The 144,179-nt window shown below is 38.2% G+C and overlaps 3 protein-coding genes and 1 long non-coding RNA gene across 9 annotated transcripts in view; 1 reads left to right on the top strand and 3 right to left on the bottom strand.

The window, feature by feature from the left end:
- The window catches only part of ptprn2 (protein tyrosine phosphatase receptor type N2), a 612,886-nt gene extending 597,525 nt beyond the window's left edge, over positions 1-15,361 (bottom strand). For all 3 annotated transcript variants that reach the window (XM_062984600.1, XM_062984602.1, XM_062984601.1), the window contains exon 1: positions 15,108-15,361. In XM_062984600.1, coding sequence (XP_062840670.1) covers positions 15,108-15,204 — 97 coding nt within the window. In that variant the 5' untranslated portion in view covers positions 15,205-15,361. The remainder of the gene's footprint in view (positions 1-15,107) is intronic.
- A 17,566-nt stretch (positions 15,362-32,927) lies between these two features.
- On the bottom strand, positions 32,928-72,455 carry ncapg2 (non-SMC condensin II complex subunit G2). The gene is made up of 28 exons (XM_062957980.1): positions 72,317-72,455; positions 66,840-66,945; positions 66,218-66,406; positions 64,903-65,017; positions 62,912-63,072; positions 61,097-61,231; positions 60,097-60,191; positions 59,008-59,077; positions 57,759-57,845; positions 57,012-57,107; positions 54,152-54,277; positions 53,341-53,520; positions 52,430-52,582; positions 48,166-48,388; positions 47,457-47,560; positions 45,231-45,404; positions 44,824-44,894; positions 44,472-44,625; positions 44,177-44,353; positions 42,302-42,418; positions 42,066-42,209; positions 40,053-40,152; positions 39,441-39,625; positions 38,111-38,257; positions 37,782-37,885; positions 35,944-36,041; positions 34,133-34,235; positions 32,928-33,559 (listed from the first exon to the last, which is right to left on the bottom strand). The coding sequence occupies exons 2-28, from the start codon at positions 66,915-66,917 to the stop codon at positions 33,508-33,510; spliced, it is 3,438 nt and encodes a 1,145-aa protein (XP_062814050.1). The 5' UTR covers positions 66,918-66,945; positions 72,317-72,455; the 3' UTR covers positions 32,928-33,507.
- Positions 72,456-72,524: 69 nt separating this feature from the next.
- On the top strand, positions 72,525-77,098 carry LOC134292582 (uncharacterized). Its single transcript, XR_009999830.1, has 3 exons — positions 72,525-72,648; positions 74,069-74,165; positions 76,873-77,098. It is a non-coding gene; the product is annotated as an uncharacterized LOC134292582 (long non-coding RNA).
- Positions 77,099-79,460: 2,362 nt separating this feature from the next.
- On the bottom strand, positions 79,461-141,989 carry esyt2 (extended synaptotagmin 2). 4 transcript variants are annotated; one of them, XM_062957981.1, is made up of 24 exons: positions 141,458-141,989; positions 121,839-121,880; positions 120,223-120,357; positions 115,559-115,635; positions 113,670-113,742; positions 113,369-113,458; positions 107,999-108,054; positions 102,261-102,381; positions 101,481-101,657; positions 100,603-100,685; positions 100,233-100,281; positions 98,763-98,852; positions 98,209-98,304; positions 96,437-96,538; positions 93,343-93,405; positions 91,688-91,762; positions 91,336-91,422; positions 91,003-91,152; positions 90,211-90,596; positions 89,138-89,236; positions 87,283-87,414; positions 85,785-85,890; positions 84,026-84,075; positions 79,461-83,579 (listed from the first exon to the last, which is right to left on the bottom strand). In XM_062957981.1, exons 1-24 carry the CDS (start codon positions 141,809-141,811, stop codon positions 83,534-83,536), a joined length of 2,739 nt encoding a protein of 912 aa, XP_062814051.1. In that variant the 5' UTR covers positions 141,812-141,989; the 3' UTR covers positions 79,461-83,533. The 4 variants fall into 4 exon arrangements, with proteins under 4 accessions (XP_062814051.1, XP_062814052.1, XP_062814053.1 ...); XM_062957982.1 differs by lacking the exon at positions 93,343-93,405; XM_062957983.1 differs by lacking the exon at positions 96,437-96,538 and having other exon boundaries at positions 141,458-141,988.
- Positions 141,990-144,179: the final 2,190 nt, after the last annotated feature.

Raw genomic sequence — 144,179 nt, 5'->3', positions numbered from 1 at the left:
TATACTATTGAACCTTTCTCTCCATTGAGGTGGCAGCTTTTTGTTCATTTTGGTGCTGTCCAGTCCCTCTTCCATCCCCTCATCCTCATATTAAATAAAAAAATCAGCAATATATGTAGTTCAGTATTCATAATGTGTGACCCTATGTATTTATATTTTTTTCATTATTGTTTGTGTTCAAATGCCATGTAAAGAAAATTCCTCTTTCGAATTAACAAACTGGTATTTAAATTGTAAACATTGTGAAATCAAGCTGAAAGGCCATTCAATGTTAATCAAAGTGATTAATTACAACATTCACACTTGCCTCCAACAGACCAGAGTTCTTTCTCCCGCTCTGGACCTTCCACAGATATATAAACCTCCCTTACTTAGTTTCTAATATACCCCCCAACATCTCAGGATCCCTGCCATAGATGTGGGTGAAACGTCAGGAGAGAATGCTTCTGGAACATGGTCATACAGCCTGGAAAACTCACAGCAACCCAATGATTTCGGACAGGAAAGCTTTCGACAACATATTGCGAAATCTGATGTAACTTTTTAAAACAATTCAAATGTTTAAATAAGAGGGTTTGTTAACCCTTTATTTAATCTCCCTACCTCTATTAATGCTTATAATAATAATAATAACAACAGAAAGGTTAAATCACCATTTTTTAAAGTTAGAGCCAGGCTCTATGCCGATCAATCAATCTTTACTACTTAGACAAAGCCTATCACTATAATAATTCAACAATACAACAAAAACAGAGACACAAGGCTCAAATGATCACTTAAAATTTACCTATCTACTACAATGCCTCTTATGTGTTTGGTATTTTATACAATAGGATGTAGTGGATTGCTTACCGTAGTACTGGACTCAGGTGTAGCTATGTTGACTGAATCATGAAATTCACAGACTTGAATCAGTCATATTTTCTCTACCTGATTTAATTCACAGTTTTGTTGAAAAGATGAAGTGAGGAGGAAAAAAACGATGTATTACCATCCTAACAAAGAATCATTTTTATGTTTTGGGGACTAATGTTCCAGCCCTGCTGTCTGCCAAGTGCAGAGAGAAGTCAGAAGGTCACAAATTGCTCTCCTAAATTAGTAGAGATGGGCATATCTCTTGAGATCGGCGATTCCATTTATGCAAATCAAACCTGCTTCATTGCTAGAATAATTCAGCAACTTTTCCAGGATGGTGAGGGAAAAGAAGTTGCATCATATTCATGGACAACTGCCAGTGAGATGCAAGTATACTTCAGTTAACAAAATAAATGTGTTCTTGGGCATAACAGGAAATTGGGTACCAGAGACAGAAATAATAAGGGGGGAAATATGGATAGATTCCTGCATCACAAAACAGGAGAGCAGTTCAATATGCTTCAGCAGTTTTAAAAATCCAAAACTAGCAATATGCTAATATGAAATAGAAAGCTATTTCAGGTAAGCCTTATATAAGTAGAACACAAACATGTTGAGCCTCCTAGAGACCACATGAAATGCATTTAAGGATAACATTTCCTTTCATTGCCTCCTTATAATTCCTCTTCTTTGGTAGTCAAATGCATAGATCTATGCATGTTAAACATGTTGGAGGACATGGCTTAACATACTGCCAGGCAATTCTTTTTAAATGACCCGGTAGACAAAGGAGGAGGAGTAAAGCGGGGTTGGGAGGCATCAAAAGATGTTTAAAAAGAGTTCCCTTGTCAGAGGCTTTTGTTAACTGCAGTATGACTATATTGGATTTAGTCCATATACCACATGTGTCAAACTCAAGGCCCATGTGCCAAATCTGGCCAGCCATGTCATTTAATACGGCCCTCCAGATGCTGGACGACAACTCCTTCCTCATCATTAGACATCATGACTAGATGAAGTTGTGATATAGTAACATCTGGAAGGCTGTGGTTTGTTCTGTTTGGTCAGGAGGGTGAATTTAGATACAAGGCTTGTGGATATGCTGCCCAACTTTAAAATGCTCTTTAACATTTCCCCAACCTCAGAACCATAAGTGCTTTTGGGTTGTAATTCCCATTACTCCCAAAAGTTAAGTGAGGTGTTATTCAATAATATATGGGGATCCAAATAGTTTTTAAAGAACACTAAGCATTATGTAAAAAAAAAGTTATAGTTGATCCTATGTCCACAGATTCTCCTTCCATGGATTCAGTGGACCTTTGAAGGCAACCATAAGGCTGATGTGATCCTCGATGAAAATGATACACCTGCCCTGTAATGTCACTCACTTCCCGCATCTCCCCCTGCCTTTTTTCTCCACATTTTAGCCTGCAGAAGAGAAGGCTGAGAGGAGGCATAATGAGGGCCATTTCTAACTATAAGAACTATTCAGCAGTGGAACTCTCTGCTGCAGAGTGTGGTGGAGGCTCCTTCTTTGGAAGCTTTTAAGCAAAAGGCTTGGGTGGCCATCTGTCAGGAGTGCTTTGAATGTGATTTTCCTGCTTCTTGGCAAGAGGTTGGACTGGATATAGCCCATGAGGTTTTTTCCAACTCTACGATTCTATGATTTTCCCATTCATCTATCAATACAGTATAATCCCCATAATCACAGGGAAACCATGGATAATAGTGAACTCTATATTTTGACTAAACCTGTGCCAGAAGCATACCATAGAATCACATTGGAGAACATAGAGATGCCCAGAAACACTTCCAGGAGGATATATTTTTTTGCAGTGTAAGTAAACCTATGGATATTGAATCCACAAATAAGGGGATAATGCTGTGTATATGAAAATGTCAGAGGAGTGAGAACAGAGAGGTGTGAGGAGTGAAGGAGCTTTTACTTGTTAAAGCTTTGTACAAAGATCAAAATTTTAAATTATCACTGCAACCTCTGCTAACCAACCTTCCAATCAGCATACATAATATGGATGTTTAGAAAGAAATTTTAAGAACTCAGAGGGAGAACCCGAAGACCACAAATTGTGAATACTCAGGTCTGTGGGACTTTGATCTGCCCTACTTGCTGAAAAGCCTCCTTTTATAATTATATTTACATTTTCTTTGTATGTAGCACATAATTTTCTTTTATGCACAGATATAATAAAAACATGGGCCACTGTGGCGCAATGGGTTAAACCCTTGTGCCGGTTGAACTTTTGATCTGAAGGTTGAAGGTTAGAATCCACGAGATGGGATGAGCTCCCATCTGTCAGTCCTAGCTTCTCATGCAGGGACATGAGAGAAGCCTCCCGCAGTATATTCTCAATTCGCTTCTGACACAATAATAAAAAAAATAATAAACACTTTTTTATGTTGCCATTGATAAAATGGATCATATCTGAGATGCAATTACATTTGATGCAATCATGAATTACAAAATCTCCAGACTCGTGGATTGCAATATTAGATTTGGTGGATCCAAACATTCCTTCTGAACTCTTTTCATGAGTCAGCTGCTAAATCTCTTTTTTCATTAATATTTAGCCTCTGAATTAATTACAGAACCAAAGCACTGATAAGCACATGTGAGCACAGAGCCAAAATTGAAAAGACCAGAAATTACTCCCTTTTTATTTTAGGGAACAACATCCAACAGTTTAGGCAGAGAATTTTATCTGAATACCTCTCTATTTGACAATTTTAAATGTATTTATGCAAACAAAAGGAAGCATGCCTGCTGGTTCCCTTTAAGACAGAAAACAGAATTTCCTAATTTCCATAAGTCTAGAAGGTTGCCTATAGTAACTAAATGGCAAAAGGAAAGTGAGAAATGAAAATTCAGACCTAAGCAGTCGAATATATAAGTGAATTCTACAAATAATAATAGTAATAACAACACTTTATTTATATTCCACTCTATCTCTCCAAGAAGACTCAGAATGGATTACAACATACACAGATAGGCAAACATTCAATGCCTTTAATACAGTGGAATGACAATGACATACAAATACAGAGAACAAAGGTAAAGATACCTTTATTCCTTCCCTCCAAAGTGGTACCTATTGATCTACTCATATTTGCATGTTTTCGAACTGCTAGGTTGGCAAGAGCTAAGACGAGAGCTCACCCCATCCTGCTGATTCGAACTGCCAACCTTTAGGTCAGCAGTTCAGCAGCACAAGGGTTGAACCCAGTGGTTGCCAACCTTTGGGCCTCCAGGTGTTTTGGACTTCAACTCCCAGAAATCCCAGCCATCTTACCAGCTGTTAGGAAGTGTGGGAGCTGAAGTTCAAAACATCTGGAGGCTCAAAGGTGGGAACCACTGGTTTAACCCATTGAGCCACCGTAGCATTCCTAAGAACGCTACTGCTAAATTATTTGAATGGATGATACTTCAGCTTAGAATTTACTAGCAAAAATCTATCCAATCATGGAATAAGTATGCAAAATTACATCCTTTCAGAAAAATCTCAAATGCTAACTAAATTCAGAAGAGTTAAGATTTTACCACATGAAATAAAGCATTCAGGGTACAGCTCTATGAGCATATTGCTTTACAGAAGGATTGGAATCCTTCCATTATTATTATTTTTTTTACTGAGAATGAAGTCTTCTTCACAAAATGTTACCAAATTCCTTTATATCTGTCACTTCCGAAAACAAAATCCCATGAACAGACTAGAAGAATTGTTGGGGTTTGGAGGGATTGGTAGCAAATGCCCAATGTTGTCGTCCAGAGCAAGTCCAAGGAACAACTTCAGTAAATTGTGAGAAATTCATCTCATTTCTAAGAGCTCCTCCCTAGAGGGATACAACTCCCTTTGAAAAGAGCATTAAGCACTAGCAGAGAGATAAGCACTAAGCAGAGAAACAAAAAAATATGCAAAGGAGAACTGTCTGTCCAATACAGTAGTCCCAAGGCAGTTCCCCATATTTAGCCCTTTTTGGTACAGCTCAAGGACAGCACTGCTGACTATTTCCATTTAAAGGCTGAGCACCTTTGAATGAACAATTCCTTTACGATACTCTGGGGACTCTGCAGCTCTTGAAGCTGAAACTGTGAATCCTGCAGGAGGGAAATGAAAGCTGCCCAGGAGTGTGCAATTGCAATCCACACACATAATGAGTGCCGTCATAACACATGTGTGCTTGGTTGCTTAGAATCACATTCAATGACTTTGATCCTGCTTCTGTAGAATTGCAAAAAGTCCCGGGAATTTTCTGAATTTCATTAATGCAGAACAGCTGTATTTCTGTAGGCTTTACATAAAAAGCATCATGAATTCCAACAAAGGGGGTGGGTATTTTAAAAACGAAGAGTGGGGGAAAAGATGCACACAATACAACACTTAAAGTTGTACTGGATGCTTTCTAGCCTTTTTAACATTTGGATCATTGATGTGTCTTTTCAGGAAAAGGTACCTATGTTTTAGATATAGTTTTTTCCGTTCATCTTGGAAACATTGGTAAACGCTTGGTGGAGAGTAATCATGACATATGCAGTAAGAGGAGAAATAGCCATGCTGGTCTCAATTTCTTCCTGCTTCAGGGATTAATATAATTACAATATTAATCCAAATCCCATGCAAACAAGTGAAAGAAGTTTAATGAACTTTAGTCATGTAAAATTCCTATCGAAATATTTATCTAGGAAAAAACAAATTCTTAACCAAATTTCCTTTTTACCAAATTGCTTTTGCAGCTTTCACAAACAGCTGCAATCAGAAAATCTATAGCCTGGATCCTATTGGTAGTTCTAACTAGAGTAGTCCTATTGAATCATTGGGTTTTACCTATAATGGCTGGGATTTACCTGTATGTTGAACAACAAATATTAGACAATAGGATTCAAGCCATTATTAAAATGTTAGCAAATGTATGGGCAGAAGACATTTTCTTCTCTCCTTTTAGGATGTTATAAAATCCTTGTTCAAACTCTTACATAATACCTGATCATGACGAATACTTCGAAGCAAGGAAGCATGTTTTTTTAATGAAAAGATACAGAATACAAATGTGAAGTCCCTTAAAATCCAGCCTGTTTTGCTGTTTGGTGGATTGCCCCTTTCTTCTACTGGTGTTAGATCATATTTCTGGGATAGGAAGTTTTTGCTAAGCCTTCACCTCTCTTAATTTGGACCTGAAGGTTATGGTCGATGTCCCATTATCAGATGCTCCTAGAAAAGTACATCTAATTGTTAGTTTCAGTATCATCTAAATCTGGAGTATTAACTGGAAACCTTCCAAAAGAAAATCTTGAATACCAGATCTCACTTTATTTCATAATTTTCCGTGTTGTCACAACCTGTTACAGCTGAAGAGTGACAAGCTGCCCATTCTTGATCTATATGTTGCCTATACCAAGTTACCTCCTTCTAAATCATGTTCCTCTATTTCCACTGATGTCTCATCAACATCTTACAGTCAAAAAGATATAACACAGAATTTTTCATTTTTCTTCCAAGTCTCACAACCATCACTGACTGATTTTCCCTTTCTTTTTCCCTCCATGCTTAGTCTTTCACCAGGGCATCTTGCAGTTTCTCCTGCAGTTTGTCAACAAGTTCTTCTTCTCAGGGCCCTTCCACACAGCCATATAACCCAGAATATCAAGGCATAAAATCCCACAGTATCTACTTTGAACTGGGTTATTTGAGTCCACACAGCGATATATTCCAAAGCAGAAAATGTGGGATTTTATTCAGCTGCGTGGAAGGGGCCTCGGCATCTTCAGCTAAAACTGCTCTCCCAATCTACCGCAATCTGCTCATCATAAACCTATTTTAACACACCATAGTCCTTTACACAAAACCAATTACCCATGTCATAACTTCCTGATCTTTCTCTGTCTTCATACTGCAATCATTTTAAAGATAAGGATCTTTAAAGCATTTCACAGCGTTGTCCCGCTTTTGCCCACAAATTCCATCATATTTCTCCTACGATTTTCATTTCTCGGGCTCTCTTTCCCAGCTGCCCAAAACACTTACAGTTTTCCTAAAAAGATCTGTCCTTTCATTATACTTAAGAGAACACTCTCCTATAACACCTCTCTCTTCCCTTCTTTAAACTCTGTTTTGTTTAAATGCCTCAGTCTTCATGACAAATTGAAACCAAGTATAGGCATGTATGACTGCATTTGAACATATATATCCTTTGAGGCTTATTTCTTACTCTATTTCCCCTCTTCCTAGATTGTAGGTTGTTTATTGCACCTTCTCTGAACCAGGACAAGGCCTTCTTTTTTCTAACATGTTCTTATAAACATGTCTATATGGTAAAAGCTTTTTTCAGGGAACTTCTTCAAATTTCTCCTTCTTTGGAGGTTAGGCAGGTAATCATTCAAAATAGGCCTTTTGCAGCTTCCCGTCTAGTTTAAAACAAAAACCTTTTTCCTAGGACGATTTGTTTAAGGTCAATATATTTATTTTATCAGAGCTTTTAGATGTTTGTTTTTCTCACTGTCAATAGTTTCCACTTCTAAAATTTCTATTGCCGTTCTATAGCTTTTTAACTGCTTTTACATGACTTACTGACTTGCAGTTAGCTTTTTTAGAAAATGTTTCATAACTTAAGAACACACTATAAACATCCTAAACAAGCACAAAATAAATGTTATATTGTAATCATAATGTGTATTTTTTTGTATTACATAAATAGAAAAGAGGGTTTATTTATTTATGTTGGAAAACATTAAGAACAAGCATTCACTTCCAAGGAAAAATATATGCATCAAATTATATACCATGGCCTTCTGAGCCCATAAACTTATCTTGTATACCCTTCAATTATAGCAACATTTATTTAGGTTGGATTCAATCAGATCTTTCTAATGTTCTATCTCAAGGTAGGATTTTTCCCTCTTAATAGTGTCAATATCATCATCCTCAAGGTAGGATATTTTCTTCTTTATATTACTATCACCATCATATTTATTTCTACTCCATTTTCCCACACAACTGGGATACAAGAGCGCTTACAAATTAAAACTGCCCTTGAAACTAGGACTCAGAGAAATGGGTTCAAACTACAGGAAAGGAGATTCCACCTGAACAATAGGAAGAATTTCCTGACCATACGAGCTGTTCAGCAGTGGAACTCTCTGCCTTGGAGTGTGGTGGAAGCTCCTTCCTTGGAAATGTTTAAACAGAGGTTGGATGGCTATCTGTTAGGGATAATTTCATTATGCTTTTCCTGCATGGCAGGGGTTGGACTAGATGGCCCGTGCGGTCTCATCCAACTTTATTATTCTATAATTCTATGAAAACAAATACAACATAGTTCAAAATACAAACAAGCAACGTTAAGTCCTTTGAAATGCATACTAGAATACAAAAGTCTTTGCCTGCCAATGGTATGACCTCAAAGAAGAGGACGTTCCAGCATTTATAGGAAAGAGCTCCCTAAACCTAGAGGAAGCCACTGAGGCCCCATCTATACTGCCATACAATCCAGTTTCTGATATCATCCCAATTCAGAAGCTAGATGCAGACCGAGAAGGCCCTATCACACATCTCAATCAATCACACCTGTGAATATGACAAAATTGTAATCTCAGGGCCTGAGATATATAAGATCTATTTTTATCATAACCTCTGTTTAGATATCAGCCAGCATGCCAATGACTTAAATCAAGAAACAGCTTCCTAAGATCCACAGAGATACTCGTAGGAACACCTCAGCAAGCGAGAGTCCAAAAGTGGCAGGCTAAAACCTGGAACCTTAATCAGTGGCTGATTCCAGATGAGAAACTACCTCCTGGGCACACAGAAGACTGGATGACTTGGAAGGCACTGAACAGACTGTGCTCTGGCACCACGAGATGCAGAGCCAACCTTAAGAAATGGGGCTACAAGTGGAGTCCACGACATGTGACTGCAGAGAAGAGCAAACGACAGACCACTTACTACAATGCGGCCTGAGCCCTGCCACATGCACAATGGAGGACCTTCTCATAATGACACCAGGGGCACTCCAAGTGGCCAGCTTCTTGTCAAGGAAAATTATCATCATGCCAAGTTTTTAACTTTGTGAGTTTTTTAATACATTAGAACTGTATTCCCAATTTGCTTCTGACACACTAAATAAAGTAAATATCAAATAAATGCTTGCTTCAAATTATTTTATTTTATTTCTCAGTTTACTTCTGGGAAAATGAAGTGAGCTTCTTCTACCATTGCACCTTGTTTTATTGTTTCTGATATTAGTCCACAGATTGACTTGATAAAGTGCTTGCACAAAGGAATCTAGAGGGAAGCTAAAGAATAGATTAACCTTTGTGAAACCCAAAGCAGAAAACAAATCACAAAGTTGTTTTATGTTTTCCTTGTGATCCCCAAATTACTTCCAAAGCATGGTAAACACAAGAAAATGTTGAGGAGCAGTGGGTTTTAGTTTTAAACTTCCATGAAATGGATAAATAAATACTGTACATCCTTCACAAATACTGAAAAGGATTGACCTCTATTATAACTGTCTGATGACAAAGTCCATTTCAGCCAATATTTCCCTTAAAACACCTGTTCCTACCTTTTGCCAATGCTATGCTTTATTTTTTTAATCTCTTCTTTGAAGTTTCCTTTAAATATTATTAGCCTAAACCCAGGCCCCTTTCACCTTAAAAAACAACCATAGAAGAATATGTTCCTCGAGTCTGAGATTATAAACAAGAGGCTTTTAACAGAAAGTAATGCTAGGAAGTCTATCCTTTTACCATCACAGGCCATCAATGGAGCCAAGCAGCACAAGGACACAAGCTGGGTCAATCTGTTCTCTCACAAAAATAATAGCAAAGATGGGGCTCAGTTGGCTTGACTTTTATAGCAGCTGTCCATGGCCTGACTTATATAGGTCATTATAAAACTCAAACGTCTCAGGTGGCTTTTCAGTAAAAAGGAATTTTTTCCCCAATCTGTGGTAAACCCATGGTGAACAGATAAATGGGTAGTGAGTCAGATTGTCAGGATATGGCTTTTTATATACGTAATAATAGGTCTTTTTCAAAGCCTGCCTGCCTTTTAAATGTATTTGAACAAGCGACTAGAAAGAATGTGGAATTTCAGCTACAATGTGTGTTCACGGGGGACGATATTAACGGAACAAATTTCAGCAGGAAAACTATGCTTTGCTACAATGACTAATGACTACTGTGCAATCTTTACAAAGTAACACTACAACCTGATATCTGGTTACTCCAACCCTTTTTAATGGGACTTACTCCCAGGGAGGTGTATATGGGACTCCAGCATTGCCGTATAATTGCACAATACTTACTACATTTATTACTTATTCACCCCAAAAAGGACTCAGAGCAGCTTATAACATGGCAATATTCAATGCCGCATAGACAACACAAACATACAATAAATCATATATATATAAACAATAAAACATATAAAAACATATAACACCATAAGACTATTAAAACCATAATACTTAGTCCACGAGTCACTGTTTGTGTTGCTACACTTATGCCGGTTCTCTATTGCACTATCCAAATGCTTGATCCCACAACCATGTCTTTGCACTTTTTATGAAGACCAGGAGAGAGGGGACCAGTCTGATGTTACTAAGAAGGGAGTTCCACAGGCCACCACAAAGAAGGCCCTGCATCTCGTTCCCACCAGCCGCACTTGCGAAGGAGGTGGGATCGAGAGCAGGGCCTCCCAGCAGATCTTAATGCTCTCACCGATTCATAGGCAGAAATACATCCAGACAGGTAAGTTGGGCTGGAACAAAGTGGTGGAGAGTTTAAAGGGGTGGACAACTGTGGCAGGTCTGGGGCTGGATAAACTCACCAAAAATAAAACCAACCATCCCTCAAATGCCCACAAATCCACTTTCCATTATCAAAAATATATAAGACTATACAAGGAGATTTCTTACAAACTATTTGAAAGGCAAAATGTTGTGCCTGGAAGTTCCTAAGTTTAGCAATTCACTCACATTTTAGTCCAGAAAAAAGTCAGTCTAGGGATTTGGAGGCCATAAAACATCATTTGCAGTTTTTGGGAGACCCTGGATTGAAATGTTTGACTAGGACTGGGAAGTAAAGGTAAAGGTAAAGGTTTTCCCCTGACATTAAGTCCAGTCGTGACTGACTCTGGGGATTGGTGCTCATCTCCATTTCTAAACCGAAGAGCCGGCGTTGTCCGTAGACACCTCCAAGGTCATGTGGCCAGCATGACGGCATGGAGCGCTGTTACCTTCCCGCCGGAACAATACCTATTGATCTACTCACATTTGCATGTTTTCGAACTGCTAGGTTGGCAGGAGCTGGGGCTAACACCGGGTGCTCATTCCGCTCCCGGGATTTGAACCTGGCACCTTTTGGTCCACAAGTTCAGCAGCTCAGCGCTTTAACGCACTGTGCCACCATGGGACTGGGAGGATCAGGGCTCAAATCTTTGCTTAGCCAGAATGTAATATCCACTTAGCAGTCTTGCGCTGGTCATGCATCTCCTTCAGGTCTTACCCGAGGTGCGATGCAGCTATGTAAAGGTACATTGTTTCTATTGATTATTTGGTTGTATTGGTTCATTTATTTGGTATGTTATTATGTTTCACACCAGAGTGGTATTTTGTATGTTTTATGTTCGGCTGCATATAAATAGAATAGTTGTAGAAATAACTAAATGCAGTCACATCTTGGTTTTCCTCCCAAGCTAATCGTGAGCAAAAAAAAATCAGAGGCAAGTGACCTGAATTCTTCTGTTAATTCCAATTACAGTGATATCATTGGACTATCATTGAATTAGTGTGACTTAATACTTGATTTCACTAGATGAACTCAAGTTAAACTAAGTAACAGGATTCAGGCCCATGTGTGCCACCTTGCGTTCTTAGAAAGATGCAAGAAATAAATGCAAGTAAGTAATTAAGCAAATAAGTACCGGTATATGATCTGTAATCCTGTCAAATCTCAGATTGGTTTTTACGAAAGAAAATAGTTTTTGTAGCATGGATTTGCTTATAAAGGTTTACATATAAAGTCTGTAAGATGTTGTAAATGGGTTTGGCTTACAGAGTATGAATGAGTTTAGTTCATGAGCATCAAAAGTTTTGTATTTATGTCTTGAAAACTGTTGATATTTGAACTTTAGCTATTAGGAGGAAGAAAGAGATAAGCGTGTGGTGCAAATTTTATAAAACTAACCATAACATTGTTTTAGCTGGATTGCTGTGAGTTTTCCAGGCTGAATGTCCATGTTCCAGAAGCATTCTCTTCTGATGTTTCACCCACATTTATCACAGGTATCCTCAGACTTTGTTAAGGTCTGCTGGAAACTGGGCAAGTGGGGTTTACATATCTGTGGAATGTCCATGATGGGAGAAAGAACTCTTGTCTGTTGGAGGCAAGTGTTTCCAACAGACCTTTGAGGATGCCTGCCATAGATGTGAATGAAACATCAGGAGAGAATGCTTCTGATACAAGGCCATACAGTCCAGAAAACTCGCAGCAACCCAATGATTCCGGCCATGAAAACCTTCAACAACACATAGTTTTAGCTGACAAAGTATCTCTAAAGGGGCGGGGGGAGTTTATAGAAAACCTTGCTGAATTGTATCTATGAAAGTATCACAAAATTACTTTATGAAAATTGGGTATTACAGTATTTGGAAAGTTTGATTTTAACACATCAAGTTATCAGAAAGGTCACCGTGTGTGATCATGATGTTAAAAAAGATCACAATTGTAAAATGAGGTAATATCAGCATCAGTCTGAACTGAAAGATTAATCTACACTTAAGCCAAAAATGAATACACTTATCCAACATAAACGGGCTGGCAGAACGCTGGATAAGTGAATATGTTGGATAATAAGGACGCGTTAAGGAAAAGCCTATTAAACATCAGATTAGGTTATGATTTTGCAAATTAAGCACCAAAACATCATGTTATACAACAGATTTGACAGAAAAAGTAGTTCAATACACAGTAATGCTATGTAGTAATTACTGTATTTACGAATTTAGCACCAAAATATCACGATGTTTTGAAAACATTGACTACAAAAATGTGTTGGATAATGGATAAGTGAGACTCTAGTGTATATTTAATTCATGAATGAGCCATGAGGTGAATTGTTGCTGTTGTTGGGTGCCTTCAAGTGACCCTAAAGTAAATCTATCACAGTTTTTTCATGGCCAAATTTGTTCTAAGTGGGTTTGCCTTTCCCTTTTTCTGAAGCTGAGAGAATGTGACTCGTCTAAGGTCACCCAAGGGGCTTCCAACATGGAAACCACTAAATCACATTGGCTCATGGAATGAATATATATCATTTGTAAACAATGGAAGACCTTCTTATAGCAACACCAGAGGCACTCCAAGTGGCCAGCTACTGGTCAAAGGACATTTAGTAGAATGCCAAGTTTTTAACTTTGTTTATGTTTTCAAATACATTACAATTGTACCATCAGTTCGCTTCTGATACAATAAATAAATAAATTTGTAAATTGCTGGTGTGGGTTAGGCGGGAAACTTGAAAGGATATGAAAAGGCTCACCAAGATTTAAAAAAAAAAACTCACCAAGAGAAATTGACTCTCCAGAACCAAATTGTCTGTAGGGTAGGACTGGATGAACTTGGGCTGTTAGGAATGATGTTAGGAAGCCCAAAACACCTGAAGGGAAGACCCAAGTTTGCCCATGCCTGGCTTAGAGGTCTGGTAGTAGCTGGTGGCGCAGGGCCCCCGGTAGCACAGCATATTAAAGTGCTGAGCTGCTAAACTTGTGCCACAGATTCGAATCTGGGGAGTGGAGTGAGTGCCTGCAATTAGCCCCAGCTTCTGCCAACCTAGCAGTTCGAAAACATGCAAATGTGAGTAGAGCAATAGGTACCGCTCCGGCGGGAAAGTAATGGCACTCCATGCAATCATGCCAGCCACATGACTCGGACACAACTAGACACCTTTACCTACTAGTACAGTAGAGTCTCACTTATCCAACGTTCTGGATTATCCAACACATTTTTGTAGTCAATGTTTTCAATATATCGTGATATTTTGGTGCTAAATTCATAAATACAGTAATTACTACATAGCATTACTGTGTATTGAACTACTTTTTCTGCCAAATTTGTTGTCTAACATGATGTTTTGGTGCTTCATTTGTAAAATCATAACCTAATTTGATGTTTAATAGGCTTTTCCTTAATGCCTCCTTATTATCCAACATATTCGCTTATCCAACATTCTGCCGGCCCGTTTATGTTGGATAAGTGAGACTCTACTGTAGCTTTTTGGAGGTGAACTCTAACATAAACCCAGTGATTCTGGCCATGAAAGCCTTCGACAACACATTGGTTTTAGTGGACAGAATATCTCTGAAGAGTTTAGAGAAAAACTCGCTGAATTGTACGCATGAAAGCATCTCAAAATTACTTCGTATTATTTGGAAAGTTATCAGAAAGGTCACCATGTGTGATCAGGATGTTAAATAAGGTCACAATGGTAAAATAATGTAATATGAGGATTGGTTTGAATGGAAAGATTAATCTATACTTATTGCTTAAGCCATGAATGAGCCATAGGATGGATTGTTGCTATTGTTGGGTGCCTTCATGGTGATGCTAAAGAAGGCATGGGCCAACTTGGGTCTTCGCTCCAGGTGTTTTGGACTTCAACTCCCACCATTCCTCACAGCCTCAGGCCCCTTCCTTTTCCCCCTCAGCCGCTTAAGCGGCTGAGGGGGAAAAGGAAGGGGCCTGAGGCTGTGAGGAATGGTGGGAGTTGAAGTCCAAAACACTTGGAGGACCCAAGTTGGCTCATTCCTGTCTTAGAGTCTGGTCGTGGCTTTTTGGGTTGCCACATAAACTAAGGGGGAAAAGGATATGAATGGCTGCCTAGTGGGTGTCGCATGTGGCATTTCCAAATCCGAAGCTCAAAACCACCCTGTGAAAGGGACAGGATTCGCCTGTGGCGTCCAGCGTGGCACCTGCGTCCTCAGGGAAGGCGTGACAGAAAGGCGCGACTTCGGATTTGGATAATGTCGCAGGGAGGAAAGATAGGGGTCTTTGGGAAGAATGGAAAGAAGGGGTCTCTCTCTCTCTCTCTCTTTCTCCCTCAGGTGAGGCCCCTGCGGCGTGGCCAGGGAGACCCCGTGGCCGAGGAGACTGCCTCCCAAATTTCCCTCCCTCACCTGTCCGCGCCCAGCCCTCCCTCTCCCTCTGCGGACATATTTGTCCCCCTTTTTTTGCTACTCACCGAATTTGGCCTCGGCCGCAGCGGTGGCGACGACGACGACGAGGAGGAGAAGCAGGAGGCGAGGCGGGAGGGAGCCAGGCGACGACCCCATGGTCATGCGTGGCCCATGGCAAGCGGCCGCCGCAAGGTCTCCTCCTCACGCCGCCTCGGCCCCCATGCCGGAGGCTTGGTCTCCTCCTCCTCCTTCTCCTCCTTCAACACCCAGGACAGCGACCAGCGCCGGCCCTCCCTCCTTCCCTGCCTCCCTCCTCCTTCCTTCCTTCTTTCCTCCTTTCCTCACTCGCTCGGCTCAGCCTGCTGCCAGCCACGCAGCCAGCCGGCCCCTCCCTGCCTTCCTCCTCCTCCTCCTCCTCTTTGCCTGGCAATGGCAGGCGCCTCCTCCTCCTCCTCTTCCCTCCTCCGCCTCTGGACGGGTCCCTCCAGGTGAGCTTCCCAGAGAATCAATTCACCTCCAAGTTTCCTCCCTCCTCAATGTGACATCCTTTGGAGTATCTAAACATGGCCTCTCCGCCTTCTCTTCTCCAAGCCAAACATATCCAGTTCCCTAACGCCACTTCCATAGCGTCCTTATATCCCAGGAGAGGATCCTGGGTTATCTGTTTTGGACTGAATAATAATAATAATAATAATAATAATAATCGCATCTGATAAAAATAAAAAAATAAAAATTCGCATCTGATGTACATGGATGACCTGAAGCTGTATGGGAAAACGGAAACTGAAATCCAGTCTCTGACTAACACTGTCCGAATTTTTAGCACTGATATCAGTGCTAAAAATGAGTTAGTGGAGTTTGGTTTGGACAAATGTTCGACAGTGGCATTGAAGAAGGGAAAAATCATTGAATATAAATATGCTTAATGGACAAACGATAAAGTGTCACCAGACAGAGGCCTATAAATATCTGGGCATATTACAGCTGGACAACATCAAACATGAACATGTGAAGACTGTGGTCAGCAAAGAATACACACAAAGGGTGAGAAAAGTTCTCCAAAGCAAGCTTAATGGAGGTAACACCATCAAGGCCATAAACACCTGGGCCCTACCTGTCATAAGATATACTGCTGTTATTATAAATTGGACACAGGTGGAACTGGACAATTTGGACAGAAAAACAAGAAAACTCATGACCATTCATCAGTCACTGCACCCTCGCAGTGATGTGGACCGGCTATATCTGCCTAGAAGATCAGGGGGCAGAGGACTCTTACAAGTAAAACAAGCAGTCAAAGAAGAACATTCCCTGGCAGAATATGTAAAGCAAAGTGAAGAACCTGCTTTGATTGAAGTCAAAAATCAGAAACTCTTCAAAGCACAGCAGACAAAAAACCCGTACAAGAAACCCGCACTACAAACTAGAGCTGACAGCTGGCACAACAAAACATTGCATGGAAAGTTCCTTGACAAAATTGAAGGAAAAGCTGATAAGGAGAAGACCTGGCTCTGGCTCATGAATGAGACCCTGAAGAAAGAGACAGAAGGCCTGATCCTTGCAGCCCAGGAGCAAGCCATCAGAACAAAGGCAACTAAGGCCAAGATCGAAAAATCAGCTGATGACCCAAAATGCAGACTGTGCAAGGAAACCGCCGAAACCATTGATCATATCCTCAGCTGCTGTAAGAAAATTGCACAGACAGACTACAAACAGAAGCACAACTATGTGGCCCAAATGATTCATTGGAACTTATGCCTCAAGTACCACCTCCCTGCAGTAAAGAACTGGTGGGATCACAAACCTGCAAAGGTTGTGGAAAATGAGCATGCAAAGATACTGTGGGACTTCCGAATCCAGACTGACAAAGTTCTGGAACACAACACACCAGACATCACACTTGTGGAGAAGAAAAAGATTTGGATCATTGATGTTGCCATCCCAGGGGACAGTCGCATTGACGAAAAACAACAGGAAAAACTCGGCCGCTATCAGGACCTCAAGATTGAACTTCAAAGACTCTGGCAGAAACCAGTGCAGGTGGTCCTTGTTGGCTGTGTCATACAATAAAATAATAATAAGGTCACAATGGTAAAATAATATAATATGAGGATCAGTATGAATGGAAAGATTAATCTATACTTATTGCTTAAGCCATGAATGAACCATTGTTGATATTGTTGGGTACCTTCATGGTGATGCTAAAGCAGGCATGGGCCAACTTGGGTCTTCCCTCCAGGTGAATAATAATAATAATAATAATAATAATAATTTCACATCTGATAAAAATGTTGGAGCCTCGGGTGGCCTAGGGGATAAAAGCCTTGTGACTTGAAGGTTGGGTTGCTGACCTGAAGGCTGCCAGGTTCGAATCCCACCTGGGGAGAACGCGGATGAGCTCCCTCTATCAGCTCCAGTTCCATGCGGGGACATGAGAGAAGCCTCCCACAAGGATGGTAAAAACATCAAAACATCCGGGCGTCCCATGGGCAACGTCCTTGCAGACGGCCAGTTCTCTCACTTCAGAAGCAACTCCGGTTGCTCCTGACATGGAAAAAAAAATCTGATAAAAATAAAAAAAATGAAAATTTCACATCTGATGTACAGTAGTCTCTCACTTATCCAAGCTAAATGGGCTGGCAGAACCTTGGATAAGCTTGGATAATAAGGAAGGATTAAGGAAAAGCCTATTAAACATCAAATTAGGTTATGATTTTACAAATTAAGCACCAAAACATCATGTTATACAACAAATTTGACAGAAAAAGCAGTTCAATTCGCAATAATGTTATGTTGTAATTACTGTATTTACGAATTTAGCACCAAAATATCATGATATATTGAAAACATTGACTACAAAAATGCCTTGGATAATCCAGAACCTTGGATAAGCGAGACTCTACTGTATATGAGTCTCCATTGCCATATAATCTGGGATAAGCAGATAATCTAGGATCAGATACCAGATTTTAAGGACAGTGTAGAAGTGGCCTTAGTCGTTCCTCTTGGGAATTGGTTTCCAAACCTTTGACCATCTTGGTCGCCCTTCTCTGGACATGTTCTAGTTTATCCATATCCTTCTTGAATTGTGCCCAGAATTGGACACAGTATTCCAGTTGAGATCTGGCCAAAGCAGAATCCAGTGGGATTATGACTTTTCTTGATTTATTTATTTATTTATTACAATACTTATATCCTGCCCTTCTCACCCATAGGGGACTCAGGGCGGCTTGCAATAAAACACAATATAAAAATATTACAAACAATTCAATCAGTTAAAATTAAAGACATTAAACATTGATAAATATATATATATACAGGCACTATGCTTCTCCAAGCTAAACATACCCAGCTCTTGAAGCCATTCCTCGTCAGACTTGGCTTCCAGACCATTTTGTTCTCCCTTCTCTGAACATGTTTTAGCTTGTCAATGTCCTTCTTGAATTGTGGGGCCCAATTCTGGCCATTCCAGGTGAGGTATAGAGTGGGACTATGACAATCACTCTGAGCTTGATTATGACCCTGTACTCCTATTAATACATTGTAGAATCACATTGACCTTTTTTAAAGTTGCTTCATCACATTGTTGACTCATGTTCATCTTGTGATCCATCAAGACTCCTAAATCCCTTTCAAATGTCCTATTTTTAAGACAGGTATCAGGAATGAAGCCAAGAGCACATAAAAAACACATCCAGCACCTGTCAGGTTCTCAGCAGAGTCTGAGATGAAGACTCAGAACATCTTTCCCCCCATCAAATAAGCCAATAAGTCTTTTGGTTGGTTGTACAGGCAGTCCCCGAGTTACAAACATTTGATTTACAAATGACTCATAGTTAAGAACAAGGGCGAGACAACAGGAAGTAAGAGAAATCTACCCCTCAAATGGGAAACCCACTCCTGAAAGAGTTATCATGGGGAAGAAGGGTCTTCATTGAAGCTTTCTCACTAATCCTTGTTTCCACAACAAGTCACATTTTTCAAAATCCAATTGTCACAGGGACAGAAAGTGAGGGGAAATATTCTGGACAGGGACACAGACAAGAAAGGAAACTCCATATAGCCTTTCCTTATGCTAGCTAAAGCTAAACAAATATATAAATTTGTATCTGTTCTGGATTACAAATAATAATAAATGTACCTGTTCTGATTTACAAACAAATTCAGCTTAAGAACAAACCTACAGAACCTACCTCCTTCATAACTTGGGGGCTGCCTGTAATCACTTTTTTATGGCACATAGTGGAAAGCCTTTCTCAACATGCCCAAAGACAGTCACTCTTCTTTCATGCTTCTCCACATATTACAAATTCAGTGTTAGGGCTTATTCACAGAAATACCTCTAGCCAATCATATTTCTTGCATCAACACTTGCTATTATAATTGACAATGACCAACAAACCCTGATTCCATGTTATAACTAAAGCAAGTTAGGTCTGCTGCTTGATCTCCGAGCATGCCTGGAAAAAGCACATATTTAAGGTATCACATATATAGATGTGACACCTTCAATATATGCCTTTGCAGGCTCACAAATCAAGCACCTTTATCTGTTGAATAAATATGCATATTATCACAGCGTTGGTCTAGCTTACCACTATTTTACAGTTATAGGAAACTAGTAAGAATTTCGGGACATAGTGTAATTGATATGCTGATTCTTGATAACTTCTGAATCAGATGAAGTAGTGCAACACCTTGATACAATGCTTGGCTGCACTGCTATGTTGGAAGCAAGTCAATGTATTAAGTTGAATTCCAGTGGGACAGTACCTAGTAGAGGATGCCTTGAATATGGTGATTTAGGCACTGTTTAAACTTGCAGCTAGATCATTATAATGTGAACTATGGGTTTGACACTGCTTTAACTCCCATGGACCAATGCTATGGAATCCTGGGGTTTGTAGATTTGTGAGGGATCACCACTCTTTGGCAGAGAAGACTCAAGACTTTGTAGGATCTCTACATTACTTCAGTTGCAACAATCACACTGGCCTCCAACAGACAAGACTTCTTTCTCCCACCCTGGACTTTCCACAGATATATAAACTCTGCTTGCCTAGTTTCCAACAGACCTCACAACCTTTGAGGATGCCTGCCATAGATGTGGGTGAAACGTCAGGAGAGAATGCTTTTGGAACATGGCCATACAGCCTGGAAAACTCACAGCAACCCAGTACATTACTTCAATGTGAAGTTAGCCTTGAAACTGGTCTGAAAACTTCTACTGGTGCAGAATGCAGCTATTCATTTCCTGACCGGAATACCTCATTAGTATCACACCTCACTATCTGCTCAATGTACATGTTAGTGGGCCAGATTCAAGGTTTTGGTGTTTATGTATAAAGCCTTAATCCAAAACATATTTGAGACTAAGGCCCCTTCCACACAGCTGAATAAAATCCCACATTTTCTGTTTTGAACTGGGATAAATGGCAGTGTGGACTCAGATAACCCAGTTCAAAGCAGATATTGTGGGATTTTCTGCCTTAATATTCTGGGTTATATGGCTGTGTGGAAGGGCCCTGAGACAGCCTTGGCTCTTGTATCCCTGTTAAAGGAAAGGGTTTTGTTTTTGTTTTTGGAAACCTTTCTAGCAGTGTGACAAACTGTTTGCCTTGTGTCTATTAAAGATTATTAAATATAGAGCACAAATATCTGTACTATGGTTTCTGGCAACTATTAGTAAGCAGGCAGCCTAGTTACTGAGCTTTCATCACTTGGTCTTTTTATGCAAGCTTTCTGATTTGTGATCTGTCTAGACATCATTAATAATTTCTTGTAAGACATCTCATTTGTGCTCTGATATAATATATTAGATCTGTATTGTTCACCAGTAAATTATAGATTGAGTGATAAGAATTGGTCAAGTAAAAAATCTTTCCATTCAGTTATAATTATAATATTAATGTGTCTCTCCAACCCCCAAGTTGACTGCAGTTTTGGACTTTAACCCTTCTCAGCATTCTTAGCATCTCCTAAAAAATTACGGTCAACCATAATTCTGACAAATCCTACCCTTAGAAAAATCTTAGTGCACATCTACATTTGCAGAAATGCAGTTGAATTATTGCTACTTTCTCTCTGGTATTCTTTATAGGCTTGTCTCTTTCTGGGTGGGAGTACTTTGCTCCTGAATTCGCCAGCATGTACCTGCTTTGTATTGAGGTACTTCACACCAGCAATTCAGACTAAATATAATCACATCTTTAAGGACCACTCAGCAGACTCGTTTGCTTTTTAATTGATCAGTGTGCCATAGATGGCATCAAATGTGTCTTGATTATGATGATGATGCCATTGTGTAAATGGTAACCTAGACTAGCATATTTTAAAGGCAAGTAGGATAGACCCAAAGTTGGGATTGTCAAGCTGTCTTTACTGCACTCATTTTGACGTACTTAATACTGTCACTCTCAAGTTGGGGTTTTGTATTCACTCTCTTGCCCTTTACAGTAATGATATTTAAATTACACTGTGATATTTTCCCATTCTTCTCTCTCATCCTGTGATTTAGCATACTTATAAAACTGAAGCATACTGGTTTCTTTTAATTACATACATGGATATTCACCTCAAGATAGCCCGCACAAATAGATTCCAAGACAATGGAAGTAATAGTCTTCCTGTATTCTGCACTAGGCATGCCTCATCTAGACTGTATTCACTTCTGGGTAGCTCATTTCATATAGACCACAGAGATATAGAAAAATTGGAACAGGCTGAGAGAAGGGCAACTATGATTGTAAGAGGCATGGAGAACAAAACATATGAGAAATGGTTGAAGGAGTTGGATATGTTGAGCCTGGTGAAGAGAGGACCGAGGGATGACAACATTGCACTCTTTTAACATCTCAAGTTGTCACAATGGAGTTTGCTCTCTGCTGCTCCAAATGGTAGGACCAGGTCTAATGGTTATAAATCACAGGGGGTGGAGTTTAGTTAAATATAGAACCAATTATCTAGACTAGAGAGATGGTGGTGTCTCTTTCTCTAGATCAGTGGTTCTCAACCGGTGGGTCCCCAGATGTTTTGGCCTCAACTCCCAGAAATCCTAACAGCTGATAAACTGGCTGGGATTTCTGGGAGTTGTATGCCAAAATACCTGGAGACCCACAGGTTGAGAACCACTGATCTAGATACCTTTTTAAAAGAGGCTACCAGTTGAGGATACTATAGTTGGATTTCATACATGGGGGAGGGAGTAAACTCAGTGGCATATGGCAGGAATGGGCAAACTTGGGCCCTCCAGGTCCTTTGGATTCCAACTCCTACAATTCCTGGGAGTTGAAGTCCAAAACACCTGGAGGGCTGAAGTTTGCCCATGCCTGAGCTATGGGCTTCTTCAACTCTGTGATTCTGTAGCTTAGAACACTTCTAACTGGTCATCACAAGACACAGTGTGGGAGGGAAATAGCTGGAAATAAATCTGATTGGCAAAGGTTGGCAGTTCAAGTCCGAGTCAGGGCAAGCTCCCGCTGTCAGGCCTGCTTCTGCTCACCTAGCAGTTAGAAAACAACAATATAAGTAGATAAATAGGTACCGCTTTGGCAGGGAGGTAAAAACCGCCCTGAAAACCATGCCGGCAAAAATCTGACCAGGAAAGGAGTCTGTGGACGACAGGCTCCTTGGTGGAAAATGAAACAACAGCACCTTCCCATGGCCAAATCAAGCACAGCCAGATACCGGAGACGAAAAGAGGGAAACCTTGCCTCTGTTTATGTACTGTCTTTCTTGCCAATTGTATAACGGCCTTGAATGTTTGCCATATATGTACCTGTAATCCGCCCTGAGTCCCTCGGGGAGACAGAGCGGAATATAAATAAAGTATATTATTATTTTGAACATTTTGCTTTACTTTATAAGTCTACTGACAACCTTGTAATCAAGCAACAAAAAAAACCCTGAACAAAATACATCAATTTAGACTTCACTGTTCCCAAACATGATGATCAGCAGTTTAGTTGGTCGCTGTTTCACTAAAGATAGTACCAGTCCTGAGGAGAGGTCTATGAATGCTCAGAAATCATACTGACTGTATGGAGCTTTTTAGCCAGAAGGCAATATGTTCCTGACTGTTACGTGCAGGAGAGCAACAACAAGAGAGAAAGATTGCAGCCTTCGGGCTCTGCTTGTAGTCTTACCAGAGGCATCTGGCTTTCCAGTCGGAAGCAGGCTGCTTCACGAGATGGGTCTTTGGTCTGATGCAGCAGGGCTCTTTTTATTCTTGTTTCTTCAGCAAACATCTCGTGAATTATGAACAAAACTAAAAGTAACACTTGAAATCCTTGGTAGTATTTGGATGAATTCAAACTTCAGTTTCCAAAGTGGATGATTCACATATTATCTTTTTTATTATTATTGCCAAAGTGAATTGGTAATGTGTCTTTATTATTGTGATCTATATGTCATGATAGTGTTTTAGACATTTATTATTACTATGGGACGATGGAGTTGAGCAGTCATTATATATTAAAAGGAAAAGCTTACAAAAACCATCCTTCCACTGAAATGGTTCATAATTTATTAGACTAAGATATCCTCGAAGGGTCACGCAAGGCAACTACAATCTTCATCTCAAAAATATGGATGCATTGTATATACTTATCTGATGTTATAACATTTGGTGCAGAACATTGCAGGCAGCAAGCCATATAACTCAGGCAGAATATATATCAGACAGATTTAATATTCACTTATTAATAGCCAACATTTAATTGCATATTGGTGTTCCGGATCCATGTTTTGTTGAAGATTTATGAGCTCCTTAGAAAAGTCACTATTCCTGACTGAGTTTTTTTAAAGTGGTTAAAAGAAAAGCCACCTTTGCAACATATGCTATTTCAGAAGAATAAAATGAACATACGAAGTAGAAACAAACAAAATGCAAAGGTAGGCAATATAGGAAGGACACAATGAAAAATGGAACTGCTGAAAGGTAAATTGTTGAATTCTCAGGGGCCATGCAAGCCATATGGCTGGAGAGGGAGTGTGTGCAGAAAACAAAACAGCAAAAAGGGACATATTGAATGAGCATGAAGCGGAATAGGTATCTTCGCCTAAGACAGAAACATATGGTAGAAAATAATAAGACAAGATATTTATCATTATCATTAGTTTCCATTTATCAAAATATATTACAAATTAAATGTCTCTATTTTTTGCAGTCAGCTAACAAAGCTGTTCTGCATTGGTATGGGAACATTCTCAGGAATTACATTTTTGTCACCACTGATGACAGCTATATATATTTAAACTATTTTAAACTACCTCTCATCCCTTTAAATATTTGAGAATTCTGAAGCAATTAATTTGGAAGCCTGGACTCAATCTCTCCCACCCCAGTGAGCAAAGAAAGGCAGGCAATGTCTCTTTTTCTCCTCAATTTATTTTACTTTAGGGAATACAATTAGAATTCCAAGGTGCTACATTCCTTCTGTCACAGTGTTATTTAAACATTAGATATGAGAGAAGTCTAAACGGTAGACCTTTACTTTGCATAATGATCCTCCTAGGTACACTCCTCCAATTTCAGCTTCTTGGTGAATACTGAGTAGCAAGGCTGGATTATACTCTCTGAAACACGTATTTTATAGCTCTATTTCAGGCATGGGCAAATTTCAGCCCTATTGGGTGTTAGGAATTGTGGGAGCTGAAGTCAAAAACACCTTGAGGGCCAAATTTTGCCCATGCCTACTATAATTTGTTTAAGGTATACCCTGTCTTTTCCCCAAAGCTGAGACTCAAGTAGCAAATAATATGTCTTATTCTTGTATTATAGTCAATTTCCAAAAGCTTGCTGGAAAAATATATATAGAAAAATCTGCCAACAAGAGGATAGCAAGAAAGGAACCAGTCTAGTCTCTCTATGGCAGTGGTCCTCAACCTAGGGTCCCCAGATGCTTTTGGCCTACAACTCCCAGAAATCCCAGCCAATTTACCAGCTGTTGAGATTTCTGGGAGTTGAAGGCCAAAAACATCTGGGAACCCCAGGTTGAGAACCATTGCTCTGTGGAGTTTCAGATCTTAAAAGACCCTTCCAAGGAGATCTATATTTCTACCAAACATGTTTCTGGGAGTGATGGGACCAAGAGAGGTTCCCTTTTCTGAAATCATTAGTAAAAATATATGGGACAAAATGGCACTACAGATAAAATTGGGACCTTCCATCAACTAGAATAATCAGCAATGGACTGGCTGGATAAACCAATGGCTTTGTTTCCAGGTAAAGCAGGCATGGGCAAACTTTGGTCCTTTGGGTGTTTTGGACTTCAACTCCATCTGTCAGGGATATTTTGATTGTGCTCTTCATGCATGGCAGGGGATTGGGCTAGATGGCCCATCTAGTGTCTATGATTCTATGATTGCCACAATTCCTAAGAGCCTACCAGCTGTTACGAATTGTGGGAGCTGAAATCCAAAACACCTGGAGGGCCGAAATTTACCCATGCCTGATGTAAAGTATAGCCTCTTTGAGTCCCATTTGGGAGGGAAAAAAATCAAATCAATAAGTAGCTTTATTGATCTGCAAGACTCCAAAAACACTATCTAGACAAGAGAGACTTTGTTTTGTATATCATCTTAAGTCATAATGTCTTCATGCTAGTATGAGAAATGCAGCCGAGAACGCACATAAAATCAAGGACTGTCAAATGTTATTCTTGCTGTCTGCTGGTTGCCTTGGCAGAGTGAAAGTGCGCAATTAAAACACAACAGCCATCATTTAGCTCAGTATCACTATTAACAACAACTGCCTTGATTTATTGTTTGCAAAAAGTAGGTCTATGGATGGGAAGAGAACATGTTTGAAACAACACAAAAACAGCTGCAACAACTACAGGAGCCTTGATCTTGAAGAGAAACCTTATGCTGACTTGAAAGTTCTGTTTACAGGTATTTTTCAATGCAAATAGATAATACAATTTTGATATTAAAGATCTCTACCCAATACGTTTAGGAAGATCCTTTTATTGACGAAAACAAGAACATCAAACTCAATATCAGCCACAGTTTGGGCCATTTTTTCGACTGCATAAAATCAATCGGAGAACGTGGAAGTACATATTCTTCAGGAAAGTCAATGAAAAACAAAGGAAACTACGCAGATACGTGATTCTATTGAAAGCAAGGAAAATATCGCAGGAAATTGAAAGTATTATGACAGAGGAAATAAATAGTTCCAAACTAAGATAACAGCACTCAAAACACTTATGGAAAGATTGAAGTATGTAACAATTCTATTTGGACATATTATATTCATGAATTGGCAAATCGATTCTTTATTTTTATTCTGAAAGCTCAGGGGAAGATTGCAATCCAATCTATTTTTCTCCTTCTGTTTTCTTCTTCCCAAAGGAAGGTAATCATTACAATGCATGTTTGTATGCTTTCAGGGAGTAGAGAAGGTCTGACGTTTATGGGGACTACCACAAATACAGAAGGATACTGGAATGTGTATTCAGGATCCAGGTGTATACAGGATCCAGGCAAGAGGTCTAGTCTGCCGTCATCACGGATCATAGAATACACCTCTTAGCAAACTAAACCCAGCTGATCTTTGTGCAAAGGAAGATTTACAGCAATACCCAGTAACTGTTTGCAGAAAGTCAAATATATCAGTTTAAACCAGGCACAGGCAAATTTCAGCCCTTCAGGTGAGCCGAAGTTTGCCCATGCCTGGTTTATACCTCTGCTTATAACTGTGATAAGTCCTAGGACTAAGGAATTGAGTCTGTAAAATAAATAAGATATACACCTGACACACCACAAACATTTTCACAATTAATTTGCTTTTTATTTTTTCCATTGTTTGAATAGTAAAGGTAAAGGTTTTCCCTGACGTTAAGTCCAGTCATGTCTGACTCTGGGGGTTGGTGCTCATCTCCATTTCTAAGCCAAAGAGCCGCTGTTGTCCGTAGACACCTCCAAGGTCATGTGGCCGGCATGACTGCATGGAGCGCCGTTACCTTCCCGCCGGAGCGGTACCTATTGATCTACTCACATTGGCATGTTTTCGAACTGCTAGGTTGGCAGAAGCTGGAGCTAAAAGCGGGTGCTCACTCCGGTCCCGGGATTTGAACCTGGGACCTTTTGGTCTGCAAGTTCAGCAGCTCAGTGCTTTAACACGCTTCGCAACCGGGGCTCCCACCTAAAAGGTATACTATACTGAATTTAATAACCACTCTATAACTAGTTTTCCTTGGTTAATATCATTAAAATCAGAAGCCTTAAACATAAATTTCACTTTCCACCTTGCAGCTACAGTTACTGTAAATAATATGCCATTCAAGGCTTTGACACTAGAAAGCAAATAAAAAGAAACTCACATTTTCTTGTAATCTCAAGGTTTTTTTAAAAATATATTATTGTTTTTGTTTTTTTAAGTAGCCACATAACTAATATTGAGCGTTATCAATAAGGTTTTAGAGCATACAAATAGGTTGAACACTAAACAGGCGTAACTATTTGGCTACTAATTTTTGCTTTCCAACAGTGGTCTTGAACCTAACCTAACGTATTAGTGAGGCATAATATATAATACATTACAATTATTATTTCTTCTTTCATTGCCCTTTTCAGTCACTCCTACGACCAGGGATTCCTTTTGGCTTGTTGATCATTTAGCCACTGTATTTATTTGCATAGCTGAAGGTTATTTAACCACCTAAACTGCCAACACTGTTAAAATTATTTGAACAGTGACTCAGCCACAAGTACACATTAATATACTAGATAATATTGTGAAGCCTGGAAGCATATTGGGTCTGATCCTTTAAGGAAATCAACAGATGAGCATAATTCACCTTTAACTATAACCCAGCGTTTCTCAACCTGGGGGTCAGGACCCCGGGGGGGGGGGGGGGTTGCGAGGGGGACGTCAGAGGGATCGCCAAAGGCCAGTATTTTCTGTTGGTCATGGGGTTCTGTGTGGGAAGTTTGGCCCAATTCGATCATTGGTGAGGTTCAAGGTGCTCTTTGATTGTAGGTGAACTATAAATCCCAGTAACTACAACTCCCAAATGTCAAGGTCTATTTTCCCCAAACTCCACCAGTGTTCACATTTGGGCATACTGAGTATCTGTGCCAAGTTTGGTTCAGATCTGTCATTACTTGGAATCCACAGTGCTCTCTGGATGTAGGTGTACAACTCCATAATTCAAGGTCAATGTCCACCAAACCCTTCCAGTATTTTTTGTTGGTCATGGGAGTTCTGTGTGCCAAATTCCATCATTGGTGGAGTTTCAGAATGCTCTTTGACTGTAGGTGAACTATAAATCCCAGGAACAACTCCCAAGTGACAAAATCAATTCCCCCTCCCAACCCCACCAGTATTCAAATTTGAGCATATCGGGTATTTGTGCCAAATGTGGTCCAGTGAATTAAAATACATTCTGCATATCAAGATATTTACATTACAATTCATAAAAAGGTAAAAGTTTCCCCTGACGTTAAGTCCAGTCATGTCTGACTCTTGGGGTTGGTGCTCATCTCAATTTCTAAGCCGAAGAGCCAGCATTGTCCAAAGACACCTCCAAGGTCATGTGGCCGGCATGACTGCATGGAGTGCCGTTACCTTCCCGCCGGAGCGGTACCTATTTTCTTTTTAATATGTTTTTATTGTAGATACCAGTGAAACAACAACAAAATCCATCAACATACACATCCAATCACATATTCTCGGTAACATTACACTTGCTAATTCCGCTTTTATCTCCCATTTATGTCAAGTAGTTTTTCATCCCTCCCCCCTCCCCCTCCCTCTGGGAACAGTACTTTCTTCCATTCGGATATTATTTTAATTGATCAATCGTAAGTAGAGAATGGGGAAGCTGAAATGGGGAAGATTGATAGATAAAGTCAAAGGACAAAGAAAATATAATTGAATCATTCTCTACTTACGGAGCGGTACCTATTGATCTACTCACATTGGCATGTTTTCGAACTGCTAGGTTGGCAGAAGCTGGAGCTAATTGCGGGCGCTTATTCCGCTCCCGGGATTTGAACCTGCGACCTTTCGGTTCATACAATTCATAGCAGTAGCAAAATTACGGTTATGAACTAGCAACAAAAATAGTTTTATGGTTGGGGGTCACCACAACTTGATGAACCCATATTAATAGGTCACGGCATTAGGAAGGTTGAGAACCACTGCTCTAACCCATGTTGTATCATTGAAAGAGAGCTGTTACCAGGTAAGATGGATCCATTTAGCCTTCTGATGAGAAAACACTGGATAATTGTTTTCATAATGGCAGCAGTGGGTTTAGTACATGCTATGTTTTGGGGAGTTAAAAAACAGCAAATCTTAACATCCACTTACCTCATTAAAAACCACAACAGAGGTAACTTTTTTCCAGCTCTAGCAAAGAATTATATTCCAATATAATGTTTGTCAAATTCCAAGGGGAAGCAAATGGAAATGGAAACCTTTCTAGACCGAGTCTCAGTAAGATATAAACAATATTGATTTTGAGAGATAACTAGTAGCTTGTGAGATGCTGTTTTGTCCCTAAGGCCAAAGCTAAATGATAATGGCTTTTCTACATTGCCAGAGAACAGCAGCTGGAAAGGAGCTCGAGAAGGGAGTTGCATTCGGAGTCTGAAACTGAAAGTGCCGTTAGTGATTACCTGGGAGACTCGCTGGAGATAAGGCTTGCATTAAATGAAAATGCTAATGATAAGTGAGAGTTAACTGAAGACCTAAGCATCTGTTTAGTGTTTACTTCAGCACATTTCGAGCTGAGCTAACGTTAACAAAAGTCCTTCAGGAATCAGGAGCAGAAATCTATATTTCTGTGCAAAGTCATCTATAGGATTGACTCCTCTCTAGAAAAACCCAAACTTCGGAACCAAATGTCCCTTCTAGTATGGCTTTTTCTGACCTAAAAAAGTGTCAGATCCAAACATAGCAACTAAATGATATTCTTATGGAGCCTGGATAAAATGTGGTCTCAGACTCTAAGGCAGGCATGGGCAAACTTCGGCCCTCCAGGTGTTTTGGACTTCAGCTCCCACAATTCCTAACAGCCGGTAGGCTGTTAGGAATTGTGGGAGTTGAAGTCCAAAACACCTGGAGGGCCGAAGTTTGCCCATGCCTGCTCTAGAATTTGCTCAAGTACTTTGTTTTAAGAGGGCACCTTAAAGACTGGGTTCACATTCCTTTTCCAAAGTGGTCTGACACTGGTTTCTCTTATCAAAGAGACAGTCCGCACCTTCTTACCCATTAATTCACTTCTTCTCAACTAGGTTATTAAACACAAGGGGTCATTCATGCAGATGACAGAAAGCACTTCTTCAAACGCTGTCAATATCTCCAGGCTCCAGTAATTGAAGTTTGCCCAGGCAGAAGCAATTATAAGTAGTTAAAATGATGTCCCATTATTCGTGGACATTAAAATTCAGGGAGGAAAAATGCATACAATCTCATCCACAAAGAACCATAGCCCAGATCCAGGGCTTCTTAAACCTTTCAACCCGGGACCTGTTTTGGCCTGAAAAATGTTTACATGACCCTAGGTATTTGGGCATATAAAATAGGTATAAAAATCAACCATTTACTTATCATGAAATATACTGTAGTCTCATCTTTTCCTGATCATGGTCTATGTTACCTACGACATTATTGACCCCAATTGGAAGCTGTTGTGATTTTACTGATTGTTATTTTAATGTAAATTTTATTTTTGTGTAATGATATGTTTTTATATTGTTGTGTATTGTATGTCTGTATCTTTGTTGTAAACCACCCTGAGGCCCTTCTGGGACATAGGGCGGTATATAAATAAAATTATTAATAATAATAATAATAATAACAATAATAAATATTTGCAAGGCATGCTAAACAAACTGATTCCCCCCACCCACTGCACTATATAAATTTAGGTATGGAGTTAAAAGCCCACGGTGGCGCAGCGGATTAAACCACAGAGCTGCTGAACTTGCTAACCAAAAGGTTGGCGGTTCGAATCCGGGGAGCGGGGTGAGCTCCTGCTGTTAGCTGTTTTTATTGTCTGTTATAATGTTGTCTGATTTTATTGAGATATGTTTTAATCTATGTTTGGTTTTAATCTCTGTTGGATTGAGCTTGTTCCCCATGTAAGCCATCCCGAGTCCCTTTGGGGAGATGGAGGCGGGATAAAAAAAATAAAGTTATTATTATATATTATTATTATCATCATCATTAGCTCTAGCTTCTGCCTAGCAGTTCAATCAATGTGAGATCAATAGATACCACTTCGGCAGGATGGTAATGGCGCTCCATGCAGTCATGCTGGCCACATAACTTTGGAGACGTCTATGGACAACGCCAGCTCTTCAGCTTACAAATGGAGATAATCACCAAGCCCAGAGTCAGACACAACTAGACTTAATATCAGGGAAAACCTTTACCTTTATCTATGGAGTTTAAAAAACCCCACTTCAGACATTTGGTGTTTGTGTGCAACAACCTGCCATGACCATGACCCAACTAGAGTACTAAAGGAGTTTTTCATTGAGTTCTGTTCAGAACACAGAACAGTGATTAGTCCTACAAATCTGTAGCTAATACTTGTTCTGACACTATGAACAATAGCCTCATTTCAAAGAATTGCTCCCATTACTTCCTTAAAAGAACAAAAGGACAAAAAAAGGAAATCCACGTTGCATAAAAAGGAACAATTGGGTCTGCGGTGGTGCAACAAGTTAAACCACTGAGCTGCTGAATTTTCTGACCAGAAAATTGGTGGTTAGAATCCGTGGGATGGGGTGAGCTCCCGCTGTTAGCCCCAGCTTGTCAACCTAGCAGTTCAAAAGCATGCAAATGTGAGTAGATCAATAGGTACTGCCTCGGCAGGAAGGTAACGGCGTTCCATGCAGTCATGCTAACCACGACCTAGGAGATGTCTATGGCCAACGCAGGCTCTTCGGCTTAGAAATGGAGATGAGCACCAACCCCCAGAGCTGGAAGGGGATGCCTTTACCTTTATCTGCGTTATTTTTTCTAGGCATTGAATCTGCACCTTTGTGTTTGTGCATGCTGAGTTTCCTCAGAGAGATAGGATGGAATACAAATAAAGTATTGTTATTACCATTATTATTTTAGGTTACTTTCTTTCTTTTAATTGGTCTGTAGTTTCATAGGTAGCAGATTTCTATTTTTTTTTTCTAAATCGGCAGAAGCCTGAGAGAGATAAATGCGAAAAAATTGCATTTGCCAACAGAACTTCTGAAATATCTTCCAGAAAAATTGGATGTGAAAAAGTTATCTTGTATTATTAACCTCCAAGTAAGCATGCTAAGGATTGCAGCCAATATATTTTCCTTTCAAAAGAGAACCACTAAACTACATCTGTTTTTTGCAGTAGTGCTAACTTACATTATTCATGTAGAAATGCTAACTGTCAGATGGAAGTACGAAACACATCTTCTTCCCCACCTTATAGGTGTGAGTCATGGCGATTATTTACTGGCCGGTGGACATCAGGAGGCAAAGATCAAGGGGTGCTCTGCTTCTATACCTGGATACACAACATTGAAGGTGGGTGATGATATTGCTATGAACCTAGTAGAACTGAATGCTGAAGAAAGAGAGTTGTCGTTGTTCCACGAGACAGAACTTTACAGCATTTCTTCCTGATCCAGAACCCACCAACAATAATAACTACAGGGGTTTATGCCATATACAATCCTCTAACTCTTGGTGTATACAAAAGGTGCATAGCCCTCATCTGCAACAAAGTGGAAACTTATACATCCATGCATACAAGAATTGGCGACACCCTCCTCCCATAACCTTAAAAAAAAAAGATACCCCATAACATATACATGATACCATCAATTATAGTACATAAACTGGGTCTTTTCTTTGGCCGCCCCACAACTGCGGAATGACCTGCCAGAAGAGATTTGACAGCTAAATGGTCAGTTTTAATAATGTATTTTATATAATGATTATTTGTTTTTAGCGATGTTGTAACCTGCCCTGAATCACAAAGAGAGGTGGATAAGAAATAAAACAATAACAATAATATCTACAATCATCCCCATCAACTTTGGTATCAGTACTGATGTTCAAAATATACTTAAATAACAGTTGCAGTGTTTCTTATTTTATCAGTATTTGATTTCCTTATATGTAATCATTTTGTGCTTCATATATCTGTACTGGTGTTGAAATAATATAAGGAATTTAAGTCATTCGAAAGAGAGAAAACTCTTTTTATAGATTAAGTATATTAGCCATCTTTAATACAAGATATAAAAATATTTCAGCATTTTGAGAAAGTTTCTCTATAATTTTTATATAACAAGTATACCATTTTGCTTTCAACATTATCTGTGCTGACAGTCAAAGGAAGCACCAATCAAAATAGAGATTTTGAGGTACCAAAAGGTAAAATACTGTACAGATGAGCCGTTTGCTTCTCGGAAACGGTTGAATGCTTCTTTTTTTCTCGTTCCTTTGATTTGCAAATCATTATACAGTCAAGGACTGAAATTTTCATTTAAAGTGTGCAGAGCAATTTCATACAGGGTCCTGAAACAGAGCAGTGAGGAGCTGCAATAAGTTATACAAATGACTAACAAATAAGCAAATATTGTTTCCCATCAACCCAAACACCTGCTCATTATATTTCTGATGCTGTTATGCAAACCACTGGATGTCAAATTAAAATGACACAGCACTATTAGCAAGAATTGTTATGGCTTAAATCTATTTTCCTTAATGAAGGCCACGACATAGTGATCTTCCTTTGCAGCAGGACAAATATAAGCTATGCAAAGAGATCTTATGCAGAAGACTAGAAAAACTAACTTCAAGCAAAGAACATTATCTGTGCATTGCCAGATGTTAGATGTGATCCAATCAGTAATCTGCATAATTTATGTGCATATATGTTTTCAAGATTTTAGAAATACAACCCCCAAAACGTTGGACACCATATTATAGTACAAGGTGAAAAGACCTGTTAAAACTATTCTTTAGCTAGATATGAACCTGCATACTTTACTCTTTTATAACACATAATGCCAACACACAGTTTGTGATGTTATAGAAATCAAGGACAGAATAATTTCAAAGGAATGAACCTTTCTCACAAAAGCTAACCTTTGCACATTGCCAACGTCTTCCTTTGTAATCTCACTGTATAACACGAGCTTTCTTTGAAGGGCAGATGCGACATCTTTTACATATGAAGGCTTTTTCTTACCTGATGGGGAAAAAATATGTTGAAGATGGATGAACCTTGCTGAGAGATAGGAAAAGGTTTATATATTCCCACGAAGCACCCAAAAAAGTCACCACGCATGGATATTAAAACACATTTTAAAAAGTCAAACTGCTTATTTACCTTCCCATCACAGCTAAACAAAAACAAACAAAACAAACCTATATTAATTACAACATCTAAAAGATTGCCAACCTTAAGCATAAGCCACCATGGATCTTACTTTGAGGAAAGGGCAGAAATAAAAATTCAAATATATAAATGAATAGAGGACTGTTCAAACTTACTGTATTTTATGGAATGATTACAGAAAATAATTCCATAAAATGGGGCTACAAGCTATACCTTAAACCCTTACTAAAATTACAATACAAAAGCACTTGTGAGACCGTGTCAACAACAAAGGAACCACATGGGGAAAAGAATATCTGGCCACAAGGTACACCTTAAAAATGTCCTTCTATCATCAATGGACTCTCTATGTTTTTACATACTTTACTTAGAGGGGGACTCATGCACACTCATCCTATTCATCCTGCCATTTAATAGCATCCAGAATAGACCTCACAAACTAAAGCAGAACTCTTTATTACCTAATTAAACAATTTAAAACAATTTTTGATAGTTCATGGTTTTATTTCAGCATAGAAGGACTACTTAGTTCACAATCTATTCTTTCTTACTATAGCCATGCAGGTACTTCTAACCCCTGCAAATGTGAAGGGAGTGCACTGAATTATCAGAAAACAAAAATGTCACTATCTTAGCCACCCGTGTGGACAATTTTGGAGCAATCTGGGTTTCCAGATAAGTAATACTCAATCCCTATAGTGTTAAAGAAGTTATCAAAAGAAACTTCTGTATGTCTGCTTTTTGATCCCAACTACCCAGAGATGGGGGAAAAAATTAAGTGTGAAAATGTTTAAATGGGTTGAAGAAAGCAGTTCAGTTACAGGGTACTGAGAAAACAGAGAAGTGCTCCAATTCAGAACAGTGAAATGTTGGCTTAGCATGGCAGATTGTCTTACCTGGATTACAGCAGCCTTGTGTTGTTAAAACACTTTGCTGCTGTTTAAAGGCTTCAGAAATTTGCTTTGCTCCAATAGGCAAATAATTCTGCCTGAACTGAATATTGGTGCTTCTATTTGCTATCCTTTTCCTAATAATCCCAAATGAAGAGTTCCCCTTTTTTCCAGTGTGGCTGCATGTCAAACTAGTGCTTTCATTCAGTGAGCCATCACGGCTCGCGGGCATTGTAAACACCATCAATGTCTAAGCAAAGTTAAGATTGCCTCCCAATGTGCATCACTCTGCACTGCGAATGAACTCCATTTGCCATTCTGACATCTATTATTCAGTTGGGCAAGATCTTTTTGCAGTATTTCCCTGTCCCCTTGGGTTTCACCATCTTGAAAATCTGGCATTATCCGCACACTTGCCTATCTCTCTGCAGATCTTTTATAACAAGTTAAATGGCTCTGCCCACAAGAAAACCTTTTTGAGGAGAGGAGTTCACAGAGTGTGTCCCACTCCTTCCCTCCCCACATCCCTTGTTTACATACACTCCCAGCCTCTTTAAACCAGTTCTATGACTAGTAGGCTTCCTCCATTATTTTTGATTCATAGCCATTTTTAGAAGTCTAAAAGTCAGAATTTGTTTTTAAAGCTTTCATTGAATATTTTTACTCACCTTTAATTAAGGCAACAATATAAACAGTTGCTGTAAGGCTAATAATCCCTTCAATTTCTTCAGATTCAATAGATTCCATCAACTGATTCAAAAAAGATCTACGAATCAACAGAACAATTTTTAGCATTTAGTTATTTAGTAAATACTAAAGTACCTATGCAAATAGGAATGCAATGAAGCAAACTATCAGCTTTTGGAGATTAAAGAGCCATTGTTGTTGTTGTTGTTGTTGTTGTTATCCCTTGATCTCTCTAAAAAAGGAGACCCAAAATGGCTAACAGTAAGAGCAATGCAATATATAATATAAAATCTGGAAAACATTTTCAAAATAAAATTCGGCAACCAACTTCTGGCAATTTGCAGTCTTTTCTTCCATTATAATCTTATTAATATAGAATCCCTGACTGCTAACTTAATTCAATCACATCCATTGGTAGCCATCAGTTCCTGTTCCTATGATCTAAATTCAGATACACAACCACCAGCTTTTATGTAATAAGACACAATTAGAATTCATTTAGAAATATACACTTGTGTAAGTCATACTATTTATGTGGGGCCAAAGGTCACCATTGTGAAATGGACAGTCTGCTGTGCTTTGTCTTTACAAGTTGCACGTTATGCATCCTATATTTTGGATTGTTCGTTGTCTTTATATGTGTCTGATACTTTGCATTGGAGCCATTGATCATGTGTTGTGCATCATGCCATGACATCCAGTCATTGATTGACATGTTGTGCAATGTTGCTTTTCTCCATAGGGACTGTATAGTGTTGTGGTGGTTATGTCCGAATGCTACTTATGCCATGCTAAGAAAAATCTGCCATTCACTGGGAGGCTGAAAGGAGAAAGAGTGGTCCAAGTCAATGGTCTTACCTTGCTTTGATACAACTCTGTCTAATATGCCATGTAGCACAGGATTTATTAAAGATTTGCTTTTAAAAGAAAAAGCAAGCTCAAAACCATGCTTAGTATACAAACTGGCAAAAAATCTTAACTACAAAAGAATCTGTAACAGTGGTTCCCAACCTTGTTTTGACCAGGGCCCACTTTGACCAGGGACCTCTCTCCAACATTAGTACCAAAAGGGTTACAAATCAGTTTTTGGTCAACTTTAGATTCGGTTTGATTATTTGGAGTGCTGATTCAGAAAATTGCATTGGATAGACCACATCAGCTCTAGTTGCTGATATAGAACATATGCCATCCAGTAGTCGCTGTTTGCTTACTCACAGAAAACCATATTTAATAATCTAGAGCTGATGTGATTTATCCAATGCAATTTTCTGAATCAGTACCCCCAAATAGTCCCAGGAACATGCTTAAAAACAAAGACACCAAGGCACCTCTGCTTTAAGGTGCCACATGGAACGGCTCCACTCGGGGGGGGGGGGGGGGGGGGAGGAGGAGGAGGAGGACAAGCAGCAGTCAGGAGGCTTGTTGTCGAGCCTTTTGTGGGTAGTCAGCCTCTCTACTCCTGGCATCTCCGTTGCCTCGGCACTATAAGTGGGTTTCGCAAGACCAGTCGCTCTCGTTGCAATGGTGTAACAGTGAGGCTATGGGCCATATTTTAGTTCTTGGGGACCATTGGTGGTCAATGGACCACAAGTTGGGAATTAACAAGGAATTAAAATTTCATTCTGGTTTGTATTCACCTTGCCAACTCAATTTTTCCTGTACTCACATCAAGCACTGACATGGAAAGACCGTTATATGAGAGAGATTATCTACCTGATACAGAGGAGGGAGTTAATTTGGTACTACACAATGGGGAATGCAAGGGTTTTTCCTTACTAAACTACTTAGCTATAGACATAATGAGGGAAAGAACACTTACTTGACCATGTTTACTGACTTATTCATGATTATCATTAAAGTGCTTGAAAGTGGGGGAAGGTCTGAAAGAGACTTTGGTGGAGTCAGTTCTTCTGGATTTGACGCCTAAAACAGAAGACATGCAAATATATTATTCAAATAAACAAGAAATCAATAAACAGTAAAGAAATTTTACAGGGCTCATTGTGTAGCTTTTGTTTCTATGAAGTAAGTTGAACAAATGACCAAAACCAACCCCTTCCTTCCTCTTAGGTCATGCTTCTTTGGTACCTCCCCCCACCACATTCACACAAAATATACTTCTAAAGACAGTGTAATAAAACCACGTACCTTGTGCTGCAGGGTGTAACCTGTTTCAACTACTGCTGCAGCTAACAAGGAAGAAAGGACCCCATGATGAACTGTTGGACAACTCCAACTACAATTCTGGACCATATGTAGGAATTTCCCAAGAGGCTCTTGAGCAGAGTGAATTAACTGAAAGAAGAGGGGAAAAGTTTTACCATATAACATATATTGGATATATTTTGTCTTTATGCAAGTATTTATTCGGGTAATGTATAGCAAATAAAGAAATGAAACAAATTAAAATAACTTGCACAACCTACAAACTATCAACAGACTCACTAACAAAATCCAACAAATGCTACCGTGTTTCCCCGAAAATAAGACAGTGTCTTATATTAATTTTTGCTCCCAAAGAAGTGCTAGGTCTTATTTTCAGGGGATGTCTTATTTTTCCCTGAAGAAGAATTCACATTTATTGTTGAACAAAAAAATGAACATTCATTATATACTGTACAGTAGTTGTCATCACAAACCAACGTAACCAGACAAACTCTGAATCCTATCAAGAATTTCATGTACAGCTGGTATGTGCATTTACCAACCCTGCATGCTCTGGTGTTCTGTTTGACGGACATGCTTCCGAACAAAAACTTTGCTAGGACTTACTTACAGGGGAGGCCTTATATTTAGCAATTGAGCAAAACTTCTACTAGGTCTTATTTTTCGGGGATGTCTTATTTTCAGGGAAACAGGGTATGTTCAGCAAAGGACAAGAGGGATCCTCTCACCTCTGTAGGAGTCTACCGTATACCATGCAGCTGTGGCCAAGACTACAAACAGACAACCAAATGCGGCAATGCCAAAACACAAATAAAAAAGCATAAAAGGCACTGCAGACTAACTCAACCAGAGAAGTCAGGCATAGCAGAGCACTTGAGGAACCAACCTGGACACAGCATATTATTGGAGAACACAGAAATGCTGGACCACTCTCACAACCACCATGTCAGACTAGACAAAGAAGCCACTGAAATCCACAAGCATGTGGACAATTTCAACAGAAAGGAGGAACCACAAAAATGAACAAAATTTGGCTACCAGTATTAAAAAAACTCTGGCAGTTAGGAATTGTGAAAGTTGAAGTCCAAAACACTTGGAGGGCCAGAGTTTGCCCATGCCTGCTATACAGTCTGGCTTTCCCATTAGATACTGATTTCCAGATTAGTAGCTAATGCTCTTCTTTCCAGAGTAGGGTCCAAACCTTGCCTGGCCAATACAAGTGGGAATTTTAGGTGGGAAAACATTCACATCTTAACCATCACAGATAATAAGTAACTCATTCCATCCAGATAACTTTAAAAGCAACAAATACCTGAATCCCTTCTTCCCGATGCCTCCTGAGCTTGAGTGCCATACATTCTAAAATCTTCTGGAACATTTTCTGAATATTGTTCAGAACTTCCACCAAACATTCATTGTCATTCTTAGCGGTCAAGGAAGCCTCCACCATCTCTCCCAGGATGCCAAGTAATACTGGGATGAAAACACAGCCCCGGTCTAAAGCAAGCAAAAATGGGATAGGTTATTAGAATATAGTCTTAGCATTTGCACATTGGAAATACACAGCTGAATAGACCTTTGATAAATCCAAAATGACAGGCAAATTTATCAACTTTGCTCCTATATGTGAGAATAACATGAATGTTCTCTTACAAAAAGTAAAATGAAAGAAAACATACTTTGTTCCATCACATCTCCATTCGCATCTGCCCTTTCATATTTTTACACATACAATAGAATACCAAATCACCCCAAAATAACTATGTCCCCATATTATGAGTAAATAGGCTCTCAAATCCCATCAATTCTAATGAATACTGTATAAAACAGGAGATCTTTACTACAGCTCACAAACACGTTATCTGATCACAAACTTTGGTCCTAATTCTTTCCGTAAATCACTATGGGATTATAAAGAGCATACCTCCATGCAGAATCATGCCCCCCATGGTCAGAATGCGTTCTTGAAATTCTGAATCACCAAGACCAACAGCAATCATATCCTTGCACACTGTCAGATAAGTCTACATAGAAAGAATTTAAGACATCAGACTTATTTCAAGGAAGCCAGACTCAACTATTTTCTAAATAAATACAGTAGAGTCTCACTTATCCAACACTCGATTATCTAACATTCTGGATTATCCAACGCATTTTTGTAGTCAATGTTTTCAATATATCGTGATATTTTGGTGCTAAATTAGTAAATACACTAATTACTTCATAGCATTATTACGTATTGAACTACTTTTTCTGTCAAATTTGTTGTATAACATGATGTTTTGGTGCTTAATTTGTAAAATCATAAACTAATTTGATGTTTAATAGGCTTTTCCTTAATGCCTCCTTATTATCCAACATATTCGCTTATCCAACGTTCTGCCGGCCCGTTTATGTTGGATAAGTGAGACTCTACTGTACCCACAGACTGTTTCAAAGGGCCACAGACTTGGAAGATTTGTTTGATCCAGCTATTTGTTCAGTGCTAAGAATAAGAATAAACACTTTATTTTTATACCCCGCCTCCATCTCCCCGCAGGGACTCGAGGCGGCTAACATGGGGCCAAGCCCAGATAATCACAATAAAACAGGATAAAATAAGTACAGAACAAAACAAGCATCATCAAAGAAAAAAATTAAACAGAATAAAACACAATTTTTAACATTTGTAATATAATGATTAACCACCATATAAGAGCAAAACTGCAATTTATTATAATAAAAGGACTGGGCAAAGTGCGCAGAGTTTATAATTAAAGTCCTAATGAGGTAGATAATAAAGTGCTGCAGTGTTGAATGCAAGATAAACCTAGAACATCCATGGCAAACAGCTGCTTGGATCCTGCTTAAAGGATCTTCAACATTAGGAAGCATTCCCTAATGTTCAGCTGAAAGCTGTTTCAGTTTCTATGCAATGTTTGTAGCCCTGCCCTGGGCCAAACAAAAAACAATCTGCTCCACCTCATGCGTAAACGTCTTTTAGACATTTAAGCACAGCTACCACATCTCCTCTTAAGTCTTGATTTTGTCAGGATATTACTAGCAAAATTCCCAGACAATCTATCATGATTCTAATGAAGACTCTCCACTGCATCCTGCAGGTCGGGCATTTATTTCATGGTCATTTCATAGTTATTACAAGCTTTGCTATGATTTGGCATTTTTTCTGAATTGATGTTATCATGGTTCAACTATCAGTATGCAGAACAGAATATCATAAAATAAATCTTATGGCTTTAAGGAGATTTTGAAAACCACATTTTGGTATGATGGCTTTATTTATGATTGATTCCTTATCTCTTAAGTTCCCGCTAGCAACTGCCAGGAATTGCTGGGCAGATGAAGGAAAGAAAAGAAAGGATGCAATCCTTAGCATCTTGAAAGAAGGGTAATACTTTTATAATAATGTAATAAAATAACAGGCAGACAAGTACTTCTAAATTAATGGATTTCTAAACAGAGAGAAAACTAAATGTGAACAAGCAAATCTAATCTTTGTGTTGCCTCTGTGTCTGGATGTGAAGCCAAGTTTCAGACTGCTCTAAACTATTATTCGAGCCTAACAGGGGCTAGAATAAAAACTAGTGAAAACAATGAGGAGCCAAATATTTTCAAAACATACCAAAATGCTTTTTAAAAACTCTTAATAGTAGTCTAAAAACAATCCTAAAATCCAGCTGAAACAGCAATTTCGAACACTGAATCCCATATGCAATAGTACTGACACGAGAAACTATACCAGGCATGCTCAAACTTTGTCCCACCAGGTGTTTTGGACTTCAACTCCCACAATTCCTAGCAGCCTATTGGCTGCTAGGAATTGTGGGAGTTGAAGTCCAAAACACCTGGAGGGACAAAGTTTGCCTACACCTGGTGTAGACTGAATCAACATTAGTTCACATGCTCAAAAATTATGAAATGCGGAGCCACCCATTACCTGGACCACCAGCCGGGAGGTTTCACTGATGTGTGCTGAATGCCCTTCTTCCTCGTCTGTTAAAAGGGGAGGTAGAATGCTATTTCCTATCCACGCCCCTGTTTCCTCCAAAGCTGACAGGTAATCCTGACCATCCGAGGCAAACTGTTAAAGCAAAACAAGCAGAGGTATCACGATTATGCAAGTGATACCAAAAAACATTTCTACTCTACTGTTCACTCCTGAAATTAACATACCTTGTATTGAAGATGGATGCTCAACCTACAGTATAGACCAAAGGCTCTCAATGCAGTTGGCTTGCAGAAACCGGGAGACCTTGCATCACTTTCTCTAATATGAGAATCAAGGACATCCTGAAATTTCAAAATTATGTAAGAAAATTAGATAACATTACAAAGAAACAACATGACTCCTTACGAATTAGGAAAATATTATAAAAATATACACAACAAATGTTGGAAGTGTGAAATATAAGAAGGAACCTTTTACCATATGTGGTGGTTGTGTACTAAAGCAAAGAAATATTGGAAAAAGATACATGAAGAATCCCAAAAATTCCTGGAGATCAATTTTCAAATGAAAACCAAATACTTTCTATTAGGGATTATAGAACCAAATATAAAAGCTGGAACCAAATAAAGTACTTTTCAACTACTGTAGAGTCTCACTTATCCAACATAAACGGGCCAGCAGAACGTTGGATAAGCAAATATGTTGGATAATAAGGAGAGATTAAGGAAAAACCTATTAAACATCAAATTAGATTATGATTTTACAAATTAAGCACCAAAACATGTTAGACAACAAATTTGACAAAAAAGTAGTTCAATACGCAGTAATGCTGTGTAGTAATTACTGTATTTACTAATTTAGCACCAAAAATCACGATCTATTGAAAACATTGACTACCAAAAATGCGTTGGATAATCCAGAACATTGGATAAGTGAACGTTGGATAAGTGAGACTCTACTGTATCTAGTTACGACGGCAAGAATAGTATATGTTAAGAATTGGAGACAACAAGATGTACCTACAAAAGAACTAAATTCTTTAGTTCTTTAGGCTAAACAAAATTCTGGAAGTGTTAAGTATGGACAGATAGACCCAACTCCTAACAAGACATCAAGGAAGACCAAAGGTGATGATGGATTGGCAACTATTTAAAATCTATATGCAGAGGGAAAATAAGACTTTAGACATATAACTAATATAAAAATGACACGCTTACAGAGTAAGACATAAATAAAAGAAGACGAGGAGGAAATATTTTTTTTAAGTACATGAAGAATACAAACCCGGCAAAGAAGAAGATTGGAAGGACAGAATTCCTTCCCCCCCCCCCCCACTTTTTTTCACTCTTTTCCTTTCTCCATTTCTTTTACGTTATTTACATAAAATTTCAATAATATATATATATATATATATATATATATATATATATATATATATATTTAAAAGAAACAACGTGAATATGCAACACAGATGTTGGATAGGAGGTTGCTAACTTTTTTCCACTTCAGAAGACATGAAATCCCCATCCGTATATCAGATCTGAGGTATTAAATTTTGATATTCTGAAAGTTCTTCAAAGATTCAGTTCATACAATTGAGCACTGAATTTATTCGGTTAATTCAGTTCATACAGTTAAAAGCTATAGTGGAATCAAAATGGGAGCTGCATCAAATACGTTTAGAATGACTGAAATACTTAATGATTAGACTGCACTTTTTGATTGTTTACATTTTGTTTTATCTTGGAATGTATCAGAAACGCGATAATCTGAATACAGAATTCCAATGTGAGATTCTGGACTGGTACCATGCAAAATAACAAAAAGGATTATTATGGTAAATGCCTGATGGATTCCTTTTTAGCAAAGTTATCTGAATTGACAGAGTTCTATATTCCCATTTTTGAATGGAAATAATTTTTTGTATAATTTGATCCATAATATCAGTGTAAATGTAAGCATTTACTGAAAAAGGAAAGTCCTTGCTACATTAGAATGATCTGAATTAAGGAATTATTTGGCAATTGGGATTTTGGGGAAATCCCTTAAGACAATTAATTCAGAGTACTGTACAAGATCATGGGGCAATGAGGGCTTACTTTTGCAGCTTCAAGAACTTCCAAAAGTTGGTTCAGCTTCTCTTTGGGCAATGACAACAGACAATTCCAATTCATATAATGAGTGAGTAAATACTCTGTATAATCAAGTGCCAGTTCTGGTTTTGACTCATGTGTTTCTTGGATACGTACTCGCCGTTCAGATCCCTCGCCATTACTCTAAAAATTTGAGGGGAAAAAACTCATTTTTAAAAACAGTATAAGATGTCACTTAAAATATTAAGTAAAGCAAATCAATTTCAATTTTTTTTATAAGTCAACACACTTAAAGTCCTACCTCTCTCCTGCTTGGCTCAGCAACCATCCAATCACAGATTAATTCAATAACATGGCTCACTTTTCCCCAACGGCAGAGACAGTCAAGCAGAGGAGAGTATTTATTTTCAGTTGCACCATTTTCCAGATTCTTCAGTTTAGAGATCACGCCACAACTGAAAGCAACCCCCACAAAAACTTGATGTGTTAGCTTATTTAAACGTGCTTACATGCCAATTATTTATAGAACATTTCAATGCCTTGTTGATGGAAATATGTAATTTTTGTTAGAGTTAAACATATATACAATTAAGAATAAACAGTGTCTATTCACCATTTAATTATTATTTTTTCAACAAAAAAAGAAGAAATACCTGAATGTAGGAATATCTGCAGGCGTCATGAAAGATGCCATAATAATTATAGGCGATATACAACGTTCATCCTAGATTGAAACAAGAAGAAATGTAATACATAACCATTTTGCAAAAAGACTTCTAATACTAGGGGAAGGGAGGGATATATATAAAAGAATAACCATAAGACTAAGGTGAAGACTAAGTAACGGCTCCCTATCCCTGCCTTATAGGAATTTGGATGAATATACAACTTTTCATAAATATAATGATGGACAGAGGTAACTTCTTTATATTTCTCTCTTTATTCTGCTTCAATTTGACCCCAGACTTACTGCCCAGTAAAGGCTCATCCCAAGAATAAATTAAAATCTGTGCTTTCAACCAACCTTATCAATTTTAAAGGTATTTGGCAGGGGTTGTACCTTAAATATCTTTAAATAATCAGGGAGTACTGATGCAAATTTTTGAATAATATGGTTTTTTCCTTCTTCATTACGATCAAGCGCTTTACGAATACTTCTCCAGAGAATCACGACAACTTCGAGCAAGCCGGCCATAGAAGGCACATCATCGATTGATAGCACATTATCCGAAATCTGAAATGTAAATATTTGAACAACAGTATGTAATTATGCATGAATTACAATTTAAGCTTATAGCCTTAGAAAAATAAAATTACTCCAGATAAGAAAATTAATTTACAAATTCTCATATTTTTTTTAAAAGAGAGTATTAATAATCAGGGGAATACATGATTTTGTTAAATTAGTATTTCTTCTTATACTTTACTGTATCCTTCTGAACAAGATGAACTTGGATTTTAGAATCTTTTCATTTCCAGAGGCATTTCCAGTAGAAAAAGAAGAATATAGAAATAGGGATTATAGAGGATTGGGAAAAAAGGAACAAAGAGAATAAAAGCTCACTTTAGTGTGAGCTTTGCCCCAGAAATTCAAAGAAGAATTTAAAGAAAATACGCATGCATTTCCAATTAAACCATTAAATGCCATGTTAATCCCATTTTTCTATAGATTAGTAGAAGAAACATATAACAGTTACGGATAAGAGGTGACATGATAGTCGTGTTGAAAAAACGTCACATTGAAAATGGAGCAGGTTCATTTTCTGTTGCTCTAGAACACTCCTCCGGGTGTTTTGGACTTCAGCTCCCAGAAATCCCAGACAGCATACCAGCTGTTAGGAATTGTAAATTCTGAAGTCCAAAACATCTGGAGTACAGTTTGAGAAACTCTGCTCTAGAACACGTCTGTGAAACTGGGGGCCCATGGTCCAAATCCGGCCCTCCAGATAGATGCTGGACTACAACTCCTGTATTCCTCATCATTAGACATCATGACTGGAGATGATGGAAGACTGCAGTGTGTTCTGTTTAGTCAGGAGAGTGGGCTTTGAATTTGTGGCTATGACTTCAAAATATACTTTTACCTTACCCCGACTGGGAGCCACAAGTGCTGCTGGGTTGGAATTCCCATTATCCCCCATCTACATGGTGGATAATTAAAAACGATGAGAATTGTGGATCAATTACATTTGGGGACCCAACTGGGTGAAAGCTAAAGAGCACTGACCACTATATAATTATAGTTGGCTCTTTGTATTCTCTGTCCATGGATTCAAGGGCCTTTTGGAGGCAACTGTATGGCTGTTGTAGCCCTCGATGAAAATGAATTTGACACCCCTGCTTTAGAACAATTAAAACTGTATGGAAAGGGATTCCACCTGAATATTAGGAAAAACATCCTGACAATAATTGTTGTTCAATAGTGGAATAAGCTACCTTAAAGCAGTGGTTCTTAACCTAGTGTCCCCAGGTGTTTTTGGCCTGCAACTCCCAGAAATCCCAGCCAGTTTACTAGCCGTTAGGATTTCTGGGAGTTGAAGGCCAAAAACATCTGGGGACCCCAGGTTGAGAACTACTGCCTTAAAGTATAGTGGAGCCTCCTTCTTTGGATGGTTTTAAGTAGAGGCTGAATGGCTTCTGAGTGTTTATTCCTGCATGGCAGAATGGGGGGTGGCCGGAATGGTCCTTGGGGTCTCATCCAACCTTCTCTTCCACTGCTTCTATGGACTAACATTTTGGTTAAAAACACTGAGGAATTGTCAGAATTTAGGTCTGGATTTGTATTTTTAACATTGGAAGTTGCATTCTGCACATGCCTCAGGATTAGGTAAATTATATAATGTAAGCACAGGTAAGTGCAGTTCTCCAAATCTACTCCTCCAATAAGGGGTGAAGATAAACAGATACCTAGGGAATACAGTGTGCCTTATTGCAGTATCCCACATTATTTTTACAAATGATACCAGACAAGGATGATCTCTGGACTGGATCAAGCATTGAAATTTCATGTAGCCTTGTAACCCAATTATTAACTTCTACATTTTTCCTAGGCATTTCAACTCATCACTGACCCCATGATTAAACTGAAATTCAGGCAAATCCTTCAGACATCATAGCATGTTAAACTTCTATTCTCTGATGTTTAAAAGTGTTCAGAAACACTCTTGATGAAGACAATACATCACCTACTATCTTCTCAAAAAAAAAACATTGAAAAAGAAAGGTCAGGTGCAGACGCCATAGAATGAATTAGCATTTTCATATTAGAGGACTGCTGAATTCTTACACTCATGTTTTCTTTTTCGCTGTCTTCATCACCGCTGTCAGATGTCTTTAATCCCTGCTGGATACAGGCGTTCAAACACCTCTGAATGGTTAGCATCAATTTAGCTAGAATTAAAGAACAAAGTGTACAAATGCAAAAGGATTAATCGGAACAGGAACAGTGTAGGCAGTAAACAAGAGCGTAGTTTAAGCATTCACTGCTTTGTCTTTCATTAAAGAACAGATTTAAATTTAAATTTTGAGGGTTTTTTTTTACAAACAATCAAAAGTAAAACAGTAAAAAAACATGTTGCTCAGAGCTTAATATTCCATTCAGATTTTTTTCTCGTTCCTGTTTTCAATTGATTTATAAGGAAACTTGTACACGTTATTGTCTACTTATTCTAAAATAAAAGACACATGAATTATTTAGGTGTGGCTGAAGTTAACACCCTGGATCACTCAAAGACTGTGCACTGGGGGAATGTTTTAAGTACTACTGGCATTTAAAAATAAGCAAGCCAAATAGATACAAGCTTATACGCATGCATAATGCAAGTCAAGAATATAACCTCTCCAGCCGCACGCCAATGTTGTCTTTACTGGAATTTTAGAATCCCATAGAAGCAGTTACAGGAGCGCAGACATTTACAACAAAGCTCTATAATTCATTTTAAATAATTTATCATGACCCAGGCTAGCAACATGGACACTACTTTCTAGACCTTTACCTATGTTGGATGGGCTCGTGTTCTCGTATGCGTACAGATAAAACTTTCTGGCTGCGGCCGGATTCATCTGGATCAACGTAACACAGCGCTCGCACCAGACTTCTTCTGGCTGATCGGTGGGGAAAAAGGAGCTGAACAGGAGACTTACTAGGCGTCGCGACACGGGGCGTGAGTCCATCTCAAGGCGGACTAAGAGACTGTCTATCGAACAGATTTTCCAAAACTGATATATCAGGATGTCAGGGAAGAGAAAAACAAATTAACATAATTAGATATAATAGCTATACAGAGACTTATTTTCTTTCGAATGCATTCTCTGCAAATTCATGGTCTTTTTGCTGGCTAACAATATGCTTCTGGTATGAATTCAAGGTGTTTGCGATGCTATCTAAATTGACAGACGGCTTCAGATCTTGATATTTATAGCAAAACTTCTCCTTATATGTGCCTAAATCAGAACTGAGGTCTTTTGGGGAGGGGGCTCTGTGTCTCACCAATGAAGTTAATTGTGTGAATATGATGCAGAAAAGGGCCATCTCAGCTTTGAATTGCGGCGTGCCCTCCCATTGGAGGCCTGACTGGTGCCAACACTGACTTCATTTGCAAATCAAGCGAAAACTTGCTATTCATCAAGGCCCATGGGCCTCACTGATTCATCTTGACTACTGATGTTTCAAATTGGTCTTAATTCATTACTATTTTAAATATATTTTCGTTTACTTAAAATTATTTGTTTTAATTTGCATAATTTCACTTCTAAGCTGCTCTGAGATCTTCTTGATATTGGACAGCACAGAAATAATTTAATTACAAATAAATAAAACTTCTCGCTAACTGCTCTGGCTGGGATATCTTGCTTCCTAAAAATGTCTAGCATTGCTTCACCTTTTCAGCATTTCTCGTAGCAAACTGCCTTTTTCTAATTTGTCCTTACTCTTTCTGCATCAAGGCTAGTTAGTCTGCTCATGCCTCGCATCCTGTTTCTAGATTTTGGACCACTTTGGGACAGAATGTATTGCACCAATATCTAGTAGCGACCAGAACTACAAACAGAGAACAAAAGCACTGCTGCAAGTTTATAAAGTATTTCTGTTCTGTTTCCATCACATACAGATGTGTATGAAAATGCATTTTTGCAACAGATTGAATGATGAAAGCTGTATTTTTAATAGCTTCACACCCTTATTTTAGATAACACATTGTCACACTGTGAATGTACATACACGGCTGCCTGATGCCTGAAAATATACCATGTTTCTTTTTTTTCAGAACTAAGGGTAATAAAGGATGCATTCTCTGCCAGTCCTAAATGTATTTTATATTTTTAAAATCTTTATTGTTACTCATATACCAGAGTAAATAAATAAAAAAATTCCAGGACAAAACAGGTTACAAATAAAATTTTAATTATAGAAAAGGAAAACTGGTATCCCCTCTCTTCCCACCTTCTATTGGAGTTGTATGTGTTTGTATAAAAAACCCTAAATTACATAGCAGGTAATGGCCTAAATATGATTGTTAGTCTCATCTAGAGTAGACTGGTTGAATAAATAGGATGAAGATTTAGTGTCAAGTGTCAACAGCCTGACAATGACACCTAGCTCTATTTCTGCTTCCTACTTAAAATGAAGCCTTGTCATTAGTAATGAACTGGACGAAAGCAAACAAATTGAAACTTAATCCAAATATGACAGCAAGACAGTATTCCTGAACAAGCCAAAAAAACAAATCAAGTTATAAAGATTTAACCTGTGCTTGATGGAGTCATTGTTACATTCCCACTGAAGACAAAGGTTTGCAACTTGGGAGTATTCTTAAATATGTTTGCATAGTGATCAGAAATGTGTCAAAGATACCCATTCTAATCTGGCCACTGTGACATGCCTTAGTTACCCTCTTCAATGGATCATTGTATCATGCTTTAGACCAGTGGTTCCCAACCTTTGGGCTTCCAGAAATCCCAGCCATCTTACCAGCTGTTAGGAACTGTGGGAGCTGAAGTCCAAAACACCTGGAGGCCCAAAGGTTGGGAACTACTGCTTTAGACTAAGGGATTGAAGGCCATGGTTGCTTGTCAGCTAATTCTAGAGTCATTTTAATCCATTCCTAATTATCAATGTTCCCAACTCATGATAGTAGACAAATCAGATTGCCACCATTTTTTTTCAAATCTTAAGAGTTCCGGGATATTTACATGGAAAGGAATTGACAGTTTTGGTATGATTTCAAGCTATTTAGTATAAGTATTCATATAGATAGGCATGCATATACATATATACATATTTCCCTCAGACATAGCAAAGTCTCCATGATATTCCATAACATTATATATAAGGCATTTTAGTCCACTACATTGCATTAGAGGAATTTTGTACAAAGCCATATAGCCATCACATCATATACATCAGTACAATCACAAGCATATTAGCTCTTACTATGCAGCTCTTTAACAGGCTAGGCAATAAGTAATGCGTGTAGAAACATCAGCCATCTAAATCAGTTAACGTATAACATTATCCTGCATCATCATAACCAGGTTCTCTCCTTCATCGCCTGGTTTTCCAAGTTGTCTGCTAAGTCATTATACAGACAATTCCTAAAGGCTTTTACACACTGGCAATCCTTTATATTCTTAGTTATAGTTATATAATTATACTCTTAGTTATTTTGCACTCTACTCATTATCCATGCCAATCTCATCTGTTTGAGAAATGTTGCATAATTAAAAGGCTTCAGTGGGAGACAGGCACTCAAGAGTTAAACCTATTGGGCTTCTTAAGCAAACTCTTAATTTAGATTAATCCAATGTAAGCATTATCTTAGGGGATCTAAGAATCAGTATGTCAGGGTTAATCAGGAACTTTCCTTGGGAAGGATGTATTGTTGTCTTCTCTTTCCCATGGCCAAGGCATGCCTAAGCAGCCTGATTACATGGCTCTAAAGCAGTGGTTCCCAACCTTTGGGCCTCCAGATGTTTTGGATTTCAGCTACAATTCCTAACAGCTGGTAAAATGGCTGGGATTTCTGGGAGTTGAAGTCCAAAACACCTGGAGGCCCAAAGGTTGGGAACCACTGCCCTAACGTAACTCTTTCATTCTCTTCTGATGCCCATTCAGTAAATACATCTTATCTTTCCAATCTGAACTTCGGTTTTAGTGCACACACCACTTTTAGGATACTCCTGCTTAGTACACTAGCTGTTGTCTGGTGTCTTATCCAATGTACTTATCCACAGCGTGACTTGTGGTCATTCTCTGCTGTTTTTATTTACTTTCTTTAAATGGAAATTTGGCATTCTTCCCAGACTTGAAGTCTACACAGGCGTCCCTCTTTCTTTTATTACAAGACAGAAAATGGTCTGCCACTGCCATGAATCTTAGGCGCCATATTCTGCCATCTACAGGTTTCACCTGGTTATATGCCCTTATTTAATGACATATAAACATTTCAATAGTATCTGCACAACCAGAAGAGTCGCCAACCAAATTTCGTCTAGCCTGTTAACACCATCACCATATTTGTAAGTGTCTTAAACCATTTTTATTCCAATATTTTTAAGACACTTTGAATCCCAGTACTAGAGGGAAAGTGGATTTACATAAATAGGATTTACATAAATGTTGACTAAGCATTCAACAGTAGATTCAATGGGGCTTGTCGGGTAGGGACTAGGCGCTGGATTTAAGCCAGAGCATTCAAACAGAGCACATAGACATGAAGACATACTTATTTACCAACTCCTGTGATCTAATTTTCTGAACTGAGCATAAAATTATAATATCCATTTTCTGTGGAATATTGTTCTTCATGGTCCTATACCCTTGTAAACAATTCAGCGACATCCTAAAACCCCCTCCATCAAATCATACACCTTGCTGAATTCTCAAATATCATCCATTTATGGACAGTTTAATTTTGCAGCTACAAAATATCAAGGCATTTACAAATGACACAGAAGAAGCTCTCATTATTTTTTAAAAAATAATCAGGAGATAATTAAATATCACCGTTCAGTCTTTACTTGATTGCTGCACAATCAAGATAATTGCAAGAAAACCTGGAGGGAAAAAGATATTTAAACTTTCTAGGTACTGATTAATTTAAAATGCAACAATAGTAAATAGTTTGGCAGGAAGTGTTAATGGGCTACTTGCACCCCTTTCTGAGTGAGATTGTTGAAATATTGATGAATGTACATCGTCTGAAATAAATTGCCTAGTTCTTTGCGCCCTGTCTGCAGCCTAGCAAACCTAATTTATCCTACCTTAGCAGCCTTGACAGACTTAATTTTCAGCAACATATCAACAAAAGCCACTCTAACTTTCTCCGAATTGTCATGGAGATTGTATTTCAGAGCTGGCAGGAGCTGTTCCAATAAAGGGTGGCTTAGTACGTTGTCCAAAATTATAGGCAAGCACTGCAAGACAGAAAGGAAAACATCAATAAAAGGTTATCACAAGAAAACAGAGAATACAGAACTGAAACTATTCTAATTGCTAAACGCACGCAGCATGGAAAACTGGCCCAAGAGAATGACAAAGAGCAAAGCAACACGTTTTATTAAAATGTGATGTCTAAACGCAAAGTGCTATGCGTTGTGCTTATAAAATTTCTCTATTAATATTCCTTCTAGGAAGGTACGGCTGAACCGGAACAAAGACAGAGAATTATATTTACAGAGACACAAAGAAAAAGTTTGTACAGCTCGAAACAGCTACTTAAGTTTTCAGTCTCCAGGTACAAATATTATTAGCATATGTTTATGCTTCGAAAAAGTTTTATGACGCCTTCCTGCTTATTAAGATTGTATTCTCATTCCAATCAGATGTAATAATCACCACATAAGTTTACCATTAGTTTAAAGCATAGAGCCAAATTGCCTCTGCAACCCTTCCTCCTTTTAAATATTTGTCGTTAAAAAACTGGAAAAGTTAACTTGTTTTGGCTGCAAAAGCACCTGGTGTGTTATTCTAGTGGCTCAAGTGAGAGCAGAACTTAACTGTCTCCAATGGAGCACAAAAAAGTCATGCATTTACCTTACTTTTATGTTACTGCAAACCATGGTTCACCTTTACTTGCACTGAGAGTTATTTTACAGGAGACATAAGCTTGTAATTTCAAGAGAAACAATACTTCTTAAAAGAGAAAGAGATGTAGTTGAATTCTAAAACTTACTTTAAAGACAGAGCACCGAACATCTGCTGACGTTGCATCAAAAGCAAGTTTTTCAATTAGAGCTTTTAAAAGATCAGCCAGCACAGTTGCAGGAATCATTTCCCAATACTTGAATGCTATTTTACAAACGCCAAGTACCCCTGTTGAGCGAACCAGAGGCTGAGGATCCTCCAAGAGACTCTATGGATTTGAGGAAGGTGATAAAAATGCAATTAATGTTACGATTTGCCTTCTTCTATGCAAAGAGGCAACAGTAATTTGGCAGAAGGCCTTAAGAGATAGTGCTTAAAACATTTTCAGAAATGTCAACGTTTTCTGACTTCTTCCTTGCTTACATAAGAATTTACCTTGGCTTACATTTATTCTATTGCTATTACAGCACTTAAGATGTCTAAGATGTTCATTATTTAGGTTTTGAACCTAATGAAGTGACACTGTGTTATTGCAAGGATGGAAGGAAAGTCATCAACATTCACTATTCTGCCGTCAATGAATAACTGCATTTAGTGTCTCAGCCAATCCTATAAGGAATTTGGTTATCAGACCTGTCACTATAAATATGGCAAAGAATATTAAGGACATAAGGTTTTCACTTCATTAAATGCATGCAATGCTATCCTTCATTAACACCAAAGAGTCCAAAATAAAGCATTATTTCTTATCTGTGAGAAGAAGAAAAATCTAAACTTCTAACATTATTTCAATGCAAGTAAAAGAAAGTGTTCTCTTGCTTCTTCTAAGGTATTGTGAACCTGAAATAAATCTGGTATGGCAGAGGAAGTTTTTAAGACGTAATCCCAAAAGTACTTACAAAAAGTTCATCAAATTGCCTTTGGATTTCATTATCAGTATCTTCTCTGTTAAAACCAGGATCCAAAATAGGAAAAGCATCAATAAATAGCAGTGCCGCATTTGATCGAACTTCTGAATTCCTAGCCTGTTACACAGGAAGGAAAGGGCTCAGATAAGTCACCGAATTGTAATTGGGTTGCCTCAATGTTACAGAATGACATTTCAGGCCCAGTATCAGCTTTGCTGGGCTTTCTTTAACTGAAAGCTCCTTCCCTTTTCAAACGACATCCTTTCTAACTGGCTATCACAACAATTTTCCAACTAAAATATATAGCCTGAATTTGAATTTTATAAATAAATCAATAAAGGAAGGAAAACAGTTGGTAGCTGCTTGAGAATAAGTTACATGGGATTTTGTGATACAGTTGAGTCTCTCTTATCCAACTTTCGCTCATCCAATGTTCTGTATTATCCGACACAGTCTGCCTCCCACCCGGATCCACAACTGTTTCTCTAGGCAGCAATTCTATATTTATTTGTAGTCAATGTTTTTAATACATTGCGATCTTTTGGTGCTAAATTTGTAAATATGGTCATTACTACATAACGTTACTGTGTATTGAAATGCTTTTTCTGTCGATTTGTTATAAAACATGGTGTTTTGGTGCGTAATTTGTAAAATCATAACGTAATTTGATGTTTAATAGGCTTTTCCTTAATCACTCCTTATTATCCAACATTTTTGCTTATCCAACGTTCTGCCAGCCCATTTATGTTAGATAAGTGAGACTCTACTGTACTTACTTCTGAGTAAACCTAAATGTGGCCAAATGAAAATGAGAAATTTGCTTTGGTCATAGTTTGAACAGATAAAAACTACACACCTGAAGAAATATAACTTCTGTACCAAGGTACGTTCTACAAACTTCATAAAATAATGCCATGTTTAATTTCAGATAGCAAGTGTTATACTGTAATTTCTATTTTGTTTCAAAATCTATGTTGCTTCCATTAACTGTAAAGAAGAACCATAAAGGATACCGGATGCTTCCCTCCTTCCTCCAGTTTTGGGGTTAGCATTTTAGTGCTGATGTTGGTCAAATATCTTTGCACTGACATTTTAATTAGGATTGGCCATATAGATACAAGCGATTGAAACTTTTTTTTATTAAGCTGACATCCTTTTGGAAGGCTCGTAGTGATGTTGTAAGTCACATTCAGTGGTTTTACTGCAGTTCAGAACCAAGGCACATATACAGCTCTGAGTAATAGATTTTATGAATAAACATCAAAGCATTGCTTAAAATGGAGTGATTTCTAAAGTTAAGACTAGATGCCAAGCAGCCAAGGCAGCTTGGCTTCAGAAAAAGGCTCCAATCATAAATTTCACAGTGCAAAAAGAAAGGCAAAGGGACTGCATACACAATTGCTTTATAATCTTGTAACTTGGGAGACCATCATAAAGCTTATTATTATAAGTGCATTTTGGAACTATGTATCAAGCTGCTCAGTGACATGGCTCACAATGATCAAAGGAATGTGAGATTGACAGATTTATGCCAGGAATAAGAGTACAGTACAATTGCCAGTATACTGTAAATAAGGCTAAAGCCACCCACAGGTCACAAACAAAGGCATGGAAAAGTCAAAACCATAAACAAGTGTAGAGGCAATGGTCACCAGTGTCATATTTTGATCCTCCACTAAACCTTTCCTTAAGGTAAAGGTTTACCTCTGACATTAAATCTAGTTGTGTCCGAATCTGGGGGTTGGTGCACATCTCCATTTCTGAGCCGAAGAGCCGGCGTTGTCCATAGACGCCTCCAAAGTCATGTGGCCAGCGTGACTACATGGCGCGCAGCTACCTTCTCACCGGAGAGCTACCTATTGATCTTCTCACATTTTTGAACTGCTAGGTTGACAGAAGCTGGGGCTAAGAGCAGGAGCTCACCCCTCTCCCTGGATTCGAAGCACTGACCTTTTGGTCAGCAAGTTCAGCAGGCTCAGCGATTTAACCCGCTGCGCCACCGAGGATTCTTTCTTAGAGCCAGGAAAAATTCTAGGCCCTGGAGACTTCAAACCTTTGGAAATTTGGGGGTCATTGAAGAGGGATATTTTTGAAAAACTTGCAATTATTAGTATCATTCACATATAGAATATACTTTTTTTCCTTTATGTATTACTTGGTTTAATAATAATAATATCCGCCTCTCCTTGCGGATCAAGGTGGGATACAACAGGGTCAAAACATAAGTTGATCATGCTTGCGATTTATTCACACAATAATTACAAGTTGAATTTACTTTTTAAAAATGTTTATTTATGCTACGAATAGAATTGTAAGGAATCTTTTTGGTTTTGCCAATTTACTAAAAGCCAGAAAAAACAAAACAAAACAAATAACGAAAACGGGGAAGAATCAAAAACAGAGGGATACAAATTGAATATATAACCGGTCAAATGAATGACACTTTACACAGAAACATTCCTGCTTCAAGCTATGTATGTAGCAATATTAACAGAAACATTCACATTAGAGGGCATTGATGCTGTCCAAGAAAGATGGACAACTGTGACCCTTTACAGTTTTGGCATCACATCTCCTTCAATTCCACATCTCAGCCTTGGTCTCATGGAGGGCACTGGACCAAAACATTTGGAAGGCCAAAGCTGCATCTCCTTATGGTACATTATTTTGCAGGTCCCCAACTACTGCACCCAATCTCTATTTTCATGAATATCACCCTGCATACATCCGAGCATAATAGGAACCCACATGGAATTCAACTTTCAGAGGTTTCCTTAAAACAGTGCTGATTTTTTAAAAAACAATCAAGGTGCTTAAAGTATCTACAAAACATTACATTCTTAAGAATTACCTTTAGCGATCTCCAAAGAATAGGCTGGTAAAGTCGGTAAAGGACTTCTTCAACTCCTTGGCGGCATTTGTTTTGTTTGTGGAAATAGCTCAGGAACTGATAAAATAAAAAGGGAATAAATGACCATACAGTTGTAAAATCTTAAAGCTGGAAGGGGCCTCATGGATAATTTATTCCAAGCCCCTGCTCTTTGCAGGATCTCCAGTTACAGAATCCTCATCAGACAGGTTTATCAGCTACAGCATGCACGTCAGAGTAGACGCAAAGGATTTTGACTGAAAATTATCATGCAAATGATTCACAATGGCCTTTTGACTAGTTTGCATTCTCCTCTTATGGGACAAACCACAGGAGACCTCTGACTATGCAAGATAGTTCTGGTGGATAATGTTGGACAGATGCAATAGTGGAAGAGAAGTATAATTTCTTTGTAGTCACCACTGCCGAAGCACAGTCATTCCAACAGATCTAGACTAAATTCAACCAGAACTGCTCTTAATATTCTGTACTGCTCTCAATTCCACTCCTTTCATCTCCGCCAGTAGCCTAATAAACTAGGGAGCTTCAGGAACAATAGCATCTACCTTCTGATCATTTCAGCATTTCTTTGCTTGTAAATAGAAGGTGCACCCTAGAAGGCTTCAGCAACATTTAAACGCATGGGAGATGTCTCAATAGGCAAGTCAGCACAGGAAAGGATCCCAGAATGAAAGAATTCTGTTTTAAAAGACAATAAGCAACACATACCTCTCGCACTTTGGGATGCAATGGAGAATTCCTGGGAAGATGAATTCCATGATGCATGAAATCCTGAATGCAGCTGTGTTCAATCACCTGCAATGAGAATAAATTGTTTCAAAGCCCAGTTCAACATGTCAATGATGGATTTCATACAGTTTATAATTTGAAGCTGAAGCCCTCTCAAGTATAAGCCTGATCCACAACTGAGCTATTCAGTTGGGTGCCCTACTGTTCCCAAAATGGCATACAATTAAATGAAAAGAAAACATTATTTTCCACTGCATCATATGAGGCTCTGTATCTCATCCTGCAACTTTCTTCAGGGGTCTTCTGCCAAGATGCTAAAATGCTGTGTTTTAGGGAGATGCTGTGACCATAAGTAGTGATAAAATACAAACTGATTGGTTTAGTTTTTAGTGGTGCCAAACCTTTGGTCCTCTAAGTGTTTGGGACTCCAACTCCCAGAAGCCCTAACCATCTTGTGCAATGGTCAGGAATTCTGGGAGCCAAAGTCCAAAATACCTGGAGGGCCACAAGTTGGGCACCTCTGGTTTAAACCAAAAGTGGTCAACTTGTGGGCTCTCAAATGAACTTCAATGGGCTGTTAGGAATTGTGGAAGTTGAAGTCCAAAACACCTGGATGGCCCAAGACTGCCCATGCCTGCTGTATACCCTCACCTTCTGGCTATACTATATATAGCCAGCAACTTAGTTGCTGGTAGACACTGTGAGTTCTGTTAAATAGACAGGATATTTAAAAATCTGAAATATATATTAAAAACATATAGCAAGGCATATTAAAAATATAAACAAGCAAACTGTTGAACAGGAACCTATTATCTCTGAACCAATTCAACGGACTCCAATTTCCCTGAGATTCAATCTATTGCGAAATGGGATTACACAACTGCTTCTTCCCATTAATAGACTAATAAAATAATGAGTGCCTCTTATCCTAAAAACTGTTTCACCACAAAGCCAGGCTATTGGGTCATGAATATACACACTTTTATATGTCATTATCAACATTGATAAGATTGATATTTCTGTACAAGTTTCTAAAGAAAGACTTCCGCTTCACTGAAAACATCTCCAAGTAGCTTAATAGTGCCATAGCCCCTGTAGGCAAATTTATTTCAAGATCAAAAATACAAATACATTGAAGAGTAAAAACATATTAGCTGTTTGGGGTTTTTTTAAACAGACTAAAAACCATATATTGAAATGAAAAAATTATCAACTTTAAACTATATACCTCCAATATCTCCCCTGAAGCTTTCTTCCATGCTCGGAAATAAATTTCAGCAATATGCGTCACCAAGGACCTATGCCCATACATTAAGAGACAATTAGGGTTGGGAAACAGAAGTCATAAAATGAGTACGGAAACATTTATTTATTTATTTATAACAGGCATCCATGCATGTTGCATTCTTCCACAAATCAAACATTCAATTTTAGCAGCTGAACAGAACATGAGATCCATCTTAGTATTTCTCTTCAGAGGTTCGAAACCTGGATAAATCACTTCATTGTTGTTTAATTACCTTCTGCAATGCTAAGCATTTTTTCTTGCATAGGTAAATACTAGTACAGGGTTACGGGTATTATTAAATGCTGATGGATCAAGGGGCAATTTCTTTAAGTGGGGTCTTGTAATACAATTGTTGGAACCACAACTTCACGTAAAGCAGTGGTTCTCAACCTGTGGGTTCTCATTTGTTTTGGCTTTCAACTCCCAGAAATCTCAACAGCTGGTAAACTGGCTGGGATTTCTGGGAGTTGTAGACCAAAACAAGTTGAGAACCCCTGACATAAAGAGAAATGTCACCATTTCCATCACTCATTTAGTCCCAACCTAATCATTTTAGCAAGTCCAAATGGGTAAGGTGAGGGGGATACTTGCTTGTAACAAAGTGGAGGTAAACATTCCCCATAGTGGAGACAGTTCTTCCATTTCATTTGCATTAATCACTTGTTGATCTCATCAAAGTTTGATCTATTTTTATAAGTATGTGTTTTTAACTGTATTGTGCCCTGCTTCGAAGAGAGGTGTGTAAGAAAAAAATTATACTACTACTACTATTGCTTATTATTGTTTCAGTATTCCCACCGCAAGAGAGAAAAGGTATGATCATAAGGATAAAACAAAAAATGTAACTTATAAAAAACATCCCCATCAGCAATTGATATACATGGCTTGTATTCAGATCAGGGCTTCGAGCTGATCCTAGTTTTCACTCTCCTGGCAAGGCAGAATCTGATTTTAATTTTTTTTCCAGAATCCTGTCTTATCATCTTATGCGAAAGCATTTAGGTGGCAATTGCCTTAAGTGAAACATACCTAGGAGAACACTGCAATTGGTTTTTCACAGTCCCGTGTATCAGTTTAATGAAGTTTACATTCCACGTAAAAACAAAGCTCAGGAATCTTCTTCCCTGTAAATGAAGAATCATATAACTACAGGCAAGTAACAAGCAAGATAGGTTCTGTAGGTTTGTTCTTCAGTTGAATTTATATGTAAGAAGGAACAGGAACATTTTAAAATGTTACTCCAGCCAAAATACGAGTATTTTCTAGCTTTGGAGAGCATAGGGAAGGGTTAACATCCCTGTGGTGTTTCGTTTGCTGTCTGTACCCGTTCAGAATATTTCACCTCACTTTCTGTCCCTGTAATAATTGGATTTTGAAAAATGTGACTTGTTGTGAAAATAAGGATTGGAGAGAAAGCTTCACTGGAGACCCCTTCTCCCCATGATGACTCTTCCAGGAGTGAATTTCCCATCTGCGGGGTAGATTTCTCTTACTTCATGTTGTCTCACCTTCATTCTTAACTATGAGTCATTTGTAAGTTGGATGTTTGTAACTCAGGAACTGCCTGTGCTGATATTCCACAAATAGTCACACTCCCTTTTTAAAAAGCCGCAGTAGAATATTGCAATCACCATATGGCTTGTACTGATATAGAGTTAGGGCTGAATTCCAGCTTCCTTGGAAATAAGCCCACAGCATGTCTTCAGCATGTGATGATAAAATAACTGTTACAGCAAAACTATGTATAATTTTAGGGGGGGGAAATGCAAACAAAGAATAAATCAATTTAATTATGTTGTAGCTGAATGCCACAATTTTTCAAACATTAGTCAAATATAACTACTTCCTTCAAAAAAACTGAACTGATGGGCTGGTGAGTCTCACGTTCCTGACAATGTCAATAACATGTGAGAAATCTCAGATCAGCTCTGTGTTCCCACTTTTTCGACTTTTACCCACTCCCCCACCCCATTTTAGGGATTTATCCACTTAGAATTCATCATTTTAAAAGCTGTAAAAGTTTTCTTACCTCTTCTTTTTTAATATGCAAAACACTCATAAAGCATCGAAGCAACAAATCCTTCACTTCGTTACTCTCCTCTGAATCGTAATCGAAACACAGTAAAGCCCGATGAAAGTGCCATAGACGGATTACATCTGCCCCCTAAGAGAGGTGCACAAATACATTTTAGTGAGGATTATGAGGGACACAAATCCATCCAATCAACAGAGAAATATAACATATCTCCCTGTGTCAGGAGCAATCGGAGTTGCTTCTGGAGTGAGAGAATTGGCCATCTGCAAGAACGTAGCCCAAGGGACACCCAGATGTGTTGATGTTTTACCATCCTTGTGGGAAGCTTCTCTCATGTCCCCGCATGGAGCTGGAGCTGATAGAGGGAGCTCATCCACGCTCTCCCCGGGTGGGATTTGAACCTGGCAGCCTTCAGGTCAGCAACCCAACCTTCAAGTCATGAGGCTTTTATCCCCTAGGCCACCGGAGGCTCCATCTCCCTCTATGAACCTCTATGATTAAGATCGTCTGGGGAGGCCCTGCTCTCGGTCCCACCACCTTCACAGGCGCAATTGGTGGGGACGAGAGACAGGAACTTCTCAGTGGTGGCTCCTCGACTATGGAACTCCCTTTCTCAGTGAGATCAGATCTGCCTCCTTTCCTTCAGGAAAAAACTCAAGACATGGCTTTGGGACCAAGCTTTTGACAAGTAATTGGAGTAGTGCGATACCTAACTATGAAACAATGTGACTGACAAATTGAATGTCCATGGATTATATTTTGGATGGCGTCACTTTAACTGATGTTTTAATTGATGTTTTTAATAATTCATGTTTTAATTATTGGTTTTAATTGTAATTGTTTATTTGATATGTGTGTGTGTATGGCATCAAATTTCTGCCTGTTGTAAGGCCACCTTGAGTCCCCTCTGGGGTTGAGAAAGGTGGAATATAAGTATGGTAAATAAATAATAAATACAAACAAATATTGTGGTCATAAAGATATCCACAAACTCTTACAGACCATAACACATGTGTCAAACGTAAGGCCTGTGGGCCAAATCCAGTCCGCCAGGTCATTTTATGTGGCCCTCCAAATGCTGGACTCTTATTCCTCATCATTAGACATCATGACTAGAGCTGATGGGAGTTGTGATACAGTAATATCTGGAAGGCAGGACCTTGTTCTGTTTAATCAGGATAGTGGAGTTTGAATGTAGATACAAGGCTAGAGAATCTGATGTTTGACTTCAAAACGTCCTTTAACCTTTCCCCAACCTCAGAGCCACAAGTGATGTTGGGTTGCAATTCCCATTATCCCCAGTGCACATGGCAAATAATGAAAAGTGATGGAAGTTGTCGTTCAATAGCATCTGGGAAACCCAACTGGCTAAACACTAAAGAGCACTGACCACTATGTAAAATAAATTACCAGTATACTTGGACCTCTATATCCACAGATTCTCCATCCATAGATTCAACAGTCCTTTGAAGGCAACACTAAGGCTGATGTGGCCCTTGATGAAAATGAGTTTGACACCCCTTGACTATAACATAAACTTGTTTAATGCTTAGTTCTGCTATGCTTTGAAATAAATAGATGAAGAATCTCAAAATGAGAATGCAAACATCGGTGCCATGCTCTACGCATACAGTAGTAAGCTTAATTTTCTACTCTTTATCTATCCCTGCCTTTATTCAGCTTTAATAATTCTCAGGAAAGCATTTTCTCTCAGGAAAAGAGCAGGAAAGACCCCCTTTAACCCTTATGGTTTACAACGCAATTGTGGCTGCCATAAATCAAATGAACGTCTAAAAATATAAAGCATACCGCAACTGTTTTCTTCTCAAGGCTGTTTTTCAGGAACAGGATGAAAGTGGTTTTCCCAAATTGTTCCTTCCCGTTCAGCCCCTTTGTCCACCACTGTTCACACAGGCCTTGGAGGGCTCTCAACAAGGATGTTTCAGTGTCGGGTAAAGTATAAATAATGCCTACCAGGAAAAGGAACAAACAAGTGTACTGCAAGCATTACGTTTTGGAATCAAAAAGAGAATGCTAACAATCCGAATGGAAGTTGAATGCCATCCTGATCCCAGCGATGCAAAATACAAGTGACAACACAACAGGCCTCACAACCTCTGAGGATGCCTGCCATAGATGTGGGCGAAACGTCAACAGAAAATGCTTCTGGAACATGGCCATACAGCCCGTACCATTATGGTGCATCTTTTAAAATATATATACTTTATCCTGTATATAGTATGAGCCCTTTCCCTGCAGGGATACATTCTTGAAGTTTACAATGGAAACAATAAGCTGTGGATAATAGTGAAATCCTATTGAAATCAACTACTTCTACTGGAAGTTACCATAGGTTCATGCTGAAGGATATCTCCTTGAAGAGATATCTTTTCTAGGTCCTTCAGCATAAATCTATTGTAACATCCAGTGGAATCTTTCCACAGAATTCCTTGGAGGAACTAGATAATTTATAGAGAGAATATATTTTGTTGGATGTGGGTAAGTGAAACCACAGGTCTACAGATACAGGGAATCTGCTTTTTTGTAGGTTCTTGTAACAAGAAACTAAAACTAAAAAAAAAAACCTTAAATGCGAATGGATAGATTGTATCTCCAAAGTTTGTAGCTTATTATCATGTACATACAAATGCTTTGAGGTATGTTTGATTATACCCACGTATAATCACAAAGCACAAATCAATCTCGAATCAATGTACTAACCAGAATATGTTGGTTTCTTTTTGTATTGTTACCTAAAAAAATAATGAAAGGATGAAAGTGGAGTTACTTTAATGTAAAGTAACTCCACTTTCATCCTTTCATTATTTTTTTAGGTAACAATACAAAAAGAAACCAACATATTCTGGTTAGTACATTGATTCGAGATTGATTTGTGCTTTGTGATTATACGTGGGTATAATCAAACATACCTCAAAGCATTTGTATGTACATGATAATAAGCTACAAACTTTGGAGATACAATCTATCCATTCGCATTTAAGGTTTTTTTTTTAGTTTCTTGTTACAAGAACCTACAAAAAAGCAGATTCCCTGTATCTGTAGACCTGTGGTTTCACTTACCCACATCCAACAAAATATATTCTCTCTATAAATTATCTAGTTCCTCCAAGGAATTCTGTGGAAAGATTCCACTGGATGTTACAATAGATTTATGCTGAAGGACCTAGAAAAGATATCTCTTCAAGGAGATATCCTTCAGCATGAACCTATGGTAACTTCCAGTAGAAGTAGTTGATTTCAATAGGATTTCACTATTATCCACAGCTTATTGTTTCCATTGTAAACTTCAAGAATGTATCCCTGCAGGGAAAGGGCTCATACTATATACAGGATAAAGTATATATATTTTAAAAGATGCACCATAATGGTACGGGCTGTATGGCCATGTTCCAGAAGCATTTTCTGTTGACGTTTCGCCCACATCTATGGCAGGCATCCTCAGAGGTTGTGAGGCCTGTTGGAAACTAGGCAAGTGAAGTTTATATATCTGTGGAATGTCCATGGTGGGAGAAAGAATTCTTGTCTGAAGATGCCTGCCATAGATGTGGGCGAAACGTCAGGAGAGAATGCTTCTGGAACATGGCCATACAGCCCGGAAAACTCACAGCAACCTAGTGATTCTGGCCATGAAAGCCTTCGACAATACATCCTGAGCAAGGATGGATTAAAGCTTTAATAATTATTCCCACCCCACTAACATTTCAGGCAAAAGCAACAAGGAAAAAGCATATAAACAACAGACCAAAAGTGTTGTATAAGTTATCACAGAAAATACATACCGTTTAATATCAAAGCACATTCTAAAAGGGATGTGTAGTTTATATTTTCATCTACTATAGGTATGGAAGTGGTGACTACAGTTGTCACACCTTGAATCACAGCTATGGAGTGTTCCTAAAAGTAATGAGGCAACATAGTTAAAAAAGGAAAGAGATCAGTAATGGGAACATCAGAAGCAGCCCATGTTCAAAATAGATGCTGCAAGGATTTTGAAAGCATTCAGGGATCTTCCCAAATTCCGTCCCCTGTATGTCGTGGAGACAAAGGTTGTACCTACACTGAAGAATGAATGTAGTTTGACTCCACTTTAACTGCCCAAGCTCAATGCTATGGAATTAATAAAGTGAAGTGAAGTGAATTGTGGGAGCTACAGCTTTACAAGGCAGGAATCTTTGTCAGAAACCCTGCCATTGGGGAATACCTTGCCTAGATGGAAGCTAAAATAATCAGTCTGAAAAGTAAGTTTGGAAACTGAAGGGAGGTAGGAGATGATGTGAAAGGAAAACCCAACATTCCCATTCCTGCAATTTTCATCTTCACAGGTAAAGGTAAAGGTTTTCCCCGACATTAAGTCTAGTTGTGTCCGACTCTAGGGGTTGGTGCTCATCTCCATTTCTAAGCCAAAGAGCCGGCATTGTCCGTAGACACCTCTAAGATCATGTGGCTGGCATGACTGCATGGAGCGCCATTATCATCTCCATACGAGTGGCCAAAAACTTGGAAACCTCTAATATTCGATGCTATATAGTGCTAGATGCTCTCAAGCAATTCTATGCTGCCTTTGCAGAAAGGGAGAGCTCTTTTAACTACAGACAAGCCTTCCTTTCATTCGTATTCACAAGACACTTGGGAACATTAAATGCAAATTGTTATTAACATGTTTTTCTCATGGCCACTGCTGCAAATTGAAAGGGAACAGGGAACATTTGGATAAGAAGCTGAAATTCGAACTTGCCCTGAACGATTCCCAGAATGGCCAGTGCACTAAAAGCATGTAATGTCTGTCTGTCTGTCTGTCTGTCTGTCTGTCTGTCTGTCTGTCTGTCTATCTATCTATCTATCTATCTATCTATCTATCTATCTATCTATCTATCTATGTTCCTCAAGCCAAGCATGGTAGTGAGATAACTTAACTCTGAATATGAGCAAAAGTATGTACAGTCTCCGGTCTAGAGGCATATCATAGGAACATATGTGCCATTGAGTACTGCAATGGAAGGAAAGGTAAGTGCCAATTCCACTGGATGCTAAAACCATATACCACTCAGGCATGACCTCTGTTTTCAGCTATGTGGAATAGATACTATTACTTACCTTTTTAGAAGCTGTTTGAGTTTCCATGTCATCCTCATCATCTTCAGTACTTTTCTGCCATGCTTCTACCGGATCTTCTACCAGAACTTGGGCTAACATTTGCTTTAACTTCTCCCATAATGCTTCTTTCTGTTTCCTTGACATTTCTTGAAGCCGCTCGTTCAGGTCAAACGGATCAGTGGCATCCTTCTGCAAAATGATATTTTAAAAATGTAATGGAATAATATACCAAAACGTTTTCAAACTTCATGCCACACTACGGTAAGACGACTTCTTCCTTTAACATGCCACCAGTTTCAAACAAAGAAAACCGAAAAAACAGGATGGAGAAAGTATGATCAAAAGGCTTCAGGTGATAATTTGGGTACCTCCAGTGCTCCTCAAAATATGGGAAATACAAACCAAATATCTCCATTATGTATCTCAACTGATGGAGTTTTTTGGTGGTGGTAGTAGTAGGCAAGAAGGGCACAAAGATGCCCAACAATATTCTATAATCCCTGCCCTGTTCTCTTAGAATGAATCAGTGGAACCTGCTTATTGAATGAAGCTGCAACTTGTACAGCAGCCCAAGGCTACCTAAATCTCTTCCTACGTGAACCAGACAGATTTATTTACTTACATGAAGCTGGATGAAATGCAAGAAGTCATCAGTGGCACCATTAAGTACAGCTTGTAGAAAAGCCTCGCGTTTTGCCATGTTGTATTATTTTATAATTCACAAGAGTCTGCAGAGGGAAACATTGTAAGAGGAAAATCAATTCAATAACATAATTGCCGTTCGGACAGCTTAACTTTACGGTAGACCTGACTGCCAGAATAATAATTCCAAAAAGAGTATATATGGACATGCATTTCAATACCATTGAAATTTTACCTTAGTAAATCACTAGCTGCTCAAAACAGATTCATAACAGATCATGGTACTTGTGGTGTATGAATCCAGATCATCTTCCAGCCACAACAAGTGCATACAGACATGCTACAATTAACAAAACCTGTGACAGGGAAGTTCCTTTTTACACTGCCTCTGCCCATTTCCCCCTTGTGTTCTGTCTAGCTGGATTTTTTCAGTAGCATCAGCACTGAATCATGATAAAAGAAGTCTAGGGAAACACAGAGTTGAAGCAATGTGGATTACTGTAAACAATGCCATAAGTCTTCATTTCTGCAGACAACATCCATTACTCTTTCTGTGTAGTTTTTGCCTCTGTTCTCAAATATTTTGTTGAAGAAATTATGCCCAGGAACACATTGATGTAGTTAATTGCTCAGTTATAACCATAAACATAGAACAGTGTATATGCAACTAAATTTTGAATCAGATTTTTGCATTCCCAAAATTTATTAGAGCAGAGGTCACTACTGGGTGATGTTTCAAGCTTATCCAGTATGTTTCATGGCTCAAATGGGTATAATCTGGGAGAGCAACGGCTATTGTTTGCAATTCAAAAAATCATTTGAGGTGAAGACAACGCAAAAGGAGTCAGCAAGCTAGTGAGATACCAAGTGTCACAAGGAAAGATCATTGTACTATTGAGACTGAAGTTTCCAACAATATATAATCATAGCGTTGGAAGAGACCTCACAGGCTATCCAAGAAGCAAGAAAATTGCATTCAAAGCACCCCAACAGACAGCCATGCAGCCTCTGCTTAAAAGCCTCCAAAGATGGAACCTCCACTACACTCCAGAGCAGAGAGTTCCACTGCTGAACAGCTCTCACAGTTAGAAAGTTCTTCCTAATGTTCAGGTGGAATTTCCCTTCCTGTAGTTTGAATATACATTTCTTTGTTTATTTTTATTTTATTTAAGGTATTTGTCTATTATTTTTTCAACCTACTAAGGCCGTTGAGGTGAAGTACAATGGATAACAACACTTTACGACATCCCTATAACCATCCGTGTCCCATACAATTCAAAATAAATAAGTAAATTAATGGAATAAGTTCAAAAAGTTATTCTTCCGAGTCCCGTTTTCTCCAGACATCGTCAAAATGCCTCAAGACCTATTTCCAATCATGTTTTGAAGCCTTAAAAGGAAACACAAAGCAAATAATAATTATTATAAGTGTTTATTTGTTACCCAGCTCTCTTCATGGCTCAAAGCAGGGTAAAACATATCCGTTTCCCAAACATGCCAGCAATGGACAACCCTGCTCTAAGAAATTGTATCCTCATTGGCTAGGCTCGATTTCCTAAAGGGCCTAAACACTATTTTATAGATCAGTGTGGGAAAAGTGTGGTCCCATTCAATGTTTTTGTGACATCCATCAACCCCTAGAATACCTGGAACCAATCTTTTCCTGGTGAAAAAAGAATGAACTCTAAATGCAACAACCTTCTCTTTAAATCAGTGATTCTCAACCTTTTTTTGACCAAAGACCACTCTGATCAGTGACCACTCTTCAACATTAGTACCAAAAGGGTTACAAATCAGTTTTTGGTCAACTTTAGATTCGGTTTGGTTATTTGGGGTGTTAATTCAGAATATTGCATTGGATATACCACATCAGCTCTAGTTTCTGATATATCTAGTAGTCGCCATCTGCTCACCCACATATTTAATAATCTTGAGCTTTCCCCGCACATCTTGCAGACTTTATTTTAGGTCACGCGGCCCACCCATGGACTGCAGCCCACAGGTTGGGAACCACTGCTTTAAATAGATTGCAAACATCCCTCTCCAAAATCATTTAATATTAAAACAAATCCAATTAATGAACACTAGTTGTTTGCTTCCAGCCACTTTGTGAACTTCATTTTATTTTCCAGTAGTCTACAAGATCTAAAAGTGACTCCCCTATCTACCATAGACACCCACACTTCTCAAACCAACATTGTAGAAAATGGGAGGTGCCCTAAGAATAATGCTTAGCATCCTCGCTTCTCTTATGCTGATGTCTTTCTTCTTTTTGGCCAACAGCATCTACTTTCAGGAATCCTTCCATAGAATTGGTTCACATACTCCCGGCCTTTCAAAATACAACCCTTGCTTTTTCTAAGGGATTTTTTTCAGCTGGATAATTGGATGTTTCTGCCGGCTGCCGTTTTAATTTGGTTATGAATCATTGTTCATCTGTCTGGCTTTTGATAGGCAGCAGTGGACGCTTCACTGCTGTCTTTGCCAATGTTTGCCCTTTCCAGGTCACGCTTTTGGGGGCTGTTGCTGGGCAGAAAGGCTTTCTGGACTGATTTAAAGAAGTAAGTGGAAGAGCGGCTGTGTCACTAGGGCAGCACAAGTTGTGTCTGCTCAGAGAAGAGCTCCCTAATTACAGCCAGCGGTCATCCTAACCTGCTGCACTTTCCAGAGAAGAAAGCACAAAGAGAAAAACACAAATCAACTCACTGGAAAAGAGTAAAGTTCGCTTTTCCCAGATAGAAAGACCAGCTGGTTTTGCCAGCTGCCTTGGGACTGCAGAGTAAAAAGGGAATAAATAATATTAACATTTCTTAAGCGGTTTTGTGGTTCACACCAAGGAGGAATCTAACCAGATAAAAAGCTGGTTGAGTTCAGAGGCAAATAAATGCCCCTTTCAATCATATATTCCAAATAAACCAATATGGAATAAAAGCATGCTGGTACTTTGATGCTATGGAGTCATGCCTATAAAGCATAAGTTACTGGGGAAATTTCTTCCCCTTGGGACTTCGTCCTTTTTATTTATAAGGTTCCAAGACAGTGGTTGAAAACATAAATTTGGAGGGCCTTAAAAAGCATGGTATGTTATTGCCTGATGCTCTCACAATGAAAAATTTAAAAATAAAATCAGAATATGTTAGTGTTGACCCTAACCTCTCAAGGAAAGGGATCTGTTTATAGCCATCTGTTCACAGACTAAAGGAGCAGCACTGGAAAGAGTAAACCTCGCTTTTCCCCGGATAGAAAGACTGCTGGGCAAGTGTACTTGTTAACCAAAGACTCTCCCTATAAATGTACAGCAGAGTAGTCCTCTTGCAGCTGTGTAATCCAGCACCAGCAGCCACAAAATTAACAACAAAACAAAAACTCCCAGACCCGTTTTCTCACTTCCTATGGAGGTTCTTTCTTGTAACAAAAATAACAGTTTCATCACAAAATAAAGTCTCTTGTAACCCAAATAAGGTTCATTGCTCTTTGTTCCTTGCTTCTTTGCTCTTGGCTGGTATGCAGCTTCAGCTTCGCTCACACAGAGCCTTTTCTTTGCTCAGTAGCTTCACACAGGACCTACACAGAGCTTTAACACAGCTTTAACATAACACAAAGCTTCTAAGGGCATCTCACACAGGGGCTGAGCACTCAACAGGCACGCCTGCTTATATCAACACCCTAGGTGTCAAACAGAGATGTGTTATTGCTCCAAAGTTACTTTCCATCTTCATCGCTATGATACTTCATCTTGTTTATGGGAAGCTTGCCACTGGAGTGGAAATCATCTATCGGACAGAGGGCAAGCTATTTAACCTCAGCAGACTGAAAGTCAACACCAAGGTCACAACATCTGTTATAGAACTCCAAATATATTGATGATAACGTAGTCTGTGTGCATTCAGAAGAAAACCTACAAGCCACTCTAAACACCTTCGCAGAAGCATATGAGGTCGGCCTCTCATTAAACAACAAGAAAACCAAAGTTCTTTTCCAGCAGTCACCAGCCAATTCCTCTGCAACACCAGAAATACAGCTTAATGGTGTAACATTAGAAAACTTTGGCCGTTTCTGCTCCCTTGGCAGCCACCTCTCCACAAAAGTCAACATTGACACTGAAATACAATACCGCCTGAGCTCTGCGAGTGCAGCATTTTTCCAAATGAAGCAGAAAGTGTTTGCGAATCGGGACATCTGTAGGGATATCAAGGTGCTTGTTTATAGAGCCATTGTCCTCCCAACCCTGCTCTATGCCTGCGAAATGTGGACCATCTACAGATGTCACACTCAACTCCTGGAACGATTCTGCCAGCGTTGCCTACAGAAAATCCTGCAAATCTCTTAGGAAAACAGGCGGGGAAATGTCAGCGTTCTGGAAGAAGCAAAGACCATTAGCATTGAAGCGATGCTCCTATGCCATCAACTCTGTTGGACTGGCCAAGTTGTCTGAATGCCTGATCACCGTTTCCCAAAGCAGTTACTCTACTCCCAACTCAAGAATGGAAAACGGAATGTTGGTGGACAGGAAATCCAAAACACCTGGAGGGCCAAATTTTGCCCATGGCTGATATAGATATAGATCTATTTTCCGCTTCCTAATACAACATAGGCACTCCACAATGAGGTTTGCTTGTTCCTTTCAAGCTGTAAATAATAGACCTATCCTGCTTGTTATTCCCAGACACAAGGGGTATGTTGTTTATTTCCTGAAATACACTGAAATAAGACAAGATTCCCCCCCTTCCTGGCAGGAAGCAGCCAGGCTTTGAAGCTGCAAGGCCATTCAGTGCTAATCAAGGTGGACAGTTGCAACATTGACATTTGCCTCAAACCGACAAGAATTCTTTCTTCCACCCTGGACATTCCCGTTATATAAAACCCACTTGCCTAGTTTCCAGCAGACCTCACAACCTCTGAGGATGCCTGCCATAGATGTGGGTGAAACGTCAGGAGAGAATGCTTCTGGAACATGGCCACACAGCCCAGAAAACTCACAATGAAGAATACATGGTAGGAAAGGGAGGGTAGAAAACATGACAGTGCATGCTCATGCTTTTCTATGGTGTAGTCACTGGAGCACTGCCTGGGGGGTGGGCATCTACACTGTAGAATTACCGCAGTTTGACACCATTTTAACCGCTGTGGCTCAATGCTGGGATCTGTAGCTTGGGGAGGCACCAGCATTCTTTGGCAGAGAAGACTAGAGACCTTGCAAAACTCCCACAATTCCATAGCAGTGAAAGTGGTATCGAACTGCATTAATTCTACAGTGTAGATGCACGCTCTGAATAACGGAAACTCGCTGAGAACAAAAGGGGAAAGCAGAAGCAAGCACCATGTTCGGTTCCCAAAAAATCCTGGAAATATCTAACTTGCCTGGCAAAAATTATATATAGTTTATCCCTCTTCGAAGAAAGTCCACATAGAAACACACCCGCCCTTCCCCTAAAAATATCTGGATTTCAAACTCACAACGAAGAATCCATCTCTCTCCCATTTGGCGCTTTCTCGCGTTGCCGTTCAAATTTTCCCGCGGGCGGCGCCACTAAACACCGCCCTAACACACTCACTACGCATGCGTCAGCTGACTGTTGTCCTTCGCCCGCCCTCAATGGCGAAAGAAAGCAACGTTAAAAAGTCCCCGCCCCTCTCCCGCATCCCCTGTTGCGCATGCGCGCTAGTGCTTGACTGGCTGCTAGTAGGGCAAAGCTCCACCCTGTAGTCAAAACAGGTTGGCATCTCCAGAAGTGTGCAAAATTCAGTCCAATCTCCTCCAGGGATCTATAGAACAAGAAATTGCAATGGTAAAACAAATAACTGCATTTAATTATGCATTTATTAAATGTTTTGAAATAGGTGTTAATCACTTCTTTCAGTGCAGGAAACAAAGGGTGCATCTACACTGTAGAATTAATGCAGTTTGACGCCCACTGGGGCTGCCGTGGCTGAATGCTGTGGAATCCTGGGAGTTTGACAAGCCTTTAGTTTTCACTGCAAAAAGTGATGCTGCCCCAGCAAAGAGTCCCTTGGCATTGAGCCATAGCAGTTAAAGAAGTGTCAAACAATTAATTCTACAATGTGAATTCACATTGTAGAATTATAATTCTACAATGTGGATTCACATTGTAGAATTAATTCTACCATTAATTAATATTGCATTTCTTCAGTTCTAATATGCACCTTTTCCCGCATATAAAAATGTGGTCCATCTTAGAATCGGGTGGTTTTTCATCTTCTCTATATACAGTATATAAAAAACTGAAAATATTTTTGCATATAAGGATGTATGTTTGATGGCTCCGGACCAAGCTTGGCACACATATCAAAATCAAAGATATCTTTAAGCATGTTTCTTATCAGTTTTTAAGTTTCCATTACAACTTTACTACATATCTGTACTACACACTTTATCCACTTATACAGTACATGTTTTATTTTTTATTGTTGTTATTATTATTGTTATACCTTCCCCCCCCCCCCCCCCGCCTTCCCCTTCACCAAGACCAACCAACTCATATTGTTTCACAAGTCCAAAATTTAATTTCCTCTGTTGCTGGCTTATACCCCTTTCCCTCATTAAAAATATACTCAATAAATTTTCCCCATATTTTCCAAAAATCTGTTTGTTTCGATATTCCCTTTTAAATTTTAATATTGCAAGTCAGCTTATGTTCCAAATTTCCCTGTACCATTCTTCTAATTGGATTTCTTTTTTTTTTCTTTCCAGTTTTTTTGCTATTAACAATTTTGCTGCAGTTATCAAATTAGAAACCAGTTCTTTCTCCTCTTGTGTGGGGATTGCATTGTCATGCATAAGTAATAATGCTGATTTAGGTGTATTCTCTATCTCTATTTGTATTATTGCTCTTATTTCTTTAAATATCATTTCCCAACATTTTTGTATAATTTTAAATGACCACCACATTTAAAACATGGGAAAAGTTTATTAAACTGCGAAAACTTTATTTTTGCGGGACATCCTGCAGCACATTTTGCTCTAATTTGTCAATAAGTATCTCATAGAGTCTCAACCGATTCATCATAGTTTGCGGCAGCCACAAAAAAAAAGTTTCTGGAGTAGAACAACTTGCTTCAAAGTAAGTACCGCACAATTAAATAGGAAATAACACTATGAAACCAGAAGCAGAACATTTTTCAATTTTTGTTACGTAATGTTATTATTGATTTGACATTGTATATTAAGCAGAGTTTTTTATATTTCAGTAGTTCTGCAACAAAAAAGAAAAAGCGACAAGAAAATCACAGCAGGTTGAATAATACCAAACATCAGCTCTGAAGCAATATGCCAGAAAACCCAAAGGTAGACACATGTAGGGCTTTTGTGATTTTTCTCAGGATCACAAGTACAAGTAATAACAAGCCCACCACCCATTGTCAGGTTTTTTAAAAAGGTGCCCTCCTTCAACAACGCCCCCGTTTTGACAGGTCTGCGTGTCACTTTGGAATAATCTATACCTTTTATATTAATCTCGCAGTCATTATCGTCGTCCTGTCAAATCGAGTTAAAGCAATCTCGGAAGGCGGCTTTCCATGCGGCGTTGCTGAGCGACGGCAAATGCAGTTTTGCCTCCATGCTGTCTTTTCATCAGGCAGGATCACAATTTCTTTCCGTTAAATGAGCCTTCTTACTAGCTGTCAAGGAGACTCAAATGCCTCGGGCAAACCATTGTAATTTATTATTATTATTATTATTCATTACTGTTATCAACAGTAATACGGGTAAAATATTCCCAGTGATACTATACAGCAGATAGCTGGAGAATGTCTTTTGATGGTATACCAGGCATGCCCCTTCGGGGATAGTTATTTTGACATGAGAATCAGTTTTATTTTACACACACTTGACTTGAGCTATGAGACCCTTTGAGAATTGTAAGTTATACCATAAGAAAGTTTATTTTATATCCCACCAGGAAAACCTTTTGAGTATGTTTCTTTATAATTCACATTAATTCCATTCATTTATTATACATTTTATATCCCACTTTGCTGGGATGGATATAGCAGCAAAAATATTTAGTTTCAGTATGACTAATTCACTGCTTACATGAACTTTTTTTTGACATGTATACCCAAGTATTGTTATTTAAAACCACATTCCCTGGCATTTGGGGTGCTTTTACACTTTATTTATTTATTTATCATGTTAGAAGCGAATTGAGGGTACATTTATAATGTATTCAAAACTGCAAAGTTTTAAAACTTGCCATTATACTAAATGTCATTTCACATTTAGTATAATGGAGTGCCTCTGGTGTCGCTGTGAGATGGTCCTCCATTGCACATGTGGCAGGGCTCAGGCTGCATTGAAGTAAATGGTCTGTGGTTTGCTCTTTTCCACACTCGCATGTCGTGAACTCCACTTTGTAGCCCCATTTCTGAAGATTGGCTCTGCACCTCGTGGTGTGTGAGCGCAGTCTGTTCAGCACCTTCCAAGTCGCCCAGTCTTCTGTGTGCCCACGAGTCTTTAATCCTGTATTAGCCATGGGTTGAGGGTCTGGGTTTTAGCCTGCCACTTTTGGACTCTTGCTTGCTGAGGTGTTCCTACGAGGATCTCTGTAGATCTTAGAAAGCAATTTCTTGATTTAAGGCATTATCTTGCTGGCTGATATCCAAACAGAGGATGGGTTGGAGATGTCGCTGCTCTGGTCCCTTCATTATAGGTCCCTTCATTATTCCTGACGGATGTCAGGTGGTACAATACCAGCTAAACCAGGGGTCCCCAAACTTTTTAAACGGGGCCAGTTCACGATCCTTCGGACCGTTGGAGGGCCGGACTATAGTTGGCCACCGAACAATAATTAATAATAATAATAATAATAATAATAATAATAATAATAAAGAGGGTTGGAAGGGACCCTTTGAGCCATTGAGTCCAACCCCCCTCTGCCTTTGTGCACCGAAAGCACAAGCAAAGCATCCCTGACAGATGGCCAACCAGCCTCAATGTTAATAATAATAATAATAATAATAATAATAATAATAATAATAATAATAATAATAATAATAAGGGTTGTAAGAGAAGACACCCCGTGGGTCATTTAGCCCAACCCCCTCATGCCCTTGTGCTGTGGGGGCCAGATAAATGGCTTTGATGGGCCGCATCCGGCCCCCGGGCCTTAGTTTGGGGACCCCTGAGCTAAACAGTATTAATTTCTCCAGTGGTGTGGGGCGTAGACATCAAGTGATAATACAGCATGTCTCATTAAGAGCCACAGCCACTGTTTAATGTGGTGAGATGTGTTTCACACTGGACATGCATATTCAGCAGCAGAGTAGCAAAGCAAAAGCGCCGATGTCTTTACTGTGTCTGGTTGTGGTCCCCAGGTTGTGCCAGTCAGCTTTAATAATTAATTATATTAATAATTATCAATAAAATAATAATATGCAAATTAATAAAACAATAATAAGTGGAAAGTGAGCATGCAAAAATACTATGGGACTTTCGAATCCAGACTGACAAAGTTTGGGAACACAACACACCAGACATCACAGTTGAGGAAAAGAAAAAGGTTTGGATTATTGATGTCGCCATACCAGGTGACAGTGGAATTGATGAAAAACAATAGGAAAAACTCAGTCGTTATCAGAACCTCAAGATCGAACTACAAAGGCTGTCATAAACCAGTACAGGTGGTCCTGGTGGTAATCGGCACACTGGGTTTCTCTGCCAAAGAGTTCTGGTGTGTCTTACCAAATTACAACTCCCACAATTCTATAGCATTGAGTCATAGCAGTTAAAATTGGGTCAAACTGCATTAATTCTACAGTATAATGCACCATTAGATGTTGATGCTATCCAGGAGAAAATCTTGAGGGAATTTGACAATACTCATGTAAATATATTATACTGAGCACTGGACAAGGGGCATCATGGATTTTCAAGAATTTATTTGAAATGATGGAACATTAAAAAATAATAGTACTAAGTAGAGAAAGCACAGTAGTCTTTTAAGAATATAATGTCCACCTGTCTAATGTGCCGTATTTACTTTCATCCCATTCAGGAAAATGGAGGAGAAACCACTTTAAAATATACTTGGATGTTCTATGTTGATCATAGATGTTAATTGATTCTATTCATTGCTGGTAGGAATGAGCAGGTTAGTGCTTACAAAATCCACGAGCAGTCATGTTTGGTTTCACATGTTTGCTTCTACAATTTTAAAAAATATACACTGGAAATCTGGAGAATGTGCCACATCCCTGTCTTCCTGAGCAACAGCTGATGAATAAAACATAATCCAAAAAACACTCAGTTGTCATCAAAGGTAGTTTTTTTATCGTGTCAGAAGTAACTTGAGAACATATTGCAAGTTTCTTCTGGTGTGAGAGAATTGGCTGTCTACAGAGACATTATCCAGGGGATGTCCGGATGTATTCCCATCCTACTGGGAGGCTTCTCTCATGTCCCTGCAAGCTAGAGCTGACAGACGGGAGCTCCCCGTCTTGCAGATTCAAACTGGCAACCTTCAGGTCAGCAGTCCAGCTGGCTCGTGGGTTTAAACCATTGCGCCACCATGGCTCTTTCATCAGAAGTAGTTAATATGCATAACTTTGAAGACACTGGTATGCTACCCATTGCATGCATGGAAATGTACACATACACTATATTCCAATTTTTCATTTTCCTAAAGGATTGCAATTTCTTGGAAAACTGTGGTGTCCACTCTTTATGGAGGTGATAATATTCCTCAACACAAACTTGTCCTTTTACCTATTTCATTTCTGCATGTCTAGCCTATTGTGAAGTGTTACAGACTGGAGATGCTTCTCTTTTCACATAATCTTTTAAGTCTGTTCCAATGCTGTTTGTCATTCCCCAACATTTTCACTGTAGTAATAATACACACTGATTTATTACAGGAGACATTTTTGTAAATGTCTCAGTAATGGTAATTACACACACATTTTTTGGTTGGCTTCATAATTTTTGTATTATATGAATTCACATTGATGAATCTCAACAGTTTTCATTTGGGGATGTTAATTTGCAGAATTATGCAATTTCGATGAGCATGTAAATCTAAATATGCCGCCACAGGGGTTCGCTGGTTACAGCTAGTAATCATGGCATCAGTTTATGAAAATTTTGTTCCATTTCCCTCCCACCATTCAACAATTTACAGATGGAAAATGTGATCCTGTGTAGGCTAGCTTAGAATCGCAAGGTCAAAGCTAATTTCTGTAGATTCTTGTGTAGGCAGTAGAGGTCACATGCATTTACACACATTTCCAAATTAGACAGCTTTACACCTTTTATCCCCGAATGAGACGTGAATGGAAAGAGAAGTCATTCATCAGGAACTGCAGCACCATCTAGTGCTATGTTGCATAAACATGATAGCATTGGGATTGTACACCTTGTGCCATTATAGCTTCTTCTTTTTAATTAATAAGGAAAAATACGTAACTGTAGTCCATACTTTGCATTTGCAATCAATAGTAAATACTTTTCATATTTCCCTTTCATGTTTACTCCCATGCTCCTTCGAAACCCATTTATCATTTTAGTGTCAAATGCTGCTTCAAAACCTAAACTCAAGTCCTCTCTGATAATACATCTGCTCAGAAGCAGAGCTCAGAAAGTTACTTTTAAAAAAAATGGTGTCCTGAAATAATTCCTAACAGAGCTGTGGTCCGTTACATGACCCTGATCACCATCCTGTTGTTATATATAGAATATTACATTAATTCTTCTTAAATAAACAGATTGAAACAACAGATTAAAACCTGTATAAAAGCACATGCCTCCCATAAAACTTCCAGACAGAGAAGACCTGTGTCCTCAGAAAATGTCATAGTTTTTTACATTCAATAAGGCCCTATTTTTGAAGTATCAAAAGCTTGGTGTGTTGCATTTTGAGACACTTATTGAGATTATTTATTAAGTGCCATAGTTCCTAAGATTTTTCTGGGCTACAGATACCTTTTGAGACTCAGATAAAAGTTATGGACCTTCTCAAAAAATGCACCAAAATAATCCCAAAGGGAAAAATACTTATATATATTTTTTGCATCTAGTTCTTTCTAAAGCTCATATTTGACACTCAAGGGTTTAAAGACAACAGACCAAGAACTGTGGAAACTAGTGGAAATTGTATTGTGTTGTTTGAATTTGCATTCTGAACACTACCAAAGTCAAGAGTTGCAGGAATATAGGAAATATGTGTAGACTGATGAAAGAAGATGGTGATAGCCAACCGGATAAAAGGATTATGTTGAAAAGTACTTTGACATATGTTTTAGTTGCCTCATTTGTCTTTGCTGGAATATTCTCATTACAATCTAGAAGACTGAAATATCCTCATCCTTAGCTGTCTCCTGGACTGTAAAGAGAATATTCTTACAATGAAACCAAGATCTGAAAAAATGTTGCTGCTTCAGCCAATCAATTAGGATGAGAAGTAACCAGCAATGCCTTCTCTCAAGAACTTGAACCTCTCTTCTCTCCATCATTTTTAGAAATTCTCTCCTGTAACACAATAGAGCACTCGGATAATGTGGTGTGCCAAATGCACTAATGACTGCTAATTAAGTTACAGACATATTTAGGGTCATCTCGGGATGGCGAAATAAAAGACAACAGCCCCAATGACTTCCATATGAATCATTTACTGAATAAATACATGCAATTGCAAAATTACATGAGCAAAAAAGGCAATCTAAACTGACCGCCCTTTATTTTCCTTTCACCAGTTGCTGCAGGCCTGATAAAACAAGGGTTTACAAGGAAAAGCTATCTCAAATCCTAAACCCTGGTTAACACATTGGCTTGGTGCTTGAATTACAGCAGGCCACTGCTCTTTTCTCCAGCAAAAACCGTTTCTACAGTATGTAACAGTAAATACATTGAACAAAGCTTGGGTTTAAACACATAAAATATTTTAAGCTTTCCTTTAAGGCACAGGATTTAGAAAACAACGGTACGGAAAGCTGGTATAATGACATTCAGTCTTTGATTTGCGAATAGCAGCTTCATGCTTCCTCCTCATTAGTTTTATGAGTCACCAGTAAATTGTGGACAGATTAGATTCATGCAAGCAAGTTCTGTTTGTCATATTTTTTCCCGATTTTGGTCCAGATTTTCATTAGAGGTCCATTTCTTCATTTAAGGGCCACCCAAGGGACTCTTCATACTGCAAATTACTTTTTTTGGTATCTAACACAGCAATTATCCCATTACGTTATTTCCTCATGCAGGAGTTCTAGAAATGAGGGTACACTGGGACTGAGTGGATTAAAAAAAGATTTTTATCAAAGAGGTCTGATTCTAGGAGAAGGACTGAAGTAGACTGGTGTCTATTGGAAAAACTGGATAACGTTCAGCAAATGAATAAGCATTTCTGACTCCCTTTTTGTCTAAAAGTACCAAAACCCTATGGGGAAGCAGTTCAATTTCTCAGCCAGAGTTCCAGTGCTTCACTCAACTATAAACTGCAGGGTGCAGCCAAGACAGTTAAAAAGGAACCATAGTACTTTGTATGCAAACGTTTTTGTGGACATCGTTCTAGTATTAACAGTTTTCTGGGCTGAGACTGTACTCTGAGGCACACAAATCTATCAACATGTCTACCTGGTTTAGTTGGCACGTTGCATCTGGCTAGTGGACTTCCAAGGTTTTAGACCAGTGCTTTCTCAACCTTTGGCTGTCCAGGTGTTTTAAGACCTCAGCTCCCAGAATACCCGACTATTGATGATGATGAATGGCACTTTTGGGAGTTGGCCCAAAACATCTGGAGAACTTAAGGCTGAGAGTCACCATCCTAAACCAGACATGGGCAAACTCCGTCCCTCCTGATGTTTTGGACCTCAACTTCCACAATTCCTAACAACTGGTAGGCTGTTAGGAATTGTGGGAGTTGAAGCCCAAAATACCTGGATGGGGGATCAAGTTTGCCCGTGCCTGTTCTAGATTCTCAATCCTGGAATCTTTCCATACTTGGAGAACATGAAAAAGCAAGTGCAAGATTTCATTTTCAGTTCATCCAACAGAATGTTTTATTGATTAAAACCCCCTCTAATTTCAACCATAGACCTCAAAGAGAAACCTACATGTTTTAAGTAGTCCCTCACATGTCCTATTTATGGAGACCTTCTTTGAAGGCTGTCTAGAATCATTTTGCAGTCCTAAGTCAAGCCATCACACAGTGCTCCCATTGACCGATGTCCCTTACAAGCAGATCTCAATATTGGACTTTTGACTGCCTGCAACAAGATTTCCCTACCAGTCATATTTTCTGCATATTTACTTGTCTTGTCTCCCATAAAGATTCAAAATCATAGCTGTTCATGTTACTTATGCTCCCTTGTAAGAGATCTCTAAAGGGATTCAATCACCGAATATTTTAATATTTTTTAAAGAAAAGTGGGGAACCACATTAATCCAAGCTATAGTTATTTATGATGACCTTTCTGTCACTGAGCTCCTCTATATATAGCCAAATATCCAGACGTTTGCCTAATAAAACTCATGCAAAATTAAACAAGAACGCCAGTATGTTACATATGGACGTAGCATGTCAAAGCCCAGGCTGACAAATGAACACTATTTTATTTTCTAAATCTTAGTATGAATAATCTTTCCCATATATACATATACACACACACACATATATAGGAGAATGAATGAGGCAGGCACTTTGGGATTATTAATAGTGTACTTAAAGAGCACAATGGGAACGTCTTCGGTGCAAGCTCAAATTAATGGTGCTTATGTAGGAGAGGTTCTTGCAAGATTATACCAACTGTCTACACTCAGTGGTATAGACTTTAATTATAAAGCTAATATCCATAAGTGTATTCATCTTTACAAGCTGTCGATAAACTCACCTGGAAAAACTTTAAAAAAATAAATTCCTTGATTTTGAAAGCAACAGTGAATACAAGGAATAAACGTTTATGCTCAAATAATCTTCAAGATCCTCCCTCCCAAAATAAACAACCCCTACTTTTGTCTTACTTGGGCCTATAAAAACCCAATGAAAAAGCTATACTGATTGCAACTCATACTTGATTTAAAACGGTTCTTGTACTATCTTTACTGCATTATCATCATTTAAAAGTAACACATTCAAAACCAGAGCTGGTTTGGTGGAACCTGTAAAGCAGCCATGGGCAAAATTCGGCCCTCCCTCTGGGTGTTTTGGACTTCAACTCCCACAATTCCTAACAGCCTACTGGCTGTGAGGAATTGTGGGAGTTAAGATCCAAAACACCTGGAGGGAGGGCTGAAGATTGCCCATGTCTGCTGTAGATAAATCCCTTTCATGTCCAAAGAAATGCTCCTTACTGGGATGTATGAATTATTAGACTCTAGTGTTGGTCCTTGCAGAAGAACATAGTGGCTTTTAAATGGAATGTGACTATTACATGACTACTGGGTGGGGGGTGACGCCCAAAAAGAGAGAGATCTCCCCCAAAATCTGTGAAGAGAAGCACTAAAGCAACCAGGCAAAGAGTCACTCAGACATGGATGGAGTCTTCTGTAACACAAGTTTCAGTTTAACTGCAGGCAAACCAGAATTTTTATGATGACAACAGTAATTATGCTCTGAAGACCCAGTTAATAAAGCGCGTCATATCAATATCGATCAATATGATGCCACCACAAATGCTAGATTCATTAGGAGGGTTATTAAACTCTTAATCTTAATCACACTGTTGCATAGACAATTTTCTTGGTAGTAAGGATGGGGGAAATCAATGACTGCAAAGTGCATTAAATTACCAAAGCCTTCCATTTTCACATTATAGAGACCCCAAATGAACATACTGTGATTTTAGGACCTTGATAGACTTTTTTTAATACAGTATTTATATATATATATATATATTCTTTATAATATTTGAATCTGTGAATTATATGCATTATCTGAATCAAATTTCAATAATACATTTTCATATAAATATCAAAAAAGTTAATATTTTGTACTCTCCCTTTTTGTAACCCTTTCAGGCCGGAAATATATGGGCTAACTGGCGTGTTGATTTCTCCAGACTTTTAATCTCTTATTAGTAAAAATTAAGACCATTCTGCTGCCATGACCCTTCCCAGAACATGGCCTTCAGATTTTACAGCATGTGTTTAGAGCCGTGATTCCCAAACTTTGCTCTTTTTGAGGTTTTGGACTTCCTGTCCCAGAATACCTGACTCTTGGCCATATTGACTGAGGCTTCTGGGAACTAAAGTCCAAAAGCTCTGGGAGAACCCAAATTTTGGGATCACTCATTTAGAAGAAAATATCCCTTTGCTATGACGTTTTCTTCTCCCCTCTAACCACTAAAGAAAATTCATTTTAAAAAATAGCATCTATTTACATAGCAAACACCTTGGTGTGAAGCCAAACAAGATAGGAAAAACAGGTAAACATCTTCTCACTTTTCTCAAGGGTATAAATCCCGCCCGCCCCAAATGTTCCATTGTTACTCTACAAACCCTATTGCACATTAAAACAGTTGTAACAAATAAAGACAAGAAGGTTTACAGTTAAACTGACTTAAGCCTAAATAAAATGTCCAGGTGTTATAAAACTGTTGGGGAGCAGTAGTGGGCCTAATAACTAAGAGTTATAAAAAATAATATTGGTACATTTCTGTGAAACAATGCTGATAAAATATATAAAGGTTGGCAAAAGTATGGGAACAGGAGCTTCTGGAATCAACTTCCTATGGCGACACATGAGGCCTCGTTCCATCTTCTGTCAAGTCATACCTACAAGATAAAACAAAAGGGATGGAAAGTGAACCACATTATCAAAAATAACTAAGAAAGAAAGCGAATCACAATGGCCATATTTACTAGAGTCGGATCCAAATCCTGTTTCATCTTTTTCTTTTGTGGTTTTGTACCGTTCCATCCATTTGGATTGCACGGAACGGCACAACAGGAACAAAAAAAACAGTGAAACGAAAGGCAGAGGGGAACGGTAGCCATTTGGTTGGTTGATTTTTGGCACTTGACTGTAGGCCCAGCTTGCAGGGCCTGGCGCTTTGTCGCCCAAGGCCCCCAAAAAGTTGTTTTTTTTTCGGACCTTGGATGGAAAAGCCCATTCATATGAGCACCTGTTTCTGTAAGCAGCAGACGGAAACGGGGCCATATGAATGGAACAAACAGAAATGGTAAGTAATTTTATACAAAAGCACAAGTCTAATACTTACCACTGGGTAAAATTTTTGGAAAGTTCTTCGGATGCCAGTGGTATCAATACCTGTGTGAGATAAAAAGAAGGTAAATAAGATTTAAAAAACACAAGGACATTATGGGAACATTGGTTTTAAATCATAAACAACTTAAGGGTGCATAAATAGAAGAGAACTCTGCCGGGGTTCCTTTTCAAGCTTTGATTTGAAAGAGACCCTCCCATCATCTGCCATTCCACCTGCCGCTGAGTGGGAGGGAGTCAGCCTACCAACCAGGCACTCTCCAGCAGCTGCTAAGAGACCCTCCCGCCATCTTTAACTTCTCCGGGCCAGCCTTTTCCATCAGTTGCCCGATTTACTAGCGTTCTACTGAAGGTCTGATTCCATTGCGGTGCCTATGGTTTCACGCAGACCCGAGCATTAGCGAGAGCAACAAATGTTTCAACCCAATTGGTGGCTTCCCTGAGCTGCACTTCACTTGGCATTCCCTCCCACTGCCCAGCATCGACCTGGAGAGGTTGGTGCAGCACAGCCACTCTACCATCACTGCCATTTCCCATTACCGTGACTTTGCTGCTAGCCAGCCAGCCACAAACTGAAGTTAATTCAAGTCAATGATACCTTATAAGGCAACAGTGCTGGGGAATTTTACCAACCAGCCCCCCTTTGACCATCAACTTAGTACTGAAACTGAACTTGGCTTGGATTGGGGCCACTGGCCTCTGCCGACACTCAACTTTCAACTCTGTTCCTCCTGGGTTTTAGTGGGGACTTTTGTTTTTGTTTTGTTTTCAGATTTTATTGTGGAGACTTCCCTTAATTTTCTCGCTTGCTCATGTTTATCACTGATGACTGCGTTTAGTGAAATATACTATTTAATTGATGAGTCTCCACAATAATTGTATTTGGTTTTAAATGTTTTTAATGCTTAATATTTATTTATATCTTATTTCTGGACATTATTATGCTTTGTGTGATTTTTGTCTTGTATTTTATGTTAAATGGGTTTTGATTTGTATTGTATTATATTAATACACTGTCTATTTGCAAAGTGGCCAAATGTAAGCCCTTCGGGGTGAAAAGAATAGGGTAGAAATATAGCAAACAAACAAACAAACAAACAAACAAATAAATAAATAAATAAATAAATAAATGTCTTCAATTTCATTGCCATTAATTCAGATTTTGTTATAGTATACAACTAGTCATATATCAATGATGGTTGGGGAATTGTGTACACACACACACACACACACACACTGCAACATGAAAGTGTGGAACCTTTGGACCTAGAATCTAACATGGCTGTCCTACTCCCAGACCATATATGACACATATGCAAATCTTCCTTCCATTTCTTGGCAAATTTATATTATTCCATATAAATAAGGAGATCTCATGATTCCTTCCGAGACTGTACCTAAATCTCACCTGAGAAGTCTGAAGCAAAACATTGAAAATGAAGTGACAGAAAGGTTAAGAGTATTTATGTTTTAAAAATACTGTAGTTAATTATGTAATATATTAGGAGGCATCTGCTGACACCTCAGCACTGCATGATTTTTTTCTCAATTCAAAGTCAGGTAAATTGGTAAATGAGGTGCTATTAAAAGACACATAATTTAAAGGGACACAACTTTTGTTTCAGTTCAGAGTTAATTTGATGATACCTTTGCAGCTACATCATGAAGTGACAGCGTAATTAAGCTCACATCACAGCTTGTAGGCACAGGCCTGGATTACAACTGTGGCATGTTTTGCAATGTTTTTAACTTACCTTACCCAGGAGCCCTTTGTCTTTGGACAGAAAACCACCACTATTTTTCACTGCTACATCTAGTGTTCTCTTCTGAAGGTCAGCTAATGAAACACTGTAATCAAAGCTGAAAAGGGAGAAAGATTTCAGAGAGTGTAAGGAATGGCTTTGGAAATCTGCATTTTTGGGCTTGTGAACATGAATGCTGGCTCTGTGAGAGCTTACATTGAAAAAAATTTGATGGACAAAACTGCATTTTACTTCTTGATGAGTACTTCTCCCCGATTTTGTCCTCCATTCTTGTCTAACTTCATTTTAGAACTATCACAAAAATATCCTGGAAATTTTACTTTTTCATTCTCCCTGAAGAATTTTTTAAAAATCAAACTTACACATGCTCACAACACCCCTAATCTAATCAAAAACCTGTGTTATTAACACCTCTGAAGATGCCAGCCACAGATGCAGGTGAAACATCAGGAGATAATTCTGCTGGAACGTGGCCATACAGCCTGAAAAACTCACAGCTACCCAACTTAGGCATGTTGTAAGCTAAAAACTCATTAATTGTATCTGCACTGATACAATCAGAAATCACTGAAATCCTAGCAACATTTCTGACAGCACTTCTTCTAAAGTTTATCAAAACAAAAGGCTGTTAGTTGCTGATGTAAAACAAAATACAGACAGTCCCCAAGTTACAAAAAAGACAGGTTCTGGAGGTTTGTTCTTAAGTTGAAATTGTATGTAAATTGGAACAGATACATTTTTAAGTGTAATTCCAGCCAATAACACATATTTTAGCTTTGGATAGCATAAGGTAAAGGTAAAGGTTTCCCCTGATGTTAAGTCCAGTCATTTCTGACTCTGGGGGTTGGTGCTCATCTCCATTTCTAAGCCTAAGAGTCGGTGTTGTCCGTAGACACCTCCAAGGTCATGTGGCCGGCATGACAGCATGGAGCGCCGTTACCTTCCCGCCGGAGTGGCACCTATTGATCTACTCACACTGGCATTTTTTCGAACTGCTAGGTTGGCAGGAACTGGAGCTAACAGCGGCCGCTCACGCCGCTTCCGGGGTTTGAACCTGGGACATTTTGGTTTGCAAGTTCAGCAGCTCAGTGCTTTAACACACTTCGCCACCTGGACTTTAGGGAAGCATAGGGAAGAGTTAACATTACTGTGGTATTTGTTTTGCTGTCTGTGCCCCAGTTGAGAAGATTTCACCTCACTTTCTGTCCCTGTGACAATTGGATTTTGAAAAATTTGGCTTGTTGTGGAAATAAGGATTGGGGATAAAACTTCAGTTGAGACAACTTTTCCCCCTCTTCCTGGAGTGAATTTCCCTTCTGAGGAATAGATTTCTCTCACTTCCTGTTCTCTCAGCCCTGATCTTAACTATGAGTTGTTAGGAAGTAAGATGTTTGTAACTCAGGAACAACCTGTATAGACAAGGCTTGTGAAATTAAGTCTAAAAAGTTTTGTTTTATTTCAGTACATGCAAAAACAAACAACAACATACGCCTGATCAAAAACTGGATTTAAATTCTTCTTTGAAACACTGGTTTTTCTTCTTCCTGATCTTTTCTTATCAGGCAATAAATACATTCGGACATAAGGGTCAGATCCCTCTTCTGAAAAGGCGATTAGATTTCTGTGGCAAAAGAAAACAAAATAACCAGATCAGAACAAAGTACAAAATAAGAAGCAGCAGAGGCCATTGTTCATGTTAGGCTGGTTGTCCGCTGAGTGTATTATTGCCTAAGTTGTCATCTCCCCGTTGTATGCCTATATGCACTCAATCACCTGCCTCCCAGACAGAGGATTCTGGGTGGCTGTAATCTAACCAAGCTCGTTTTCAAGTTCAAACAATATAAGGGGGAGTGGACCTCTGGATTGATTTATCCACAAATCAGTGTAATTATTGTATTTTAACTCTTATGAAAAAAAGGAACCATCTCATTCTCTGAGTAAGTCGCATAAGGCAAGAGCCTAGTCCATACTGGGAAAACCTAAAAGAAGCACTGGACCCCATTTTAACTATGTTTTAATATGTGATTTTATAGATGTATTTAACTATGTTGTGCCCTGCCTTAAGCTGTAAGGAGGGATAATAAGTTAAAAATATTATTATTATTACTATTAATATCATTATTTTATTATTTTCTCTGCCACAGCACCACTTCCGGTCTTGATTGCCCTGTCAGGAAAATAGTGGCAGTGCTGACGCTTCCCCCTCTTTATGAGGCTACCCTCAACTTACTAATAGGTCATATCAAAACTCATCAAAACTCTTACTTTTGGTTCCAAAATCAGTCATCAGCTTATACATGAAATTGATCTAAACACATATATATACAGTCCTCAAATGCAAATTATTAGGAAACAGACTGGCAACACTATTTAGAGAAATCATAGGAATAGATCCAAGTATAATGTGAAGATAATATTTTAGTGCTCCATATTTCTTTCCCCAAGTGTCTCATTAAATTGGAATAATGTGCCCACTGCAAAAGACACACCTATATAGATGTAAAATTGAGCCCTGTATGTTAGGAGTGATAAAAGAAGCCTTTTCTCTTTTCTTTTGCCCATAATATCCAAATCTCAGTACAGGAGTGTAATTTTCTTGTTTGAGTTGCAGTTGCATGAACTGCTTGTAGGGGAAGCTCAACGAATACTGTCTTTGCTTTCATGAAATACTGTCCCAAGTCCTGACATACTAATTTAACTCTGCTAGCTAGGGCTGCTGCTAATTACATTCCAAAAATATAGGAATCTTGGGAGGACTCCAAGATTCTCACCCCGTTCTACTCATTAAATATAATAATCTAATCATAATATATGAATGGATCAATAATTAGAAGGAAAACACAGCGCTGCAAAATATATTTCTTAGAATAACCACTTTATGATTTGGTGGAACTGCAATATCCAGGATTCAAGTATACTGAAGGGCTGAGACAGGGTCAGTCCACTTGGCTCAGCAAGTGCATTCCTAGCCCTATTATCTGTGATCCTGCAATTCATGATGCACCATAAGTGCAAACTATATGGTCTCTCAAAGAAACATGGCTCTTTCCATAACAAGTGATATTACACTCAGCTAAGGTTGTTCTTCTGGTGAAAGGTCTCATATCACCATAATCATATACAATCATTTAATAGACTCTATAAAGGAGCTGCTATGCTCTATCATATACATTAAAATAAGGCTAATGATCCTGGAAAAAAATCTCGGGTTGATTCCATTCAAGATGACTTAGAGTTGCATGAGCAAGCAGAGCAGAACTTCTACAAATTTCTGAGTAACCTAAATTAATGAATAAATAAGTATTTGTATGTAACATCACAGGAATGAACAATATTGAACTCACCTACATGTGTGAACCACCACCATAAGTTTGTTTCTTTGTGAGCTGTGACGAATTGTTAGCTGAATCTGCCCCAATGGAGACTGTCCTAACGTCGTGCCACTGTGAAAATCGTAATGCTACAAGTCAGTATTTAGTTGCTATACCAAAACAAGCACTTCTTTCCTTCTTATATACATACAGTAGTATGTATTCCATATCAAAATGCAAGTGTGTCAGTTTTTCTTAAACCATGTCATTATTCAGATTTATCTTCAATAACAGCAAAAATAATATTCAAGGTGCCTTCTGCAGCAGGAAGACTAGTATAAATATAAATAAAATAAATAAAATTTGCCTGGTGAGCAGTTTGAAGATGTCCAGGAATAGCACAAATTGCTCTTCAACTCTAAACAATAAAGCTCTTAATTATATAAATACATCTACATTTCAATGAGAAAACTATAACTTCTGTTCCACTCACTAGATCACATTATGTTTCAAGTTCTGAAAAACACAATACTGCAAAGTTGACAGATAGGGTATCCCCCCTGTTAGTTTCACAAAAGGAGATTTATCAAATGTCTTAAGACTTGGGCTGAAAAGTTCCATTGGATAAATGAAAGTGTTAGAAGAGGATCACTTTTAGGTGAGTAAATTCTAAAGCACAATTACAAAGGGCAGCCACAGTTATCAGAATGCCATATGAACAGAAAATGAACTGGAAGGCTTTTCTTGCCAATTCTAAATATAGGGGTAAGTGAAGTCCTGAGCCGGGTTTGAGCTTTTGCTTCTAGCCAGCAATGCGAGAGTGCAAAATCCAGCTGCTCTGATAAAACTGCTGTTTGCATGCCCGCTTTTGCTTCAACAGAGCACCCCATGGTTTTCTTTGTTTTATTTATACTCCACCTTTCTCCTACTATGGGACTCTGAGCAACATAATGACACAAGGGACATACTCTTGACTTTATACCTTGATGGCTATGAAGTCAAGGGTATGGCACTGCAGAACTTTGATTCATTCAACAGCTGTTCTGAGTCCTACCAATCCTAGGATTTTATACTAACGGTAAAAAATTAAAAAAATGTTACTGTACTTTTCAAGTTGTCTCAACCGTTGCCGCAGCTCCTGTGTGGCAATGGGAAGGGATATGTCCGAAGCTATACTCGGTGTTGGCTCTTTGACTGAAAGATGGCTAGGAGAATAGCTCAAGTTGGAGGCCAGGAGGCTGGAGGAACTCCTGCTGAGATCTGTTGGCCACTGAGGACTAGGATTAGAGGGAGGGCCTTTTTCAACCGCCTCAGTCTTTTTGTCAGTGTCTGCTGCTGCAGGAGCAGGGGGCTTGTTCAAGCTGGCTGCTGGGGAAACAGGGACCTGAGGTTTGAAGGAACCTTTTCTTGCATCTTTGGAAACAGAGGGCCTTTTCACTTGGGCGGTGTGTTGGTGGTCTGGAGGCCTCTCCTGCTTTTCAAGAGAAAGGATCTGGCAAGGATAAAACAAGGAAAATTATATCAATGCTTTTCTACAGTACAGCTAAACAGTGGCACAGTGCATGTATCAGATTGGAAAATGATTTATATACTTTCAGATTCCAAGGCAACTCTTATCGGGTTTAGACATGGCAATCCTGCTATCTCTGCAAGTCAATGATACCTTCCCAATTGTATTCATTATAATTTTGAAGGCCTTTTCTTATTGTTTATACCTCCACACATCAAGTAAGTGCTAGTTTGTCACTGCCAGTATGGTAAATCTAATCCCTGTCTCTCCTGGAAAAAAACTCAGAAATAAGTGGGCTCTCATCCACCACAGCCTGGAAAATGGAACCATATATGATGGCCGACATTTTGCAACTATATATTAATCAAGAAAGCTTTTTATACTATACCCTGAGTGCAATCTTCATGTTTACAGTGCTGTTTGGACCAGAATTGCTAAGATGAAATCTCTGGTGCATAGTTAGATCTTCACTGGCAAGGAGTTGGTTGAGGGGAAGCTTAAAATTTCCTAGTGAGCACTGATGTTGTTCATCTTTGACCTGGAAGGAAGATTTTTTTTTATTTCAATGGATCATTCTTACAATATTTTAGGAATCCCAGTATCAATGCATTAGATGCAGAAATATAGTTCATAAATAATTGAAGGTAATAATTACAGACAACTGGTTCAAAAAGCAGGAGGGTAAAGACATTAGAAGAACAAAAAGAAAGAAACATCTTACCTCAACTTCTAGCTCTTGCCGTCTAGGATTGTGAACAAAGAAAGTAAAGTTTTCTTCCCAGACTGGTTCATTGGTCTTGTAGCGTATCTATTTGGAGATATGGAGAGGTTTTTTTGCTCAAATTGATAACTAAAAGTAGGTTCAGCTTACCTAACCTCAGCACAAAGATGATGGGTGAATTTCTTTGCCTTAATACATCAGGAGTTGTAGGAATCACCACCCCACTAAGAGAACTCAATAGGACAGACTGCAACTATATTTCTTATTTTTGTACCTAAACTTGAGTGGAGAAAATATATATAAATGCTATTTTTACAACTAAACAAAATAAATTTAAGCAGTTGACACTCACCTTACTTTCCTGTGCCTTATGTCCAACAGTGAGTAGGACAAGGGGATTAGGGTTGCTGTTTATTTTCTTTCCTGACTGAAGAGGAGAAAATGAAATTCTTTTAATATACTGGGTTTTTTCTTTCTTTCATCAATTGCTTTTCAGATCTGCACTCCACCTCTTACACTTCTGAACCTTTATAGGGACTGTATATTCTTTATGGGGATGTGCAGTGGTAATACACACCTACTTTGAAATAATTGCCATTTAAGTTTCAGATCTCTTTGCATTCTCTTTTTACATTCTCTTAGAATGAAATTGTTTTATGAAGTTTAACTTTTCATTCTTTAATAAGCATTTAAACCTCAAAGCCAATGAAGCAACATTACAGCAAATAAATAAATGTTGCCATTTGCATGCAAATGGGGTTTATGAAGAAAGCACAAGCTTAGAAAGCTATTCTGATATATGTATAATGGAAAGCTAAACGTATGTATATGTATGTATGATGGATAAATTGTATATCATAATCATAAAACAATTTGCAAGAGGGCAGAAAATATGATTTCATGTAGGATTATCCAACTCTTATTACAAACCAAACATGTGCCATGTCTGAACCTTGCTCACCAGCTGTATAGCATTAGGTCAAACTGCAAAAGTAAACAGTGATTTACAATCATTACAAGAAACTGAAGCATTCCTTCATCTTGAATGTCTGTTAATATGATTTGCATGTCACTCACAGCAATTATTTTGTTAGGAAAAAAGAGTTATGGTAGTTAATATGAAATATCTATTAATTGTTAAAACACATTTTAAGAATATTAATAATTAATATGTATTAGGACTCCAGAAAAAATGTATTGTGATTAAATAGACGTTCAACATTATTAGAGCAAATTAGAAGGCCACAAACATATAATTTCAAATCAATTGTTTGAGTTTTTAAGGAAAAAATAATCTGAATTTTATTTTCAATCCTATGCAATCTTTTGTTAATCTTCTGAGTTTTTATGATCAAATGAAAGTTAAAATTTTAGACTGGACAAATTCATACAATATTCAACCCCAATGGCATATTCCATTGACAACTCCCTGTAAATGTTGGTCAGTGTTTTTAATAACCAATATGTAAGACAAATCTAAATCTCTCACTTTATTCTCAGAGTAATATGGAGGCATGCCATTTTTCTACCTGGTTCCCAGTCAAGAGAATCAAGTGGGTTTGGTGCAAATTTAAAGCAGGTTCTCCACTCCAACGCACAGCCTGCATGCTGTGTCTACACAAAGCACAATCTGGTGCCATTCTTTGCTCTCAAAATCTTTATGAATTCTTTAACTCTGGCAAAAGAGTAGACTTTGTGACTAGTTGTCACAGTTGAATTTATGGCGACCTCTGAAATCTTTCTAAGTACAAATCTGCAAACATGACCATGAAAGTAATATGTGGAGACTAAGATATTGACAGTATTTTGCAATATTTCAATGTATACAATGCAACAGTGATGTGTTTTTCAAATCCATCTCATACGTAAACTGAACATCACTGTCTTTACTTTCTGGTAACACCATGTTCTTTGGCAGAAATGCAAACCGAAGGTTTGTTTGGTAGGGGCAACCATGTGTCTCCATCTAATGGTGTGACTTTACATGGAAAGCTGTATTACTTTTACCTTTAGAGCTTTCTGAACAGCAGGCTTCTTCAAGGCGTCTGGATTATAATCTAATGGATTATTCTTTCAAATCAGAAGAAAATGAACATACAAAGGGTTAATAAGTCATGCAATGAAGCAGTTCCACTTGGTTAATTAAGGACAGGACAACAGCAGACCAGACAAACATTCTCAGAACTAACAAAAAACAACAAAAAAGTTATTTCAAAATAATCTGACACAGTTTTTTGTTCTCATTCCATCTTTAATTCCAGTATAATTTCAAACACCTTTTTGCTGTTGTGTTAAGATTTTCCTCTTTAAGCATTTCTTCACAGCAAATCTATTCCACCGGCAAAACACATAAATGTCTTGTGTGATTTGAAGGTATCAGTGGATTCAAAATAACAGTAGCCATCCATCTGACTATTCCCATTAACACTTCTACTTTTTTTCAATAAAAAAGTAATTGCCCTGAAAGTGACCTGGACAAGCTACTAAACATCAAGGCAAAATTGCATTGATATCGGCTAGTGGCAAAGGACATTGTTTCAGGAATTAGGTCCTTTAAGAAAACGAAAGCGAGTGTTCACTGTGCCATTGTACTCCGTGAGTTTTCAAACAGAACATGCTTCAACAGCTAAATTCTGTTTTAAAAATCATTCGAGAACAGAATATAGAAAGCTCTGCACTCATGCCATAACCCAAAACAGGAAGAGCAAGTTTAATGACTTTATCATCTAAAAGATTTATTCAAAAATTTAACCGCATTTTCCAAGAAAAATTGAAGATTTCGTTGTCAATTACATCTGACTCTGCACCGTTTTAAGGTGTAGCATGAATTTGGGTGAAAAGGTAAGTCATGCAGAAAACTGATGAGAATTTCTACAGATGTAAGGTGTATTTGTCTGTTTGTGCATCTTTGTATGCCTTTAAATTACCTGTTGATGTATAGTGACTCCAGGGATTTCAGAGAGTTTTCCTAGGTGAATTTGCCAGTTCCTTCCTCTGAAATATTTCTTGATCTTTACTTAGATCAGTGGTTCTCAACCTGGGTTCCCCAGATGTTTTTGGCCTTCAATTCCCAGAAATCCAACAGCTGATAAACTGGCTGGGATTTCTGGAGGTTGTAGGCCAAAAACATCTGGGGAACCCAGGTTGAGAACCACTGGCTTAGATGGATAAAAAAAAATATTAAAAATGGATGTGGGGCCCCTCTCTGTAACTATAGCATCTTAAAACCGGATGTATATTCTTCATGGCCATTAGGAAAACAGAAGTCATATTTAAGAATGTAACACTGCTCTAGAAAGAATTGGCTCCAAATTTCTAGTTAATTTAAGAAACTCTTGTGTTCTTTTTCTAAGGGGAATTTCCTCCCAAATCACCTCTAAAACTGCAGGAGAATTTATTCAACTGGTGTCCAGGCTACACCGATGTCTTAAGAATAAAGTGCAATACACCTGAGAGCCTTTGAAACAAAAAGATTGTATATAAAGCTTTATTAATAATCTTGTAAGTAGGTTTGCACTGTACTTATGCCTGCCAAGAATGGAGATAAATCTTTTTTCCCCCCCTACATTGTTTCTGGAAACAAACTTTTCTATTCTTGCTGCTTTATTTGCAGAAGGGCAAGTGCCATGAACGTGTGCTAAAGAGCACAATTGTGATGAAATTTTACTACAGTCTATTTTTTTAAATCTTCCCAACTCAGAATGAGTACTACAACTGCTTTAGATCAAGACAAGGCACCAATATCATACTAAAAGTAACAGACAGCAAAGGGGATTGCAATACGCATGCTGCTTTCAAGTAAATAAACATAAAATCTGATAAGGAGTCTTTAAATTAAAATAAATCATAGGGATAAAACACTTCTAAAGGAAAAACAAAATATAATATCCACTTTAATTTGGGTCAAGTTGCTCATAAAATGATTTCAGAATCTTCATTTCTGACATATAAAACAGCCACATCAATGCAATGGAAGGAGTGATTGGGGATAAGGAACAAGACATGGGATTACAAGGAATCACACCTAGATTTTATCTCAAACAAAAACATCTATAGGTTTGTATGTTCTTTCAGGATGCAGAGATTAGGAGTACATACTAGTAATTCCTAATTCATTATTCTGTGATCAACTAAGATTTTAATTTTGCTAAAGCTGTGAGAAAAAATAATTTATGATGAAATAAAAAAGACAGTGACCTCACACAAATAGGTGTTTTTGCATATCATGGTTGGGAAGAAAATCAAGGTTTGGCCATATTTTGTTTATAAATAAGCTAGACTTGCTTGCCTATATTCAAAATGGCAATATCTGAAAATAGGAATCAAAACCAAGAGCCAATAAATGCACACAATTCTCCAGAATACAGAAATTAATGTCTATATACACTCTTGGTGTTGTGACCATAAAAGAATACCAGTAAGCCAGTCTTGCTGCTGACTAGATTTTATTAGCATTTCAAATTATGATAGCCAGTTGAAAACAGACCTGGATAGAAAGCAGGGACATTCCCTATTATGTTAGGAAAGCTCATCAGCTTCAAAAACTTTCTGTGGCCCCCAAAATGGAAGTCACTATTTCTCAACTGGTGGAAACATTTATATTTGAGGTCACTTCTTAATAGCAAAAGGTCATTGAGAAAATTGCATGTTTTCACATAATAGTTTTTGAAAACTTTTGTTGTGCAACTTGAGCCAAATGAAGGTGATTCCAAACTTCAGATAAACCACACAAAATACTTGAACGTAAGTTTCACCATAATTACAAAAGAGTTTGACTTTTACAGTTCATGGCAATTTCATTCTCTACAAGCAGATTTCAGATTTGTTTTTAGTGAATCACACAAATCAGTGGACAAACATGCCAGTCTTTGGAAGGCTAATTTGATATTCGCACACTTACCTATTAACCTATGCTGAAAATATAATTTAAAAATCCAGTAAAAAGTATAACAATGCACACTTTTAAAACCATGCACAGAAACCATAAATGCATGCTTCATCATTCCGCTATTAAAACTAAGTGAGTTTAGTAGCACCAAACCACTCTGGCGGGTTTTAAAAAATGGGAAATACAATACACATGTAACACACAAGAACTCACAAATAGTGCTCTATAGAGTGAGGTAGTATTTTCACAAAAGACTAGTCCCGAAGCTCTCCTCTCTTTTAAGTATCCACACCCAAAGTTTCCCTCGTAGATACTCTTTGGGAAAATGGAGATGGAAGGAGAAAGCAGAAAGTGATGGGATTTGGGCAGCAAGAATCTACAAGCAGTTTTATCATTAGCACAGGTGAGGAAAACAGTCAAAGGAGTCTGAAATTACTGACCATCACAAACACACACAAAAATAGTAAACATGTTAGCACTGATTTATTTGTTCTCATTGGCACTTCACGACAGTTTGTCTCCTCCTGTTCTTTGTATATTTCAGTCACAAGTCCATTTAAACAACAAAATCATTTTACCTTTCAGTGATATTATTGCACTGTTAATATATTTTGTATCACATATTAGTAAAGTAACTTGGGCACCACCCAGTTGCTATTTTAAATATTTAAAATTATTAAGATTAGCTGTATCTGTAGACATTATTAAGTAAACTGAAGTTCAATTGATCCAGGGACTATCTGGGTAGGATAAAGGTGGGGGGGAGAATAACTTGTCTTGCAAGAAAACTCCATAGTTGTTTTTCTCTTAATGCCTTAAACTGTGCATCTCCAGACGTTTCTGACTTCAGCTCCCATAATTCCTAACAGCTGCTAAACTGGCTGGGATTTCTGGGAACTGAAGGCAGAAACATCTGGAGGACACATGTAATCGCATGTTCAAGCACAAAAGAATTGAATAATAACTTGCTACATGGCTCCTTGGGGATCAGATTCACAGCAGTCCTGTTACAGTGATTTACAGTTATGAAATAATCTAGACCTATGAGAAGAAATGACCACAAAACAACATCCAACTCAAACCACTTAATGCAGGTCTTTACATATTTACAAGTATGTGTGATACTGAGAAATAGAGGGGATTTTTTCCCACCAATTCACTACTTCTGTTTGGTTCCACCACATCTCACATGAACCAGGCAAGAGTTGCATCAATATGAAAAAATAGGTTTTTTGTAAGCAACCTCGAGTCCTAGTTTTGGAGAATAGATGTAGTATAGATAGTGGAAACAATATCATCATTGTAACCACCAGCAACAGCACAACTCACACTTTTTTCAATTTTTCCCTGTAGTAAATGGGGCTACAGCCTGGCTGAGCCCCTATAGAGCTTGGGAGCCCAGTAAAGCATACCCCCTCCAAGCAAATAATTTCAGATCCAAACCAATAGGTATTACTCAAGTAAATGTACATTGGACTGCAGTCCTAGCTTTGAAAAAGGATAGTTCTCCAGTTGCTGTGGTATTTGCATCACCACTAGCTGTGAGAATTGAGAATTACTGCTGATAACAGTTGTAATTCAGCAACATCTGGATGGCCACAGCTTTCCAGTTCCTCTGCTTTAGATACTCCCACATATTAGCTCCAAAAGTATCTGTTTTTGAATCCAAGCAAAAATACATTGATCTCACATTTGGTTTGAGGGACTGCTGGCTTCTCTTTTAAATAATAGCTGTTATAATTGTTTTAAGATACAATATTTTTGAAAATTACAAACATATCTTTAGAAATTTGATACGGCTCGGCAGAATTAGTTCAACTACATTTACACTTACTACAGAAAGACTGCAAAATGCACATGAACATGTAATTAAAAATATGGCATGATGTGAGTTAGTGAAGCAAAGTGTCACAGAAGTAAGCAATGAGTAACAGAAAATATGAAACACCCCTCAAGAGAAGTATCAATACCACAAGAGGACTTACTGGTAGGTTTCTTGCTGAATCCAAATAAAGGATAAGTAGCGCTGACGAAAGTCCATCATTAGCTTGGTCTTTATCAGCTCTTATGCTTTTTAGCACCTAAGATTAGAGAAGTTATTTACCTTTTATGTATGTATTTTTCACACCATTTTGAAGTAAAACTTAAATAAGTTATAATATGCAAAATAGCTAAATAACAAAAACTAATTCAAATAAAGCTCTATATATATCAAGAAACGAGAAAACATTCCTCTAAAAGTAACCTTTTTGATTTGAGTGACCCAAGGACAAAGTACCAACAGATTTTGTGAGAAAGATATCTGCCAAAACAAACATTTTTTGTAATGATAACTCTATGGCATTCCAAACAATAATTTGGAACTGGTTGGTAATTTTTTGATTATTTACACCCAAATAAATCCTGATTATCATCCCCCATTTTTTGCCAGAATATCAGAAGTGGTGCATGTCCGTGTGTATATACATAGATCTTTTAAAACTATATTCAGGGATCCTTGCCTTATTTAAAGAGATTGGCATGCAATATCTCAACATACCTGGTCAAGATTCTCTGCAGTAGGCATCAATGTGAGCCACTCAAGTTTTAAATGCAATCTTCCTTTGGAAACTTCATCCAAAGTAAACCACTGTAAATGAATTAAATAAAATGTGGTGAGAATCAAGTTCATTCCCCAATAAAGCAACGTACAGGCAGTCCCAAGTTACAAACAAGATAGATTATGTAGGTTTGTCCTTAAGTTGAATTCATATGTAAGTCAGAACAGGTACTTTTTAAGCATAACTCCAGCCATATATATATATATATATATGGCTGGAGTTATGCTTAAAAAGTACCTGTTCTGACTTACATATGAATTCAACTTAAGGACAAACCTACATAATCTATCTTGTGTGTGTGTGTGTGTGTGTGTGTGTGTGTATATATATACACACACACACACACACACACACACACACACACACAGAGAGAGAGAGCTGGCTTTGGATAGCATAGGGCAGGTTAACACCCCTGTGGTGTTTATTTTGCTATCTGTGCCCCTGTTCAGAAGATTTCACTTTACTATCTGTCCCTGTGTTGATGAGATTTTGAAAATTCTGGCTTGTTCTGAAAACAAGGATTGGTGATAAAAATTCAGTGGAGACACCTTTCCATTATAACTCTTCTAGAAGTGAATTTCCCTTTCGAGGGGTGGATTTCGCTAACTTCCTATTGTTTCACTCCCATTCTTAACTGTGAGTCAGAGGCTTGTAAATCGGGGACTGCCCGTATATACCTTTCTTGAGATACCGGTAATACCCTTTGGAAGACACACAGATATAGCCCTAACATTACTTAATTGACAAAAAAGAGCTATGCTATTTCTAAAATAGTAGCACCATCTCAACTTATTCCTTGAATTTAACCATGCTCTAAAACTGTAGTAAAACTACTGAAATGACTTCACCTTAAAGGATATTATAATGACCTTTTAAAAAAAATAACAGAAACCTAACAACATTTTCTTCAGTGCTGTCTTTCTGCTTAGTTCTAATCAAACATCCTTCTCCTGATGGAAGTAGTTAATATTAGCCGCTTTGATATCCTGTAACATATATGTTACAGAATTTACAAATGAAGCTGTTTAAGTCTAGAACTTTAGTTTGCAAAGAAATCTTATAGCAACTTCGAGACTAACTGAGAGAATCAAGTCGGTAGCATACATTTTTGTAGGCTGTCTACTTCAGATGCATCAGATCCCCTTGCATGTACATTACAATATTTCAGCATCATCTAGTGTCCATAAAAGTCGGTGATAAACACCTAATTTCTATGTGAATTTTAATCCATATTCCAATATCTGCAATTAAAACAAAACCTGGCATATTGGAACGTAAGTACAGCTAAGCTATCACAACTTGTATATTATACATGATTAAGCCAGTGTGTGATTAAGATGAAAGGCTGACCATTCTCAGAATATCAATCTCAGTTGCTTCCCTCCCTACATTGAACACATGGAACTCACCTCGTCTAAGTAGCGCTCCTTTTCAACCTCAGTTAGGTCAATCATTAGACTAGGAGAAGAATACAATGCATTAATCTCTACAGAATGCAAAGCCAGAGTTGATCAGGAGCAAAGCAGGAAAACAGTGGACTCTGTAATCATGTTATGCTTTCCCTCCAATAAAAAATTAGGAAAGGAGCACCTAATTTCTACAGTTCAAGTTTAAATGAAATTTGAAAGCATGCACACACACTAATATAGAGATTTAGGACTTTAAAAAGACTATATACAAGAAACACTCAACTGTATGTACGAAAGGAAAAATCAAAAACATGTCTCAAAGTACATTGTTGGTAGATAATAAAAAAAAAAACTCTTGCTTAGAATTTACCTTCCCAGAAAGTCATCCTTGTCTGGATCTTCATCAAAGAGCTCAATCTCCAACTCCTGCCCTGGGTGCTCATACACTAAGGCCTGGGAATACAACAATTAACAACATCAGGATGGTTAATTCAGGATTACATGGAACATCATACCAAGAATAAGTAACAATGACCACTAGATGACCTAAGTAGTTGTAACACATATCACAACCATCAAATAAAACCACGAAAAGCCCAAAGCTCAAGTCCTGTACTAAATTTCCCAGATAGTTTTTACCTAGTTCCAAAGTACATACACCCAAATAGGGCATACTACAATTTTTATGATCTGAATATAACACAAAGGTATGGCCTGCTTTTAAATTGGATCAAAGAGGAAAACAGAATATGAAAGGCAACATGCAAGAGAGATCATTCATGCAGCACCAAACCAATGACTTGGCACTGCACCTGAATTTATCTCCTGTTCTGATAATAGAAGCAATCCAATATACCAAAACCAAAATGCATGAATGGCATTGTCTTGTTTTGTCATTGTTATGTGCCTTGAAGTTGACTGCAGCTCACAGAAACCATGTGCTAATATATTTAATTTTGCAAGAATTATTCACAGGTAATTCTGCCTCTGTGTCACTTGTCCAAAATCACTTGTTTTATTGAATATCACTTGCCCAAAGTAATCCTTGGATCTACGCTTAAGCAGAAATTCAAACTCTGTTCTCCAGAAGCCCTAATGAAACACTCAAGGTCCTACATTTTGATGGCTTCAAAGATTCTCTCAATGTAGAAAAAAGCAATATCTGAAATTCCTTTCAAAGGCTCTAGTATGTCAGTGAAACGAAAAAAAAACAAAAACAAATACTGATCAATCATTTGAACTTTTTACCTCATAAACCTCATTCCACTTTGGATTGAGATTTTCTTTAATGACTTTGCTTTGAAAAATTTGATTACCCACACGAATGATTCCATAAGGATCTGATTTTCCCTTAATAATTCCCTTTAGATAAGTATCTTTCCCTTCAAGATCCTGAGCTTCAATGAAGTGTATTCTTAGTACACCCTGTTAGAAAGAAAAAAACAAGAAAAATGATTACCATACAATGTTCACTAATAAAAGATTATGAATTCTTTCTAGCTGTAGGAATGAATAACAGCACTCTACAGTTTCTCCATTAAAAAGTGGTCTACAATAAACTCTGTGGTACACAAGAGGGAAAATATGAGGTATGGATGAATTAATATTACTTCCAGACAGGCCCTATATTCCAGGTTTTCTGTTTAGCCTAGATTATCGGGCAGTTTTCCTTAGTTGCTTAATAACTGAGTCAGAAGATGTTTGTTCTGACCAAATTCTTAAATGCTATCACAGAAGATAAAGGAAGATAGATTAAAGTAAGTTTAATTTTCATTGTTTGTTTTCTAGGTTCCAGAAACTATTCTGCTATCCACAAATATATAAAAACCTTCCTTGCTTAGTTTCCCATACCTCACAACCTCTGAGGATGCCTGCCATAGATGTGAGCGAAACGTCAGGAGAGAATACTTCTGGAACATGACCATACAGCCCGGAAAACATACAACAACCCTATTCTATTTATAGTTTATTCAATATCTATACTGTTAGAGGGTATATTGTTTCAGAATATTATGCTACAATTCTTACCTTTGGTATGGGGAACCGCAACTGATCAATCTGCACTTCACTGACAAGAGGAACAGTGATTCGATTTGGAAGCACCAAATAATTGGATATTATATCTAGTATTATAGTGTCTGATAAACCGCTGTTGAGGAGAAAACATAGGCAACATTATTACAAAAAAATCATTAACAATAGTTTTACATATTGTTTGTATTCAAACAATTATGCTTGCTTAAAAACCCATGCCAATTCTAATAAATATATATTGCAGGATAGGAATATTTCAACTCAAAATTAGTTTTGTCGTCGCTATTCTGCATGATGGGATTTTCAGCCAAGCCATTACCATGTTTAAACTTTTGACTTACGGCAACCCAATGAATTTGATAGGATTTCCTTAGGTAAGGAACACTTAAAGGCATGGTTTTAAAAGGTTTCTTCTTCTGGAATGTACAGCATGTGGTATTCATTGGTGGTTTCCATCCAACATCCAAATACAGTATAGATATGTATAAACTGACTTTTAGGTGTTTTAGTTTTGGAGGTACAGTAGAGTCTCACTTATCCAAGACTCGCTTATCCAAGGTTCTGGATTATTCAAAGCATTTTTGTAGTCAATGTTTTCAATATATCATGATATTTTGATGCTAAATTCATAAATACAGTAATTACAACATAACATTTCTGTGTATTGAACTACTTTTTCTGTCAAATGTGTTGTATAACATGATGTTTTGGTGCTTAATTTGTAAAATCATAACCTAATTTGATGTTTAATAGACTTTTCCTTAAATTATCCAAGATATTCGCTTATCCAAGGTTCTGCCGGCCCATTTAGCTTGGATAAGTGAAACTCTACTGTACCTACCTGCAATCACCCAACCAAATGGGCATTTCCTGACTTCATGTATAAAAAATGTAGAGACTTTTTACTGTTATTATTATGATGACTACAATCCTTATTATTTTGGTTTCATTGTGAAAGCATTTTCTTATGAAACAGTTCCTTAGTTATATTCGTAAGTAAATTATTTTACCTATATGTACTGGATTTCTTTGTTTTATTTTGGCAGACTACCAGTATTGAATGTTAACAACAACATCAAATGTTGTTATGTTGATGTTATAAACGCTCCTGAGGAAGAAGCATGGTTTAAAATGCAATTGGCTAACAAAAAAGTTTTTTCTTCTCACCACATGGACTCCCCCCCCCCGCCCCCCCCCCCCCCATTCTTTCTCTGTTTGTGGTGACATATTTGTTCATTACAATCCCTCCCTTATCTGCATCTCAGTTCCCCTGCTTCCTCTCTGGTCATAATGTCTGATTTTTTTTTTAAATGTATAAAATTACTTCTGTTAACTATAGCATTTTCAAAAACAGCAACTGGGTACAGCATGCAAAACAGCAAGCTGACATCCCTCTATCTACCACCCTGTGAAATAATCCACATGGGGGAAATCTGGCATGTTCTTAATGATACTTGTCTTATACCTGCTTTGTTAAGAAAGTTAGATTTAAATTTACTACATTATTTTCTGTAATTAGCCTTGCTTCTTTAACATTTATCCACTATCTATAATCAAAATACAAGCAACCAACTAAGCCCCATTATTTACATGTATCCTAGCATTATCTTGAGTAACCACAAGATGGAAACAGTGCCTCAGACGTTGCTGTATTAGCACAGCCACAAGAGAATTACAGCAGATTTCATATGTGCATTAATCCCTACGCACCAACAATTACTATTACAAAATAGAGGTTATATTTATGTGGACAACTGTGCAATAATTTCCTTTCCTTTCATAAGTAGTGGATGGGAGGGAGCTGCCCTGTGATAAGATTAGTAACAAATGAGGCACAGCGCTAATCAGAACCAATAACTGAATTATTACTTTAGAAATAATATTAAATTACAAAAAGCAATTCCTCTCTTCTTCCTTCTGTTTCCCTAAGCACATTCTGTTATGCACTAGATGTACCAAGACACAGCAGTGAGGCAAATAATAAAGAAAGATAGTCCCATTAGTGGCCAGAGAAAAGGGCATGCGTTTTTTAGCATCCACTCAGCTTTAAATCTGCTTTGGTTGATGAAGTTATTTTCTAGTAAACTGCAATACATCTCACATGGTATAAGACAGTCATCTTTATTATATGACTATGGTAAAGATGGGGGAGAGCAGAACCTGGCTCCCACAAATACTAGTAGACTTAAAATCCTTCATAATCATTCATTTGGACCAACATCTGAAAACCTAGCATTGTATATTTTAACTATGGCTGCAAAAATTCAGACTAAGAAAAGAACACCTAAATTCTGTTGATATCACTACACTTCAAATAACAGCATATGTCAGAGTTAAATTGTTTATCCGGAAGACAGCTAGTCCTCAGTATTTAGAACATTTGCTTATCCACAGACTTTGCCATGGTTTACTTTCAGCTAATTCCTGAATTAGAGCTGCCCACAAGTTTAAACTAAAGCTGATGGTCTTACAATAGCATCTGACTGAAATATAAAGTAATTAATCCAGTTAGTTTTTATTACAGAAACATGTGTTCCTGCCTTTGCCATTCTGTAAAAGGCAGGCGCCAGATTCTACACCCAAATTCCCATGAGGAGCCCTCAGAACTCCACGCAAATTTAGCAATCAATATAAATGACTGTAGTACCTGGTGTTATGCTGGAAGCATTAATGTAACTTACATTTTAGAAGTGCTTTATTTTTGTTTATTTTCCCCTTTGCTATGATCAGCTTGGCAGCCATTGTAAGGTTATTATTCTTATTCTGTGAGTCATATGTTTCCTTTTTTCCAGTTTTAAATATATCACAAATTGTCAAACAGGGTTGGGTGGGCAGGGAAATGAAAACTGACAGAGAAGAGGGAAGAAATGATGGTTTCAACAAATGCAGAATGTGGCACACGCAGTAACCAGCAGAAGTGGACAACTCCTGAGAATACGATGCCAACCTTTTTGATTTATTTAAAACATAATCGTATGTATATAAAATACTTATAAAAACTTATATCTCTGGATCAGCTGTTAGTTTAAAATCAGGATAGCCAGTATTGTTAAAACCTAAGTTGTACAAAATTAATAATTCTTAAAAGTAGCAAAGAAACTATGATCAATTTTTTCTAAGTTTTTTATGTAGAACAGTTATCCTAAACTGAATAGCAGTTTCCTAAAAGGGAGCAGCTATAATAAATTGGATCAAGGATTTCTGGGGTGGGGAATTAATATCCTTTGGGGGGGGGGAGGATCATTCACAAATGCCAAAGAGTGTTTGATCACTCAGCAGCAGAAGATAACTATAACAAGGTGATGCATAATGTAAACACGAGTGAAGGCGTTAATATAGCTGCTGTATGCACATCAATAAATATGTAGCTGGAGAAACTGGAGAAAGAATCCCAGCGATTGTGAAGTGACATCAAGCAATTTCAAAATCACGAGTAGAACTACACTGAAATGTATACCACAGGCACATTTAGGAATACCGACTTTGGTATCTTTATTCCCATTTGTCTCTCATTAGTCCTTCCAACCCAGGTAAAAGGGGAAAAAACAGCTGAAAGGCAGAACCTAATCAAGGACTTCATGGAGCTTCACTGGCAGTATATTTCTTTTTCTAGAACCTTAACCAGTCAGATTAACATTTTTTCATGTGCTGCATTTGGGGATTCTATAAACAATAAGGTTCAATGTTTGTACACAGATTAAATTAAATTTATTTCAAATGTTGATGGGAACAAATCATTAATTAAGATGAAGCAAAATAAATGTTGCTGGGTGGAGTGCTACAAGCTAACCTCAAATATTTACTACCTCAAGACGAGACTTCTCTGACTAGAGCAGAACAAGAACGACTACATTCTTCCCTTTCAAAGGAAAGCCAAATATAATCGGAATACTGGCAGCGTGTCACAAAGAAACACTTTGTTTTCTGCCAGCTGTTACACTACAGCAGTTTACCATTGATGCTACTGATCCAACAAAAAACAGAAATAGAAGCTGCACAGCATAACTTAGTCTTAATTGCCTATCATTTTGTATGGTTTTCCCTCACCAAAGCATTTTTTCTACAATTAAAAACCAAAATAAAAAAGTCACCACTTTTTTCTACAGTTTTATTATTGTATTTATTTTAATGATAATTTTAAGCATTTAGTTTGTGTCAGTGAAGTTGCTGTCTTCCCAAGTGGTATTTGTAACTGGAAAGGAGGCTAGAAATGTAACAATAAATAATAACCACAAATTCAGCAAGAAGTACTCAGTAGCTTCCAGAACAGCATTTCCAACCCAAATATTGCTTTTCTCAGCCATCCCTGTACAAAATTAGTGTAACGTTCTGCTACTGAGTTTGTATCTACTACTATGCTTTACAAAAAAAAGGTTACACACACACACAGAGAAACAGGCATAAAAATCTGACATTTTAAACAGAATTTGCAGTGTCAGTGCAACTACAGTCTGCACAGCGAACCCTTGATATTTCTGCTGGAGTAAGATGCCCCTTAGAGCTCTTTACTCTTAGGAGAGTAATGAAAGCAAGACTCCTGGCTCTAAACTCAAAGGCCCAATGGTTTGAATTGGAAGAGGGTTATACTGTACATCAACTGAACTGACATCTAGATGGGGAAATGGGGCAGATTTAATTCCTGGACACATTTCTCATCTCAGCCTCTCTGGAGCCTACTACACAGAAGCTTATTTCCCACTACAAACATATAAACAATGCCAGAAGCTGCTTGACAATTGATTATCTGAGTATGCCAAAGCAGCAAGGCAATGAAATGTCCTTTTAAAATCTGGACAAACACAAGATGGTCTATGTACAAAGAAAATATGTCCAAATAGCATATGGTGTTATTAAAGTTCCCCGTACAAAGCTCAATTTAGCAGTACCAGACAAAATGAAAAGGAGCAACAGCTCTAACACAAAAGTTATCCAAGTCTGATATTGGTTCCAATGTATATAGGCTTCAGGGATACATAGTCAATGAAAATATCTTCCAAACAAAGTAAACAGATGGTTGGTCATGTTGCTGTATACTGGAATGAAGAAAATAATGATGGAGCACCGCTCTCAAAAAAGTCTTCGCAAGTAAAGTCCAAATAAAGTCCCAAGTCTACAGGGGTTCCCGGGTATTTTTGTACCCTGTTTCAGGGAGAAATTCCCCCTCTTCGGGAGTTGGTATACTCAGCAACAAAGAACTTATATATAGTGCCTAATTGCTTACAAGGAGTGACTCTGCTTATGGACATGACCAACCATCTGTTTATTTTCTTTGGAAGATATTTTCATTGACTATGTATCCCTGAAGCCTATATACATTGAAACCAATACCAGACTTGGATAACTTTTGTGTTAGAGCTGTTGCTCCTTTTCATTTTTTCTGGTACTGCCAAATTGAGCTTTGTACGGGGAACTTTAATAATACTATATGCTATTTGGACATATTTTCTTTGTACATAGATCATCTTGTGTTTGTGTAGATACTTTACAAGTATTCTGGGATTTTATATAGTACTTTTAAAATCTGGAAGCAAGAGCTTAATGGTTATTTCTAGATCCTGCTAAAGTAGACAATATCACCAGTTTGGACATGTAGTTGATTTAAAATATGACAGAGAACAGATGCATTACACACAATTAGTTATTTTTAAATATTTTATATGCATACACACAGAGAGACACAAAAGCTCAACTGTGTGTTTCCATTAAATCAGTTTTATTCAATTTCAACTTACTTTAGTCCTGGAATATCCAGAAGATTTGTCAGTCCTGTCCAGTTAATTTCTAAAAGCTGGAAACAGGGGAAAAAACATATTACACGTTCAGAACTTCTACAGTTTAATAAAGAGGAACAAGGGTCATATATTCTAACAGTCAGAAGAATTAATTTTGTAATCTGCCACACAGGTATCTCTTATCAAATCTGATAAAACAAATCCCCAAAGTTAGGTCTGAACTAACAATCAAGATCAGTGAACCATGAAGATGAGTGTATAGGGTAGATTACCACCCAGAATACCTATGTAACAGCTCTAGAAGGGTCTAAACAGTGTTCTCTGCAGGGTATAGAGAACCCGATTTGTGTGAGTCATAGACACCATGAAAAAGAAAGATGCTGCTCCTGCTCCTGAGTTGTTTCCAAATTTGTGTCTCTTGGTACTGTTCTTGTCATATGCAGCCATCATCAAGCATTCATCCCTTCTAGATTATGCAATATTTTTCAGATCCCGATAGACCACTTTACGGAAATCTTTTCTCAGTAGGATTTCTGTGCCATAAAGCACACATTCTTATGATACACATAACACACAAACCCATCAAAAATACTTTACAGACAGGAACAGAAGGATACAATTAAAGAAAGAAGTATTATGTATGAACCAAATATTTAAAATCATTTGGGAGGAAGCAAAAAACTCTACAGCTTATGGCACTCATGAACAAAAACTGTTCTGACATCCCCAATACCTTAGAGAACTCTAAACCCAAGGTATCCCGTGCTCTTTAACAGATATATATTTTATAAAAGTCTTGCAAGCTACTAAGGCAAATGGTTAAATCTGTTTTATTTTTCAAAACATCTTATAACAAGAAGCTCACTCAGGTCTGATGCAGCAACTCTCCTACTCCATGCTGGCTCAAGCAAAACTACTGCGTAAAGGCATTAAGGGAAGGTGAATTTTTAGAATACAGACAGCCATAACTAGAATGCATTAAGTGCTATAAGAGTTGCCTCCCCAGTTATTTGTATCAAGATCCCTGCCTAAAAGCAAATGTTCTCTCTTACTAAAAAAATTTCCAAACCAATTCAAAATCATTCATAGTACATTAGCTAAACAAAACTTATCTTTACAGTATAAGCAACTAGCAGTCATTTTGTTACTAGATCAAGATGAGTAATTTTGTAGCAACTACAAACAGCAGGATGTCTGACAAAATCTCTCTGTATGGCTCACAAGTCACAGAAAGCTTAAGCAAACTCATTAAACAAGCATGCTTGGAATTATTAATTTAGGCAGTGTTGCCATATATAGTCATTGAAGCCAGCAACAGAAAAGGACTCCAGCACAAACTGAATTATTGCCAATTGTTACTTTTGGACTGGAAAATATGAGAAGAAAAAAATATGTAACTAGTTGCCAAATAATTCCCGTGTCTCTGTCCTGACAAAATATTTCCAAAAAGTTTTTCTTGGATAGATGCAGGCTCTCAGTTCTAGGTAACAGAAAAAATGCAGTAAAACTTCCAACTTACACAAAAAGTTATTTCAGACTGCCATATAGTAAAGGTAGTGAGGAAGAAACACATGCCATAAAATGGGCTATAAAATCTCATTAGGCGTTCTACTACATTTTTAACAGATCATCTAAATAATTTATTGTAAGCTAGAAAAGCAGGAGTCCACAAAATATTGATTCGTCAGCCAGCCTCTATTTTATTCCTTTTACCAACACCTCTCCCCTGCAGTTCTTTGGCATGTGTTGTACAAGAGGCTGGAGGGAGACGCAGGAACTCTCCCCCTTTGCTGCTGGAGAACAGAGAAAAAGAAAGGAAACGGCAGGGAGCATGCAAAGATGAGCTGCAAGATGGCTCATGTGTTCTGTGAAGAGTTTGAAAATAAGGACCAGCAGGAGTCTTTCCCACTGAATTCCTATCTTACACAAACTATCACCAAAATAAGAGAAATCATCACTTTTCTCTCAAGCTTTCTTTGACTGTCAGAGGGCTGAAGGGGCCCCTCCAAGATCCAGAGAAGGAAGGAACAAAACTCATGCTGTGTCTTCCCAATTCAAAATAAGAATGCAGCTGTCAGCTTCTGAAGGTCCTTCTGGCCAGGTCCTTGCTGGATGTATCTGTGGATGCCTGTGTGAGATCAATCTGGGCTAGGGCCAGAACACATCATGTTTACCAAAGTGTGATACTGGAAACATCCTCCGCATAGCAACTAAACTTTCTTCAATAGTACTATGCTCTGAAGCACAAAGAGTGGGCCCTTCATATTGGGTTGGCTCCAGAACCCCCAGTGGATTCCAAAATTCATGGATTTGTCCTATAATATACAGCAGCATAATAAAAATGGTAAGTATAAAATTGTAATTTCAATATTGGTTTTTTAAACAGAAGGAATATTTTAAAGCTATGGATGGCTGAATTCATAAAGACATAATTAGCATTTTTCGCCACTCAGAAAACACGATGAGGTCTTGGAACTGGCTTATTTTGAAATAAAGTGAAGGTTGCAATAAATTCCGTACACAGTTGTACAGCAGACATGCAGCATATAAAGTGTCATATTAAAAGCCCATTTGAATTATGTTAAACTGGGTGCTCTTTCCTTTTAATTAATTAGTTACTGTTGTAATGAAATCAGATCTCAATTTGGGTAATCTCAAACTACAGTGTGAATAATGAACCATTCTAAATTTAGATCACAGGGTACAGTAATTAAAAATACCATACACAATAAATATGTCCATTAGTATGATTCTCAGATTTCTAAACAATATTTCGATGTGGTTTTATTTTAATTTGAGAAATTATGCCATTCTCTGCAGTGAAATAGGTGGCCATAATAAAAAATGTGTATTAATACAGTTTTGAATTATCCTAAAATAGTAATATAAAAATTCAATAGTATTGAAGACTCAATCATTTATGTTTTATGGCAAGAAATAATTCCATGCTTATATATGGACCAGATCTAAGCCTTAGTTTTAAATTCTTGAGATAAGAGGAATCTATAGAGCATGTGCTGTCTATATCCATGAGAATTTCCAACAGATCTTCTTTGTGGACTGGTAGTAGACTGAGGTCTGTCGATTCAGTTGTAACTGACTACCATGATATAGAACAGTGGGCAACAAGGGAGAAAATTATTACAAATATTATGGTAACCTAAATAGTCATTTCCATGCCCCATCAAAAGTGGCATTATCTTCAGGACACTCTGATCGTAGGATGCAAGTACTTAATAATCACTTTTCATGCTATTCTAATGGGAAGCCCCCATTCTCTAGAGTAGATTTTAAGAACGCCAGAAAATTACAAAGGAATGACAGACTGTCTCCTCTCTTATTCCACCACTGGAAATGATCTTCTACATCAGAACTTTTGTGTGGATGGAAAGAGATTTACAGTTCACAGATACAGAATCTTCAGGAAAAGTTGCAAAACATTATTATTTTTATAATATGGATAATAACAAAAAAAGTGCAACAATTTCACTCAAAATAGTATGCCTGAACTACTGAGCATTTTGGTCTGCTGTCCAGCAACTTCTACTTAGCTTTTCCTGCAAGTGTGAATGGCTAGGATCTTACTGGGCCATGGTTTGTTTGTCACTTCTCTAGGAAGCCAAGATCCAGAAGCCTGAAGGAGATACGTTGTATTATGCTTTTGTTTTAGTTCTTGGTTATTGTAACCACTTTTACTTGCAGGAGGAGTTCAGTAGGAGACTTGTGCTTTTTGGCTGAACAGTGATCAATTTCTGCTATCTGAATTTCGGCGGACCCACAGATTTGTTTTTGTGAACTTCCAGAAAACAGACACTACCCAAAAAGCCATTTTCTGTCCGCAGCTGAAAAATGCGGCAAGATCTGGCCAATTGGTGGCAAGGTGAGGGGGGGGGGGGGCTTCCCTTCCTATCATTTTTAGGGCTATCAGGAAAAAAATGGCCACACTTGGAAGACACATCTACCAATGTTAGCCCACCAAGTTTCATAACATTTGGGTCATCCCCTGATTTTTAGGAATTTATTTTCTTTCTAGAAATAAAATCTCCTTTTGAAAATTCCCTTTTGAAAAAGGTGTTTTGATTGCACAATGTCCTTATGGAGGTTGGAGTTAGAGAGAGATTATGGGTTCTGTTGGCTTGGCAAAGCTTCCACAGAAGCCCAATAGTTTTATTATTTTTAGGCAACAGCCAAATTATTATTATTAAATGAAATTAAGAAGACAGAGAGCACAGAGAGAAATATAATAAAACAACAGAGAGAACTTGTGATGAGATTGCAAAGGAAATAAATTATTAGGTATTGGTGGTATGGGTAGGTAGGGAGGTAGGTAGGCAGTTCTTCTGAGAATGAGACTTTGCTGTTTGGTGGAATTCTTATAATTATTAATAACAATAATATTTTAAAAGTACAGTAGAATCTCACTTATCCAAGCTAAACGGGCCGGCAGAAGCTTGGATAAGCCAATATCTTGGATAATAAGGAGGGATTAAGGAAAAGCCCATTAAACATCAAATTAGGTTATGATTTTACAAATTAAGCACCAAAACATGTTATACAACACATTTGACAGAAAACGTAGTTCAATACGCAGTAATGTTATGTTGTAATTACTGTATTTACGAATTTAGCACCAAAATATCACGATATATTGAAAACATTGACTACAAAAATGGCTTGGATAATCCAGAGGCTTGGATAAGCGAGGCTTGGATAAGTGAGACTCTACTGTACTTTCTGAAAGCGCGGCGGGAGGAGAGAGAAGAAGCTAAAGGTTTTAGTAAAGGCTAAAGGGTGACTCAAAGCTCAGAGCCACCCTAAAAGAAAAGTACACCCACCCACAAGTCCCCAAACGCCATACACCCACCCACCTGTACTTTCCAACTCCCAGTCCCTATAAAAATAAAGAAAATAATCTAGGGAAATGAAAAATAAGATTCAATAAACCAAGCCAAAATCTGAATTTGCGAGTAAGAAGCAAGGCAATCTGACTGCAGCGACTGAAGCACCTCTCTCTAGAGGCGCTCGCCCCATTAAATAGACACAGCTTGCGTAAGACACGCCACAGCTTTCTTCTATTCTGATTGACTCAACAGGCAGGGCTCACTGGGAAACCTCGTGCAAGCACGCAGCAGCCTCAGCGCGCTGCGTGATCTCGAACAGAACCGAAGGTATCTGCAACCAGCAGCCACATGATCCATTTCAGTTCAAAAAAACATGGTGGCAGAGCCCTTGCCATTATGGGTGACCAAAAAAGCCGAAGGCAAACATCGAAAATCAATCCGTGCACAAGCCTAGTAATTAAGCAATGCACACCAGACTGCTTGTTCACAGCCGCAAAGAAGGAAGAAAATATAAAGATTTTTCACTTACCGGTTTCCTAAGAAAAAATAATGACAGTGCTCCAATTAAGGGCATGTCTCCTAGGAGAGGCTCCAATATAACTCTCATTGTACCATGAATCTAAAAGAAGAAAAAGATCAAAGTACTCAGCATGAATTGTAAATAGAATATTGAGAGTATATGGTATTGCAGAGGTCTGCATACTTAGAATTACACCAAAAAGAACAACTTTTGTTTCCAGTTTGGTATGAGGATTACATAACTGATTTTATGAAATGTATATCTTAAACTAATATGGTTGCATGATAGGTAGAAAAGAAATGAAACTTACCTGTATACTCTTCACACCAGCTCTGCAGAAGTATCTCTTGATCTCCAAGTCAATTTCACAATTGCCAACAAAACTAAGAGTGTGAAGAAAAACAGAATATGGTATACATAAGAATGCATTCATAAATGATCACATGTTTAATGAGAACAAATATATCAAAATTAATATGTCCCTAAAATATGCCAAACCTGACAGTGTGGCTTCAAATTCTCACTAAATATCTGAGATTTAGCAAAATAAAATTGTTGTTGTTGCTAAAAAATGATCCAAAGTGGCTAACAACACTAAAAACAAAACATTGCTTCTAGAATTTTTAAAGAGGGATTACAGTATACATACTCAATACATTGTAAATTCAAATACAGTAGAGTCTCACTTATCCAACACTTGCTTATCCAACGTTCTAGATCAGGGGTCCTCAAACTTTTAAAGCAGAGGGCCGGTCCACAATCCTTCGGACTGTTGAGGGGCCGAATTATCATTTGGGGGGAAAAACCGAACAAATTCCTATGCACACTGCACATATCTTATTTGTAGTGCAAAACAACAACAATAACATTGAAAGAACAATACAATATTTAAAAATGAAAATAATTTTAACCAACATAAACCTATCAGGGTTTCAATAGGAAGTGTGGGCCTGCTTCTGGCCAATGAGATAGTCAGGTTAATTAGGATTGTTGTTGTTGTTGTGTGTCTTCAAGTCATTTCAGACTTTGGGCAAGCTTAAGTCCAGAAATATTTATTTAAGTCCAAAATCATTTACTACATTTATTTACTACATTTATATCCCACCCTTCTCACCCCGAACTCAGAACAGCTGTATGTACATACAATATATTATATTATTAGCATAGCACAATATTAGCATTGTACTATATTGAACTATACCACTATACTGTAATACTATATGTAATATATAACATATAATTAATATTATTATATGATATAATTATTAGTTTTGTATTGTATAAAATGATAATATTATTATCAATATTATATGTATATACAATATATTATATTATTAAAACTGATATAAACATATTATATTATAAATGAGGGCGGGGGCCAGGTAAATTACCTTGGAGGGCCGCATCCGGCCCCCGGGCCTTAGTTTGGGGACCCTTGTTCTAGATTATCCAACGCATTTTTGTAGTCAATGTTTTCAATACATCGTGATATTTTGGTGCTAAATTTGTAAATACAGTAATTACTACATAGCATTACTGTGTATTGAACTACTTTTTCTGTCAAATTTGTTGTATAACATGATGTTTTGGTGCTTAATTTGTAAAATCATAACCTAATTTGATGTTTAATAGTTTTTTCCTTAATGCCTCCTTATTATCTAACATATTCGCTTATCCAACATTCTGCTGGCCCGTTTATGTTGGATAAGTGAGACTCTACTGTATCTTTTTTATATCTGGCTTTTTCATTTATCAGGTGTCATTGTGTTACAGTATTAGTACAGTATTACTACAGTAACAATATAAGTAAGTAAGAGATTACACACATGTATACAGGCAGTTCATTAATGTCACTATTGCCCTTCAACTCATACTTCTTGGCATATGTCTTTGCAGCATAGCTCGTATGAAACATGATCTTCTGTTTGCACAGTGGGTAAAGTGGAACACTTTATCCATGGAGGGCATAAAGGCTGTGAATTATGTAAGGCTAAATTAATCTGAAGATCCCAAACATGACAGGCACGTTTCACATTAATGGAAAATTTATTAACCTTTAACCCTTTATTTTTGTTAATATTTTCCACAGTAACCAATGTGAAACATTTTAAAATATTTCCCCAAGACCTAATGAAACACAGTTAAAATCACACATCTTAAACAATAAGGTTTTTATTAATGTACTTCTAACAAGTTTACCTGATTTGAAGATCCAAAATGATTTGCCTTTTATCCACATTTTCAGTGTACACTTTAACACCATTAATCCTAAGGGGCTAAAGTAAAGATTTCATTTTTAATAGAGCAACAATTCTACCAAAATGATCCTTTAAGGTAAAATAGGTTTTTTTAATTAAAAAAATGGAAAGTTTATCTGTATCAGAAAATATAGCTTACAGAATTCCTCTCACACTGAACATGTTTTTAGAAGTTGCTATTGACTGACTACACTGAAGCCATGGACACCGTGGAAGTGAACAAAGGAAAACAAAGTAATTCCTGCCATTGAGAGAGAAGTTTTCTGACTCAGCCTACTTTTCCTATGCCTAGTTTTTACAGGTGAGGGAAAGGTTGTTGGACCACAATGCTCTTGGAAGGCTGGCTGCTTTGTGCTTTTGCCAAAAAACATCACTCTTGGGGTGTTGTGTGGTTTCTGGGGTGTATGCCCATGTTCTAGCAAGTTTCAGAGAATCCTCTAAAGATGCCAGCCATAGATGCAGTCAAAACATCAGCAGAAAATGCTGCTAGAAGATGGCCATACATCCAAGAAACCACACAACATCCCAGTGATTTCAGCTGTGAAAGCCTTCAACAATACACTGAACTTCACTGCTGTTAAAGCCTGCCTACCCAGAAGACCCTAGCCTTTGGAAGTAAGGTATATAACAAGTAGCTCGCTTGAAGCTGGCAAGCCTCTCTTCCTGACAATAATATCTTCTTTCAGTGCCAGACAAAAAAGTGTGATTGCTTGTTTAACATGCTGTTGCATGAGCAGAGCATACCAACTGTGGCAAAATATTTCATATGTGTATTATAAATAAAAATCAGCTTACGTGGACACCTGTGTTGAGGCGGAACTGCATCCAAATGACCAGGTAAAAAGATTTGTAAGAAAAAGTCTGTTTGGTCCTTAACTCTCAATGACAAGGAGAATTTTAACTATGAAATGATGCTACAATATTAAATCTACATGTATGACCTGGATGAGAAACCATATTTTCTAAAATAGGGAAGCCATATTTTAGGAAAGGGGAAATGAAATGTCTGGTGTCTCTGACACCAGGATTTAAGAAGAGATTTACATGAAATCATTAACATGGTCATCAGAAAAATGTTGGACTAGACAAAACTGACCCTGTGCTGATTAAAATTCAAGCCTCAATATCCAAGATGTCTAACCAGATTTTAATGAATATGGGACAGAAAATATTAAGAACATAAACTGGATTTGTTAAGATTATAGATCACAGGACAAGTAAACCATTTTTAAAAGCTTTCTGAAAACCTGTTCAGAGGCCACAACATCAATTCAGAATGTCACAACAACTTGGCACAAACAGGAGATCTCCTACAACTCAAAAGGAATGGCCATTTTAAGGCAAGAGATGGAAAGGGCAAAGCACAGAATTATGATGATGGAGTTAAAATCAAAGGAAATGCGGATTAGGCTATGAGCTATGCCAAAAGAGCTGACTTAAACAGACCGTTTACAAAGCTATGGCAGATCTTATACACAGCCTTAGTGAAGAATTTGACTAGAAGGTTGATTTCTATTGAAAGTAGGATAAAGACAGTGACCATATAATTAAAAATGAATAAGTAGCTTTTGAAACTAGAGACAGAATATAAAGTGTAAAACAGTATATGAATATGTTGAGCATAATGCCCTATGGGAGGAAAGGTGGTCCAAAGTAGTAAAATTTGCCTTGTGCAGCAATTTTTAAAAAACCTCTATAAAATAATATATAGATGGTATCTAAGCCCAAATAAGCTGCCAAAAATGTCCTAGAATATTTTAAAACAATACTGAGTGTATCAAGATAAGGAGTGTTCCTTGTTTCATGTGTTGTGAACATACAAGAAAGTAAAAAATAAAAGTAGATTTTGTAATGTTACCAGAAAGTTTTCTGCTGGGCATTTCGGATAAATAATTGGAGAGTAAATATGGACTACTTCCTTGATACACAACAGCAGCAAGAATATTGTTTGCTCATGGTTAGAAAAGGACTGAAACAATGACAATGGAAGAATGTATTGTTAAGGTTGATAAAATGCCCCAAGTGGCCAAATTAACTTGCATTCTCAAGGATAAGCCAATTGAAGACTTTTTTAAGATTAGAAAATATTGTCTTTTTGAGCACTACAAAATCCACCACTGTAATAATCTGTGGTTATGGTTACTAGTACTTTTAGTAGGAATAGTTAGATCCATAGATCCCCCTTTATTTTTCTTTTCATTACATTTGGGGAAGAGGCAGTGCTCTAGTTATATGTCTGCTTTTTTCACTCCTTTTCTTCATTCTAGTTCTTTAGCGTTTGTAAGCATATTACTAAGGTTAATAACAAACAAATACACTGAAGAATTGGAAAAAGAAAAATGGATGGGTGGTGTTTTTTTTTGTACGAGAACATGCCCCTGAGCTCTCTTGCCCAATAAGGCTGATAAAGATTATCAAAACAAACATGCCACAAATGGCTGAAACAGCTGTAATGTGTTTGCTAATCAAGAAACATTTTAAGAAGTGTTTTGAAAGACTATGACATTTTTGGCAGTTCACATATACACAAAGTTTATTTAACACAGAGATATGTAGCTCAAAGAAATTACTCCTAGCCAGTACACCACACATAAATGTTTTAAAAGCATAAGCTGTAATAGCAACTACAAAGGTAGTATACCATCTAAGGCAAGTAGAAAAGCAAGGAAAACGCTTTTACATTTCACTCTCCCACCCTCCCCAAATCCTTTTCCTTGTGTGTGCTGTCTTAAATTTAGACTGTACACCTGAGGGCATCCATCTTGCAAGCTGCATTGGAAACATTTTTGAAATATAAATGGTTTAAACTGACAGATTGTAAAAAATTAAAGGCAAATGAATACAATCCCATTCACATTGCCCTAAATGTATATTAACACTGCCTATGATTTTTAGAAATCAAAATAGGAACACAGTATGACTCAAGTGTTCCATCAAATCTATCCCTGCCCCAAGCTATTATTTTAAAAGACATGGACAAAAAGTATATCCCCTCCAACAGCATTCACATTAGCAAATGCTTATGAGTGGTGTCAAACGTTTATCTGAATTATTTTTGTCCAAATGCTTAATTCACGGTTGTCAGACACTGTTAGCCAAGACCTAATATTTGAAAGGTAAGGCATCCATTGCTTCTGGCCACTGAATCAACCACAGAACTGAACTGAGCAATCAAACAATATCTGCCCTGAGCAACAGTGCTTTGATATTATGTCTTTATATGTACAGTATTTATATACTGAGCAACTTTTTCCAAAGAAGAATACAATCACTGGTCAATATCAGACATGTGCGCAAAATTCGTTCTTACCGTTTCTTCTGTGTCTTTCGTGTGGAGCCAAAATTTCATGTGTGCGCGCTTCTTCTCTTTCTCCTCCTCTTTCCCTCACTCAAACCCACAATGCCCGACATTCACTCACAAGAGTCATGGCTGAGTGGCCCCACATCTAGACTTCAGCATCAGGGTGGAAGGAACTACCTCCCCAATCTCCTTTTCAGGCATGTGTGTGTGTGTGTGCCAGCATTCAGCTGCAGGCAGGCACTGAAAGGCGAATATGCACTTTCCAGGTCTGTCTGCACCCTGTTACAAACACACTTTCTTCCCAGGGAGAGTGTGTGTGGCGTGGGGCGTGGGGCGTGCAAGCAGGCCTGGAAAGCTTGTGCGCGCCTCTCAGTGCCTGCCTGCAGCCTACCGGCTGCACAGTCACGCACCCCACCACATGCACACACCCCGCAGCCCACCATACTCTCCGAGTTGAAAGGAGGGAGGGGCGGTGATTGCTTCCTGCTTGCTTGCTGAGGTCTGGATGTGGGGCTGTCTGGCCATGACTCCCATGAATTAATGTGGGGCATTGCAGGCGTGAGAGAAGGAAGAGGAAGAGAAGAAACGCAGTGCGTGCCAGGCAGTCAAACACCTCAGGAAGAAACAAAACAAAACAAAACAATTGAAAACGACCCTCCCAATTTCAGGAGGCTTTCCAAAAAGGGCTCAGGCCCCGGAACGAAAGTCGGAAACGAAACGGGACAAACTTTTACTCGAATGCACACCACTAGTCAATGCACATTTAGGTGCCTCAAATGTTAGACCTGTGTTTGGGTATATTTGAGCTGCTGATTCCATTTGTCTAATATGCACCCAGGCAGGAAGCATTTTTTACAACTTTAAACTATCTTGGAACATGAGTTGTTTTACAAATTGCAACCCTTACTCTCCTGTTGTTCCATCACCATAGCAACAGCAATCAAGCACCTGTATCACCAGATGACAAAAGCACACCAAGGTACTGAAACATATCAAGCCACTGCTGCAGACTATCATAATGAGAAGATTCCTGTAAATATTTAGTCTGCACGTTTACTACAGATTTTCACAAACTACTGTATTATGAATTATGACAAGTCAATGCACCAAAATAATTTTTGAAATCAAAATATTTCTTCACTTTATCATCAGAGAATTCTCCCTTTCCCAACAGCAAGATATTTTCAAATATCTCAAGGATAATGCTGGAAAAAAAACAGTATTTTGTGATATTATCCACTTGACCCTATTCACACAGGCACAAAGTGTGCACATCATGCACAGTCCAAAAAAAAAAACCCTACCTGGTGCCCGATATCAATCTTTGTGAAGCTGAAAGTACTCAGGTGATTGTTCGCTCCTCTCACTGCTGGTTCTATGGTTTCCCGGAAAAGTTTTTCAATAAATTGGCAAATGAAAGGCCACATGTGTTTTACAGTCTGAGAAAGAAAAAAGTATTTTAGGATTGTCAGTTACAATCATATGAACAGAAGTATTTCATAAAGATGATAATGTTGCATGCAATTTAACCCTCATGAAACCATTAGTGATTCTGGCAACCTCTTGAAGGTTATTCCTATAACTCATTTACAAGGCTTTATATGTATCTTTTCGACGTATGTTTTTCAATTAAGTTTCATTTTAAAAATCTGTACTTATATTTTATTATTTCGATTTCCAGTATATTTTCAGACCTGTCTTTTATCAAAGAGACTGTACACAAGTGAAAAATATAGCACGCTTAAAACACTTCTTGCAAATGTGTGCGTTTGACACAATAACAGCTCATAGCAAATTAGCAACCAAGTCCTATCTGAAGCCTTTTAGTAGCTAATTAGCAAAGTGTAGACTAAATACTTTGGAGCAGTGTTTCTCAAAACTCTTCTTCTCTATGCGTTTTGGACTTCAGTTCCCAGAAATCTCATGCAGCTTACCAACTGTTAGGAATTCTGGGAAATGAAGTCCAAAACACCTGGAGGAGCAGTTTGAGAACCACTGCTTTAGAGGCACTAGATCTCATCTGATCTTGGATGGTAAGCAGGGTCAGCACTGATCTGGACTTGAATGGGACACCAGCAACAAATACCAGGTATTGTAGGCTATATTTCAGAGGAAATGACTAGAAAAACCACCCCTGACTAATTCCTTGCCTAGGAAACCTAATGAAACCAATGGGATCACCACTTGAATGGACATATACAAGGGGAGGGGGGGAGAGAGCAGAAATTATAATACCCATACCAATTCCCTTGCACTATCACTACATGCTGCAAATGATGGAACACGTGTCTCCATGTTGGCTGCAAGTGAGCCCTGAATTGAAAGAAGCATCAGGGAAAATCTTCATGTCAAACTGCACAGCAAGAAACTACAATCTATTTCCACATCTATTAAACTTTGTGAAGCAAAAAATAAACACGAGGAGACTACAGTCAAGGAGCACAAAATGAAGCACACAATCAGGCAAGGACATAAAGGGTAGTGGCTGGATCACTTTCAATGGACCACAAAAGCATGCAGCCTTACACCTTCCAATGTGGAAACAGGACTTCGTCTTCAAAAGTAACAAACAGGATAATTTGTTGTAGAGCAAAGAATAAAAATCTGCTCTATACCATATTAAAACCATTCTTCTCATGGATGATGGATGACAACAAACTAGTTGTGGAAAGTAGACCAGCCCAAGAAATTAGATGCTTTGTCATGTCAGGAACTCCTGATCAGAAATGTAGGTTTCCATAAACTATAATCTTCCAGATTTTTAGCCTGCAACTCCCATCATCCTCAATTAACTGCCATGCTGGCAACCCAAAACACATGAAAAATGCCATGTTGGGGAATGTTAAGAACTGGCCAAAAGGCAAGGAATAATCTTTTTTATTATTACCAATGTTTTTAGGCAATAAGAATAATAGCCTACCTTATTTAACCATTCTGCTCTTTCTGTATCTGGAAAATGGACCTAAGAAAAGAAATATGCAAATGAGAACAGATACTTAAAGTTGAAATCACAATGATGCAGAAACATAAACTGCTAAACATAACATGACTAACTGTAGCAAAAAAGTTAGAGATTGTGAAGACCATGAAAAATAAAGTCTGACCACTCTTGCTATTACTGGCTTAAACTAGGAGAGCATGGATAACTTGAACGTATTTCTTTTTTTTTGAGCTCTGGAGCTGGTTGGGAGCTGCCAAGGCAGCTTTCTCTCTTGATGGTGAGGGTTTCGTCTGCCTACTCCCTCATCTTTGCTGTGTCTTGGCTGTTTGCTGCCACTGCTGTCATCAACATTAGCTACTTGGATTAGTTATACTTAAGTTGGCTAACTAAATATGATTAGGTACATATGCCTTCACCGAAGTATTACAGGTTGAGTATCCCTCATCTGAAGTGCTTGGAACCAGAAGTGTTTCAGATTTTTTTCCAGATTTGGGAATTAGTGCATTTGCATATATGTATGTCACAAGATATCTTGGAGATGGGACCCAAGCCTAAACACAAAATTTATTTGTTTCATAGACACCTTATAAACATAGACTGAAGGTAATTTTATACAACATTTTAATCATTTAGTGCATGAAGCAAAGTTTTTGAACATAAATACATCAGAAAGCAAAGGTGTCACTGTCTTAGCCACCCATGTGAACAATTACAGATTTTGGTCGCAAATACTCAACATGCACAGAATGCATACATTGAAGAACGTAGAGAAGCCCCATCAGCTTGCTGGCACATTTAGTCTTAATGCAAAGGCAACTTGTTTAGGACACTGTCCTAGTTCATTGCAGCAAAGAGAGAAAGGAAAAAGGGAGCAACAGATTCACACAGTTACCATTATAGCAGACTTCTAATCTGCTTACATATTCAGTTTTACTTTATCTCAGATCTCGAACACCAACACTAAAAGACTATTTTTTCCAAACACTTGTCATATTTAATGAGTTGAAGTACATGAGAACTATCAATAATGTATACTGAATGCTTCTAAGTACAAGAATATATTTTATTTATACTGAGTTCAAACAGGCAGTCAAGTATGACACAGCCAGATAACTATGGCAATAAAAGTGTGAGATCTCCGTACAAGTTTTTTCAGGGTTATTCATTTATGTTCTGTAAAATTTAAGCGCCTTTTTTTTGCTCTAAAAAATAATTTCATTTGTACCAAAAAGAGAGTACAATCTATCCGTAGTGACCATGGATCTAAATAACACGAAAATACTTGAGAAGTATGTAGAATACCTGAAATCATCTTTTAAAAACATCTGAAGACTTCTGAAATATAAAATTCTAGCCCTTCTGTGTATATAGTATTTCCTGAACCAAAAAAAAAATCAAATTTAGTTATTCTTAGCTACCTTTCTAATCACCTCACATGACCTTAACCCATAAACTAACATGGTGACCTCAAAATAGTTGACACAGAAAATAGAGGTTTGTACTATTTCAGGATATAGCAATCTAAAAAACCTCTAAATGCAGGCCAACTAAAATAACTGTCTTGCATTTTAAATTCTTTCACTTCATTCACAGCCAGAACCCACACGTTCCTTCAGACATGTGGGTTTTACCATCGTTTCATTTAAATCTGAAACCCCATTTCAGCCAATAATGGGACTGGCAAAGGCAGGAGCTGAAGGAAATAATTATTATAAATATGCAGATACTGGTAGAAAAAACATTACTGATTTTACACTATAGCATACTGTACTTGCCATTCACTGAGGACCAAACGCAGTGCCAAGTATTCTGGAAGCCAACAAAATCACCAAACTGAAAAGTGGTGGCTTCTATATGCTCATAGGACACCCCAATAAATGAATAAATATGCAGAAGATATGTAGAATTAACATATTTTAAACCACCTTCTGCCATGCCTAACTATAACGTCTTGGGTCACAAAATATTTGTGCTAACTGCGCCATGCTTTGTCTAAGGCAATGGTCCCCCAGCTTTGGTCCGTGGACCACCAGTGGTCAGCAAGAACTGAAATATGGTCTGCAGCCTCACCATTACTGCTATGGATAGTAAGTAGTATTATTATCCAGGCCAGCCAAAAAAGGGGTTTTTTTGTGTCTTTGTTTTTAGGCCTGTACCTGGGGTTATTTGGGGTGCTGATTCAGAAAATTGCATTGGATAGACTACATCAGCTCTAGATTATTAAATATGGTTTTCTGTGGGTGATCAGATGTGACTACTGGGTGGCATATGTTCTGTATCAGAAACTAGAGCTGATGTGATCTATCCAATGCAATTTTCTGAATCAGCACCCCAAATAAACCGAATTTAAAGCTGACCAAAAACTGATTCATAACCCTTTTGGAACTAATGTTGGAGAGTGGTCCCTGGTCAAAAAAAGGTTGGGAACCACTGGTCTAAAGAAACCAGAATTCAAGGTAAGAGTGATTTGACATTTTATGTTAGTAACCAGCAGGGAGCAGAAAATGAATTGTAGGGTGGTTATGTGATATATCAGGGCCCCTGGTGGCACAGTGTATTAAAGCGCTGAGCTGCTAAACTTGCGGACCAAAAGGTCCCAGGTTCAAATCCCGGGAGTGGAATAAGCGCCTGCTGTTAGGCCCAGCTTCTGCCAACCTAGCTGTTCGAAAACATGCAAATGTGAGTAGATCAATAGGTACCACTCCGGCAGGAAGGTAACGGCGATCCATGCAGTCATGCTGGCCACATGACCTGGAGATGTCTATGGACAACGCCGGCTCTTTGTCTTAGAAATGGAGATGAGCACCAGCCCCCAGACTTGGTCAAAACTGGACTTAACGTCAGGGGAAACCTTTACCTTTACCTTATGTGATATGTCAAAGCGTTTCCAAATGTTTAAAAATCTAGCTTTCATAATTTTTATCTGTGCACACATATCCCAAGTAAAGCATAATGATTATTAAAAGGTGACCATTAATGTCTCTCTCGTTTTCCTTTTCCAAATCCAAATGTATACAGTCCTTCTCTAAAAGCTAATAGGAGCCTGTATACTAAAAAGGCATCAGATCCCATCTATTATAGAAGTTAATCAGGATCAGCCCAGTATGGAAAATACATGCTATATTCACACACACACAGTAGAGTCTCACTAATCCAAGCCTCGCTTATCCAAGCCTCTGGATAATCCAAGCCATTTTTGTAGTCAATGTTTTCAATATATCGTGATATTTTGGTGCTAAATTTGTAAATACAGTAATTACATCATAACATTACTGTGTATTGAACTACTTTTTCTGTCAAATTTGTTGTATAACATGATGTTTTGGTGCTTAATTTGTAAAATCATAACCTGATTTGATGTTTAATAGGCTTTTCCTTAATCCCTCATTATCCAAGTTAATGGATATCCGTTTAGCTTGGATAAGTGAGACTCTACTGTATATATATATATGCTATATTTCAAAAGACGGACCTAACAAAACCACCAAATCCTTATCAAATGCATGAGTGTGCCATAAGCTAACATGTGAACTAAAGGCACACATAGATCACAAATGAATACTTGCCTTTTCCACTATTAGGCGTGGGTTAGCACGCCCTGCCTATCAATTGGGGGCACGCTTCATGACACTAAAATTATTTGAAAGAATACAATCTGAGTCCAGCATGCTTATGGACTACATTTTCCTATATGAACTTTATAACTAGAGCACAGCTTAAAATCTCAACTTCAGCACTGAAACCTCTGCAAGTCATTCATGCAGCCTATCAGAGTTCACTACTTCAACCACATCAATGTGGGTGAAAGGGTGAACTTTGAAAAAAGCACTCTATTTTCTTCTATATATCTTCTGCAATTGTAGTGATAAGATAGCTTGTGTTCTTTCATCATGTTTTGCAACATACTTAATATTTTCTGAAAAAGCAGGATTTCTGGAACAAAATATGGGAAAGAAATTCTGAAAATGAGTTTATATTCAGAAATTGTTGTTCAAAATTTACAGTCATGAAGAAGTGTTATTTATTATGCAGTTTGTCCATACAAATAAACTATAGCCTTATTATTATTATAAGGCCCTTATAATTTCTGATGTGGTCTCCAGTGACAAACAAGCTATGCCTGAGTAAATAGACAGTTAAGTAGACCAAGTTGTGGAATGTGTTACTCATGCTCTATTAAATCTATTAATGTTAAAGTGCCTCACATTTTCATTTTGTTTCATGATAGCAGATGAACATACTCCTTCTGGAAACAGAAAAGGAGTAGTAGGTATGTATAGGATTACCTTTAAGAGGAAATGTGGGTATGCATGTCATTACCTTTAAGAGGAGCTAGCTAAAATACCTATTACACATTCCACTAAAATTCTCAATTTGTTTTCCACAACACATAGTTAAATTTGCTCACAAATATGCCCCATTATAGTGAAAATCAGCAATTACCTCAATAAAGATTTATTTAAGTAATTTATATGAAGCCAAAGCTGCAGAGACATACTGTTTACACAGAAATGGCAGCACATATTTTATTACTAAGCAGATGGAGAGTTTGGTTTTTGAAAAATACTGAGTCATTAAACCACATTTCACAAAAGGTTTATTTCAAACTCAAGCTTGTGAGTTGAAATGATTCATACATAGAGTACTGATATGACAAGAAACAGGCGCAATTAAAACGGGTTTTTATATAAAGATAAAGAAGGGAAAGACTGAGGTGTTCTGAAAGCAGGTTTGTAAGCATCTAGAGTAAGTGAAAATATTTTGTTACCACTTTAATCTTTAAGCACACCTCAACATCTCTGATCTAAGAAAGAGATAAGACCTTGCATATAACTTTCAAATCTGAAATCTATTTCTATCATTAAAAAGACACACGTATCCTGAATGTGTTTAGCAGCTGAAACAACACGGAAGCTGGCTGCAACAATAGTTTAGATCAGGGGTCCCCAAACTAAGGCCCGGGGGCCGGATGCGGCCCTCCAAGGTCATTTACCTGGCCCCCGCCCTCAGTTTTAGACTTAGGCTTGCCCAAAGTCTGAAATGACTTGAAGGCACACAACAACAATAACAACCCTTCTTGACTATCTCATTGGGCAGAAGCAGGCCCACACTTCCCATTGAAATCCTGATAGGTTTATGTTGGTTAAAATTGTTTTTATTTTTAAATATTGTATGGTTCATTCATTTACTAGTATTGTGCTATGGTAATAATATAATATATTGTGTATACATATAATATTGAGGTGGCCCAGTGTGTTAAAGCGCCGAGCTGCTGAACTTGCAGACTGAAAGGTCCCAGATTCAAATCCAGGGAGCAGAGTGAGCGCCCACTGTTAGCTCCAGCTTCTGCCAACCTAGCAATTCGAAAACATGCAAATGCGAGTAGATCAATAGGTACCGCTCTGGCAGGAAGGTAACAGCGCTCCATGCAGTCATGCCGGCCACATGACCTTGGAGGTGTCTACGGACAACGCTGGCTTTTCGGCTTAGAAATGGAGATGAGCACCAACCCCCAGAGTCGGACACGACTGGACTTAACGTCAGGGGAAACCTTTACCTTTACTATAATATTGATAATATTATAATGTAATACAATATATTTATTTATTACAGTATTTCTACCCCGCCCTTCTCACCCAGTATGGGACTCAGGGCGGCTAATAATAATAATACAATGTAATAATATTGTATAATATAATAATATTAATTATATATTATATATTAAATGCAATATTACTAATAATAATAATAATAATAATAACATGGTATAGTGGTATAGTACAATATAGTAATATAAAATGCTAATATTGTGCTATGCTAATAATATAATATATTGTATGTCGATACAACTTGTAAGCTGCTGAGTCCCCTTTGGGGTGAGAGAGGGTGGAGTATAAATGCAGCAAATAAATAAATATATAAATAAATAAACTGTTGTTGGGAGGGGGGTTGCACTACAAATAAGACATGCAGTGTGCATAGGAATTTGTTCATTTTTTTTTCAAATGATAATTCGGCCCCTCAACAACCTGAGGGACCATGAACTGGCCCTCCACTTTAAAAGTTTGAGGACCCCTGGTTTAGATAGTATGTGTAGAATGTCTTTGTTTTCTTAAATTAAGTATTCATAATTGTATGACCGTAGAGGGATGAAAAAACTTCCATTTATCCATGCTTCAATAATGAGGTCAACACAGGACCAAAATAACATTTTCAAGACATTTTAATTGTAACTTCCTTCCTTTTAATAATATAGAAGAGGAAAGGAGATTAAAAACAGATAATGCTTCAGGACTTTGTTATGATAATGTTACAACAGAAATCAAAGAGCCTGAACTGCTAAAATGAAACTGGATACCACACCTTCTCAGATTAAGAATGATCGGCGAACAACCATGCTTCTACATGCTGTAACATAGGTTTCATGAGCTTGCATTTTTAATGACTCTCCAAGTATTTACAAAAAGAGGCCCTAATATTTAGATCAGGTGTAGAATCTTATTACCCTCCAGATGTTGTTAGACTGAAAATCCCAGAAGCAGCAGCCAGTAGAGCTAATGGTGAGCTAATTGCTACCTAACAATTTCTGGAAAAACACATGGTTTGGATGAATATGAGGCTGTCTAATATCAAAACAAAGAAGGAACTTCAATAACTGGGATGGCTATTTTTTCCATCCCCATTCCCTGATGTTCTTTGAATTGGTGATCCAGGAGTTAAACGAGACTTTTCTATGTACTTTACCAATGAGCTATGGCATTTGATTTTGCCCAAAGTGCTTCTAGAAACTCTCATGATATAAAACATACCAGAATTAATGATGGCAAGAATGTATGAAGATCTAAATTTGAACTGCCAAATTACAATGTTATAATCTGTCATGTTATCTATTTTTTCTTACTACTTTGAACATCCTTCTGTGAAATAACAAATGGCACACACTTAAAAAGAGCAAAGCAAAAATGACAACACATTCATATCTGTTGAAATCTACAGTTCTACATCACAAGAAAGTTGAAAGTTTAACACTGTCCAAAAAACGATTCTTGTTGTTACATTAAAATGTTTCAAAAGTACCAAATTTACAGTATTCTAGTAAGAATCAGGAACTTGTTTGCATTAAAATCATTGGTTTTCTTAAAATAGTATTTTTTATTTTAGTATTCTTGGAAGAGGCTTTTCACACTGCATTAAAAAAAAACAAGCAGTGTGCTTGTTTTTCAATATTTATAAGTCCCATAACTGCATGTAGCTGTGACAAGGGGTAACTCTTCTTGCTAATCTTCAACAGGGGATTCTGTATTCATGGTCAGAATTAGCATTAACAGCAAACACATTCAACAACCTAACATAAACTTGCAGTCAAACTAAAGAAAAACCAGGCATTTAGTTGTGCATTAAGAGCTTATAAACAGCTTTAAAGTCCATTACAAAAAGGACTTCTAGACAGGATTTCATAAGATTAGTTAGAAGACTCAAAGAGTATTCTGCTAAGAGTGCATTTAAGAAAACTATCTGGTAAGAGGAGCACGGTCCAATTCTCAATAAAGGTACAATTAGTTGTACATAGTTGTACATAGGGGCTTTATCTACGGATTCAAATTCCCACTTTGAAAAAATCCCAAGTAAATCTTGGTATTATCATTTTATATAAGGGACACCAGTTTAATATATGATGGGATGGAAGGGACGGAGAAAGATACAGATCAAGATGTATTTATAAACTTACTTTACAGATTCTTGTATGAACAAGCCACCAACCATTTCTGCCAAGCTCTAATTCTGAGTGACAGGCTTCAATGCAAATCCCAGTTTTAGGGACCAGCAGCTATTAAAATGTCTCCACTCCTCAGAATCAGAAGGAATTATATTCACTGTCCTCACTGTATTATTTCAGAACAAATGTACATGTTCACTAACTTCAACCCTCAACCTTTGTGTTATGATAAAATACCGCATCGAACAATCCCGTGTACATAATAGTGTTGCTTAAAGAGTACTGCACAAAATCAAAAGTTTTAATTACTGCACACTGTTGAAATTTTTTACTGCATCTAGGTAGCCAAAAAGTCCTAACATCCAAATTGAAGTTAAGCACTTTTTCACTATTATACTTTATGGTCTATTAACAGATGTGCTGCAAAGACAGATTAATCTCTAGCGGTGTGCTGTGCTATACTGATTATTGCTGCATGTTTTGGGGACTTTGTCAGGGCTGCAGATTCAACTATATAATTTCTGGTTTCCTTTGGAGGCCTTGATTGTATGCAAGCAGTTTTATGTATGACTGGAGATGCAATGTTTGTTAGAAAACAGACAGGGAAAAAATAGCAGAAGATGTAAAAAGGGGCTTCGAGTATACCATCCAGGTCTATTTTTGGCTCAGGAGCACTGCAGTTGAAACCCCTAAAGAAATGGTTACATAAGCCAGAAACACACAAAAATATGTCATTGAGTTTACATGCTGTTACGCCAATCTTCACAGACAAGTGCAGTGATAGCATATGAATTTAAAGCTGCATTAACGTTTACGTCATGTCTTATATTTAAAAATGAGCCAGTCATGTTCTGGCAATGCTTGCAGTCACATCAAGAAAACAAGAGCTAATATTATACATTAAGTTTCACTAAATTTTGGCCACAATCCAGTTGAATACTTCCACTGACAGAACTATTTCCATCAGCAGAATCAAAAAGGAAAATCCCTTCTCTCCAAAGCAGCTCATGCACTTAATTCTTGTTCCAGAGGCCAAGGAAACCCTCCAGAGCTAATTATCGTGTGGCATGAATAACTATGGTGTGGAGGATGGGGAAAATATTAGTTGCACTAATGGGTAACAGAATGGTACCAAATGTAGACCTATATAAATACATATCTTAACATTTCCAGCCTAACAGTAAATATTGTTAGTCCAATGCCATATCTTTACTTTTCAAGGTATAAGGAACCAACATAGCACATTTCCAAGTTCATAACAGTAATAAAGTGATCAGAACATGCTTAGCCCATGCAATTCACATGCTAAAGTATACAATTTCTCCATTGTTTTCAAAATACTGGCAAGATTTCACAGGGTGTTTTGTGCAGTGTTTTCTGTATGCCAAGATGATTACCATATTAATCCACTTACAAATATGCAACTAATTAAGTGATATCACCTATATGATCCAAAGAATCCTTAACCCAGAGGACTATACAAGAAAGAACAGACATGCACAAGGTAAGTAGGGTAGGGAAACTTCACCTGGCACAGAACAGATGGAGAAAAAGCGAACGGGGAGGGGGGGGGAGCAATAGGACCTTTTTACTGTTTTTATTTGTATAGAATATAGTATAATAGATTAACATTTTAAACGTGACATCCCCATTGTAGAGAAGTTATGTGTTAAACAGAGATTATTGATATGATTTTATTTATTTGTTTGTTAAAAAAAAGTTATATATTAGCAAGGAAAAGCCTAACATGGAAATCAGCTGGAAGCAGCGTTTGGTAGGTTGCCATGGTAACACAGCTTCCCTTGGGAGAAAAGGGGCGTGGCTAAGATGACAGTTGGAGCATATTCCCTTTTAAAAGGAGTTGCTGTGAGGGTTTAAAAAGGGGTGGCTGTTAGGGGTTTGAGAAGAACAGTGGCTGTTAGGTTTTGGAAAGATTAGGAGCTGTGGAAATCAGCTAAGGACGGCAGCTTATGGTCACTCAGGGGAAAGGCTGGGAATATAAGTTGACCGGGAGTTTAGTATACTGTTTTGAAGAGAAGTTATTTAAGATATATCCATTCAAGAAAGACTACATTGTAACTTAAGATCCGAAACGTTTACTGATTGAAACCACACACGCTGAGTTTTATTGTTCATAAAGATCAGTCTCCTTGCCTCTCTGTAACTCTGAAGGAAGACTATTACCTCACGTTGGTGGCAGTTACCGTACCTATCTATATAAGTTACCGTACCTATCTATATAAGTTACCATCTTTACTCATTTAAACCCATCAGTTCTGTTATCCTTCCTTATCCACTAAATCCTCCCTGTCATACATTCACACATCCTCCATCCCTCCCTCTCACACGTGCGCACATCTCCTCAATTGGAGGCAGCGGTGGGATTCAAAAAAGGATTTCCCCCTGCCTGAGTGAGTTTCACAAATTGGGGCTCTCCTCACCCATATTGGAATGTTCTTTTCTTACAGAAAACCTTTGAAGGGCCCCAGTTTTTCTTGAATATTGAAGGTTCTTTTATTGGAAGATATTTTGTCAAAATGTTCATTTGCACTATTTCTGTTACTGTACTTTTACTATCCATTCTTCCATTTTTGGTGTTTCTTCTAGTTTCCATGTCTGCACATACACAATTCTTGCTACAATGCTCATCAATCCCTTCCAAAAATTGCCTTCTTGCAGAACCACCACATATGAAAAAAAAGATCCCGTTGCTTGTTTACATTTCCAGCAGGTATTTTTCAATTGTGGTTGGATATTGGCTATTTTTATAGGTGTCATGTAATATTGATAGAACATTTTGTAAAAGTTTTCCGACACTGAGTAATTTCTGAATATTTTTTATTTTTACTTTCCAGAGGCATTCCCACTTGTATCGTATGGCCAATAAGGCCAGTACTCCCTGAAAACCCATGGAGCTGGGAAGAACACTCAATAGAACAATTCCTTGTAAAAATGGTATTAGAGGAGGAAATTAGAAGTCTGGGAGTTAATGAAAATAGGAGGTGAAAACACTTCCCAGCATATAATTAAAACACAACAGCAATTCCAATGGAATAGCAGGGCTAAGGAGCAGATGGCCAGACACAGGTCATTTAGCCTGCAATCAAACATATCAATAAACACCACAACAAATTGAAGAAATGTGTTGATTATATTCACACACAAGAAATGCTCTGTAACATAGTACTTTAATGCAAGAACTACCAAATAAATTAATTAATCTAAGTTAGTGCTTTGCAGGCACAAACTGGCATCCAGTTCTATCTTCTGACATTTTAGTACATAGGAATTTGGCCTTAACAAGAAAAGCAACAATATTTTCATGGGACTTCACTTTTTCCTGACCATCAATACCTGGTAAGTCCCACACCAAAAGATGCTTCTGAAGGTTGTGGGAGCTTCTGGCATATAACATCTTGAGTGAGAGTGAACATCACAAATTTTAGAAGAGAGAAGCCTTACTAGCTATCAGCTAGTCACCATTAAAGAAAATTAACAGTTACTTTAAAGACTTCCTACAGGTTGAGTATCCCTTTTCCAAAACGCTTAGGACTAAAAGTGCTTTGGATCTGAGATATTTGTTTTTGAATTTTTGAATATTTGCATATACATAATGAGGCATTTTGCAGATAGGACTCAAGTTATATACATAGAATTTCTGCATGAAACTAAGTTTTTGTACTATGAGAGAGCACATGTGTTACTATCGCAGCCATGCATGTGGACAATTTTGGATTTAGGTGCATTTCAAATTTCCAGATAAACGATATCCAACCTGTGGAATATTACCTTCTGACACAAAGGTACTGCAGCACTTTTTAACTGTAACAAAGTTTGAAGACATGAAAACCCCTTAGCATAGAATGACAGGACAATTAGGTCATATGGATAGCAAAGCTACTCTCACATTTAAAGACTGTTTTTTGTTTTTATTACATGAGTATAAGGAGAGAATAAATTGGTTATTAATCACTATGTCAATTTTATTAATAATCAAGCATTTCTGGTAACTGCATATTCATATTACTGCACTTTATCATTACTTCACTGCCTCTAGTGTACCCCACCTCATTTGATGGCAGCTTTGTTAATGCTTGAAGAATTTAGCTCTCAAGAACAGCTAAGGCATAGGTCCACATATTTTTAGAACTACACTACTGGAGGGCCAGGGTAATAGTACTGTTAGTATATAAATGGTGCAATGGAACACTTAATTCTGCTTCACAATTATACAACACAGTCACCCCCAAATAAGGACAGTCATACTGACAAATAATGGAAGGGACATAAAAGTAATGAAAACAGAATCTTCTGAGTAATGCAGAGAATTTAATTAGTTAATGTAATCAAACTCTGATATTTTAAAAATGTGTTTCACATTATGTTAGGAAACATAAGTGCAACTGTGTAATTTTAACATTCAAAGGGTTTGCCTTTGAACTGGTGGAAATGCAGCTCTTAAGCCATGCTGCTATATGATAAGGACAGTCAAATGACAATGTAACACTCATCATGTGACAGATATTTTCAGCCAAAGACAAACCGCAGTCTCATTTTAGTAACAAATTCACTATATATTATTCAACCAAATTAGTCCAGAACTTTTACTATTTCACATTTCAAGCTCAAGTATATTTATATTCAAAAATCATATCAATTAAACTTCCTCCTCAAAAATATGTTCATAGCTTAACTAACAATTTCGTTGCATTAAAATGATGCAACTAACTTCTAAGAAAATATAACCAGGAACAGGGTAACTTTACTACTGGAAATTTTACAGCTGGACTAAGAATCAGTAGAAAAACATAATATTACACTGACTCATTACAGAGGAATGCCTTCCTCACAATGTTTTTTATAAACATACAAGTTCTGCAAGCGAAAATGTGTATTTGTTTAAATTATACAGACATAACTACTGTGTTTTTGGCCAGTGTTTCTCTAGCCTAACAGCAAATACATTTTACTTCTGAATTTATATGTTTATGATTACAATGAAAGTCACACTGAAACTTGATGGGGGTGCAAGTTATTTAAGATTAGATATTAAATTCTAACTATGAAGTTCTATGCACATTTACCAAGTAGTTCATTTGTGTTAAATGGAACTGACTCCTATGTAGGAATGGATAAGGCTGCAAGCTAGTAACTATACAAGAAAGGTGGTGGCTGGAGCCCCATCTATACTGACCACAATGCATTTGAAGTTAGCTTCAACTTTGGAGACCAAAGAAAAACTCCAACAAAAGCAAGCAAAAGAAATCCCTTAATATGCAGAACTGCTCTATGGTTTGTGTAATCACCATCCAGGCCTCAAACTCATTCTAGGATTTCCTACGTAATCATTTGCATAGCAAAACCACTTTCTTCAAAACCAGTTTGAAATTGCATTAAATGGTAAGTGTAGCTGCAGCCTTGGCTATCCTTCTAGACCAGTGGTTCTCAACATGTGGGTGCCCAGGTGTTTTGGTCTACAACTCCCAGGAAGTTTAGCAGCTGTTAGGATTTCTGGGAATTGAAGCCCATAACATCTGGGGACCCATGGGTTAAGAACCACTAGAACATGCATTTTAAAAAGCACCTGAAGCTACAAAAAGCATGCAAACAAATTTGCACAACCATGAAAGCATTTGTAATGTTTGTTTAGTTTAAGTGAAGCTAATTCTACTGAAATATATATAGGTTAGCATGATATAGCTGTTTTAAAGTGTTTATTTATTTTATTTTAATTATTTATACCCCGCCCTTCTCACCCAAGGGGACTCAGGGCGGCTTACAAGTGGCAATTAATGCCGTTATACAATAAACTAAAACGATTAAAACAGTTAAAACAGTCATAAAATAGTCATAAAATACAATATACAAAGTTTAAAACAATGCAAAGTGCTTATGCCATTCATCCACCAGACCTTATACAAGAGCCGTAATTCAGACCGCGTCGAAGCTAACACATGCTTATTCTTCAAATGCCTGCGTACATAGCCAGGTTTTCAGTTTTTTTCTGAACCCCAAAAGGGATGGGGCCTGCCGAATGTCACTGGGGAGGGAGTTCCACAGCCGGGGAGCCACCACCGAGAAGGCCCTGTCTCTCGTCCCCACCAGCCGTGCCTGTGAGGCGGGTGGGACTGAGAGCAGAAACTCTCCAGCTGATCTTCAAGTGTTCAACATGAAATTTGCTACTTGAGGTCATTGCCAGCCTCAAGAAACATAACTGACATTTAAAATGATTTTGCTATCGAAGGGAGGCAAAAGCACATGTAATAAAATTGCAACTGGAAAATTTTCCTCCTAAACAGCACTATTGTTTTATTTTAGTTCCAGGTGCTGCTGGAAGACAACACATAGCAGTCCTCACTACTGGCTATGATAGCTAAAGCTGACAAGAGTTATATGCTGTACTCAATGCAACATCAAAGAGCTACAACCAGTTCTGGAAAATAGAACAGTCCTTTCACAAGTTCTGGCGGACACACCTTTATTGGCTTATAGACAGCCTCCAAATCTTAAACAACTACTCACTTACAACAAGAAACATGTATAGTAATACAGAGACAAGACCCTACAACAAACTTTGATCCCATATCTACTCTAGGAGTAATATCATTTGGAGGAACAACATTTCTCCTCCAAATATATTCCTCCAAAGTCACATACACCATCCTGCACCAATGCCTCTCTACACTCTACATTAGTCAAACAGAATAAGCAGATGTATTACTTTCAAACATCAAAATTAACCACTGTAAAGATCTGAAAGATCTCTTATCACATTGCCTGTCCCATGACTCTTGCAATACTTACTGAGATAGCCCTTTTGACTTTTGAGATTCCCCCATATCCTTTGAAATTTTGTGTCTTTCTGGATCCTAATATGTTGTATCCCAGTCCCACAACCATATATGCTTCAAAACCTGAGACTTCAAATACCACTCTGTATTACCGGTACCTCTGAAGAAATGGATGTAGATTCGTGAAAGCTCAGGCTAAAATAAAAACCAGTTAGCTTTCAAAGTTCTACCACGTTCCTTTTCTCTCCTGTTCCATTCCTTTTTGATACTCAAAAAATGTTAACAGCAATATTATATCAAACTCTGTTGTTGTCACATGTGCATTAAAAATTGCTTCCAATTTATGGCAAGCCTAAGCTGAACCAATTGTGTGGTTTGCATGGCAAGAATTGGTCAGAGGGGATTTGCCTCCCTTCTTTTGTATTTCCAAAAAATGTTAGCAGTGACAGAATATCAAAATCATTAGACATATATTAGGAGTAATATACACACACAGACACACTAAAATGCATAGATCTCTATCATGGAAAAGACATAGACATTTGCAAAGTAACTAGCCTGTACCCTGAATCTTGGAATGCTTATGAAATACCCTTCTGACTTTTGATTCTTCCATACTCTTTCAAGAAAATAAAACATGCCTAAAGGCAAACCAGAACAAGAATACTATTCAGGAAATATTTAGCATTGTGTACCAATAGCAACATCATCAAAAGAAATGGGTTGATGCCTTCTCTTACTATGAATCAGAAATCCATTCCTACTTGCTATAGTAAGTGGAGAAAAAGAGTAGCAACACGGGTTTTATCATCATTCACCTAAGATTGCGATAGCTATTACAAGCAATTCAAATAAGACTTATTTTTAAATATACATGGCATATAATAATGTCATGTACCGATTAATATTTTTCTACAATTTACTATACAGATAAAGTACTAATAGACCCAATGTTTAGGATTGCAAAAAAATGTGGAAAATAAACGATATAGGGGAATTAGAAGGCCGTAGGACTTCCACTTTCATGGAGGTTAGGGATGCAGGATCCCAGTGAAAGCAGAAAAACCTCTCCAGGAATCTCTAGGTCCTCCAGGGTGCATCTCTATGCACAACTTTTGTTGGAAGTTGACCACAGAGTTGCCTTGAAAGACCTATAGATTTCTAGAGAGATTGTATTAACAAAATCTGTGAAAAATCAAATGCACAAAAGTTAAACCCACAAATGAGAGGCAGCTTTCAATCATAAATGAAGTGCATTATTGTATGTAAATCCTAATAAATCGCTAGCCTGTAGCAAGCTCATAATGGAGGAACCAGGAATTCTGGTTCTCAGGCAGCCCACTGTATTTCTGTAAAAGTCATAGAGGAGGAAACAGTCTGTCACTTTACCTCATTTATATGCTGGGAGCAGAGGAAGGATGAAACATTATCTGCCAAACAGCTTACTCACCTGTATGTAATTTCATGTTGCCTGTGGCTACAATGTAAGTTCTTAAAAATGACTTCAGGGAAAGATGTTCAAGAAGAAAAGGAAAGGAATCTTGGAAATCCTTCACATCTTTAAATAGATCTAGAATTTTGCCCTCTATTTTTTGTTAAAAGGAAGGGGTTTTCAAGAGGTTTTATGAATCTTCACAGCACTTTCCAAGTCTTGTTCTAGTTTCTGTGGCTGTTGCACCATCCCATCTGTGAATTCTTCCCCACAAGGTTCCAGTCAATAAGATATCACATGAAAAATGCTGTATCACCAAGCTATGCAATCAGTCGGTTTACTTTATAGTTTTAGTAAGACCAATTATTATCATTGCCACAGCCATGCTTTTCCTTCAGTGAACTTAATTTAGTGTACATGCCTGACTCCCTCCCTCATTTTAAGCTCACAAATAACACCATGTGACATAGCCAAGTTGAGAGAGTAACTTTGCCAAAGGTCACCCAGTAACATTCACATTGATCGAGTGGAGACCTGAATCTGGATCCACACAAGTGAATTCTCTAATTGTTACACTATATTCATAATTGTTGTCAATTACACATTTGCCCTCAATGAACTGGGAGAAAGGAATGGGAATACATCTTCATTGCAAACATAACTAATCAGCCACTCCCTGGTTTGCCATGCTGCACTACAGCAGTTTCACTGCTCACATTCTCAACATACCAAAACAGGAAACATCAGCATTGCCATCACAGAAAAGGAGAGGCACTTCTTCAATTTTTCTTCACAGGAATGATGAGCAATCAAACTCAAACAACTCTTCAAAAATGAGGCTGGCTTTCTCAGCCATCTTGTCATCCTGTAATCATTTATACCTTTTCCAGACTGCAAAAAAAAGCCACTAAGATGTATGTGGCTATACTTGAAGGCAATAAATGTTATGAATGCTGCAGTTCAACATAGTTCTACCATTAATAGTCTATAACTAGCCCCTACTTAAATTAACTAATAAAAAAACTTTATCCATCTGTAGTTAAACCTTAAGAATTCTAATTTAATTCAATTTCTTGATTAACATAAGCTCTCAAATATTAAGAAATGTTCAATTTTCTATACTGTTGTAAAAGCTCTTTCATTGATCTGCTTCTGCGCCTAAATCTAATCACTAGCTCCTAACTGACTCAACTGCTGAGTGTAAGTCAACACATATATAAATCTCACTAATTGGATAACTCTTTTTCACCTATGAAGAACAATGTATTTAGTGCAATGATTTTTAGCCCAGCTTCAAATATTCTTTTCCATATATTCCAAAAACACAAATCAGCTATCAGAAACAAATCTGCACTTTACCCTCACAAGAACTTCTCCTAGCCAAGCCTTATCGTGGCAACTTCCTCAACTACCTTGATAAATGTGTCCTGATAAATTAATCTCCTTATTTAAGCAAGGATTGCACAAACAAATATGTGTGTCATACTAAACCTATATTAACAATGCAAACGGAAACTTTATTCTTTCTATGAATATTGGTAGAGTGTTGCAGGTTTTCTTGCACATTGGAGTTCCTAGACACACCCACAAATTACTTTTTTACATGTCATGAAAATATAAAAAGATTAAACATTTAGCAAGCAGGACCCTCATAAGAACCATAAGCAACTATCTAACTTGAAGAGTTAATAGGAGAATAAGACTGACAGTGGGCAAGTTGAAAAGCAACAGGTGCCATCTAAAGAAGTTGTAACTATGAGTAACTGCTGCGAGGAACCACCACTATCCTCAGAAGTTATGGAGAGACAACACCTCTAAGGTACATGTACTCATAGCAAAACAAAGTCTTTACAGGTAAGTCCTGAGGCTTCACAGGTAAAAGTCAGTGGAAGAAAACAGTGAGTAGGAAGGTTGCTTAAGGTGTGGTTTTCACAATGCCAAGTAAATACTATACTCTGTGAAACATCCTTCAGAAGTTCATCAAGAAATTACTACTGGAGGGTTTAATAAGCTTCTTTCAGGGCTAGGAATGTGACACTCAGAAAAATTAAGCACACCTCCATGGATTGAGATCCAAATGTACAGTCAGATCTCCTGAGATAGATGCCTGTTTTCAGTAAAGGCAAATTCTATTCAACAATCATGTTTACTTGAATATTTTAATTTAACGACAGCAAATAGATCCCGCCCATTCATCCACCACCCCTAGTAAAGTGTGAAGCAGCCCAGACACACCTACAGGCTACACTGGAAGTTACTTCTAATGACCACAGCTCAAACTGGGTTTCCTGCAAAGGAGACAGCAAGGTTTCCGATGCCAAGAAAGATAGCAAGGAATGTGTTTCTTCCAACATGGGGGGTGGGGAAGAAAGGCTGGCTGCAAACCTGCTTGGCTGGGGAGTTCAACTCCACTTCTGAAATGCACCCTTAAGCTTGCTTTAAAGCCATATTGGGGAAGGAGTTGTCTTGTCAGTGAAACACTAAAACCAAAGAAAGACTTTAGGTACATCTCCACTGAAGAATTAATGCCATTTGACATCACTTTAACTGCAACGGACCAGTGCTATCGTGTCCTGGTGCATCTATGCCATAGAATGAATACAATTTAATTCCCCTAACTCAATGCTATGTAATTATGGGAGCTGTAGTTTTCCCGAGTCCTTAGCCTTCTCTTCCAAAGAGCACTGTGGCCTCAGCAAAGTATAATTCCCAGGATTTCATAGCATTCAGCCATGACCGTTTTGATTTTTATCAGTATGATAACATACTGCAAGTCGCTTCTGGTGTGAGATAATTGGCCGACTACAGAGATTATGCCCAGGGGACGTCCGGATGTGACAGCTGGGAGGCTTCTCTCATGTCCCTGCAAGCTAGAGCTGACAGACGGGAGCTCACCTCATCTCGAGAATTCGAACCAGCAACCTTCAGGTCAGCAACCCAACCTTCAAGTAAGCAACCCAACCTTCAAGTAAGCAACCCAAACTTCAGATCAGCAGTTCAGCCAGCACAAGGATTTAACCCAGTGGTTCCCAACCTTTGGGCCTCCAGGTGTTTTGGACTTCAGCTCCTACAATTCCTAACAGCTAGTAAGATGGCTGAGATTTCTGGGAGTTGAAGTCTGAAACACCTGGAGGCCCAAAGGTTGGGAACCATTGGTTTAACCCATGGTGCCACTGCGGTTCCTATCCATGGCCGATAAAGTGCTGTCAAACTGCATTAATTCTACAGTGTAGATGCCCCCTTTCCAGTTTGGTGGGGCACTGGTACTTTTTGGCAGAGAAGGCTAAAGACAGGAGAGATACAATTCCCATGATTCCACAGCACTGAGCAAACTTCGACCCTCTCTCCAGGTGTTTTGAACTTCAACTCCCACAGCCACTCCCGGCTGTTAGGAATTGTGGGAGTTGAAGTCCAAAACGCTCGGAGGGAAGGCCGAAGTTTGCCAATGCCTGGTGTAGATGCAACCCTGAGTCTTCAGCAAATTTCGAAGCGAAGTCAAGTCTGTGCTCGAGACACGAATTACAGAACTGGAAGAAACCCAAATTTGGGGGGGGGGGGTCCAGTCCAACCCCTTTGCTGCCGTGCACACAGGGAGACACCATCTGAGCTCTCCCCACAGACGGCCACGCAGCCTGCGCTTCAAAATCCTCGCTCTCACCCAGGCAGGGAGGTCTCCGGTGGCGACGGTGAGCTTGACGGCGCGCTCCTCGTCCTGCAGGAAGGCCAGCGCCCGGCCCAGACGGGAGGCCTTCCCCCCGCGGTGCCTTTGGACCCAAAAGAGACCAAGCAAAGCGAGAAGGATCCAGCTGAAACTCAGTCCCAAGTAGCCCAGCACGTAGACCGGGAAGACCAGCGCGAAGCTCCGCGCAAACTGCGACACCAGGCCAGCTAGGTCCACGCTGATCATGGGCTGCGACGAGGAAGAAGGCGGCGGTGGAGGAGGAGGGGGCTCCGAATCGCCGCTGGGCCCGGGCCCCGGCCCCGCTCTCGCCTGGGCCCCCGCACCGCTCATGCTGGCTCCGAGGCCGCTCTCCTGACGACTGAAGCTGAGGCGCTGGCTCCAGTGGGCGGGGACGCGGGCAAGGCCGAGGCGGGGCCTCGCATCGCGGTCCTGGGCGGGAGAGGAGGAAAGACGCGCCCGCCTCGCCTACACTCCTGCCTCACAGTTGCTGAGGGACGACGATAACAACAACTTCTACTACTTCCGCCGCCACTTCCGCTTTTTCTCACCCCCCCCCCTTCTAAGAAATGGTTCGCGCCTCCTGCGTATTTGAAGCTGGAGGACCGAACCATTCCTTCGGAAACGGGGAGGGGGGGGTTTAGAGTAACTATTCGTTATTATTATTGAGTTGCTGTGAGTTTTCCAGAAGCATTCTGTCTTGACGTTTCGCCCACATCTATAATAAGCACCCTCAGTAGTTGTGAGGTCTGTTGGAAACTAAGCAAGTAGGGTTTATATATCTGTAGGACGTCCAGGGTGGGAGAAAGAACTCTTGTCTGTTTGAGGCAAGTGTGAATGTTGCAATTGGCCACGTTGATTAGCGTTGAATGGCCTTGCGGCTTCAAAGCCTGGCTGCTTCCTGCCTGGGGGAATCCTTTGTTGGAAGGTGTTAGCTAGCATTACAGGTGCTTATTTATAAAGGGGGCCGGGCTGTGGTGCAGGCTGGTTAGCAGCCAGCTGCAATAAATCACTCTGACCAAGAGGTCATGAGTTCGGGGTGAGCACCTGACAATTAAAATAAAATATAGCCCCTGCTTGTTGTTGACCTAAGCAACCCGAAAGATAGTTGCATCTATCAAGTAGGAAATGTAGGTACCACTTACATATGGGGAGGCTAATTTACGACACCATAAAAATAATCCAGCCGCCGTTGGAATGAGGAAGTGTCGTCACAGTGGATGATAAAGCAGCTGCTCCCCCTGTGGCCGGAATCAAGCATACCCTCAGGAAGCTGGAAGCTGGAGAAGGTTTAAATTGCCCCTGTGTCTGTCCCAGTCTCTGTTCTATGTTATATGGCATTGAATGTTTGCCTTATATGTGTCAATGTGATCCATCCTGAGTCCCCTTTGGGATGAGAAGGGCGGAATATAAATACTGTAAATAAATAAATAAATAAATAAGCTATTGTCCTCCCAACCTTGCTATACGCCTGCGAAACATGGACTGTCTACAAATGTCACACCCAACTCCTGGAAAGACTCCATCAGTGTTGCGTCCGAAAAATCCTGCAAATCTCTTGGGAAGACAGGCCGACAAATGTCAGCATGCTGGAAGAAGCAAAGACCACCAGCACTGAAGCAATGCTCCTATGCCATCAACTCCGCTGGACTGGCCATGTTGTCTGAATGCCTGATCACCATCTTCCAAAACAGTTGCTATACCCCCATCTCAAGAACGGGAAATGTAGTGTTGGTAGTCAGGAAAAGAGATTTAAAGATGGGCTTAAAGCCAACCTTAAAAACTGGAATAGGCACCGAAAACTGGGAAGCTCTGGCCCTTGAACGCTCTAACTGGAGGTCAGCTGTGACCAACAGTGCTGTGAAATTCGAAGAGGCACAAATGGAGGGTAAATGGGAGAAACGTGCCAAGAGGAAGGTGCGTCAAGCCACCCCTGACCGGGACCGCCTTCTGTGTCAAAACCTATGTCCTCACTGCAGAAGAACATGCAGGTCCAAAACAGGTCTCCATGGCCAACTACGCATCCACTGCCAAGACACTACGCTTGGAGGGCCACCATCCTTGATTAACGAGGGATCAGTTAAGTAAGCTGGCATTGATTGTTTCCTGTCTGGAATTCCCTTTTGCTAAGTATTGTTCTTTATTTACTGTCCTGATTTTAGGTTTTTTAATACTGCTAGCCAGATTTTGTTCATTTTCATGGTTTCCTCCTTTCTGTTGAAATTGTCCATATGCTTCTGGATTTCAATGGCTTCTCTGTGTAGTCTAAATGAACAAAATCTGGCTACCAGTATTAAAAAAAACTGTAAAATCAGGACAGTAAATAAAGAACAACACTCAGAAGACAGGGGAATTCCAGACAGCAAACAGGAAACATCATTGTGTGTTTATAATGAACAATGGATTGTCATCAGTTTTCTTGTTTTTCTGTCCAGATTATCCAGCTCTGCTTGTGTGCAGTTCACAATTCCAGCAGTGTATCTGACGACGGGTATGGCCCAGGTGTTGATATTTCCACCATTTAAATTGCTCCTCAAAATTTTTCTGACATATTCTTTGCTGACCACATTTTTCACATGTCCATGCTTGATATTGCCCAGCTGTAGTGTGCCGGATATTTATGTTATTGTTGTTATGGTTATGTCTTACAGCTATATTATTATTCTGCCTTACAGTGACAGCAATTACTGTCCGGTTCTGT

This window comes from Anolis carolinensis, chromosome 6 (assembly GCF_035594765.1).
Source record: "Anolis carolinensis isolate JA03-04 chromosome 6, rAnoCar3.1.pri, whole genome shotgun sequence".
Classification (NCBI taxonomy): Eukaryota; Metazoa; Chordata; class Lepidosauria; order Squamata; family Dactyloidae; genus Anolis; species Anolis carolinensis.
Note: the sequence above shows the minus strand (reverse complement) of the source record. Positions and strands in the feature narration are given on the sequence as shown.

Coding starts and splice junctions, on each gene's coding strand:
- ncapg2 (XM_062957980.1), bottom strand. CDS start 66,917: ATGGCAAAACGCGAGGCTTTTCTACAAGCTGTACTTAATGGTGCCACT. Junction 57,108..57,758: donor TGCATCCCAAAGTGCGAGAG/GTATGTGTTGCT, acceptor TTATTTTATCAG/TTCCTGAGCTATTTCCACAA. Junction 54,278..57,011: donor TTCTTTGGAGATCGCTAAAG/GTAATTCTTAAG, acceptor CCTGTGTAACAG/GCTAGGAATTCAGAAGTTCG.
- esyt2 (XM_062957981.1), bottom strand. CDS start 141,811: ATGAGCGGTGCGGGGGCCCAGGCGAGAGCGGGGCCGGGGCCCGGGCCC. Junction 115,636..120,222: donor AGATTGATATCGGGCACCAG/GTAGGGTTTTTT, acceptor TCTTTACTTTAG/CCCCTTAGGATTAATGGTGT. Junction 93,406..96,436: donor CACTCTATAGAGCACTATTT/GTGAGTTCTTGT, acceptor CTGATTTGAAAG/AATAATCCATTAGATTATAA.